This window comes from Solanum dulcamara, chromosome 4 (genome assembly GCF_947179165.1).
Source record: "Solanum dulcamara chromosome 4, daSolDulc1.2, whole genome shotgun sequence".
In the NCBI taxonomy this organism is placed as follows: domain Eukaryota; kingdom Viridiplantae; phylum Streptophyta; class Magnoliopsida; order Solanales; family Solanaceae; genus Solanum; species Solanum dulcamara.
This window is the reverse complement of record NC_077240.1, coordinates 2,079,036-2,205,174: the sequence shown is the minus strand read 5'-3', so window position 1 is coordinate 2,205,174 and position 126,139 is coordinate 2,079,036. Positions and strand designations below refer to the sequence as shown.

Below are 126,139 nucleotides of genomic sequence, written 5' to 3'. Positions count from 1 at the left end.
GTGTGCATTGCCTCACAAATTCAATTAATATGGAATAGAAGGAATATAAAAATACATGAACATACAAATTTAATGCATGATTAATCTATGCATTTCATATCCGCACAATGCACGAATATTATAAAAGTCCATACGAACAAATATACTGATTCGAAATTCAGATATTTTTTTGTTTAATTTTTAATTTTAAATTTTATGTTAATTCAGAAAAGTTTATTTTTATATTCAAGTTAGAGCAGATTGATACGGGTGAAAGAGTATAGAAAAATAGGACTCTTGTAAATACAACAACAACAACCCAGTGAAATCCCACATCGTGGGGTCTAGGGAGGGTAAAGTGTACGCAGACCTGACTCCTATCACTATAGGACGGCTATTTCCGAAAGACCCTCGGCTCAATAGAAGCATAGGAAAAAAGGTCAAACAAGAATATTAAAAATAGAAAAGTAGATAACGGAAGAGTTCCAAACAATAGTATAATCAAAGCACCAAAAAAATAGTAGATATCGTCAAATAATAACATAAATACCATAATAAGGTAACATAACATACATAACATAAATAACATAAATCAGAGTACAAGAAATCATAGTGCGTTAACACGCCTACGGATAAGGGGGAATAATGCCACTATGTACTAGCCTTCTACCCTGATGTGTGTCCTCCACACTCTCCTATCTAAGGTCATGTCCTCGGTAAGTCGTAAATGCGCCATGTCCTGTTTGATCACCTCTCCCCAATATTTCTTCGGCCTACCCCTACCTCTTTTGAAACAATCCATGACCAACCTCTCACATCTCCGTACTGGTGCCTCTTGGACTCTCCTCTTCACATGCCCAAAAATAGGACTCTTGTAAATAAATATTATATATTAGAATTCTTACACGATGGAACATATAGTGAGTGTGGGTGTAATGAAATTTATACCAAGTTCTAAAAAAGTGTAGGCAAAGTGAGTGTGAAGTGTCAAAATAGGTTGTTTGATTTCATTTTTAGTACGTCAGGTTTTTTATTTGAAATCTTTTTAGGTCTAATTTATATTACTTTAGCTGAATTATTTTTAACTGCATATTTATAATACAGATATAGTGATCAGTTGGGCCTTGGATTAATTAGATGGAATATAATATTTCTGTTGTACAAGAATAAGGGTGATATTCAAAATTGCAATAATTATGAGAGTATCAAACTACTAAACCATATTAAGAAAAATTGAGAGAGCGTGGACGAGATGAGGATGAACAGGAATGTGTCTATTTACGAGAACTAATCGGATTCATGTTGGAACAATTGACTACAAAAGTCATTCACTTTTTAAGGAGAAAACAAAAAAATCTTTTAAATATCTTGAATCTATAATCCAATAAATTAGGAATATCAATAAAAATGTCACTCATTATAGGAAGGAGGGAATGAAATAAAGGCTCATATTCGATGTCCGTTTATCTTATCACAACATTAGGTGATAAGTATTCCAAAGGCTTGAATATAGGATATTTAAGATTATGAGATCTTAATTTTCATATTACACCCTTAATTTGAGATAAAGTTAATACTATAATTTCGGAGTAAATTATCTCACGATTTTACACAAATATAAAATAAATAAATTCATTCTAAAATTAATCCTAAATTTAATTATTTCTTATTCCTCGTGCCAAACGAGCCCTTGAAAAATTGATAGGAAAAAAAAATAAACAATTTTTTTTTTAAAAAATAAATCTATAATCCGGTGGCACCATAATAATTTAATGGCATTACAAACACAGTTTATCCTACCAACTAAATGAGTTTGGTTAACTGCTAAAAAGACAGGTAAACAAACCAATAATTCGTGAAGTTGACTTTAAGAAATTAGTAACATTAATCATAAAAATAACCAATTAAATTACATTGTTCCTCCACATCAGCATGGGAAGTCTTTTTATTAGTGCAATGATAGAGAAATTGTATATTTCAAAAAAAAAATGTTTTTAATTTCTTGATAAATATTATATATTAAATATTAAAAATTAAAAAGAACACTTAAAATGGACAATTTTGCAATTTACCACAAAGACAGCATCATAAGCTATTTGCCTAGGTGACCACGCAAAGATATTTTAATTTTTTTTTTCCTTCACGCAAAGATCCAACTGGCTGATTTCCTCTAATTCCGGATAAAACAATGAGTTGTCTTGTTTTTTTTCCATATAATAACAATAACAAATTTAATATAATTCACAAATAAAATTTAGAAAAAATAAAATGTATGTTATATGTTATTTTATTTATGTCTTTATAAGGTATAAAGGTTATTTTTAATAATAACCTTCCTTCTTCAATCGAACTTGAGACAAATAATATGATGGACTCGGACATGCAAAGTTTTTATTCTCTTTCTGTTTTTAGTAAAAGGTTAAAAGATACAGTATCATAAAATTACATTTTTGGGGCTACATAAATTTGGGCACGTCATTATTAAGTTAGGTAAAAATTCTGTAAAGTGTACTATACATGGATATGGTCAGACTTCAGAGAGCTTTGTACCAACTTTAATTTAATTTCTTGGACTATTGGCATTATTCTAACGGTAAAGGAATAGTCTTTCATTCCAGTGACAAGTCCTTATTACGATAGGTATGTATATGTTTTTCTTTATATAGAAAAAACAAATAAACAAATTTATTTATGTATTTCTTTTGTTTTAATTTATTTATTTTATTTATATTTTTAGTCTGTTTAAAAAATATATTTTTATTTTATTTTTTGACAATTTTTTAATTTTAATTTTACATATGACATGTTTAAGATCATAAGGTTAAAGACATTTTGGTACATTTGAAATATTTTTAATTTAAGACCACAAGTTTAAAAACTTTTTTATTTTTTAAAACTTCGTATCAAGTCAATAATGACAAATAAATTGAAACGGAAGAAGTAATCAACAATGTTTTTAAAATAAATAGTGGCGTAACTAACATTTTTACTAAAGAAATCAAACTATGAGAAAATAAATACATGAACTAGTAAAAAAAAATCAACATTTACCATACATAAAAAATTAATTTTAATCATATATAAATAATATTTTTTTATTAAATAAAATTCAAATAAACCTCTAGGACAATGGTGGCTCCGCCAAAATAAAGTGCTCCCAATGTAAGTGACAAATAAAGCAATAGAATATGGGTGAGTGGAGAGTCTGGTGACTCCTTGAATGAAGCCACTGATATCTCCTCTACATCTTCTGCTTCTTCTACTTCCTCTTTTTTTTTTCTTCATAATTGTGATGTCGGATCAAGCTAAGATCCATTAAGATTAAAATAAAAATTACTATTCCATAAATTAGTAATATATTATAAAATACACTAACTGAACAAAATAAGAATGAGAGAGTAAAAGAAAAGAAAGGAGAACAGAGGAGAGAAAATGTCTGTATATTGCAGTATCTCACTCTTCAGAGCTTGGCTATATTTATAGCCACAAAAAGATGACAATTTGATAGGCAAGTTGCCTAGTGGGACATCCACTAGTGCTAACTTTCAAAACACCCCCCCTTGGATGTTCACGTGTAATAAAAAAAAATTACAAAAAATAATATACATAGTTATCCTGAATACTCATAGATATTGTACCTCGTTAAAACCTTACTAAGAAAAATTCAATGGAAAAAAGCCTAATTAAGAAAAAAGAGCACACACATCTGGTAATACGCCTTGATTGCTGTCTCATTAAAAACCTTGTTAGAAAAATCCAGTGGGACAAAATCTAGACTAAGAAAAAAAGAGTGCAGCGCGTATTATACTTCCCTGATAAAGACATCAGCTAATATCTCAAAGATGACGCATTCCAATCTTGTATCTCAATTTCTCAAAGGTTGAAGTTGACAATGCCTTGGTGAACATATCTGCTAAATTATTACTTGAACGGATTTTTTGAACATCTATTTCACCTTTCTGTTGAAGATCATGAGTAAAAAAGAATATTTGTGAAATATATTTTGTTTTGTCTCCTTTGATGTATCCTCTCTTTAATTGAGCTATACATGCAACATTGCCTTCATACAATATTGTTGGAGCGTCTCTTATCAAAGAAAGGCCACATGTTTCTTGAATGTGTTGAGTTATTAACCTTAACCAAACGCATTCTCGACTTGCTTCATAAATGACTATTATTTCTGCATGATTTGAAGATGTGGCAACCATAGTTTGCTTTGTTGAACGTCATGATATAGCTGTACCACCACATGTAAATAAGTAGCTCACCTGCGATCGACCTTTTTGGGGATCAGACAAATATCCTACATCTGTATAACCAATCAATTCTGATGTGGATTTATTTGTGTAAAACAATCTCATATTTGTGGTCCCTCAGAGTTATCTGAATATATGCTTAATTCCATTCCAATGTCTTCGCGTTGGGGAAAACTAAATCTCGCTAATAAGTTTACTCAGAAAGCTATATCTGGTCTAGAATTATTGGCAAGATACATTAATGCACCAATTGAACTAAGATATGGTACTTCAGCACCAACAAGCTTTTCATCATTTTAATGAGGTCGAAATAGATCTTTATTAATATCAAAAGATCTCACAATCATTGGGGTACTCAGTGAGTGTGTTTTATCCATGTAAAATCTCCTAAAATATTTTCTGTATATGTTGATTGATGGATAAATATCTCATTTGTAAAATGTTCAATTTGTAGACCAAAAAAAATGTTGTCTTTCCCAATTCTTTCATTTCAAATTTTTTTTAGACATTTTATTGCCTTTGAAAGTTCTTCAGGAGTTTCGATGATGTTTAAATCATCAACACATACGGCTATTATGACAAATTCAGATTCAAACTTTTTCATAAAGACACAAAGGCAAATTGGATTATTTTTATATACTTCTTTTAGCAAATATTCGCTAAGATGATTGTACCACATTCGCCCTGATTGTTTCAGTCCATATATAAAAAAAATTAAGTTCTATTGAACAAGTTTCCGGGAATCTTTATATATTTCAGGCATTTTAGATCCTTCGGAAATTTTCATAAAAATATTGTTATCCATATAATCATATAAATAGGTTGTAACAACATCCATCAGATGCATGCCAAGTTTTTCATGAACTGCCTGATTTATAAGATACCTGAAAGTGATTGCATCCACCAAAGGAGTGTTTCCATATAATCAATGTCGGGTCTTTGCGAAAATCCTTGTGCTACAAGTCGTGCTTTATATTTTACGACTTTATTTTTCTCATTTTTTCCCACAAAGACCCATTTGTACCCCATTGATTTTATACCTTCAGATGTTCGGACTATCGGTCTGAAAACTTCATTTTTTTCAAGCGAAGCTAATTCAACTTGAATTGCATCTATCCATTTTGGCCAATTATTTCTCTGTCTATATTTATCGACAGATTTTGGTTCTATCCCATTTTCGTGCATTATTTTAATAGCAACATTATAAGCAAAATTATTGTCGACAATTACATTATTTCAGTTCCATATTTTTCCTGATGAGACATTTTATTGAAATTTTTTATCATTTTCAGGCACCTTAACCTCTTCCAAGGTCTTATCAATTGTTATGTCTTCTTGCTCTTCTTGAGCAGGTTCTTTCATACAATGACCATCTTGATTGTTTTTTTTTTTTTTGAGGATTTTTATCTTTAGAATCGATCGGTTTATCACATTTTAAATGTGGTTTAGACTCATTTGCATTAATTAATTATCTTAATGGGACATCAACTTGAATTGGAGCATTAGCAGCTCGAATATAAGATTTAGTAACTCTTGATAGGTCAGTGAATGCATCTGACAGTTGATTTGCAATATTTTGTAAATGAATTATCTTTTGAACTTCCAGTTCACATTTATTTGTACGAGGATCTAAATGAGATAGTGACAGTGCATTTCAATCTAATTTTTTTTCAGCTGCTTATTTTCTCCCCCTAATGCTGGGTATATTGATTCATCAAAATGACAATCAATAAATCTTGCGGTAAATAAATCTCCGGTCATAGGTTCCAAATATTTTATGATAGAAGGAGATTCATAACCAACATATATCTCAATCTTCTTTGGGATCCCATTTTTGTGTGTTGTGGTGGAGTAGTTAGAATATATACTGCATGTTCAAATATTCTATGATGGGAAATGTTCGACTCCTAACCAAAAGTCAATTGTAATGGGGAAACTTTATGATAACTTGTGGGTTTGATCCGCAAAAGATTTGTTGCATGCAAAATAGCATGACCTTATAATAAAATGAGAAATTTTGTTTCCATAAGCATTGGTCTAGCAATTAATTGAAAACGTTTAATCAATGATTCTGCTACACCATTTTGAGTATGAACATGAGCAACCGGATGCTCAACTGTTATCCCAGTGGACAAACAATAATCATTAAATGCTTGAGATGTGAACTTGCCAGCATTATCAAGACGAATTGTCTTTATTGCATTATTTGAAAATTGTGCTCTTAACTTGATTATTTGAGCAAGTAATCTCGCAAATGCCATATTACAAGTTGATAATGAGTACACATGTGACCATCTTGTAGATGCATCTATTAAAATCATATAATATTTAAATGATCCACATGATCGGTGAATGGACCCACATATATCACCCTGTATACGTTCCAGAAATGCTGGGGATTCTATTCCCACTTTGATTACTGATGGTCTAGTAATCAATTTGCCATGAGAACATGCAATACAAGAGAATTCTTTAAATTAAATGTTCTTCAAAGAGTGTCCATGTAAACTCTCAATTATTTTGCGCATCATATTAGAACTGGGATGACTCAATCGGTCATGCCAAATAATAAAATCATTTGAATTAGTAAACCTTTGATTTACTATGACATGTGTTTCAACCATACTAATACTTATGAAGTATAAGTCGGATGAAAAAGCGAATAACTTTTCAAGTATAAATTTTTTGCTCGACGTCATTGTAGTAATATAAAGATATTCATTCTTTTCATCATTTGTAGTCTCAATATGATAACCATTTTGACGAATGTCTTTGAAACTTAATAAGTTTCTTTGAAGCTTACTACAATATAATGCTTCATTAATTGTTAAATTTGTTCCTCCGACAAGTACAACTTTAGCTTTTCCGGATTCTTTAATTAATCTTGTACTACCAGATATTGTATTAACATTAGCTTCTTTCATAATCAAATAAGAGAAGTATTTCTTATCTCTTAAAATAGTGTGTGTTGTGGCATTATCAATAAGACATATATCATTATAATTGTTTTGGGATCCAACTAATCAGAGCTTAGCTATATTTATAGCCACAAAAAGATCAATTTGATAGGCAAGTTGCCTAGTGGGACATCCACTATTGCCAACTTTCAAAACATAATAATATTTTTCACCAATCGGAAAGTATTTTAACAAGAGATACGTGATAAAGATTAATAATAATGCCAAATTGATAACCGGAGAAACAATATAAAAATTAAAAACTAAATCATTGTAGGTAAAATAATTTCAGCCAATTAGCGGAAAAAATTGTTGTTTATTATGCAAGTGGTGGATGTCGCCATCTAAGTGGGACCCACCCAATTTGCATTTGTCAAAATTGGCAACGGATTGCTATTCCATCTTGCCTATATAATAGGCACAATTATGTGCAATTGAAAGGATATGAGAAGAAAGACACATAGAGATCAAGCTATTTTCTCTTCTGCTTTTTTTGTTATTCTCTCCGAGTTAATATTTCTTAAATTGCTCAACTAGTTTATTTTACAACACGTTATCAGCACGAGGTTCCAGCTATTTTTAGAAGGTAACAAAAACTACTAAGAGTTTTATTTAAATTTATTTTCATACAATGACAAATATTTCAAAAATTGAATTTACTGCTCTTGATATCTCTGGAAAAGGCTACTCATCATGGGCACTTGATGCCGAAATTCATTTAGAATCAATGGGTCTGGCAGACACCATTAAAGATGACAATATGACATTCAATCAAGACCGTGCTAAAGCCATGATATTTCTCCGTCGCCATCTTGACGAGGAGCTAAAATTACAATATCTCACATTAAAAGACCCCCCTTAAATTGTGGAAAAATTTGAAAGAAAGATATGACCACCTGAAGTTGGTCATGCTTCCACAAGCTCGTCATGATTGGCTAAATTTGAGATTAATGAATTTCAAAAATATAACTGAATATAATTCTGCTCTATTTAGAATTATAGCTCAGTTAAATTTATGCGGAGAAGAGATCACTGAGCAGGATAAACTTGAAAAAACATACTCCACATTTCCACCCGCGAATATGCTCTTGCAGCAGCAATATTGTGAAAAAAAAATTAAAAAATATTCTGAATTACTTTCTCACCTTCTTATTGCTGAAAGACATAATGAACTATTGATGAAAAATCATGATAGTCGGTCAGTTGGTTCTTTGCCACTCCCTAAAGTGAATCAGACAAATTCTAACCAACGAGAAAGAGGCTATGGCCCCAGTCGTGGTCGTGGTCGAAATTTTAATCATGATGCTCGGCTGACACCAAGAAATAACCAGCAATATAAAAGGCAGGGTAAAAAGCCAGAAGCTTTACCGAAGAATAATTCAGAAATAATATGTCATAGATGTGGAGGTATGGGGCACTAGTCGCGAATTTGCCGGTCATCAAAGCGCCTTGTTCAGCTATATCAGGCATCTCTGAAAAGGGCAGAAAATAATCCAGAGACGAATTTTATCTCTGAAGATAATATTGAGCCCATGCATTTGGATGTAGCTGATTTTTTTAATTTTCCAGACGAAAATATGAATATTGACAAGACTAATAATATGTAAATATTTTTCTTTTTACCTATATTAAATATGATGTTTGTATTTTCCTAGTCAATGTAAATAAATAAAATTTGTGTAATATACCATGTGTTAATACTTATTTTATTTCTTATTGAAGAAAATATGGAAATGACTCAAATCTTGTTTGGATCAATGATAAATCAAGAGGATATTTGTGTAATTGATAGTGGAACAACTCATGCTATTTTTAAAGACGAGAAATATTTTTTCAATTTACTTAAAAGAAAAGCTAATGTTAGTACAATTTCTGATAATTCAAAAATGATAGAAGGCTCCGGAAGAGCTACTATAATTCTGCTTAAAGGGATAAAAATTGTTATAGAAGATGCACTATTTTCTTCTAAATCCCCAAGAAACTTGTTAAGTTTTAAATATATCCGCAGAAATGGATATCATGTTGAGACACTAAATGAAATGAATATTGAATATCTTCGTATAACCAAGAGTGTCTCAGGCCAGAAATATATTTTGGAAAAATTACCAACTCTGTCATTTAGCCTATATTATGCAAAAATTAGTGTAATTGAAGCACATATGATCGTAAACCAGAAGTTTACTGATCCAAATACATTTGTGCTATGGCATGATCGAATAGGTCATCCTAGATCAATAATGATGAGACGAATTCTTGAAAATTCAACTGGACATCCATTAAAGAACCAGAAGTTTCTCACGAATGATGAATTTTCATGTGCTGCTTGTTATCAAGGCAAATTAATTGCCAGACCATCGACCCTGAAGGTTGGCATCGAATCTCCTAGTTTTTTAGAGCGTATACATGGAGATATATATGGACCTATTCATCCACCTAGTGGATTGTTTAGATATTTTATGGTCCTAATAGATGCATCATCTAGATGGTCTCATGTGTGTATGTTATCATCTCGCAACCTGGCGTTTGCGAAGTTGTTAGCACAAATAATAAGATTGAGAGCGCAATTTCCAGATTATCCAATTAAGACCATTCGCCTTGATAATGCTGGAGAATTTACATCCCAAGCTTTTAACGATTGTTGCTTATCAATTGGGATAAAAATTGAACATCCTGTTCCTCATGTTCATACTCAAAATGGCCTTGCAGAGTCATTTATAAAACGCCTACAATTGATAGCAAGACCTCTAGTAATGAAAACAAAATTGTCAATTACTGTTTGGGGTCATGCTATCTTACATGCAGTAGTCCAAACCCCTGAAGGTGTAAAACCAGTTGGTTACAAATGAGTTTTTGTGCGAAAACGAAATGAAAAAATGAAATTGTAAGATACAAGGCACGCCTTGTTGCACAAGGATTCTCTCAAAGACCGGGAGTCAACTATGAAGAAACATATTCACCTGTTATGGATGGAATAACATTTCGATATCTCATCAGTTTAACTGTACATAAAAATCTTGAAATACATCTAATGGATGTAGTTACAGCTTACCTTTATGGTTCACTTGATAATGAAATTTACATGAAAATCCTAGAAGGATTAAAATTGCCTCAAGCATGTAATAAATCTCGGGAGATGTACTCAATAAAACTGCAAAGATCATTATATAGTCTGAAACAATCAGGGCGTATGTGGTATAATCGCCTTACTGAGTACTTAATAAACGAAGGTTATATAAATGATGTCATTTGTCCATATGTTTTTATTAAGAAAACGGAATCAAAATTTATTATACTCGCCGTTTATGTTAATGATATAAATCTCATTGGAACCCCTGAAGAGGTCCAAAGACAATTGAATATCTAAAGAAAGAATTTGAAATGAAAGACCTTGGAAAGACAAAACTTTGTCTAGGTCTGCAAATTGAACATTTAGCAGACGAGGTTTTTGTCCATCAATCTGCCTACACTGAGAAAATCTTAAAAAGATTTTACATGGACAAAGCACATCCATTAAGTACTCCACTAGTTGTTCGATCACTTGAAGTGGAAAAGGATACATTTCGACCTACAGAAGAGGATGAAGAAATTCTTGGTCCTGAAATACCATATCTGAGTGCTATTGGTGCACTTATGTATCTTGCTAACACAACTTGACCCGATATAACATTTTCTGTTAATTTGCTAGCAAGGTATAGTTCATCCCCAATGTGAAGGCATTAGAACTGTATCAAACATATTTTGCGATACCTGAAGGGTACTATTGATATGAGTTTGCTTTATACTAACAAAGGTTGCACAGACCTTATTGGTTATGCAGATGCAGGTTATTTATCAGACCCACATAAAGCTCGATCTCAGACAGGCTATCTATTTACACACGGAGGAACTGCTATATCATGGCGATCTACATAGCAGTCCATTGTTGTTATTTCTTCAAATCATGCTGAAATAATAGCAATTGATGAAGCAAGTAGAGAATGTGTGTGGTTGAGATCGATGATACAGTTCATCAAAGAAAGATGCGGTCTGGAAAATGATGTTAAAGTACCCACAATTATATTCGAAGACAATGCCGCGTGCATAGCTCAATTAAAAGGTGACTTCATAAAAGGAGACAGAACGAAACATATTTTACCAAAATTATTCTTCACATATGATCTTCAGAAGAATGGTGATATTGATGTACAACAAGTTCGTTCAAGTGATAATCTTGCAGATTTATTCACAAAGGCATTACCAACATCAACTTTTGAGAAGCTAAGATATAAGGTTGGAATGCGTCGTCTCCAAAATATCAAATGAAGTTTTCATAGGGGGAGTAAAATACGCGCTGCACTCTTTTTTCCTTAACCATGGTTTTGTTCCTTTGGGTTTTCCTGATAAGGTTTTTAATGAGGCAATATTCAAGGCGTATTAACAGATATGTGTACTCTTTTTCTTAACTGAGTTTTTTTTTGAGGTTTTATAGAGGCACCATATCCATGGATGTTTACGATAAATATGTATATTTTTTTTGGACATCCAAGGAGGAGTATTATGCAAGTGGTGGATGTCACCATCTAAGTGGGACCCACCCAATTTGCATTTGTCAAAATTGGCAACGGATTGTTATTCCATCTTGCCTATATAATAGGCACAATTATGTGCAATTGAAAGGCTATGAGAAGAAAGACATATAGAGATAAGGCTATTTTCTCTTCTGCTTCTTTTGTTATTCTCTCCGAGTTAATATTTCTTAAATTGCACAACTAGTTTATTTTATAACATTGTTGTTATTATTATTATGCAAGAATTTTCTTAATATACCAAACACAATAAAATAAAATATTTTTTTAGTCCTAGTAGACATATCCTTGATCATCAATAATTGGAAGCTAGGTAGTACTTAATAGGGCTGCTAACCGAATCCAACATTCAAACAAATAGATATAAAAATTACCTATATTATTCTATCAATTAATCATTATATTAAAATAAAAAAATATACTAGTAATTAATATTTATAAAAAAAATTAATAATAGTATAGGATCGGCATATGAGTTTTTACTTCTACATCTAAGTTCGACTCATTTTATCATCATATTAAATAAAATAAATAAATTAATATAATAATAATTGATTTCCTAATCATAACAACGCAATACAATATGGACAGAATGGAGCACCGAGAACCTATTAGGATTGACTTTTTAAAAGTGTTTTTTAAGTTAAAATATCTTTTAAGTATTTTTATAGTGTTTTAAAAGTTATAATTATAATTTCTAATCTATGATTTTTGACTTATACGCTACCAAAAATTATAAATTCATCCAAAAAGGCTCTAAGTATAAAGTTGGAGCAATTAAAAGATATTCAAGACATATATACTCTTTAAGTGCTATTAGAATGCAATTGCATTGCAAAGATAAGATCTTCTGTAAACTATTAACAATAATAATAACAATAACATATTAATGCAATTTTTTAAGTAATGTTTAAGAAGAATGGAGTGTGTGTAAATAAAAAGATAGAGATTGTTGTCGATAGATCCTCAAATCTAAAAAAAAACATTTTAAAACATTTTTTTTTTAAAATCGTAACAAAATAGTATACTAGAAAATATGTTAAAGCATTCTGAAAATAAATAAATTATACAGAGTATATTAAAGTAAAAGGTTCATATGACTATAATAAAGTCATAAACCAACAAAATGATGAGAGAGTTTTAAAAGAAGGAATCCAAAACAATGATGGTATAAAATAACAAAAATTGACTTTCCTCGTGAAACAAATTGAACAAGAAGAATAAATGAAATATTCTTCTCCTCAAAAGTATGCAACTCTTGGAATTTCAAATGTCAATACGCCACAATTTAATTGGGTGTAATTACACTCTTTGGCATATTTGAGAGGCCAAGTAATTACTTGATAAGAGAGGAATTGATGTAATTGAACGTGAGTAATTACACTCTTCAATTTTTTAAAAAGGTAAGGAATTGATATTATTACATCATGTAATTACATTAATCTTTTTAAAATTCTTCTTTTATTTATATTTATATTTTTTTATTTTAATTTATTTTTTATTTCCACTATTTTTTAAAAATATTTTATTATTCTAATATTTTCTAAATATATATATATATATATTTTTTATTTATATTTCATTTCATTCTCATTCCCAACCTTTACTTTTTAATTTCATGAAAATTTTCTATTATTTATTTATTATTCTATTTCTTTTTAAAAATAATTTTGTTAGTATTCTACTTTTTAAAATCATATTTATGTACGTTGTGTTAAAATTTAATATAAGAGCATTATGTTAAATTTTTTATTTTTAATTTAGAATTTATGTCATATTTTCAATTTCATTTGTTTTAGTACTATCGACTTGATATTTCACATTGCAAAACATTTATTTTTTAGTCAAACTTGATAGATTATTTTTTGTCAAATGTTTTAATTATTTTATGATATTATATTTATAATATTAACATTTTTGTCAAATATACAATTCATGATGTTCATAAAAATCTTATACCTTTAGTTTATTTGATTAAATTATTTAAAATATACTAATTTTTAAAATATAAATAAATTATTTTTTTATAATATTAGTTAAGAACATATGTTTATTAATTAATATTTAATTTAATGTCATTTATAAAGATCCTTATTTGTCTAATATAGATTTTAAATTTAGAAAATTAACTTTTATTTTTAAAATTTAATATAACCTTGTAATTACACTCGTGCAACCAAACAGAACAATTATAATTACACTGGAATTACACTGCGGCAAACAAATAAGCCATCATAATTACTAGACTGTATAATTACTAGGCTGACAATTACTACCCTAGTAATTACACCGATTTCAATTACAAGGTGGCTTTCCAAACAGACCCTAAATATATTCTTTAAAGAGTTTTGATCGTTTAAATTTGTTAAAATTAAGCTATTTTTTTGTTTTCATCAAAATATTTAAAAAAATTTAGTTACTAATTTAGTAGGAATTGTGAAAAATATATATTAGGATTTAACATGAACTCACCTTAAGAGATGCAGTTCTTTTTGTATTTTATGCAATTTTTCGTCTTTTTATGGAGTCTATTACAATTTTTGGGATTCGATATTTTGCTTTTTTGGAAAAAAAATAATCTCTTTTTTTGTGTCTCGTGTATTATTTTTTTAATTTGAAGAAGCTTTGATGAGTTTTTGGTCAAATCTTTATTTTAATCGAATCCTATTATATAGTATCTATTTATTTTTTTATAGTTTCTTATTCGGTGTTCGGAGTTTGTGGAGGTCTGATTAATTCGGATCGTGTACTGCAGAGTCCATACGAGAATGACACTCCCAATATGATTTTTCCATTTTAGTGCTCGAAGCCAAGGCCTCTGTTTAAGAGTGAAACAGTCTCATCACTGCACCACAATCCATGTTGATTATAGTATCTATTTAATGTAGCTTTTAATGAATTTAATTAACCAAAATTACTTTTAAATATATTCAAAGGACCACTTTAAATCAACCTCAAATCAGGGGCAAAGTCAAGATTGTCAATAAAGGGGTTCAAAATATGAAGAAATAGACACACAAAGAGGGATCTACATCTAATATGTATACATAAAAAAAAATCTTTTAAGTATATATAAATAATATAATTTTTTATTGAAAAAAAATTGAATGAACCTTAGCCATCATGTAGTCCCTTCCTCAAACATGGTGGACCATTTTAAACAATTTGTCAAACTACGATCTGAGTAGGATACAAGAGAAAATTCAACGCCGGCTTTGGGCACTTTCTGGGTATAATTTTAATTTAAAGAGAAGGACCTAACCATAGTTTAGTTGCAACTTGCAATAAATGCAAAATAGTATAATTTATTCTTAATTATATAGTATCTATTTAAGGTAGCTTCTTAATTACATAAAAGTCATTATCTAAATATATAAATAAATTTGAAATAAATCAATTACTAATATCTTTTTGATCGGATGAAATAACACTTATTTTGAATCAAAATAAAAAAATAAAAACATTCGGACAGAAACTGCTAACATTAATCATCTTTTGGCATCTGGCATTTAATTGTAGACACTAGTGACCCAATCCATTTCTATTTGACCATGCTTTTACTTTGTTGGCATGTGCTATTATTAATTATTTAGAACGGTGGAAAAGAAAAAAATAATAATGAAAAAGATGAGGAAAAATACTATACTTTGTCTCAATTCGAACTTACATCTTTTTTTAAAAAAAAAATGAAAATGGTTGTATTCTTTCAGGAATAATAAAATACAAAAAGATTAATATTCTTTCGATATAATTTGTACTAATACGATTTAGTGGAATATAATGAGAGAATTTTATCAAATGATATAGCTTTATCTTGATTCCAGTTTTGATAAAGTCATTTAAACTCGGGACTTTAGAATAATACAACCGTCCAATAAAGTCAAAAGCAAGATATAATCAGTTTTTATTTCTTAAATTTTCTTAGACAAGTACGTAGGCTATAATCTTTTTACTTTGTGTATAAACACTCATTATATAATTGTAAAATTACTTTCAAATGGGCTTCGAAAAATTAATGGTGGGAGTTATGGCCTGCCTGGAGGCCCGATAACTAGTTGGAATTTAGTTTTGTAAAAGAGAGCAGACACAACTAGACATGTCAAAATGTGCTGGCCCAGCCCAGCCCGATCCAGATCTAACGCGCTACAAAGTTAAATGGACTAAGATGGGCTGACAAGACGTCCATACCATATATACTAATTCTTCCTATACTTTCAAGTAATTATGCATTTTACCATTAATAAAGAATTTTCTACCATTTATTAAGGAAGATACACCTATACATGTATTTTGCTACCATATACTAAAAATAGGGAGAGAGGCGAGGGAGCTAGTGATGTATCCCATATACATGTAATTCACACTAGATATAGACTAGATACATGTATTTGTATGTATTCAGTGTGATTCACATATATCTGAGATATTGATAAATAAGAGAACGAAGAGCGAGATGAGAGGAAAACGAGGGAGGCAGGCGAGATTTGTATATGTATCCAGATACATATGAATCCATTTGGATATAGCGTATCTAGAATAAATTACCCATAATTTTAACGTCATGTGTCTAGAGATACATATATCGGGACGTATCATGAAGCACCAAAATTTGATAAGATTTAGAATATTGCAAACTATAATATGTCTAAGTAATCAACTACAAAACTAATGAAATTTCTATAAGTTTCCCATTTTTTATTGAAGGGCTTTTAAATTGGTAGCCCAACCTAACTCCAAGCGAGCTGCGGTATAGGACAAGTAAGCCCTTAAGATTTTCTTTCTTATGAAATATCATTCTTAAAGTGATTTTTTGTACAATATGAGCATGAAATCTTTACTATCTTTGTTCACTAATCCAAGTCATGTCCAAAAGAAATTCAACATAATATGATTTATAAGACTAAAAATCTAAAACTCTTAATTATAATTAACTGTTTATTCGTACATTCTTAATTTTTGTCCCGTTAATTTGTCTTTTGGTTTAATTTACTTATGATTTTTTAAATATTAATTAATTATATTTTTCTGACCTCATGGGTTGGCCTTGCCCAACCTACTGAGGCTAGCGGGTCAAGAAAGGCTAAGTTATTGAGTCTAAAAGGGCTGAAGAAATCTTAGTACAAGACTACAAAAATAAAGGATAGGGTTGGGCTGGAATTGCGGGCCAAGCCCATTTTAGCATCTCTAGCCACAGCCCACAAGTCCACAACACTTTTTAAAAGAATACAGAAATATCACTCCTTAGACAGTAATTTCCGATTTTCAGACCCTTCAAGTTCTTTTTCTTTAAATATTTAGGGATTGATTGGTTTAAAGACAAGTTATGTTGAAATTAGTTATTTTAATATTATTTTTAGTAAATGTTTAATTTGTTGTATTAAAAATAATATGTTTTTGCATAATTTCTAAAAAATAACCTCCATATTTGTAAAGAATGCGAAGAGTGATAAATAGCAAGGTTTGAGAGGGTATTTGCCAGTACTAACAGAGACCGAAGCGATGATATCTTATTTACTACTAATTATTAATTCTGAAATAAGTTATTTCAAACTTTAGAACTAAACAAGATATTACAGTGTTACTTTTTCCTTGAAATTTCTCACATTTAACCAATAGAATCAAAACATGAAGCTCACTTAACTCTAATTAAATTGACATTTTAAGATAAAACCGTTTAAATTTGTCTAATTGTTAATTCCAAAGTAGGGCAAGATTGCAATTGAAAGAAACATGTACTAGGGTAAAATAAAGTTTTGACAAAGTTATGATTTGAAGTCAAAACATAGCAGGCGCTTGGCATTAGATTTTAAATAATTTTACTTAATTTTAAATTTATAAAGTTAGAGATCGAAGATATAATTGTTTTTGATTATAGTTTTTGGCAAATCACAGTTCAAAAAATTATTTATGAAGATGAGGTTAGAAAACTGGTTTGAATCACTTTTCCAAATTTGTAAACCAACTCCAAGTTGGATTTAAGAACATGCGGGATTTGGAAAGTTTTTTTTATTTATTATTATATGCTAGAAGCATAAACCTTCCTCCGTCCTATATTAGTTGTGATATATACTAAAAATAGTTATCCCAAAATATTTGTCAATTTAAACAATCAAGAGAGAATTAATTATAATTTTCCAACTTTATTCTTAGCATTAATTATTTTAAAATCAAGAGGCACATAAATTGATAAAATTAAAGAATTAATAAGAGATATATTAATTAAATAATACTCATAATTAATATTTTTTAAAGAATTATGTAAACTATTATCATAACAATTAACATGAGAAGAACGGGAGGAGTAGAAAGTTTCTTAAATATAATTTTGTTAGGTTTGGGAAAAGAAACGGCGGAAACCGACATACATTAGGAGAAAAAACAAAACATACATCGATTTTCTAAAATAAAAAATAAAAAATCCAATTCTATTAGGATTCAGAAATCCAGTCTCTATTTGACTATGATTTACTGTGAATTATAAAAAGCAACAACTTCCTTCTCTCTACCAGAAGGAAGTTAGGGCCAGGCAAGAATTCAGGAGAAACCTTCCCTTCTACCAATTTTAGCTACAATGCCAAAAATATTAACTCTAGTCGATTTGCCTGCAATTATAAACCAAGAACGAAATATCACCTTCAAACAAGGTACTAAAGTATGTGTTACATGTTCACAATCACACCGCGGTGGTACAAAATTAAGATCAAATTTGTGTGAATTGGATGTCAACAGAAACTCCCGTAGCACTAATGGCTTCCCTTTTAAGGTTACTGTTCGCGTTAAACGCCGATCCACAAAAATAACTTCTTCTTGTTACGTCATAGATCATAAATCTGAATACAACTTTTGGATTCCATACGATAGTATTAATGTATCAAGCGATGTTTTCAACATTATATCGAAAATAATATTATTGATGAATGTCCCGTTTCCTCTAGATGTTGAGAAGTTGGAAAATAAGGAAACGTTGATTTCGAAAATATTAGAGTTCGGTAGGAACGTGAACGATTCCAATGCTTACATGGTTTTTGAAATTACAAAAATTAGTTGTCTACCCGAAAAGGAATTTATGGAGATATATAACAATATGGATGAAAATTATAATTTTGAGTCGTGGAGTAGGGCTCAAGGAGAGTTGGATTCAAGGATCGCGAAGTTTGAAGCTCTACAAAAAGAAGTCGGAATGAAGAAGATGAGATTTGAAACTAGCGTATTTAAGTGTTCTAATTTAGTGGATACGTGTTCGATTTGTTGGGAAGAATTTTCGACAGGTTCGATGGTTTCTTGCATTGATAAATGTTCACATGTCTACCATGAAGTTTGTATTTTAGAGTGGCTCTTAACAAGTAGATCTTGTCCTTATTGCCGCAAAAATATTTAGGAATAATTGAGTTAAATGTTCCTGCATATATAATCACTAACTATTTTTAGCACTTGTTTATATAAAATGTTGGTTATAAATATTCATATATATTATTTATGTTAAATATAATATAGTAACAATTATATTATTACTATTAAATAATTATGGTAAAATCCTTTGTTTGTTTGAGCGCAAGTATCAAAGAAAAAGGGATCATGTATATGCATAGAGTAAATGTGATTCTGGACCCAAATTTTCCTTTGACTTGTTAGCATACCTTAGATAAGAAGATTGCCTCTCAATTCAAATTAGAATAATATATATATATATATATATATATATATATATATATATATATATATATATATATATATATCAACAACAACAACAACCCAGTGAAATCCCACATCGTGGGGTCTCGGGAGGGTAAAGTGTACGCAGACCTGACTCCTACCAAAGTAGGACGGCTGTTTCCGAAAGACCCTCGGCATATATATATATATATATATATATATATATATATATATATATATATATATGAAACCCATACATTCAAGATGGAACCACTAACATTATTGAAGAAAAAGTAATATTGTAACTCATAGTTTGAAGGTTCATGACAATCCATCTTTTGCTTTACTTATTGAGTCAGAATTTCTATATATTGACCGACATTATAAAAATATTTATAGAATTACGTCATTTACAAATTAAGTAAAGGTAAAATATTTACATTATTGGCACTAATTTGTAATCTGAATAAAAGAGGTAATAAATTGGTTCATGCAGAATTTGAATTTTATGGATTTGAGTTTGGAAATTTTATCATAACACATCTGATTTATTTGATGCATAAGATTTAGCTACTGAATTCAAGTAAATCCATATACTAATGATCTAGGTTCATCCCGGTAACTAAACTACTATCACATATTATTGTACCCTAATAGTGTCAATATATAGTCTTTCCATTGTCAATTGCATATTAAACTACATTGATATGGAGGAAGAATGACATTGTCAATAATTGTACCTAGCTCCCTCCAACAAATGCAGATTTATTAGCTATAGGTTAAATAAGTAACATAAGGAAGACATTAATATTTCATTCCAAAATCTAATACCTTGGTCATTAATATACATTATATTTATGTCCTTGTAGGTCCAAAAATGATTGACAAAGGTAAAATTATCTAATTTTTCAGCACCAAATTAGTAGAGTGATTAGAAGTCACAAAGGAATTTTGTTTTCTTTCTTTTCTTTTTTTGGTAAAATGGAACAATCATCTATAGGAAAAATAACTAACCGGTCGTTTTTAAGAAATAAATGGTCATTTAACTTATAAAGGTACAATTCTTTTCTTAAAAAATCGCTACACGTCTTAAATTTAATGACCAATTTAATCATAAGTTGTTGGATGACCAATTAATAATATTTTTAATGACAACTTCATCTCAATTGTTTTTTTTTAAAAAAAAAAAAGAAAAAAAAAGTGATTATGCCCATTTATTTTTTTCAAGAAATTGTGCAAGGAAAATAGACTTTGATCTTACTCATGGAGAGAGGATTGATTAAAATCATATAAGGAAATATCCATCTCATTTTATTGATGTGGACTTTTCAACACTCCACCTTATATTTATGGATATTCGGATTGTGAAAAAAATAATATTAAATGATGCTTTAATATCATGAAAAAAAAATATTAAATCTAATTCAATCTCAAAAATTAACTCACAAACTAATGATTATTCAAACTATATATTTTTTTCTAAAATAAAACAATAATCACCGACCCATATAATTTTGTCGATAAGTACATTTGATTGGAAGGACCAAATGTACATTGTATCAGACCATTTTTTGTGTGTAGGATTAATTATAATTAATCAATTTTTTTTTTTTGGATGAAAGTGATTATAAAAATTGAAAACGTATTAAATGTAACACATCGCAGTCCAGACAGTGATTGTCATTTTGCTAGCCAACTTGCCTTTTGCGGCTCACATAAGTAAGTGGACGGTCTCTATTTTTTTTTACACTTTTAAAATTATTAAAACCATTGCAATTAATTCTATCAATGTCAAACTGTCCAAATCAGCCAAGAACATAATCACATCTAAAAAATAAATTAATTGGTTAGGAGAACAAAATTTATAAACTTATCACTAGGAATTAACGGCGCTCCCAACTAATCATAAACAGACTTTGGACATGAATTTTTAAACTTTAATTCAAATAAATTGTACGAAATATCACACTTTTAATGTTTTATTTTAGATGAAAAAACTCATTTTATAAAAAAATTTGAAATATTAGATTGAGACGAAATGAAGCAAAAACAACAATGTTTTGTAGATTTGAAGCTAAAAATAATTGTTACGCATTTATTTTTTGACTAACAAATTTCATGAATTTTGATTAATATTTTAAAATATATTCTTATTATGTTTATATAAAAAGGATAATAATAATTATTTTTTGTATTACTTTTAAAATTTAAAATATTAATTAATTAAATCAAATTTAATTTTTAAAATAATTAAATTAATTATCAAGAAGCAAAATATGGTAATAATTTTGGGGCGAAGAGAATAATAATTGTTGTTGTCTACTAAACAGGAAAGTAATAAGTTTTAGTTTCAACAGTATAAATAATTTCGGCCGGAGATGGAAAACATATTTCTATCGGTGTTTTTCTCTAGCTAAATTGGTATTTGTTTTTTTGTTTTTTATTGAATATTTGATATTTATATTGAAATTCGACTAATTTATATAATAAAATAGAACCTAATTTTAATAGCAAATCTTCATCAAAAAAAAATTCATACCCAAAGCTTAACTAAACAATTTTAAGTAAGAAAGAAATAGTCTCTTTCACTATATCATATTATTTGATAGTTGTTTGGCCTCAAATATTGTTGGAAAAAATTTAATTTTTTTTTTGAAAACTAGTGTTTGGCCATATAATTTGTCATTACTTGGCAAATATAGTTGGCAACATCCCAAGTTTCAAATCCAAAAAAAAATAGTAATTGGGCAAAGTTCTAATATTTAAGAATTTTTAAAAATTTAAAAATTAACCCAAAATTTATTTTCTATAGAATATCCATTATTTATTAATTCCACCTAATATTTATCTAACAACTTACTCTATCTGCTTGGCCAATCAAATTTTTGATAGTCTTTTAGAAAGGAAGAAATCAAGAAGAACATAAGTATGATCTTAATTACATTTTTAAAAAAATTATAGAAAAATATTACGTTTTTGACGTCAGTCTTTGAAACACAAAAGGATTTCTAGCTCTATACATTGCAAGATTATAAGGGAAGTGAAAGAGAGCCTAAGAATGACAAAGAGCTATTTAACTATAGACATGTCTCTGTGCGTAAAGTAATTGAAATAACACTTGATGTGTGGAACAGTAGATTCAAAATATTACATACGACAAAGCATGAACAATTATGACTTAGACATGCAGGTGAAAATAGTAGTTGTTTGTGTCGTATTACATAATTTTTTGCGTGAAAATTAAAGTTGTGATGAAATATTCACTGAATATGAAAATGATGAAATGATAAACAATCGACTCAGAGTAACAATATTGCTTTGTTTTCTTGGTCATTTTATTTAAAAATAAAAGCTTGTCGGAAAGAGATTGTTCGTAGAATGTAGGAAGATTTTATCAAAAACTGATTTGTTAATACCTCTTCAGGAAAAGAATGGTTTGAGTGATAAGATTGAAAAAAAATATCAAAAAAAAACACGTTCATTATAAAATAATAATACAAATTTATAAATATTTTAAACAATTTTTAAAACTTAAGAGTAAAAAATAATATTTTATTAAAAATAATCAAATACTCTTAAAAAAACTATAGTCAAACACATGACAAAACTTCCCTCAAAAATAATTTAGTAAGAATATTTAAAAATTTAGGGTCAAACACCAACTTAATATTTGTATTTCTTCCCAATATAGTTTTCATCAGCCTACGGAGGGACACAGAATATGACTAGAAAATATGGTTTGAGACACGCGTCGTGAGTACGAGGTCTATTTATCAAAAGTTAATAACTTTATTTTTTTTTCTTTTCGATGTAATGATTTTTTTTAAAGATACTGTCTTCTCACTTTTGGATACGTGCCCAAATTTTTTTTAGTCATAATTTATGTCGACCAGCCTCTTTCTTATTTATTTACACACACAAAAAGGAATTAATTTATGTCGACCAGCCTCTTTCTTATTTATACACACAAAAAAAAATTATGTCACTTAAGTGACTTCACATGATTAGCTTATATTAATGTTGTACATGATCCTAGATGAAAATATTGTACGTAAATATAGTATCACATATTGTTCAAAAATTTGGAATTACCAAAATTCAAGGAACAAAATAAAGATACTTCAAAATCATAACAATGACTTAATATCATCAAAATAAAAGACAAAAAACCAAATCTAACCACCTATATTTATGACTTTTGCTTTTGCACATAGCTAACTTAACAAAAATACAAATGTATACATGTTCTGCGTGTATACATTTTTTCATAGACTATTTTAATTTATACTCAATAAATTCTCTGCGATTATATTTATATTTTAAAAATATAATAAGTTCACCAGCATTAGGGTCCCCATGTACTTTTTCTGTTTTACGAGTAATAAAACCAATGGCTCCACCGTTTATGTCTTCTTCTCTTCATTTATTTCCATCATCTTTAATTTCATCATATACGTAGGGGACACCAATTCTTTTTGATTCATTTTAAAGCTGCTTTTTAAAGTTAAACTGTTCAAGATTCCACATCTACGCTCACACTATGATGTTGATCTTCGAGCTATTTTTGGTTGGGGTTTTGAGTGAAATTAAATAATGAATAAAGGCCAATGGAAATGTTAATATGAATTCTGAATTTGGACTTTATACGTTTGAATTTAGAATTACGCACATAGAACATCTCACTAGGCTCTGCTTACTCAAGTCTAATACTCTCTACATTTGCTTGTTCATTATTTTAAAATTAGTTTTTAATTTTTATTTGTTACTTTCAACATATCAAAAAAAGATAATTATTTTATATTTTTACTCTTAACATTAGTTACTTATTCTCCAAATTATTTTTTCAAGATCTAATACTAAATATCAATTAATATATTGAGCATTATGGCAATTTCTTTTTCATTTTTTGAATAGAAATTAAAGAGAAAATTTTAATTGAATATAGATTAAAAAGAAAATATTTATTGAAGAGAAATATTGAACACATATTAAAATTTTAAGTTCTTAAGAAACAAGTAAACTAAGGGTCATTTGATTGGAAACAAATTATATTAGAATTAATTATTTTGAGATTAACTATTTTAAAATAACTTGTTTCATTATATATATAAAATAATTTATTCCATTGTATATATAATATAAATAATAGAATAAATTATCCAAATATAATACTAAAATTTTATTATAAAACTATTTTTTTATTAAAAAATTATCTATTTTTATTTCTCTCACCAAAGGAACATGAAAGTATTATAGGCAAGTATCGAACCTGTCTTGGAATTCTTAGTGACACGGCCAGAGATCTGCAGATCAAACACAGACTCAAGGGTTGAAAGAATCTTAATGTTCAATGTCACAATTACCCCCAAATAAGTAGGGAAATCTGAATCAAATAGGGATATTTCGGACAATTCATATTATGCTGGCATGCTACTTTCAAATTCGAAAGGCTTTTTTAATACTATTGCTTACCTACGTCACAAATCAAATAGGGATATTTCGGACAATTCATATTATGCTGGCATGCTACTTTCAAATTCCAAAGGCTTTTTTAATACTATTGCTTACCTACGTCACAAATCACAATTCACAAGGATATTACATAGACCGAGGTGACACGTGTAATTTTTTATAATGTCAAAATCTAAAAAGAAAAAAAAAACATAAATTAATTGAAAAGAAAAAGATGAAAAGAAGAAAAGTTAAAAAGTTTACCGTAAGTTTATTTTTATTTTCTAATTATAGTCGGGAATAGACTTTTTAACTACTAGCACCAATAATACGTTGACACTAGAAGTAAAACAAATGAATAAATATAGTAATAATTTAATTTTCCGTCATAGAAGAGAAAAACATTTTTTAAAAATAAAATTCTTTATAACCAAACATTTGTTAAAGTTCTTTTGATAAGTTTAACACAAAAGAGGGAAAAGTTAATTGTAACTTGATCCCAATCGTCTACTATTATACTCACAATGATCGATCATATTATTTGCTATTCATAATTCCCATGCAAACTTGCTTTAACTTGTCATTTTTTCTTATACAATAAAGTTATTTCTGAAAAAGAATCGTGACACTTGGAGCTAATTACATCTTCTTTTTCTTTTTTGTTATATCCCGAAATGGAAAATATGCACTTTTTGTCTTTGAATTATGTAATTACATTTGGGAAAGCCGTAGTGATGCAATATACTATTTTTTAAAAGTTTTCAACCGTCTAAATTCGCATCGTGCTGCTTATTAGGGTGTGACATTCGAATTCGAGACTTTCGATTAAGGGTGAGTCAGTATTATCGCTACGCCATAATTATGTTGGTAGTGTATATGGAAGATAGGAGAAGCGCAAACTATATTGAAAATATAAACTGCACTAGATAAGCCTTATACGACAGACTTGATCCAAAAAACATTAAGAAGAGATCGATTTAAAGTCATCCGCATAAATAACCACTCTTCAAACCACCTGAGCTCATCCTTGTATTTGCTCCGCTCGTTCCTTATCAGGCATTGTAAGCTTTTAGCTAATAAAAATCTTTCAAAATATTTTATATTGTGAAAAGACATAAATTATTTATATTATAAACTTAGAAGAGAGATAAATAATTATTTAGTATTTATATAATTAATGTAATTAAAAATCCTTTTAGAGATTGCAAAAAAGTTTTTTTAATAATAAATACTGTGTGCTGTAATTACCTTTTATTATTGACGGATGCACGTGTTACAATAAACTACTTGCGCGTAAAAGCTATGAAATTGAAATATTATGTCAATTTATTTGTCGTCTTCGTTTAAGAGATTTTTTTTTATAATTTTTTAATTTTGATTTTTACATAATCTATTTAAGAGATATTTTTTATATATATTTTTAGTTTAAAATTATAAAATTTTAAAAAATATATTTATTTTCGTAAATTTTGTGATAAGTGAAAAATAAAACAAACCAGATAAAATTGAGGGAGTGATAAGTGTTTGGTCACATTTCTAAATACTAGATATAGCAATTCGTGGTAGCACAAATTTAATATATGTACTACATATAAATTTACAGAGTCAATTAATTTTCTTAAAAATATATTTTAAATTATTAATTTTAATAATTTATAATAATTTTTACATTATTTTTTAAAATAATATATATTATTTATATAGAACAGATTAAAAAAAAAGGAGAGTCAAGTTCATGCTATTGTATGAAAAATTAAAAATAAATAGCGAAGTTATTTGGAGGTTAATTGAAATTAGGAGAAAGTTTAAGGAGTAACGAGGTAAGAGAAGAAAATTTAAGTTTAATGTGTGGTATGTTGCTCCCCAGCTGGATCTAGACGGACGTGGAGGTTTCTCTTCCCACCCCACATGTCCCTTTCACCCTTCTTACTTTTCTTTTCTCATACTATATTCCAAACTTCCTTTTTTATATTTTTCCATCCATTTTTTTTTTCCATATCTTTCAACAATAAAAATGAAATTAAACACACTCACAACTACGTGAACTAAGTATTTCTCACTTTTAATCTTAAAATTATGAGTTCGAAACAATAAAGAACCAAAATGATAAAAGCTCCTTCTAAAAAGGGAAAACAAATATGTAAAATATCTTAATATATTTTCAAGTAATTCGTTTTATCTAGCGTTAACAAATCATTTCTTATAGACAATTGACCTTTTGGAGCTTTTCTAAAATATAATCAACCTAATTTGTGTTGGTCCTAAATATGAGATTATTTTTTTTAAAGCAAAAACATGAATAGTTTTCGCATTAAATATATACATCAAATTATTTAATTATGAAATAAAATAAAAATATATGTTAATTAATTCTATTTTGGTATTAAATTTTTATCTTCATAAGGCAAAGTAACAGTGTATAATCCCAGTTTTAAGAGTGTGTATATATATCACTTTCTAGAAGCTCATAACTTTAAAGTTTGAGGTAAAAAGTAGTACTTCCTCCATTTAAAAAAATATATCTACTTTTCTTTTTAATTTATTTCAAAAAAAATAATCCGTTTCATTTTTTACAATATTTTAATTTCAGTTTTTCATGTAAAATGTTTAAAATTATAAGATTAGAAAAAATTTTGGTACATTTAACGTAACTTTAATTTAGAACCACAAAATTAAAAAATCTCTTTATTTTTTTAAACTTAATGACAATTACTATTTTTTTTGAAATAAAGAAAATGCTTATCATCCCAGCAACTTTCTATTTATATATTATTTTTTATTAGCTTGATATAAATACATTATATATATATATATATATATATATATTACCACAATTCTAATGTATAACGAGTTAAAAGCTATTCGTATAAGTATGAAAGTAAAGTTGGAACTTTTTCCATTTGAACAAATTATTTTAATTTGTTGACACCCACTTTTTGTGCTATAAAATCCCAGCCAAAACACCTTCTTTAACCCCTCTCTCTTTTCTCCTTCCTTTTCTCTCTTCATCATCAAAGCCTCCTCTCGTTTTTTGTTCCTTTCCTCTGCCAAAGCTCTGATTTTTTTGTTTCAAGTTTTTCTTGGAATCTCCACCACCCAAACTCTCTCAAAAAAATACCAAGAAAGTGTTTTTTTCGTTCATTTTCTTCCATCAAAAATCATAAAGGGTTTTTAATTTTTTTTTCTTTTAAGTTAATCTTGATGCTACCCCAATTATTTTTAATCTTTGAAATTCATGTCTGCAATTCTGAGTGAACTGTTTCTTTCGGGGTTTATGATAAATTCCACATATAGGCGCAGGACCCATTTGGTGCAATCTTTTTCTGTTGTTTTCCTTTACTGGTTTTACTTCATTTCATAGCCCCTACCCCTAAAACTACTCTTATATAATTAATTAATTACTAATCTATAAATAAAAAGAAAAAAAAGAAGTTAAAAAATCTACAAAATATTTTTCATTCTACTCTGTTTCAAAATCAAAATCTCCATCTGGGTCCTGCTAGTATTTCTCTAATTTTAACATTTAATTTTTTTTTTGAAAATACTAGTACGGTTGTTGAGAATATTTGGTCATGGCATCATCAAGTGGTACATCATCAGGTTCATCATTTATACAAAACTCAGGGTCAGAGGAAGATCTTCAGCAATTAATGGATCAAAGGAAGAGAAAAAGAATGATATCAAACAGAGAATCAGCTAGAAGATCAAGAATGAGAAAACAGAAACATTTGGATGATTTGATGGCTCAAGTATCAGCTTTAAGAAACGAAAATAATCAGATTTTGACAAGTATGAATGTCACAACACAACATTATCTTAATGTTGAGGCTGAAAATTCAATCTTGAGAGCTCAATTAAGTGAACTTAGCCATAGACTTGAGTCACTTAATGAAATCATTGCAGTTTTGGATGCCAACAACGTCAATTGTAATGGACTTGGACTTGCCATGGACAACAATGAGCCTTATAGCTTCAATTTTCCACAAAATGACACTATGCTTGATGGGTTCAACGTGACCAATTCTTGGAATTATCTATGTGTCAATCAGTACTGAAGTTACCATATTAGTCGAGCTGGTAAATTTCGAACAAAACACCGGATAAATGTGCTCCAAGGGAAAAAAAAATAGTCGAAATTAGTCAGCGATTTCGAATATCAGATGGTTGATGAGAAAAAGAATTTCAAATAGAGAGAAATCCCCTTTTCATGTATTATTATTATCTAGTAGTAGAAGTATTTAGTTCTCTTGCTAAGATTTTCTCTTTTTTCAAGTAGTATTATTATTAAGAATAAATCCTTTCGAGGAATATTGGTGTTTTGTAAATTTGGGGTTTGTAATCTCATTTTTAGTTTCTCTTTCAAGGACTTAATTATGCAGTTGTATTTTTAAATATATTTTTTATTGTTGTAGTTATCATTTAATAACCATTTCAAGGATTGCTCCTTATTTACAACTTCTACGGTCGTTTGGCTCTAAAAATTTTAGTTCGCAAACTAAGTTATCTAGTTGAATAATTTGGTTCTTGGGATTTGATTGTTGAGATAAAAAATTTATTAGCATAGCTGTATACAAAATAAATGAATCCAAGATACATATTTTTAAACAAAACTTTCTTTTATTAGTTATGATTACGTGATACGTTTTTATTTTATGTTTAAACTCTAAGCAGGTTATGTGATGCATGTTTTTATTTTATTCTTAACTTCTAAGAATATATATATATATATATCATCTCTTAATGTCTTCTAAAATTAAATTATTTGACTTGATGAAAATATCGAATACATGTAAATATTTTATCTTATTGGTGATGACTTCAAACAATATGTATAAATGTAGATATTTTATTATTGTACAATTAGATTTTTCTTTAACAATATTTCATGAGCACATTCCTGAACAAAAACATTATAGGAGAATATAGCAAATAGTTATTCATGTAATAAAAAGGGGCTCATAGACACCATCCACAAATTGTTTTGAGATATTTTTGGCTTTTGTTATGATGATCATTGATTCTTCAGACTAAATACAACTACAATTGATCTGATCAATTATAGTCCATCATTTTTTCTTTCCTTTTTCTGAAAGCAACCTCACCCACAAAATAAAATCTACAAAAGAATTCGACATCATTTATATCAAATTACATTACTTTATTATGATTATTTGGAAAGAAAAATAAGATGAGAATATTTATCAGTCTACTGAAAGTTGATTGATACAAGTTTAAATAAAGAAGATATCGTCTTGTCAATTAGTTGATATATATAGAGTAACCACCACGTATGAATAAGTCTTTGAATTATTATTCAATATATATATATATATATATATACATATTAAATTATGAAGCTATTTATTAATACTTGAAGTTATCATTTTATAATTTCGAATCCTTAAAATATAAATTACTGGCTCCTTCTATACACAAAGCCCCTAACCAGTAACCACCCAAAAAAAAACAAACTAATTTTGTTTCCTTTTGAGAGAGCAGGAGTTACGTTGGGATCACTTTTAGCATATTTTCTTTTCTCTTGCCTATTTTGTGTATGGCTGTGGCAATAATTGAGTTAATTCTAGACCTTAAGGATGCGTTCATTACGGAGGAGATTAGTTTAGTTTTTTTATGTTCGATTGGCTAAATTTTTAAAAAATTATTCTCTTTAGAAAAATATTTTTTTAACGATGCAATAATAACTTTCTTAATAAAAATAGAAAAAAAGTTACGTGAATGATATTTCACATTGATTATGTCCTCTTCAAGCTCTAACATCACACATCATCTTCACCCATCTCAATAACCCCATCCATACAAACCTATTTTTCACCCCACACGATTTCAAGTATTTATCAAAAATTATATATAAATAATTTAAAAATAATATAGTTTGTACACAAGAAACACACCCGAAGTGTCAATTACAGAAACTAGTTATTCCTTCTAAAGGAAATTGCATGTGAAATGTGTTTTCTAATCTTATTCAAAGCATCTAAATCATAGGGCCTTTTTGTTTTCTTTTGAAAAAAATAATGCAATTGATACTATTTTGCATTCGATTGGTCGATATTTGTTGAATTCTTGGTGTGTCTGTTTTCTTTTATAATAATAACCACTAATATTGTGTATTTGATTTTTTCACAAAGTATAATGTCACATTTTAGCAATAAAGCAACGGTATCATGTCTAGATTGTACATTAGATTTAGAGAATCGACAGACTTATAATGGAGTTATAACATTTTTAAGAAAGACAATATAAAATAGATAAGTAAAATAATGCAACAAAAATGGCTTGATAGAGAAAACTTTGGTAATTTCCAAAAAAAAAATGGAGAAAATTTTCAAATAATATATTTAATGTAATATTATCAATAAATTTGAAGAGAAAAAGATGTACATAGTCTTATCTTTATAAATTCTTCCGATAGATCCTCGACTTAAATCAAGAGAGAATTCTGACCATAAAAAAGAAGTAAAGAACAAGTGGCACGTGCAGGGAACAAAGTTTTCAGCACAAGTACAAATCCTAGTTATAAATAAGTAATAATATCACTAGATCCTTGTATAATGACCATAATTAAGTCCATGTTACAGGAACAATACAACGTGATTCGATGCTTTTTCCACATTAAAAATGAAAATCTATACGGTGTTAATACAGCATAATAATTATTATTATTAGGGGGGAACAACATGTTAAATTTTGAATGTTTCTAGGTGAAACAAAAAATAAACATATAATATAAATTTTGCGGGAGAAAAATTTAATGCTAAAATTTTCATTTGTTTTGGCATTTTGGGATCGTTGTTTAATAAATGATTCTTTTAGTAAAATTTGTGGATGTTAGAGATAATGTAATATTTTGTCAATCTCAAGTTCTCTATTTGGATAAATTTTTAAAATATGAAAAATCATTTTAAAGGAGACGTTTACGTAATTGGAACCCTACACTTAAAATATTAGGTTGTAACTATTTTCTCATCATTATTGAAATAAATCAAAATAGCCATTTAACAGAATTTGGTAATTTCATAGTTGATTTTTTTTTATTGACAGTTAAACTACTAATCAATATTTATATACCCCCAATAATTTCTTGAACAGGAAAATGAAAAAGTAATCCATAGAAGTTGAAAGACATGCTATGTTTGGACTTTGACTTAAGTAAGTGAAAAGGAAATGCACTAATTTTTTACTACTTTTTTTTTTTCACTTTTCATTTATGAGAAGAAATTAAGTGCCCATAGAATTTGTCAAATTAATGGGGCTAAACTTGATTTTTGTTTTTTCTTCATCATTCGATGGATGCAATATTGAAATTCATATTTGTGAAGAAATTAAGTGCCCATAGAATATGTCAAATTAATGGGGCTAAACTTGATTTTTGTTTTTCCTTTTTCATTCGATGTTTGATTATCGGAGGATGCAATATTGAAATTCATATTTATGTTTGGATTTTTTTTATGGGATTAAAATGCTCACTTAACAAAGGAAATTTTATATTTTGAATTTAAATTCAAAATCTCTAATTAAAGATGAAAGCAATGATCGGTGGAAATTATTCACCTAACTTGTACATTTTACCCATATCTCTAAGTCTTCTTTCTTCTTAATTAGTTCTTTCCTTTCAAAAAAGAAATTAAAAAATTGATATGAGACATGACTAATGCTGTCATGTTATTAGTCACAAACTAAACGCTAATGGACATTATTAACTTAATCACTTTCAATAATGCTTAATTATTTTAATAATAAATCCCTGTTACATTAATCTAATCACGCGTGAAATGACAGGTTAATTATAAATTGCCTCCGCCAAACTCGAATTAACCTTTGGCAAAACAAAGCAACAAAAAGATGATTGATTTATAACAAGGCTCATTTGGGGGTTGTTTAATGGGGAACAAATTATTCAAAATTATAATTCGTGATTTAAATAATGTCGAGATTTAGTGAATATATTTTCATTGATATATGTTTGGTTCATTGAGCTAAATATAGAATATACAATATGGTATAATATCAAATATATATTTGGTTTAAACTGAATAAGTAGATCGAAAACTTTTTGGAGTGTTTATGACTTTATGTATGAAATTTGAAATAATTTGGTTTAGGATTCCATGTTTTGGGGGTGAATTGAAAATTATTTTTGGATTTTGGTGGTAGATTTTTGGATTTAATTTGATTTGGATTTTGACTAAATGGGTTGCTTAGTTGAAAAATTATTTTAAACATAGAATTTTTACTGAAATTGGGTAATTGAAGTCATTTTGGGAGATTTCATCCAAATCATGAGTATATGTGTTAACTTTGTAGACGGTAGGGCGTAGGAATAATTTGATTTTAACGATAAAAATAAAGTCAAGTAATAAATGAAAGTTGAGGGACATTTTCGATCTTTTCCACTTAATTTTTACAAGCTACTACTCTAAATTAAGTTTTAAATGATCTGGTGGTATAAAAATTCTTTTACATTAGGAATGTTAGAGCTAAACTCAAAGAAGACTCAGACTAGACAATATTTTTTTAATCATATTTAACCAACACCATTTTTTGGAAATTTTTCACAAGTTTAGCAATTAGAAAGGAGGAAATTAAAGTAAAGCACATTCCAAAAGCTAATGGAGTAGTAATATTTTAAATATGGAATTGACGTACAACTAAAAATTTCTTTAGAAATAAAGTATGAAGAAATTAAAGAGAATTAAAGAGCACCGTTCTTCCATCATCTCGAATATAGGCATCATAAAAATTAAAGATTTGAAATCCAATGGTTTCGTTTTTCCCCCTCTATTTGTTTGTTTAGAGAATAATAACAACTTTAATTTGTCCAAATATTCTTGTTCACAATAAAATAATTTCATAAAATTATATGAGCCACAAACAATACTTTGCTATCTTTTTATGATCAATATTTTTATTAGTGGCTATCCACTAAGCAAATCTTAGGTCTTTCATAGTAATTTTAATCTTCTTTTAGCATTAAAAAAAAGTAAGTGATAATATATGAACACAAAAAGAAATATTCTGTGATGCTTCAAACTATATGTTTGGCTATAATTGTTAATCTGCTATTCATGAAGACATATTTATAGACTCACAGTACAGGAAAATTGCACCAAAAGAGAGTACATATTTGCAAATTCTTTTCTTCATTTTTTTTGGTGTGTGTCGGGAGTGGGGGGGGGGGGGGGGGGAGGGGGGCGAATTAGCACTTTTAGTCCCTAAATATTGATAAATTCTTATCTTGGTCCTTTTGGTTTTTGGTTAAACATATTCAACTTCGATTAATGGATTGTGCACTTTTGATCCCTATGACTATGAATTATTGAGTGTTAAATGATTCAATTATCAATTCATTATGTTAAATTTGTAGTGTTACGACTCACACATATATATATTTGAGAGTATTATGATTCTAAAAATAGTCTAAATGTCACATATTTCCTAACTAAAGGGATTAAAAGCATCTATTTTAAGAGTTGATTCAAGATTACATGTGTTTAACTAAATATTACAAGGACTAAAAGTAAGATTTACTAATTATCGAGGGCTAAAATTGTCATTATCCACTTGTCTAGCCATAATGGAATAACTTGCTGGGGAAATGATATGTTGAAGACATAATTAATTAAATTAAAGGATGTTGTATCTAATAATTTAAATTGTTCTATAAAATGCTCACATAATTTTAACAACAAAAATGATCTTGCAAGTAGCACAAGATAATTCTAGTTTTTTCTGAAAATAAAATCTGTATAATATTACTTCAAATGAAGATAATCTTCTTTGAGTTTTAAAAACTCACCAAATCAGTATAAAACTAGACTCTAAATCATGTAAATCAAATGGTTTATTATAAATTTTAAACTCAAACACATAAACTTTAAATTCTGAATCTCGACGTCTATGTAATATGAGATACTTCTATAATATTTTACTTTTATTTATATTGACCGGTGGAAAATGGTGTTCTGAATAATGAAGTGGCATGAAGGTAATGACAGTTTTTTTTACTTTTTAAATTAGGCCTATGATTTTTTACAAAAGTAACAAATATGATGAAATCACATGTCATTTTTTTTTCTCGAGATTTGATAAAATATTGGCAAAGATTAATTATTTAAAACAAAATCAAATGAAAGTGTTTGTGATAGCATGTGGCCAGCCATACACTTGAAAGTCTTCACATGATAGGATCAATGCAGAAAAAGACGGCCTATTTGTTTAGTTTTTTTTAATATTAATTAGTGATAAATTAATACTGAGTGAGATAGAAATTAATTAATTAAGAGCCTGATAGAGGCATATATATAATCTATCATGATGTTCTGGAGGGAATATGAAGACTCTTGTGCCTCTAAAGAAGCCAAAACAAAGAGGTTCTCAGTGTAATTTATTAGAAGTATATGAGGAAATCCTAATTTCACAATTAATTAGTAGGTTAGGATTTTCATTAGGTGGATGAAGTAATATGCATAGTTCGTGTAAGCAATTTTTACATTGTCAAGTTATTTTTATCCGACAATTATATGAATATTCTTTGGATGACCTAAATCTAAATATTGTAAAAAAAATTTGTTCATACAAACCATGTATAAAATTTAAAATCTCAAGTAAATATATAAAAAAATCAAGAGAATTAGTACTATATATACATAAAATTTAATGTTAACCTGCTATATACTGACGTATTTTTTGGATAAAGGGGTTTAAATTAACATCTTCTTTGTGCTCGGCCGGTAGCTTCACCCTTGCTTCTAATCACCTGAAAGTGCAGCCAAAAGAGGATGATATATATAAATACAATATTTTTTTAGTTTAACTATGTAGTATTCGATATTACTAACCAAATTAATTCAAATTCGCCCAGATAAGATGTACTAAAGAAGAAAATATTCTTTATATGCAGAAGTCAGAATCAACACTTGAACTCGAGACTTGTAGTCATCTAAAAATGGATGTAAAGTAAAATCCACAATAGAATCAGTGTGAAGCAGTAAAAGCTCATTTTGGTCGATTTTTCTGAATATGTCTTAGACAGTACAATCACTCCTCTAGAGAAAAATACAAAATTTAGCAAATTAGGACGTGTAAAGCACCAAAATTTTTAGTAGAATGAATAATACATAGTCATAAAGGTTCCTATCTGATGATAATGAATAGTGACAAGACAAAATGGCCATTTTCCCCCAAATAAGAAGCCCATTTTCTTTGATATGCAGAAAGGATTAAAAGAATATTACCAGTATTTCCCAGCCTGCCATTTCTTGTACCAACAGAGGAATTAGGTGCTTCTCTTTCTTAACAGGGTCCCCTTCTACTTCTATACACTTGCCTTAATTTCCTTCATGGAGAAAAAGCCTACATAATAAAATATGGGCTCCACTATGGATTTTAGCCTTTTTTGGTCTGGAATATGGGATTTGAAGTTAAAAGTTTGGAAGCATAGTAGTTCAAGTAGTTAATGAGTGGAGGTGCACACTATCAATGCAATTTTGTAACTTGTTATGAAGAGTATCTATGTTCAGTGGTATAGACAAAAAAATTCATTTAAAGAAATTAATCATAAAATATATATATACATAATTTTTTTTGAACTTTTATATAAAAAGCGATTTTTCAGTGAAGAAAATTCAGATTTTACGCCCTCTTGTTCCATACTTACAATTGTAGGTGAATTTAACTTGATTGTAAAATCATAGATTGGCATGCTATAACTTGTGATTAAGAAAGAGGAAGGGTAAAAAAAAACACCTTTTACTTTATGACACATTTATGGTACCCTGTGTTATATACTTTGGGGTGATTTCATACCTTTGCAATTAGCAAATCATTGTTATTGTTCTCAAACTATAATGAAACCCAATCCTGGAGTATAATGTGGGGTAATTTTAAATCATATTCTAAAGTTAATAGGTAAATTTAGATATTTTTCTTGAAGTATATGATGACACATGGAATCCACCTAGTCCATATTGAAACTCAACCAAAGTTAAGAAACGATTTGCTAACTAAAATGATATAATTAAATATCCTCAACAGTCGTTTGCTGAGGGCAATTGGAGTTATATATACAAGTAGTCGTAATGTAGGAACTAGGTATGCAAGATTTTGTTATTCCATTTCATAATTCATATATATATATAGTTATACGAGACTGAAAATAAATAATCAAATACCATATCTGATGTGACATGATATTATTTATGTTAATATTAATTTAATACATGTCACTTCATAACTTGCAACCAAACGATCCTCCAAAGTCTAATATATTAAAGTAAACAAAGATATCTCGTAAATTAAAAGAGGTTAAATTTGGACAAAAATTTCCTTTTAAAAATAAACATGGCAGTGTTACGCATGCACAAAATTGACTTAAAATTCAAGATCCTCTTAGAAAAGGAAGAGTAAGAGAGATGTAATAAGACTTGTGAGAAGTTTCATGGCCATCCACTACCACTAGTACACAAAGTAGTAAAATTCAGCTCTCTAGCTAGGCTTTTTCTTGTTATCTACTAGACTGAAAAAGGCCAAGTATAATTAATGACTACTACTTGCCAAAACCGTATTTAGTTACACTATAATGTTCAATCTGGCTCAGAAAATCACTGTTTTTTTGGGCAATATATGGTCCCTCATCACATGCTTCAAAATTTTCACTTTATCACCTTTCTTCAACATCATTCTAGAGTTATCTCATTTTATCACCGCACACTCTATCCTCCTCAGACTTAATGGATTGAAATTTTATCGCATATGTTGTTGTTGTTAAAGAGTATAAGGCATGTCAAGACTATGGGCTATAAGTAGTGGCGGAGCCACCTTGTGGGTAGGGAGATCAGACAAACCTCATTCGGTAGAAAATTATACTATTTATACATGGTTAAAATAATTTTTTTTATATATATATAGTAGATGTCAAACCTCTTTCGACTAGTTCGTGCATCAACTTCTTCAGATTTTGAACCCCTTAGTCAAAATCTTGATCGGCTATAAAAGGCAAAACCATATGAATGTCAGCCCATCGAGCATTATTTGTTGTCTCACAATGAAGAGAAATTTACATAAATGTACTACATTAAAAAAATATTTACCATTTATAGCAATAATATATTTTTTTCACTGAACACTTATAATACAATTATAATACAATTTTAATACATATTAGCGAAAATAATTTATAAAACTCATCCTTGTGGTCGGGCCCTTCCCCGGACCCTGCGCATAGCGGGAGGTTAAGTGCACCGGGTTGCCCTTTTTTTTATATAATATAAGTTTTATTCATGGATAATATATTTATCATATACTTTAATACACATATAATACATTGCGTCAATTTTTTATCAAACAAATATAATATATTTTAAAACACCTATAATACATTTATATTGCATACATAATTCAGTTTTAATAAATGGCAGATATATCATAATATTGCTACATATTGCTATAAATAATAATGAATAAAAAATATCATAAAAATCAGTAATTATTTATTAAAAAATATTTTTTCTAGTAATTTTTCCTACGATAAAATTATCTGGGTTGTGTCGGAAAATGGGCTATTAAGGCCCAGATTAATGAAGATGCTATTTTTACGAGGACATCAGATATTATTTATTTTCTTTTAGAAATACTGATTTTTAGTAATTGAAATGCTGATGAAATATCGAAAAATTTAGTAACCACACATTATAATCTTTACCAAATTCCCTGTTCTCTTTTTATCTTTTCTTACATCACTATTTTGCAAAGCTATTTATTTTTCTGTCTAAAAAATCTTGGAAAAATTAGCTAATTAGGTAAATTTTACAACTTATTCATTGAAAATAACTACACTTTAAAAATATTAGTAAAAAGAATAATATTTTAGTCAAGTAGCAAATTAGTGGTATCCTAAATTCGTTTTTAAATTATCTGATTTTTATCCCACATTTTATGCACAATTTGATTTTTTTTTTTCCTCTTTCTTTCAATTATCTCATACTTTCTCTCTCTAAATTCAAATTAGCTGAAAGGTGAAATATTTTTTTCTCTCTATTTGCCCCCATTCCATGTAGAGATAAGATTCAATGTTTTCTCCCCACGTGTATTCATCTTTTTCTCTCTCTATTTTCAAAAAATTGTAGCCTTCTCTCTTTATTTTGTATTTATTCCTTTTATTTTCTCTTTAATTTGTATCCATTCCAAAGTAATGCTAATTAGAATTGTATTTTATATTAAAATTTATATTTTTAGGCAATTTTGTATGCATTTAATCCTTCATTCGGATAACTATAGAATTTAGTGTCTCTATTTTTTTGTATTCATACGAATACTCATATTTTTTCAAAGTAAATGGATACAATATTTTTTACCAAACCAATTAGGATTGTATTTTTTTTATTAAATGGTTGTATTACTTATCGAATTTGTTGTTTTTTCATGAAATTGTAGTCTTATCTCTTTAATTACGGATTTCAATTGTTACTTTTTAAAAAAATTGTATCATTTATTTACAATTGTATTCACTCTGATACATATGACTTTTGTATATCTATCCATTTTAAATTGGAAAATCATGCACATTTCATGAATCTTGTTCTTTTGTGTTTTTATTTACTCCAAGATTATTGTTATGTCGAAAAATGGACAAAGTGCAAAATTAATTTCATCTTTATAAGAAAAATCAATTTTAGTAAAAAAAGAGTCGCCACTTAATTTTTTAAAGAAATTAAGAAAACTTAATTTAAAAGACTCTAACAGATTTAACTCTTAAAAAATTAGAGAAAAAGGGTACGAGGTTCATATTACTATTTTAAGAAGGTTTTAGCACTTAAAATAGCCGCTAACATGCGGTTATCCAACGATTTGAAATTTATTTGACTAACTTTGAGAAATATTAATTTAAAAGAAAACGAAGACTTTGAAATTATTTTTTAGAAAAAAAATAAATAAAATAAATAACAAAATTGATAAAACATAAACATTTGATTATAATATACATGTATATATATATATATATATATATATATATATATATATATATATATATATATATATATATATATATAGAGAGAGAGAGAGAGAGAGAGAGAGAGAGAGATAAAGATAGTAAAAGTTTATCAATGACTAAGTAAATATAGAAAATTATTTTAAGTATAAATTAACATGAATTGTTTTATCTTTAGGAGAATCTAATTAGGTTAAAACAAATTAAAATTAATAGCTAAGAAAATCATGAACGACATAAATAAATTAATTATTACAAACCGAATCAATAAAATAATAAATAAAAATTAGTAATGAACATATAAAAATATGGCCCGACACTTAGTTTCTGTACGCCTGGACTAAGCTGTTGGGCCACCTGCGTTTTGGGCTTTTGGGTCAATTCTTATGTATATCACAACTGTATATATACTGTATATTAGTGCATACAACCAACAGTTTTCTTGTATATCAGATATACATAAAATTGCATATCAGTCAATTTTTCTCCAGCGCCTGTACAAATACTTAGTAAACATGTTAATAATAAATAATATGAATAGTAATAATAAAAATAAAAATAATAACAACAATAATAATAATAATACAAAAATAAAACTCGTCTTATGAACATGGGAGGCCTTGGAAAGCAACGGTAATTTCTTCATCGGCCAATTTCAACTTGTAATATATAATATATAATGTAAACTTAAATTAAAATTTCCGTCTTTAAAATTGAGAGGCCTCGAAACCCGACGGAGAGATTTTTTCATTGGCCAAAATAAAGTCTGTTACATAAGTAGTAGACATGTAATCAGCCCTCCAAATAATAAAAAAAAAAACTATTTAAAACTTATTTTAAAGAAGTGGGTACTAACTTTATTTAAAGTAGTAGGGTAACAACTTTATTTAAAGTAGTAGGGTAACAACTTTATTTAAAGTAGTGGTGAAATAAGTTTATTTAAAGTAGTAGGGTAATAACTTTATTTAAAGTTGTGGGGTAATAACTTTATTTCAAATTTAATAAAGGGAGACAAGATTAATTGTGATAAATGCCAAAATAATTACTACATGCTAGCAAATTTTGTAAAAAAAAATACTATAATTATTCCCTAACAGTCAAATATTTCAATCAACAAATTATGCCTGATTAGCAAAATATTAAACATTTCCCAAATCTAAATAAAGAAAATAAAATATCGGTTATCAATTAGCTAATCAAATAGATACCCAAATTAAAAGATATGCATTTAGACAATAGCAAATAATAACAATTTTACCGTAAAAAACTTAATTAAATACATGAATATAAACATGAACATAATTAAAATGTAATAACATGAATATGAACACGAAACCTTAATTAAATACAAGAATATAAACATGAACATAATTAAAATGTAAGAACATGAAACCTTAATTAAATACAAGAATATAAACATGAACATAATTGAAATGTAAGAACATAAATATGAACATGAACATAAACATAAACATGAACATGAACATGAACATGAACATGAACATGAAAATGAACATGAAAATGAACATGAACATGAACATGAACATGAACATTAACAACAACAACAACAAAAATAACATAAATATGCTTTGCAATCTTAATCAATTATGAATGAACAAAAAATCTTTGAATCTCGAGTTTATCAAATCATTTGGAACAAAAAATAAAGAACTAAAGTGATGTAGTAACATGTGAACAATATGAATCTTATAAGCAACAAAATAACAATAATGGTTAGAGTAATTGATCAGCCCAACATTTGTTATGAAAACGTAATCAGTAAAAGGAATCTAACATGAGAAAGATCTAAATCTTCTAAGCAAAAAAACTTATCAAGAACACCAAACACAAGATGTAATCAACCCAACATATACACAATAATAAAAAAACAAATGAACTTTTAGATCTAAAAGAACACAACATATATAGTAAAATAAAGTTAAACGAAACCATACCAAGACGGATTTATAAAAAATTCGTCTTAGACCTCTCGTCTTGTTAGTCTAGCGGCGGCTTGGTGGCTTTTCTTGCGTGGTTCGTCGGAGCTCTCGCCGGAGACGAGTGGAAGAGAAGTATTCGGTGGTGTGTAAGAGGAGAGAGATTGAGAGATGAGGGGAGAGAATGGTGAGGTTGGTAACCTTGTCTTGTTTTCTCTTTTTGAGAAGATGAACAGAGTGTAGAGAGAGAGAGAGATAATGAAGAAGAGAGTTTTGAGAGAGAGAGAGATAGTGAAGAAGAGAGTTTAGAGAGAGGGATAGTTGTTTGATAATGAAAAGAGAAAAGAAAAGATATTTTTTATTTATTTATTTTTATTTTTAGAAAAAACTAAAAATTTCAAAAATACAAACCATAATTAAACTAACCTAACTAAAATTTATTTAGTAAAAAATAAAATTTTTTGAGATAATTTTCGAATAATCACATAAATAGTAATCAAAGATATAGTTATATAGAAATATGTATGTTATACTAAAATTTATATAAAGATAAAAATAATTAAGAATAATATGAATATATATATATATATATATATATATATATATACACATATATTATTATTTTTTTTATTTTTATAAAAGCTAATTATTTTAAAATGTTCGAATTCAAAGAAACTCGATAGCTAATTTGCGTTATGGATGGTCAAAATTGGGTGTCAACAATTATGTCAAAAAGAGATTTCATATTTTCATAAACAATGTATGAAATATATACAATAATTGTTTCTGTCAGAATATTGTATCCGTTTTGAAATTCTATTTATTTTAATTTGTATGTTTTTTATATTTATATCACTTCAAATTTCACATATTTATCACATACCCCTTCTTCCTAATGATTTCTTTCAAAGAATTCAGCATCCTTAAAAAAACAGTTGCACATATAGGATATTTTGACAAATATTTGCTATCTTTCTTCAATAACACATACATACGTATACCCATCTCGTTGTGTATTTTCAAAGGTGCACTGCTATCTTCGATCTTATACTTCAGCTTCATGCCATTATATCTCGAATTAACACCAATTTGTTTAGCAATCTCCTCAACTAAATTTTGAAACGTTGCATACTCCTTAATCATAATAGTCTCTATCGTGTAATCAACATAGCAATTATATTCGTTCTATCCTTTTGAATGCATGATCAGAAAACTAATGCTCCACATATCTAATTGTATTCCAAAAATATATATTTCAATCAGACAAAAATTATATTTCAATAGCAAAGAAGCACATTGGATTCCAAAACCATTATTATACAAATATTCAAATCCATTCAACATCTTATTCGTATTCAAAATTCAGATCAACAAACAAAATAATTTATATACAAATATTTCAAACGTATCACAAAACAAAAATGTATCACAATCACTTTAAATAAGATTTTAAAAAATGTATCTAAAGCACATCGTATTTTGAAACAAAATGTTTTACTATCAATTTGTATTCCAAAATGATTAATATACAAATATTCAAAATGATTCAACATTTGATTTGTATCAATGATCCACACTACCCAACTGATTAGTATGCATATGTTAACTTGTTTTTACTATGACCAAAATTGATGGATAGTGAATTCAAGATATAAAAATGATATCATAAAAATACAATTATAAGATACACATCATAATATATCTACATTCCGTTTGTATTTCAAACAAAGTGTAACTGACTAAATAGGCGATTTGTATTCAATTTTTTTTTCACAATTCTGATTTCTAATAAACAACCACATGACGAAGCAAATTCTGTATCAAATAAGATTTGCACAATGCATACAATATTTGTTTTGTCTTCACCATCAACTGATTGAATTCAAAACAAAATTGAATTCATAATAACACATTCAAATAATTTTTATTTTTATTTTCAAAAGATTAAAACTTTGATTCATTTGCAGTAATCTTACTAAGGTCAATTACAGATCAAACATAAAAAACTATCATCTTTTACATTGACTGAAAACTCAAAAGATACCCAAATTCAAACACTAGTTGCTAGTAAACTTAGTGAGACCCTTAGTCCCTTCGGAAACAACATGCTTAGCCAATTCACCTGGCAAAACAAGTCTTGTAGCAGTCTGAATTTTCCTAAAAGTAATAGTAGGTTTCTTGTTGATTCAAACGAAATTTGGAGGTTCAAAACAAATAAAATTCCAAATAAAAATTGAATTCGAAATACTTGATTGAATTTAGCACAATTTTGATTTTTCAGTATAGATCTCCTTTCTTTAGCTACAATCTTGATCCATCGAATTGTATTATACAAGAGTTGAATCTCGTTAATAGAGGTTGAGAAAGATGATGTAAGCTCGTTAATGGAGAAAGAGAGAAAAGATAGAATTGAGTCGCATGATTTGCTCTTATAAAAAGAAATGTAACTTAAATGAATATTTTTAGGAAAACATTACCATAGTTGAAAGATTCTCTCCTACATTTTTCTCCAATTTGTTATTTATTAGTTGTATTCTTGTAATTTTATTTTAAAAAGTATAAAATCAGGCAAAATAGCAACTTAAAATATTGTCATTTTCAATAAATATTGAAATGTAGCTAGATAGTTCTGTTAAATATTAAAATATTATTGTTTTGAAAATTTCCTCAAAAATTTTTAAATTAAGAAAAAGTGTAAAACTCAAATAGACCAATTTGAGTGGGCTGTTACAGGCCCAACTCCTCCGCAAGCGGGTTGTCGGTCTCAGTCGGGCAAAGGCTTCCGCCCGAAGAATAAATATTTGATTTTTTTTAAAATTTATTTTATGAATCAAATAATTTATTTTATCCTAAGCTGTAAAAAATCTACGAATCATCATAGGAAATTACTTGTTGTTATTAGCAGAATCCGCGGTTTAAGGTTTCTTAATGTGTCTGAGCATCGGCGATTGGTTTACGCGTTTAACAAACTTACAGCCACCCGTCTAAATATTTGAAGATCATCAAGATTTATACATTCATACCAACACCCAATTTTCAAATTTCTGCAAAATCACTCCCAAGTTTGACCCTTTTATCAAATCGGCAACACAGTGAGTTTCTTGATACATAATTAATCTTGTTTTTTTTTTTTCCTTTTGATCATTAAATGTTCCATCTGGTATTTTCATAATTCAAGATTTCTTTTTCTTTTCTTTTTGTTGTTGTTTCTTTTGATTTAAGCAACTTTCGATTCCCCATAAGATTCTGGTTTTTGGATTTTAACGGCACATTTCATGTTCTGTTTTACTAAGTGGTTTTGTTTAATAAATAAAGGAAGATTTTTGAATCTTGTGATCATAAATTAAACTTGTGTGTAGTTCTGTAAATCTTGTGGTCTTGGACTTTCCACATAGAATGTTGAAATTGCAAAACTTGCTAATTACAGAAAGGGACATTTATTTCGTGACAGACCAGAAAAGAAAGTAAGACACTTGAATTAGAATGGAGGGAATATGGTCTTTGTAATGTTTTGGGCTTAAATATTCAGTGTTTGGTTGTTCAATTTTTTTGACTTTGTGACCGAACTTTTATATCTGTATTCGATTTGAGAGTGAATTGTTGTTTGCTTTTCTGCTCTCAGTTGAGTGATTGCAGGTTTTAGTCTATTGGAAGTTTGCTTTGGATTAGTTATGGTGAAGCATACAGAGTACTATGACATATTGGGGATTGGTGTGACCGCGACTCCTGCTGAAATTAAGAAAGCTTACTATTTTAAGGTGATATATAGCTTTAGCTTATTGTTTTCTTTATCGGGAAACTTTCAATTTTTAGAATGCACTTGTATCGTTTGTTGAATTTACTACTTGACTGCCCTTTTTGATGTGACAAACATGCGCAATTCCCTGAAATTAAATTTACTTCCTTCCTTTTTCAACTTAGTTTTGTTTTCGTTTTCTATTCCCTACTCGGATGTGCATTTCTCTTAGTCATGTTTAAGTTTACTTTAGATCCAATGTCTGCTAGGAGACTTTTAGACTAGTTAGAGATTTATGTGCTAGTAGAAAATAAAAAGTGCTTCTAGTGGTACAGAAATTAAATTGAGGCTTAAATGAAGCTACATGGCCATGAATTCATATAGCTGATCCCACTTGCTTGGAATTGAGGTGCAATTGTTGTTTTATGTGCATTTGTTTGGTCTGTTTTTCACAATCTCCGGCCATCTAAACAAGGTTGGATTCCTGTTATCAGCATGGATGCAATTCATAAAGCCACACTCCTTAGTGTCTTCCATTTTTATCCCCAATGTTGCAACTACATGCCGAAAGACTAAAGGATCATTTTCTTGATAATCTGGGCTAGTTAACACCAAGTAAGTTTGTGTTGCAACTAACACGTTGTACCTTTAATATATCAATGGCTAGTTTGGAAATACAACTATTTGTTAGGGGGTTCTCCACACTTCTTGTATGTGATGCATATATGTCAGGGGGGCTCCCAGAGTTAGCCTAGAGCTACTTTTTTTTGTAGTTTACACTTGCAAGGAACCTTAAGATTTTTCTTTTGGACAGTAAGCTTTGCTTGATATTTATCTGCACAAAGATATCTCTAGATTCAACTCAATTTTTTTCTTGCACTAATACATAATTCTATTTAGGCAAGGACTACACATCCAGACAAGAACCCCGGGGACCCACAAGCTGCTCGTAATTTCCAGGTACAAGATCTTTTTGTTTTACTTGTCAACTAGGTACCATTAGACACTTGAATTGCCATACTTTAAATTCCGTGAAAGCAGCAACGTTGTAGATATCTCAATCTATAAAAGCTCCTATTTGGGTTCATGTGGTCATCAGGCTGTTTGTCAATTTGTCATAGTTGAAAACAGAGCACTGTGCTCGAACATGTTCCAAGCATCCCATGAGTCAAAATGCCTAACAATATAATGGGATGGAGGGCATGCTTGTATGAGTGGACGGTGTCACAAAAACTTCTTTACGATTTCCTTTGCCTCAGTCTCATTGTTCGTCTGCTTATTGTTCTCTTTTGAAGGTCCTTGGGGAAGCTTATCAGGTGCTGAGTGATCCCGAGAAACGTGAACTTTATGACAAATATGGTAAAGAAGATATGGCGAAGTAAGTGTGCAATAGGAAAAGCTGCATTCATTTATTTTATCCCCTTCTTATTTAAAGCTACATTCATTTGTTCTTGGCCCTTTTGTTAATTTTCAAACTATTTTTGTCATACTTCATACTTATTCAGTTGGTCTTTTCTGCAAAAATTAGCAAGAGTTTCCTAGTCAACTTGTCCCAGCAGTAAGAAAACTGAAAATCCTTCTGATGATCTTGTGGAGTAAATGTTAAGAAGATGATCAGTAAAATAATGACTCATTTACTCTCCTATTCAAAGAATTCAGGCTGAGAAAATTATTTTATGTGCTTACTTTGTCTCTCCTTTGTCAGGGATTTGATGCACCCTGCAACTGTATTTGGGATGCTGTTTGGGAGCGATGTATTTGTTGATTATGTTGGGGAACTTAGATTGGCTTCCATGCAAGCTGTCGAAGATGAGGAGGACGAAGTTGTTCCTGAGCTTCGTAGGCAGAACATTCAGGATAAATTGAAGGTATTCTTGTTTCACAGGGTTTTCATAAAAGTTCAATTGTTCATGCGATAGACTGAGGCAATCTCTTTCAACTACAGAAATTGCAAAAGGAAAGGGTAGAGAAGCTGACGACAATTTTAAAAGAACATCTTCAGCCATATGTAGAAGGCCGAAAGGATGAGTTTTTACAATGGGCACAATCAGAAGCGCAACATCTTGCTCAAGCTGGTGAGATTGTTTCACCTGCTTGTCCTTTATTTATTTCTTTAAAAAGTTAAATCAATTAATGCACGCCCTATTCTGAACTAGTTGGCCTCATAAAGCATCCACTATATGCATGCTGCTCTTTTCAGGCCTGTTTAATTCCAATACATAATAATTTTTCATTCAAGACAATTGGGATACCTCTAAAGGAAGAAGTTCTCTACTTATCAAAAAATAAAAATAAAAAGAAGGTAGAAATTCTCTAAATCTGATACTAATTCTTGCATCAACATAAAAATTTCTAATCAATCTAAAAGCTCCTGGCAAACAACGGACCTAATGTAAGAGTAATGATAGCGTAGCCTTAATCCAAACTAACTGGTGTGGTCTTTGTGGATCCTTTACGTCCTTGTGTTCTGCTTTTAGCTTCACATGAATTTTGAGAGAAGGTAGATCTTTTTAGGCGACTTCATTCCATGTGTTTTAGGTCTACCTCATCCCTGTTTTAACACCTTCAATCATCATAGTTGTTATGGAGTTCATATGTTTTTCATCAGCTTACAGCAGTTTGAGTGGCTATCCAATTTGTGAATAAAAAAATATTTGTACTTGGGATCCCACAACTCTCTGACAAAATTATAAGATTTCTTCCTTGATGCTTCCAAAATTCTCTACAACCTTGCCATTAAACCATAAGTCTTGTTAGTTGAGTTGGATCTCCTATTAGATTTTTCCATTTTCTAGAACCACGTTCTCTTTTTTCGTCTTGTGACAACGCTGAGAAAAGCAATCTGTATCTTTCTTCTCTGATTATTGTCGGGTTTTCAAAGTCTTCTCTTCTGACTTTGCCCGAAGGCTATTTAGGAAGGCTGTTGGTGCTGCCTTCTTGTCTCGTGGCAGCTTTTCATTAAATTGCTTGCACTGTTTTTCCAATACTTTTGATAAGCTGCTTCGGAAAAAATTAAGAGACCAGGAGATTTGTCTGCTTTGAGCCTTGAAGACTATTCTTCCTTTTAGTCTTTGGGATGCGACTTTTTATTTTGCAGTGCAAAATCAGATGGTAGAGGCGATAAAGGTTTGTGGATGGAAGATCAGTTATTAATGTTTGTGTTATTGAACTACTACAGATAATTATTATCATATTATATGATGTGTCCATCAGTTATTAAGAACCTTCATTTTTTGAAATGATATTTTCTCTGTGTGGTCATATTTTCAGCTTTTGGTGAGGCTATGCTGCATACTGTTGGTTATATCTACACAAGACAAGCAGCCAAAGAAATTGGGAAAACTAAAAGATTCATGAAGGTGCCGTTTTTGGCAGAATGGGTAAGGGACAAAGGGCACCTAATAAAATCACAAGCAATGGCGGCCTCAGGTAATGGGAATTGAACGGGCTTTACCCTTTTTCAACTTGTCATAGATAACATTTAGCAGTACAATTCCTCCTTTTTTTCTGATAAATACATTTAGCAGTAACATGATTTCTGTCTTTTTTAGGGGCTGTGTCTTTACTTCAAATACAAGAAGAACAGAAGAAGTACCATGAGGAGAACAAAGTAGAGGACGCAATCAAAACAATGGAAGAAAAGAAAGATATCATGATTAAATCACTTTGGAAAATTAACGTCTTGGATATTGAGTTAACTTTATTGAGTGTTTGCCAAGCGGTAAGCACTGTCAATTCTTCTTTACCCAATTCTGATGGATCCTATTGTTGCTCGAATTGCGGTAGGGTACTTATTTATGCCTTGCTACAGTCTACAGATGCTCCTCTTTATGAAATTTATGGTTCAATCAAGTATATTAACTTGAAATTGGATGGAATGAATCTACACAAAAGATTAAACGGCAAATTAATCTCTTAAGAAAAATTTCGCAAGTAACATTCCATTATTGCAGTGTGTCTGCATGGTCTGAGCATTTCACTTTGCTTTATTAATCTGAACGCAACCAGCCTTTTCTATTTTATTTTATATTATCTTTGTGACTTTCTATAGTGTGCAATTTTCACATATTTATGAAATGAGGAGCCTCTACATGTTTATCAAGTTCACTTATTTTGCTCTTTTTTTGCCTAGGTCCTTAAAGAGCCCAATGTTCCCAAGGATACTCTCAGGCTACGTGCTAGGGCCATGAAAAAGCTGGGGACAATTTTTCAGGTGAGTGTAGATCGATGGTCGTTTCTTTCAGCATTGCTGCAAAGACAAAGATTGCTTTAGACTTTCTATGAATAACTTATATGCTTTCGTCCCTGAAAAAATCATTCGAAATTGTTTATAAGATGATCATAATTGTAGTTTCCTGGTGACGGTTTTGGAGATCTTGATGTATGGCCAATGATGACATAGATATAACTGAAAATCAATAATCATTTGGGTGATAAAATATAGGAATACTCACTCCATTTCAATATGTTTGTCTGGTTTTGACTTGACTTGGAGTTTGGGAAAGTAAAGAAATTTTTGGAATCTTGTTGTCTTTAACTAATGATTCGTGGAATGTACCAAAATGTCTCAAATAGAATTAAAAAGTTGTCAAAAAAGAAATAGACATTCTTTTTGAAACTGCCTAAAAAGAAAATTGAGACGGAAGGAGTAGTTTAAAAAGGGAACGGAAGCTTTTAGCATATGTTTCCCTTCTTCGGCAAAATGAGCAATTTTTTTTTCTTTTTCCTATGAATTTTAAGGTTCATCACGGTATGTAAATACTCTTCCTTTTTGTTCTCACAGGGTGCGAAGCCAATGTACAGAAGAGAGAGCAGTTTGCGCAGTGAAAACACAGACATGGTAGATAGTAGTGGTCCATCGTCTAAATGAGAACTAATATTTCATCGCTGTATCTGTGCTCGGGTTTTGTTCAATGTTGTGCGCCTCTGTTATTACATTTTGGTATCTCTCTGTTCTTCAGAAACAGTTTGATCCTTCTATGGCCAAAATCTCAATTTTTAGAAAACCTTCAACATATTTCTTGTGAAAACATATATTTATGTGTGTAAACGGTACCTCCTTATTCTTCATGATGTTGACCACATTTCTGATTTGTATTTACATTTCAGTGTACTAATTTGGTATAGGAATAGGGGAGCGTGATGAGATAGATCGATATCCAATCGTACAACAGCTGGTTGCTAGTTGCTCGATCTTAGTCTTGAACTAATCTTGCTTTTCTTCTTGAGTGCATTCTTTTGACTTTCTTGTTGTACACTTCAGTTTTTCTTTCTTTTTTTATATTAAATTGTTCAAAGTTTGCCACTTTCTGTTGGATATTATTTATTTTTAAAAATAATAATATATATTTAGATGAGATGCTGATAGTTGCATTAGTTTAGTTTGTTTACTACTATTTTTTGTTTTATTATACGATACGTGGGATCCAAAGGAGGAGCTTGAAAAACTGGGAACGTTAGTCAAAAAGCAAAAGAAGGAAATAACAAATGAGACTTGGTCATCTACATACTTCCTTTGTTTCAAATTATCGGTATACTTTTAAAAAATAGTAATCTCAAATTATGTCTGTTAATGACAAAATTAACTTTAAAAAAATATTTCATTTCATCCTTGTAGTTATTGTACTGGAAGACTATAAATATCTGAATTATTGGGTGATGTTATAATCCTTCAAACATTAATGAAGGATAAAATAGTTAAAACCCTTTTCTAACTAACGTTTCTTAACAACAGACGTGCAAAATATATTTGATTCAAAAACTTTTGATTTTGCAATAAAAGTACTAAGAACTATTTTAATCCCCTTCAACTTTTGTAGTTGGCTAAAAAGCATAATCTTTTTGTTCAATCCGTTGATTGTTGCCAAAAGTCAAAATTTGCCCATTGTTATTTAGAATAGAGATATTTGAAAGTGAGGGTAAGAGAGTTTGAATGATACAAATGGATGTAGTGTTAGGAGAGAGCAAAATTGAATTTTTTTCTCATTTCTTCAAATATTAGTGGAAAGACTTATCTAATTGCATGCGATAATGAAAGGTACAAGCCTACAAGATATTTCATGAAATTAGTCAATGTGTGCATAAGTTGGTCCAGATAACCACAATTATAATTTTTTAAAATATTTTGAGAATAATGTAGTCAATATTTACCTTTAGTACTAAATCACTTAACACTTGCTTGTTTTATATCCAATAGGACTAGTAAAAATATCATGTCGATGACAAATATTGGATTGCAAAAAATTAATTTAGAGATCCTATGCATGGTTAGCAATTTGTGAATTGGCTATTGACTATGAAATAACTCACTTTTTCTTGTTGAATATTATTGTCCCGTACTTTTAATTAAATGAAATATTATATAACCAGGATTTTCAATTTAAATTACGTATAAAAATGTCAAGATTTCATTTTAAAATTACAGGGACAATAACGTTCACTGGAAAAAATGGGATACTTTATCTAGTACGATTAATTTATCTAGAATTATTATTATGTACAATAGACAGTTGACAAGTTGCTAATAAACATACAGGTAGGGGTAGCAAATAACTTTATTTGTCCCTTTAAATGAATAAATTAAATTGAAAGAATTCATTATCTACCAATGATAAGCTCAATTAGCTTCACTTTATCCTCCACCATTAATGTCCTTTCAATATGGCATTTGGTAGGTTCCCTTTGTCGTATCGGATAATTGAAAGCACTAATCCCCAAAAAGCTATTTTATGCTTACCTAATTTATATGCGAAAGGCTGCTTCCATGTAGTATAATTTAGCAGATCAATAAAATGAGAGAAAATTATAAGTGAACAAAATTTATTTTGTCGAAGAGGATACGTTTTTTCGAATTTTCACCCCCCTCTAAAAAAATATATATATAATATTTTCTATTTCTTTTCACTCATAGAGAAATTCAATTGTCAAAATCAATAAAGATTATCATAAATCAAGATCCAAATGGATTCATCTCCTACGTTTTGATAAACAGTTATCAAGCTCGTATGCTAATTGAAGATAGTAGATATTAAGTAGAATTATTAATATATTCATCCAAGTTGATGAATAAAATCTATAATTTGAGATATAAATTATACATAAAAATCTAATTTGACATGATATTAAAGTCAAATCGATCCAATGTGGGCCCCTATGATCCTGAACAGTTGCGGGATGTGGTGAACCGAATAATTGGATAATTATTGAAATCCTGAATAAAAAGGATGTTCAAATCTAGACATGAGAGAAAGTGCCGAATGGAATGAATCCCCGTTGGTGAGAAATGATATTTTTTATTTTTGTTATATTTGGTACGCAATATATCTAATAAAAAATGAGAAAAATATATATATAAATTTAGAGTGGAGGGTTAGATGGGAGAATATAATTTTATTTTTTTAAAAAAATTAAACTAATAGCATTTTTTAGGAAGGAATGGGGGAAGGGGTGAAGTATAATTTTATTTTTAATATTTAAAAAAAGAAATTTTAAAAATTTTAAAAAATGAAAGGACGGGGATTGTGGGGGGGGGGGGGGGGAGGTGGTGGATGAGCAAAATATATTAAATTTTATTTTTTTAAAAAAATAATTTCTTTTTGTTTGAGGATAGAAATACTTTAGTCTTTAACTTTTAATTAATATTAATAGTTTATTTAATTTTTGTTAAGGTGAAATATTTTATCTACGTGGCAAGATTTTTCAAAAAATGGAGAAAGTGTATGTATTACACACTCAATTGAGGTATGTTTCTCAAACTAATAAGTGATAGTTTAGTTATGAAACTCACCTTTCAAATCGTTTAGATATGAAACTTAAAAAAAAGGATAATATAGGTGTTTTTTTGACATATATCTCTAATAAATATTACCAATAAAAATATTATGTGAAAGCTCCACTTACGTGTCAAAAACACGTCCTATAAAGACCCTACTGTTCATCGAGCAATGTTTTTATTGAGATTTGTGGTTACTACTACAAATATTAGTTCAAGTTGTTTTCTTTTGCTTTTCCTCGTACTTGTTCAAATCTACAGATAACTAATAGCTAGACCTAGAAAAAACAAATCAACGCATTCTATCATTTTACAAGTACACAGATCATTGTTCTCATTATTGTCATTGGAGTAACTGAATAATACTATCTCTCTTTTTTCTTTTGATAAATATAGGGATTAAATATGGATAACTTACCGATATATATCATAAGGTCAACTAATTTATTAACATGACCGAAGTATACATAAATAGTATATATGTTAAGGATAGATATGTATATTATATATATGTTTAGTATAAAGTATATACTGGTTATACACTTTATATATTTTTTATTAATTAGATGGCAGGATGGTTCAAACTCGTATCCCATTAATTATTTTGAGAAGTATATATACTGAGTAGCTTCCTTAATCTCGATGATTTTTTTAATCTTTATATTATGATTATTCAAGACATATACCGTTATATATAGTGAAATTAGTATATACGTTCTCTTAGGCGTACACGAGTTTACACAAGTATTGTAGGCCTATTATCACAATTGGACTTGCAACTAGGTTTGAGTCTTGAAATCATGTGGTATTTTAAAGACTTAACTTTCTGTCCTAAATATTTTTTTTAGTTTCAAGTGATGTGATCTCTACTAAAAAAAATTAATGTTCTGTGATTGACAAATCAAAATTTGATTCATGAGGAAAGATTTTTGGAGATGTTATGCAATGAGAAGTTGAATTAACACTAAAAACAAAGTGGGATACAGTGAAACTTGTATTAAGGGTCCATGCTCCCTGTTATGGATTTAATTAAACGATAAATATTAAATAACTAATTCCACTAACTCTTTAGACTAATAGTGCCCCAACAAAAGAAAAGTGGTGCCACTCACCTTTATGATCATTTTACAAATTTAATACCAAAAGCAAATAAGTATGATTCAATTCTTTAGAATAAAATATTTGTCTTCAATTTCTATCCAAAAGCATGCTAATGTGCTTTAAGAGCAAAATAGTACTATATATTAAAATGTTCTATGGTGCAACATAGAGAAAGTAAGGCATCATTGCTTCTATACTTCTTTTCATAGAAAAAAGAAAAGAGTGCCAGAGAAAAAGAGAGAATTGCAGAATAATTAATAAAATTTTCTGATCACAAGAGATAATGGGGGGTCTCATGCTAATCAAGAAAATTGGTCTCTTCTTCCTTCTCATATCTGCTTCCCTTTTTTCAACTTCATTTGCAGGTACATTTATTTGAGGAACTTAACTATAATGACTGATATATATGTACATAATGATCCATTATTTCATATGTTGATTAGTTAGAATTAACAAGACATATATACTAAGTACAATTAGAACCTAACAAAGTCATGAACTCTTTTACCCTCTTTTCAATTAATCTTAGGTGTATGTAAGTACACCTAAGATTTGTTTGATGGTAGTGTACGTAGAGCACCGTATCTGTCGTAGTATTAGCTTGTAGTTTTTGGCTATTTATATCTGATACCACCATATGTTATTTATTATGTTTAGACTTTAGATGATCGCACCTTGTTGTTTGTTGATGTTATGATTTCTTGTATATATATATATTGTTCCACACTGTCTTGTTATTAGTTATCATATTTCTCTTCAATATCAGTTTTTCATTTAATTACTACTTTGATTTATTTTTTTTGGAGCCGAGGGTCTTTTGGAAATAGCTTTTTAGCTCCTAAAGATAGTAATAACGTACGTATTCTTGCATTTTCTTTTAATCTTCTTTTTAAAATTTCTGGCTCCTTCATTGAATACTGTACGTGTAAAGCATAATTACTTATAGAATACTTGTTACAGTATAGGTCTAATTAGGTTTAATTTATACTTCGTTTGTTTCAAGCTATAGTATTTAATTTGTTCGAGTTTCAACAAAAATAAAACTAGGGCAAATTAAAGTAAAACTATGTGGCACAACTTTGATGCAGGTCGACAGTCGAGTTTTTTGAGCAACTTGGATCAGGAAGAGCTGATTGCAACTCATGAGGTTTGTATTTAATTAGTCAGCATTTAATTAATAATTTCTTGTTAAATTGTATGTAAGTAAAATTACTTTCAGTTTCTTGAGTAATCGTGATTACTCAAGTGCTATATAGTACTAATTTTCTTTTGACCAAAGAGTTTTGACATATATATTATGATTCGCTCTTTGGTCTTCTTGATCAGGGTTCTCTATGTTTTCCCTTCATGAAGCTGGAGAAATTTTATTTTGCATACCTAGAAGAGTTAATGATCAAAAATACACTTAAAGTATCCTGGTTTTTTGAGTTTTGTATTTAAACTATATGATCAGGTCTGCGAGTTTCCTATCTGAATTATTACCAACTACTTATTAAAACACACATGAATAACTATCAGTTGTTCCTTTTTCCTACTTGAAATTTCACCATTCAGATTAGTTGACGTTTTGATAAATAATTGATTTAAGAAAGTCGCACACCTGATAGTTCATGTATAAAACTCAAAAAATCGGAAAATTTAAGTTTATTTTTGACTCTTAACTCTACTTCAAGCTTCTTCTTTTTAAATTTTAATTTTAATTTTAATTTTTCTCCTTCAAAATTTTCAAGTTAAGCATGTTAATTAATTACAAGTTGTATGTAAACAGGAGGAGCAATTAAGGCATGAAAGGGTTCTTAAAATGAACACAAAGGATTATGGGAGATATGATCCAACACCTGCTCTATCCAAGCCTCCTTTCAAACTCATACCAAATTAATCATGATGTGATATTATAATTGGGGTTTGTGGAAACCCTAACTAGTTTGAGAGTTGAATATTGAGTTACTCTAGTACTACATATATATATATGTGTTACGTTACTACTATATATGTTTGCAGTTATATATAGTATTGTAAGATCGATATACAAATCCTTGTAAACTTTGCTTATATCTTTGCATGAGTACTGGATGTAGTTTTCTTCGTTTCTGTAATATATACTTAATTATCCGTGTAATTATTATATAAGAAAATAAATGAATAATGTATCATCTTGTCTTGTATAATATCAGATAACAGTTAATCTATATATGTTCGCAAATTTATGAAGAAATATCAAAGTCCATGAGGAAATAAGGAAAATTACAAGTTATATGTAATCGTCAATTGAAAATTATAAGTTAATCTTTACTTGGATTGGTCAATATATTGTATATAATTTGAAAGCTAGGTCATTTCCCTACTTCTTTTCTTCAACCTATGCACCTCTTGATTACTAGTTTTGTAAGATTTGGGTAGTGAAAATGAGAAATCTGGAGTGAATGTTGCTTAAAACTTGTTGGAAATAGTCTATGAAAGCTTATGTGTACAAAACTTGAAGTCATTTGGTGGAGATTTGAATTGGTTTTGAATATAAATTGCATGCACAACTAAAAATCACAAAAAAAGTTTGTTTATGAAGCTAGTGACGTGTTATATACTTTTATACAAGGCATGATCATATACATCTTTTAAATTATTACACACGTATATACAATATACAGGATAGATACATTATGTATTGTACAAGTATATAAATATTATACAATATAATAATGTATAAAGGGTTTATAACCACCGTTGCAAAAAAAATGTTGCGTATGTGGATGCAAACTAAAAAATAGGTATAGCTGCGTAGGTGCAAAATATCGTGCTGGGACTATATGTTTTTGTTGAAAACTCTTTCCAATTTAAAGAAACAAATGTTCCCTTTTAAGCCGTTATTTAGATTTTGTCCAAATACTTGTACAAATATAAACGTTGGTCCTGATAAAATATCAGACTATCATCTACATGTTCATAAGATTTTAGATTGTGATCAATATTTTCTCAAACGAATCTTCTGAATTCCGACCATGGTCTAAAAAGGTTAATATATAGCAAGAGTAATAAAAAGGGACAATTAATTAAATATCTGTCCCAAAAAGAAACTACCTGCAAATTTTTGGCAATTTAACCGTGTAAAAGTCTGTTAAAAAAAAGAAAAATTATCTAAATACACAATTTATTTTACCATATTCTCTAAAATTTTCTAACATTTAAAAAAATTACAAAAATTCTTACTCTCTCCTATTCTTTGATACATCACTGTACGCGATGTATCAATTGGATATATCACTGTACATGCGATGTATCACTCAGATAAATCACTTTACGTGATGTATGAGGACGTCAAATACACCACTTTACGCGATGTATCGATCGAATACATCATTTACGTGATGTATCAGGACGTCGGATATATCACTTTACGCTATGTATCGGTCGGATATATCACATTACGTGATGTATCAAGACGTACGTGATGTATCCGCATTCCACCAAATTTAAGAAATTTTTGTAATTTGAAAAAAAGTGGAGATAAGATGTAATTAGCTCTTAGGGCCTGTTTGGAAAGCCACCCTAGTAATTGAATTTGATATAATTGGGTGTAATTACACTGTCTAACCTGTTTGGTTGACCAGGTAATTACTTAGTTAGCATGTAATTGAGTGTAATTGGCAAAGTGTAATTACGCTCTTCAATTCACATGGAGGGGTTGTGAATTGTTAGTAATTACATGGTGTAATTACAAGTTGATTACTTTTGAATTTCTTTCTTTATTTCAATTTTTACTTTTTTTTTGTGTTAATTTATTTTTTTATTTCTATTATTTTAATTTTTTTTATTTTTATTATTCTAATATTTTTTTAAAATATTTTTTATTTTATAATATTTATTTTCATTTCCTTCTCAATCTCAACCTTTACTTCATGTGATTCCATGCAATTTTTAATATTATCTTATTTATTTATTTATTCTATGTTAATTTTTTTTCATTAGCATGATTTTATTAGTATTCGAATTTTTAAATTAAAGTTGAATTCATTTTTTAATAAAGTTATAAACTTATATTTTTTTCTTTTAAATAATATTTATATACGTTATGTTGAAATTTGACATAAGAGTATTATGTTAAATTTTTATTTTGAATTTAGAACTTATGTTATATTTTTAGTTTCATTTATTTTAGTAGTATTGACTTGATATTTCATATTACAAGCCATTTATTTTTTAATTAGATTTGATAGATTATGTTTTTGTCAATTATTTTAATAACTTTACTATGATATTATATTTAGAATATTTAATATTTTTTTTCAAGCATGCATTTCATGATGTTCGTATAAATCTTGTATTTTTAGTTTTATGATTAATTTAATTAAAATAATATTAATTTGAAAAATATAGATTGATTTTTTATAATATTAGTTAAGAACATATGTTTACAATTAATATATTTTCAAAAGGCAATAAATTTCTTGAATATTTAATTTAATATTATTTATTAATACTCTTATTTTTGTAATATAAATTTTTAATTTTAGATAATTAACTTTTATTTTTAAAATCTAATATAATCTTGCAATTACACTTGTCCAACCAAACAATACACTTATAATTACAATGTAATTACATTGTGACAAACAAACAGACCAGAGTAATTATTAGATTGTGTAATTACTAGCTTGATAATTACTACCTTAGTAATTACACCAATTTCAATTACCAGGTGTCTTTCCAAATAGATCCTTAATAGTATGGATTTGTGTAATCCAGGAATCTGCCGAGATTGTTTTTCGGCCCAAGAATGACTTAGATGGATCATAGATCAATAGGATGTCCAATTGTTTTGGGCTTTTATAAGTAAATGTTATGGATGTATACATCTACGATACATAATTATATATTATACACACATAATTATATATTATTTATATATCCATACATTGCATATATATACAGTCATTTTTGTTGAAATTTGCATGTACCCTTACATAAGAATCCCTTTTCGAATTCCGTAAATTATAACAATTCATGTCCAAACAGTTTTTTGAAATAAAATTTAAGGAAAAATGAAAAATATTCATGGCCAAACATACATTTATTAAATTTCTCTTTTACCTCAGCTTTATCTTCTCCTGACTGACCAATAGACAAGGGTAAAATAGGCATGCTGAGTTTTCTTATCATTGATTTTGTTGTCTTGATCAGATTTTTTTGTGTGTGTGGATTTAAGCATTTATTATTCAAAACTTATATCGTCCTACATAGATCAACAAAGCTACTAAAGTGTTCTCTACCAACATATCATCGATTTGTAGACCTTAAAAGCTCTAACGATTAAAAAAAAAACAATCATTTCATTACACCTCGAGGTGATCTAGTTAAGCAGTTTGACAATAACCATTAGATAAAACAAGAATATTCAATAGGAAATTAGGAATAGGGAATTAGAATTGCGTGCACGATTCTGCTTAATATTTGTTTACGTTTTGTTAGGTATTTCTCTTTTGCCAACTTATCAATTGTTCTTCTTTCTTTGTATAAATTGGTTTTATACAAATTATTTATATGTTTTAATCAAAACATATGCTTAGGAACTTGAATTCTTCTATCATTGTAGTTACGGTTTTGTTTTGCAAGCTATTGAAACTTATGACCAAAATAATTAGTGAGCAACTTTATGGTTATTAAATTATCCTATAAGAAAAGTTGCAGATTTACTAATTATACTTTTAATCAAAATTGTATTTTTCAAAATACTCTCACAATTATTTTCTTAACCGTACCAACGCAATCATAAGTGTTGGTTGAACGATTTGGACTAATCATTAGTAATATTGATTAATAGATACAAATCGTGCTCATTTAAAATATTATATTGTTAATGCTCTTAATTAAGTATTCCCACGGCACGTAATGTGATCCCTAGATATTAGTTGACTTAAACGAGTTGAGCAGCGAAGCAACTTAATTTCGGTAGCTATCTAGTGTAGAATTAACTTTTGTGGCAATTCATGATTTTGTTGCCGGAATTTGAGAATGAGATCCTTCGAATCAAGATAAGTAGAAAAGTTAATAATTTGAAAACAAAAACAAAGAAGGCTTGAAGCATGAGAACTATTTTTCTTAAAAAAGATATTGTTCATATACAAATTTGGAGAAAATATGACAATCAACTTCAGATACAACAAACCATACTAATAGATATATTGTTATATAGAACAAAGATTAGATCTTTTCATAAGAAACACATCTCTTACTTTAAAAACACATTCTATTTCATTTAAATTCAAACAAAATTAAAATTGAAATTTAAACATGAAATCTATAATATCTTGAATTAAATGAATAGACTGAACAAGGATTTAAGAGATCAAATTGATGGCTATCAACCATCAATGTAATTTTATTTTTTTACTTTTCTCAAATACATAACAAACTACACACAACATAAATACGTTAGATATAATGAGTAAATTTATACATAGTAGGAATCAAAGATTTTTAGGTCATACTCACACCATTGCCTTTATGGAATAACCCATCATACTACATGTGTCATACTTTTTTTGGACATTTCCTTTTTCGTTCTAATCACATCTAATGAGACATTAAAACACCATCGACTACCAAAAAAAAAAAAAAAGAGGCTCAAGTACAAAGCAAAATGTGACCAAAGTATGAGAAGCCACCGTAGCACTAAAAGTAAATTATGTCCTCTTGTCTCTTATCTCTTTAAGATAGATCATAGTTTTGAATTAAAAGCCAAGTTTTATTTCAATCATAAACGTTCTCTCACCTTTTCCCCCATACTTTTTAGTTTTGGTTACATGTATAAAATGTTATAATACCTGTATAAAATCCACGTTAAAACACAATGTTTACGTCTTAATGTTTGCATAATATTAGATTTCGACAATAAATATTTCGGACTTATATTATTTTTATTGTCGGCATAAATAACGCAATCATAAATTATATTGCAAGTATTTTAATGTATTATTTCGCAAATAATAAATGGATGAATAACAATATAAAATTAGTAATTCATGTATCAATAAAAGAAAAACTTAAAAAGCAAACAGAATACATATTTTTAGGTATTATAATTTATTCATTTATTAATTCTTACGTACTTATTTCTGCGATACAACATATACACATTACTAATCTCTGCATTATTATATATCAATTAATATATAATTCCAACATATATATTACTCTAGCATAATCCCTGCATATTTTATTAGGAAAATAGGTTTTTTAAAAACGAATAAAATATAATAACTCCCCTAATGAGAATAAAAAATAATCAAGTTTTACAAGTGACGACATTTTAATTAATTAGTTAATCTCCAGTACCCTCTAACACATATTGTCTTTACCCTCCTCTTCATACTTCGTAGCCTCCCATCTCCACCGCACCACATACCTCGCCCTCAACTTTCATAATATTTATCTAGATTATATATAAATATTTTTTATCTATATGTCAAACATACGATAAAATAAATAAGAAAGATGGTACCAAACTATTAAGTGAAATTTGCGGTAAACAACTTTTCCTAAAGCTTATACTATTTTCAGATAATGAGCTTGCGTGAGGCAATTGCAAATTTGCGATATACAAAGTTTAAAGATGATAAAAACAAAACAAAATTGCATGAAGGTGACACTTGAATCTTGAAAGTGGCACGTATTACTGAAAAATATCCATAAACCTGTTTTCCTTTCATTGGTTGACATTGACAAATCTCCTAAACAAGTAAACGTCACCTTATTTTTAAGCCTTTTTATTTATTTTTATCAATATTAATTTCTGCATATATAAAAGTCGTTGGTGAAACACACAACCTTTGACGAGTGTATTCAGCTGAATGCTATTTATAGCTTGTAACGTGGAATATATATTACTCGATCTGTTTCTTTTTAATTATCATAGTTTCCTCTTTGATAATTAAACAAAATAAATTTTGATTAATATTTTAAAATACATTTTGATATGAAAAAATTATAATTTATAGTATATTTTGTATAGTTTTTAAATATCTAAATTTTTATTTTAAAATATCAAATTAATATAATCAAATTTATCTTTGAAAATTAATCAACATGCAACATGACAACTAAAAAAGAACGTAGAAATATATGCAAGCTAAATGTTTTGTTCGGTAAAATTCAGTATCCGTTGTGAAACAGAATCGATAGTCCATTTATTACGTGTTAGATTTAGAGAAACTCCTTTTATATTATCTTAAAATTTTATTATTTTAAATTTTTAACATAGAATTAGTTTTTTTTTTTAAAAAATATTCTTAAAAACTATAAATATTTTATCTATTGGATGATAATACATAAATAAAATAAATATTAAAAATTATATTGTAAAACAAAATAATAATAATAAAATAGCAATACTTTTTAACTGATGTTTTTTTAAGAGAGTAAAACAAAAACACCGCGTATAATTTGTGACAGAGGTACTAGCTATAAATAATAATTCACAGTAAATTAAATTAATTACTCGGTCAATAAATAACTCCACTTTGGTGTTTTACTGCATTTCTACCTATATTGCGATTAAATTTCGAAAATAAAAGAAATTATTGAAATGAATTTTTACCATAAGGTTTGATGCAATTGCTTTACATATGTGGGGATTGGGAAACAGACTTTTGCACGTCACATTTTCCAATGAGTCATAGTATTTACTTTTGACCGATTACTACTTTTTTTCCCACTTCGTTTTTCTGTCTTTGAATTTTTAGTGCGATCTTTACACATTTGATTTGATAGGGTAGGTCTTTACTTTCAACATCTTCTTCCCCACCTAAAGTCATCATAATTCAGTCCTAAATCCTTTTGTTTCACTGTTGAAAACACACCAACCACCCCACAACCATCCACATTGCAAACCAATATAAGTATTGTTATTTCGTTTCGATTTATTTGATTTATTTTTTATTAAATAATAAATTTTAAAATTTTATATATGTTGTGTGATTTTTTTATTTTTTTTTGAAATGGACTAAAAAACCTACGTCAAACCAATTAAAAAGGAGGGAGTAAATGATTTAAGTTAGAGAAAATGGTGAAATTTGCTAAGATGGTCGGTAAATAGTCAAACATTATTTATATTTTCTTGTATATTTTTTTATTATTTTCAACGTGAATTTTTCTTCTTTTATTTAAAAAATAAAAAACTATTCTCCATAGTTAATTAATTGATATATTTTACTTGAGCAAAAAGTATATAGATTATATTTTTTTCATTAAAAAGGTAAAATTAAGAATATTGCGTACATTCACTCACGTTCCTATTTATTTATAACTATAAAATTATATTGGGCATATTATTATTATTGTAATAGTTTGAGGCAATCGGACTCATTATCATTAATATAGAAGTAGTCATATTTGTCTTTGTTGATTCATTAACATAATTTGTCGCCGTGTATCCAAAATCTGACAACCGGAAGAGAATGAAAATATTCTCAAAAACTTGTATGCTTCGGCGTCGTTTGCCCATAACTATATTTGAAAAAGCTTAAAAGATATTTAAGAATTAGTGATTGATCATATAATTTTTTATTATTTGATAAATATATTTAACAAACATTCAAGTTCTCAAATTCGACTATAACATATCAATGTATTGAAATTATATTTTAGTCAAGTTAGAACATTTACTTTAGGTTCTGTATTTACTAGAAATATCTTCTACCTCAGATTTATATATTGTATAAAGAACTTGTAGTACTTCTATTTAAAATTTTCTTTATGTAAGAGTAATATTGATTTGAGAAGAAATTTATTAGAACGACATGATTGATTTATTTACCTTCAATATTAGAATTTTTTTGTGTAATTTTGGATTAGTGAAACTATTAAAACAGATATTTAACACGAAATGAGAAAGAAAAATAATAGATATTTATGTGTAACATTTTAAATAAAAATTATACCATTAAAGCATAAAAGATAAATTTAAAATAACTAACTTGCATCAAAGTGGCTAAAAAACTTGTAGATTTCATTAAGAAGACAATCTCCCAAATTAATTGCAATTTATTGATGAATATGCCATTCACATGACAAAATTAAGGAATCAATCCCAAAATTAATTTCTCAAATTTTATGATACTTCCTTGTAAGTTATGGAATGCGTACTGCGCACTCCGCGTATGATATAAGAAAACGCTTTAAAGCTCCACTTTTTTCACAGTCCCAATCTGACACATTTTCGAACTAAAGAAATAGCGCACATAAACCCTGAAGTACAACAACTGAAGAGCAGCGTACCACTTCTAGCAAAACCAGCTTATTTTTTGTATTATTATTAGTATGATTTATTTTTTAAAATTTTAGTATTATTTGTTTCTCTTTGCTTTGATTATCATAATATTTGTCGTTGCTATTATTTCTTCTTTATTTAACTTGGCTTTTGTAATCGTATTTTATTATTAATTAATTTTGTTTCCTCTTGCTTTGAATTGTTTTATAGCTAAACATCTATGGATTTTTATTTTTATTTTTTTAAATAAAAATAAAATTTATTTATATTCTATCCTTTTTAAATTTTACTCGTGGTATTACTCTATTCTTATAAATTACACTAAATATGTTATTGTCGATTTATTTATTTATCGCTTAAAAAGGGTAACTTTAGTAGACACAACAAATAAAGCAGTGCCACTGAGATGTCTCACTTTAACGCCGTGAAAACAAACGATTCTTCACGGCAGAACGTGCTACAGATAGTTGGACGGAGTTCCAAATTAGCCGTCTAAAACGACTTCACTCCTCCTTGTCTTTCTATCTCCTCTGCAACTGGGCAGAAGAAGAATCAGAACCTTTTCTCACTCTAAAACCTTTTTCTTTCTCTACATATCTCACACACATCGCCTCCTTTCCCACCTAAAAACTCCTTCACTCTTCTTCACTCCGCCGTGTTCGATGGCCGCCGAACGGTAAAACGGTAGGTTCGATCACGCCGGTTTGTTTTCTCACGGAGATTTAATATTGGTAGTTGTCGATGTTGTATTGTATGTATCTATATTGATTTATTTGTAGAACTCTGTGTAAGTTTTATGAATAGATACGAGTATGATTGGTTTGATGAGTATATATATGGAAATTCCGATGTTTTCGTAGATAATTTGTGTTTAATTTGCTGGACTGTTATGTCTGTTTTTTTCGGCTGTTATTTCGGATCTCTGTGACCTCCATAGTGTTCGGTACTTACTTTTAGGGCTTTTTTCCTGGACTGTTATGACTGGGTTTCCACTGCAATGTTGATGAAATCGACTTTAGTTTCTGTTTTTATGTTCTTAGGTTTTCGTTCCTTTTTTTAATTATTTCCCCCTGGTGAAATAAATTTTCGCGGTGTTATATGGATCCTGTGAGCTGTATTTATTGCATATGGTACTTTTGTGCAATTAGTTATTAATAAGTGTCTTCGAGATTACTCACTGTTTTACCAGATTTGGTAATTGGAGTTTCATTGACAGGTATGGTATTGCAATTCTTCGGTGTGATGTTTTCTTTGGTGGCATTGTTTTTCTCTTGATGAAGCCATTATTGGATTCATTTAATTGATAATTGATGTCTGATTTTGAGCAAAAGAAACTTGAACTTTCTTATTCCAAAATTATCAACTTATTGCTATAAGCATATATGAAATTTTATATTGGCTTTTCCAGAAAGCATTTTTTCTCTGAAGATTGCCTGGATTCCCAGCTTTTGTAGTGCGCATCCTCTGTAGATCACAAGTATTGTGTTGGAAGGAAGCCTTATTTGGGTGAGTGATTTATGTGGGATTTGTCCGAGTTTTGAGTGTAAGGTCTTGAATTGTCTTTAAAATGCCACCAATAGTTATAAGATGTTCTGTTGTGAGTACGGGTGATCTTGAATTGCCTTGAGATTGTCAAGGTAATATAAAATGTATTAAAGCCGCATGTTTAGAGTCATTTGCTTTGTTTTTTTGTTTCATTTATAGTACTTAATCTTATTTTTTGTGTACCAAAATAATTATGTAATGTAGACATAAGCACATTTACAAGTTTTGAGTGTCAATCCTTTGTTTCGATAGTTTGTTTTTGTGAGTTTTGACTTCATTTTCTCTTTATTGTTTCAGAAAATTTAGATCTCAATTTTTTATTGTGGAGTGAACTTGCTGGTGTTATCATTGATGTGATTCTTAGCTGCCTATGAATTTCACATTTTGTACCTAAGAAAGCATGGGTTCAGCTTGTTGTGTTGCTTCTAGAGATAGAGCGGTTATAAATGGATCAACCAGTGAAACTTTACAGAGCAATGTTCGATACTCGCCTTCATGGAGCTTTCGTTGGGATAATCGGGGACGTGTAGCTGGCGAGGAGACATCAGTCAATTGGTCTTCTGATGGAGTTGGTGGAAATGATAGATTAGGGTTTAAATCTGGAACAACTGTAGAAACCCTTTATGCATCTGAAGAGGGTAGTCCATTGGATAGTTTTCGATCACTTGCATTGCAGAAGTCACCGGCTTCTGATTGCAACACGGGGAACTCGACGCGTCCTCTATCTGGTAAACCTCAACATGGCTCTATCTTTACTTTGCTTGATGGAGGTGCTAATCCTTGATGATTGTCCAAAATAAAGATAAAAGGAATGTGAGATTACTGACTGTATATTGAAGTGATTGCGATCCGTTTTTCCTTTTTCTCTGATTTGCATGCTGTTTTAAGCGCATACAAATGAATTGTTCAATTCTATGTGTATGCATTATGAGATTGAATGAAGGATAGTCTAGCTCTTGACCTGGTTGATAGTCTAGTTTTCGCAGACCATAAGGAGAGAGCTGAACTGGATAGATGTGTAGGGGTTTGCTTTTGCAGGCTGTACTGAGAATATCATTAAATTCTTGTTTCATGTTGTGAGATGCTATTCAAGGTTGGTCTAAGATATCCAACCTAAGACTTAATTGTCATAGAGAGATATGAGCTGGTTTACATCATTCAACAATATTTGGACTCTCATTCATCCCGGAAAAGTAAATTATTAACTTGTCACTAGCTCAAATGATGTATGTTGTCCTTGAATCTTATTGTTCTGTTAGTGCAAATATATATATTTGGGGTTTTAAAAGCTTTGGATTAGTTTCCATGAAGTTGGGGTTCAAATACTTGGACCAGTAGAAGGTTTGGATCTCCCAAGCATTCTACTTTTTATGTAAATTAATCCATGATATATTGTGCTGCTCACTTTTATCTCCAAGCTATGTTGCTCGGACTCGGGTGCGGGGGTCGGATATGGGTATGGATCTAGGTCGGACTCGGCATGATCTAAATTTTAAGATTCGTGGGTACGGATTCGGGTACTACCCACGAATCTTATAACGGTGATTTGACAAATTTGAATGTACTAAGCATTCCAATTCTTGGCAACTCTTATGATAATTTTTTAATTTTGAAAGTTCAATTGGGTATATGCAGGTCATTAGTGGATTTTTTTTTTAAAATAAGGGACAAAATTTAGATGAAATAATATTGTAAATAATGTGCACGTGACTATCCACCTCTTCATTATTCCAGTGTTTCAAAATGCACACCCAAAAGCAAAAACAACAAACTCTTGAAAGAATAAAAAGAAACTGAGTCATCTTCCCCAATTTCTTTAAACTCTCTTCTTCCCAGCAACCATGAAAATCGAAATAGGAAAAATTATGGACCTATTCAAGCCCTTCCCACTTGCTGCATACACGCAAGGCAAGTCGACCACTCTGCTAAGCAAACAATGTTGAAGACATCTGAAACAGAGATAGAGAAACTAGTTAAATTTTCTACATAATATTGAAGGTATGCCATCCCATGTCTTTAATGTGGTCATGAATTTCGGCCAAAGTGTCTGATCTCTATTGACCGGATCTGACACGAATTCCGTAGCCAAACCAGTGTCGGTGTCGTGTCGACACGGGTACAGCGGCAAAAGTGCCGGGTCCGAGCAACACAGTCTCCAAGCATTATTGGTTTCTATGAATAAATGATTTGATTTGAATTTTTAGTTAAGTAATCACTACTGAAAGAAGATGATTGCCTTTTCTCTTCCTCCCCCTCTCTTATCCTAAAAGCAAGATTATGCAATAAATGGTTTTGTGTTCTGTTAAGCTGCTTGATATATCTTTCTTCTTTGGATATGGATTTAGTTCTGCTCTTGGTGACCATTCTCTGCAGCTGATAGGAAGTAGTGCTGAATTTTTATTTTCCAATTGCTTTGCAATTTCTTTATATGGTAAATAGGGATGGCAACGGGGTGGGGAGGATGTGGGATGGGGCGGGTTTAAGCTTCTGCAGGTGCTGCAGGGCAGGGTTCAAACATTTTTAAAGAGAATCAAGCGGGTGCGGGTTTGGGGTAAGTAATTTTGCAGAGATTTATTTCAATAACTAAGTTTGTCATTTACAAACATGAAATCAAAACTGCAACTACAATACTAAAGTAGCAGCAAGATTTGTTGTTTTTTTTTTTTGAAAAAAGAAACTGAAGCAAATTTGTTATATATTTCATGGATTGTTGTTACCAAAGACAAAAAAAGAGAAGAAAATGGGACTTGTCCATTGATTATGTAATACAATAATTGAATAAGTTGTTTTAATAACGAACATTAAGTTTAAACTTAGAAAAATAATACAGTTAGATGTTAAGGTATATGCGGGGTGAGGCGGGGCGGTTTGAAATAGAAAATCTTACTATGTGGGGTGGGGTGGGTTAAAGTTTTTTGCGGGTTGAAGCTGAACCCGCCCCGCCCCATTGCCATCTCTAATGGTAAACTCCAAAGCCTTCTTGCCTGGAAATCAACAGTTGCTTTTTCCCTCATTGCTCCTTTGTTGATTTGAATCCCAAACATTTTGGTTGGAGTTAGAGTTTAACCAAACCAGACGTGTGATTCTACATGTCTTATTTTTTACATGTCTAAGAGATAGACATCTCTTTTTGTACTCTCTTGGTCTGATTGTGACCAGAGGCTGAGGATGATTATTTATTGTGAAGGAAAACAGTTTGGTGATTTTAGTTTGTCAGTTCCTTTAGGAAATGGAATGTCATTTGCATTATTCTTCTAGTGACCTGTAAAATTCAAGGACATTTAAATAGGATATTCTGTTTCCTGTCTTGGGTTCTATATGACATGAAAGAGAAACTGATGTACTGTATTGGTTGACGATAATATGCTCTTTGTACATTGCAAGATTAACAGTCGTTTTTCTTGCCTTTGCAGATCCATCGGTTGTGAGAAATTCCACAGAGGTAAGAACAAGGCAGTTTTAAGTTTTACTGAAGATACTTTCCAGGCATGTATCGTATGTTTTTGACTTTTCTGATTTCTTTTCTTTTGGTATTTAGGTCAAAGAATCATTTGAGTCATCAGCAGTTCCATGCCCCTCTCCTTTAAAGCTGTTTCCATCAGATCCCTCTGTTTCATCATTATCTACATCTCCTTTATCAACAAAAAGTCAGTTGCTTCCTTCCAATTCTATTCCTTTGCTTCAATATTCTTCTGGCCACCAGCTGGGACGACGTGTTTCTGATAGTCATATATCCGGGATAAAGTCACCTACATTCTCAATTTCTGAAGAATCGTCATCCTTCATGCTCCCTGGTTGGAGTAATGAATCAACCAGGGGCTCAAATGGTGGATCTTCAGATGGATGGTCTATTCCTGCCTTCTCTGACCTGCTTGTGAATCCTCGTAGAGATAGGTGGTCATTTGATAGTGAATCCATGGGTTTCCATCGTGACAAGGTGAGCAGAGCTAGTGGCCGGAGTTCTGGTTCACCTTCTATAGATCTCCAAACGTGTGGCATTTGTACAAAGCTGTTAACAGAGAGAGTCTCATGGTCCTCAAATGAACTTGCTGTTGTTTCTGTACTTATTTGTGGCCACGTTTTCCATGCCGAGTGTTTGGAGAGTATGACGCCAGAAATCAACAAGTATGACCCAGCTTGTCCTGTTTGTACTTTTGGGGAGAAGCAGGCATTGAAGATGTCGGAAAAAGCATTGAAAAGTCAGATGGACTTGAAAGCTCGAAAGAGATTCAGGAATCGGGTTGTTGACAGTGATTTTAGTGGCAATCTTGCTCTATTTGATCGACAGAAAAGTAGTGGTCATGGTGGAAGGCGTCTCAAGATGAGCTCAAGTTCCAGCATGAAGAGCTCTTCAGGAAAGCCCTTCTTGCTGCGTCATTTTTCATTTGGTTCAAAGGGGTCAAAATCCTTTTCCGAGAGCCCTTCTACTAGGAAAAAGGGGTTTTTCTGGACAAGATCGAGCAAAGGAGTAACGCTTGGTGGATGATAATGGTAACAACATAAATTCTCTTCACGAAGAAATTTTATCTGGGAATATTATATTGTTCTGTTGCATATTATATTCCTCTGAAGTGCAGTTGATGTTCTGATCGATATAACTCACGAAGGTGCTTCTCTATTAATGTATCTTCTCATTTCTGATTACTGAATTGCATTGTCGTCAAATCTGCAGGTGGCACAGGTCAGCTCTCTCACCTTGGAAGGATTATAGGGATGCATAATAGTGTCAGGATCTTGCTGGCGGATGTCGATTCCCAGAATTTAGGTTTAGGTTCCGAAGTATACAATGTAAGAAATTGGCATTACAAGTTGAATGATCAATTCATTATATAGGAAAAGAAAAAAAAGTGTAGTTATCAGCTGGTAGTTTTTTCATGGTGTACATTCAAATTTGGCTTGTTCCTTGTCAAGGGCATGAAATTATCCCCAAAACTTTTGTATGCTCCTAGTACTTCTCTCTAACCTTGCAGCAGGTATCTTGACAATTTATGTCTGCCTGAAGATGTAAAAATTTTTAGCCACGGTACGTGGGATATATTGTCTGGGCGTTTCTTTATCTTTAGTGTTGTGCTCAAGAATCAGTTAGAGCTTGCGCCTTTCACAAACACCATATACGAAATGCAATGAACTAGTATTGTTGTTGTACAGGAATATTATTTGTTTCTTAAGCAGCCACCCCGAACCCCTCTTGTTTTAATTGCACCTTGACTGAAATATAATTGCACTTCACCCAGAAAGAGTACAACAGAAGGAAAATAGACTGAAATCGTCTATCCTAAAGACAGTTTTTCCTTCTCTTATTTCCATATACTTTTGTTTACAATGATACAAAAGCTTGTGAATGACAAATATCAAACAAAACACAACGGGGAGTTGCTTGAACTTTTATGTTCTTGGTGAGGTTTGATAATTTAGCAATGTTAATGGCATGCAATAGTCAATTAAATCACGCAAACCTATTTAAAATAATTAAGCAAAAAGTTAAAATAATTACTAAACTATCTCAATATTTATTTATAATTGATAGATCACAAATTTGAGCCATAAAATATGAATGTGTAACAACATGTCTATTTTTTTTTTCCGAACTCCTAACGATAAGTTTGGTTACAGCTTTACTGTTTAAAAAATTTGCGTGAACTTGAGATAATTGATGTACCGGAAATGCCCTTTAATTTTTAAGCCTATCTAAAATAAAATAATAGTGATAACTACTGTATAAGAATTGTATTGTCCTGTACGGGTCGATTAGATGAGCAGAATGAAGATGATGCCTAAGGAAACGAGACTATCTGAATTCATTTTTGTCGTTTTACACCGAAACACGTGTCCTCATTCTCTTACGTGGCAGTTTATGGGATGCTGTTCCAGCATACGTGTAAGTATCCAGTTAAATTCACTCATGCAGAAGCAGCTGATGCTCCACCGTCGCTTCCCCTTTTAAATTTAAATGATGATCACCAAACTTTTTCTAAACAAAAAAGAACAAGAACTGATCTCCATTTTATTTTTCGTGAAGAATATGGCGGACTTACGTGATGAACATGGAAATCCAATTCAGCTGACTGATCAATACGGGCATCCAGTGAAGCTGACCGATGAGTACGGCAACCCTATGCACCTTACTGGGGTTGCTACCACTGCCGGCTCTACTGCTCCAACGATTTATCCTACCAGCACTGGTGCTTCGTCAGTTGGTGAAAAATTGCCACAAACGGCTAGTTATGGTGCTCCAACTATTGGTGAAAAGTTGCCACACACTGCTGGCTTAGGTGCTGGTGCTCCTACAATTGGTGAAAAATTGCACCACACAGCTGGCTTAGGTGCTGGTTCTGGTGCTCCTACAGTTGGTGAAAAATCCCACCTCACAACTGGTGCTGGCACCGGCTTAGGTGTTGGTGCTGGGACAATTGGAGAAAAGTTGCACCCGAAAACACCACAATCGGAGCGACAGCAACACAAGGAGCATCACCGCTCCAGCAGTTCAAGTTCTAGCTCGGTATGATATCTTATATTTTCTGAATCCGTCTCCTACATGTATTCTTTCAATTCTCATCCAATTTTTTTGTTCAAGCTAATTATTTATTTTGTCTTGTCTCAATTTGTACGACATACTTCTATTTTCTAGGTCCATATCTAACCTCATATTTCTTCGTGAAATGATCTCGTTACATACCCCCTTCCTTCCAAAGACGGGAGTATAGCTATTCTTGCCTTTTTAACAGTGTTAAATTACTGTGTTGCAGTCAGAGGATGACGGACAAGGTGGGAGGAGGAAGAAGAAAGGGCTGAAAGAGAAGATAAAGGAGAAATTAACAGGTGGGAAGCACAAGGATGAGGAACCATACAAACACGGTATTGGAACTGGAACGACGACGACTACAACGACTACAAGTGCGATGTCGAGTAGTACTGCTCCAGAGCATGAGAAGAAGAGTATGATGGAGAAGATCAAGGAGAAGTTACCCGGTCATCACAATCATCACTAGATAGCTAGCTAGCTAAATGGAATAATAAATGTTTTATAGATGTGGGGAACTCTCTTTCATCTTATATTGTGGTGGTATAGTTGTTTCTAAGTATATATGCTGCAGCATTTGCTTTGTTGATCGTAGGGCAGTAGTGGTGTAAGTTTTTAAGGAGGAGATTGGAGTCTTTTTTTTTTTTCTTGCTTAACTAATGGTGTGTTCAATAATTTTCTTGTTCAACTGATGTTATATTGACGACGTTAACAGTAGTGATGTATCATTCACCTAGCGGAATTGAGCGTGGCTCAAAATTAGGAGTACGTAAAACATGCACTCTATAACCAACTTGAAGAAAGAGATTTTTTAGTTGAGAAATTGGTATATTAAAGGATGAACTCATTTATTGTTCTTTCGTTTTTTGATTTTTATTTGTTCTTAGTTGGGAGGGGTATTGGTTCGTGATTTTACAAAAAGGACAATAGTGGAAAGCTTGTGATCTTACAAAAGAACAATAGTGGAAAGCCTAGTTCAAATGAGATAAATTATAGTACTTGTAAAGTTATAAATGATTTTACAAAAAGACAAATATGGTTTAAATTATGTGGTTCAAATTATATTTTTTTTGACAATAATGGAAAGCATGATTCAAATGAGATAAATTATAATTTTTTGACAATAATGGAAAGCATGATTCAAATGAGATAAATTATAGTACTTTTAAAGTTATAAATGATTTTACAATAAATTATAGTACTTTTAAAGTTATAAATGATTTTACAAAGGCAATACGGAAAAATATGATTCAAATGAGATAAATTATAGTACTTTTAAAGTTATAAATGATTTTACAAAGGCAATACGGAAAAATATGGTTTAAATTATGTGGTTCAAATTATGTTTTTTTTAATGTGTGCGTTATCTCATAAATTTACTTACTTAATATGGAGAGTAAGATTTTAATTAATTGGATTATTGGTCATCAATTGTTGATGATTTGATACATGTACCACAAATAAAAAAATTTAGTAATTAATAATTTTGCAGTAATTAATAATTTTGCATACTCGTAGGATTGAGTTACATGAAGAAATTCATGTTATAGCTATATATTTTCATGGTATATACTAAGAATAAAAATAATATTTTTTATTATTGAATTATTTTATCCATTTAGAGAAATGAAATCGAGATTCAAATTAATAACCCAAACTGTTATAAAACCGACAAATTAATAATTCAAATTATTAACTCAATAACCTATAATATTATCAATTTTAGTTATTAATTTGACTCAAAATTACACAGCCCTAATTCGAACCATCTAATTTTATGTTTCTTAAAAAGGAAAAAAAAAACGTTTGCTCAAATTCAAGACGTGTAGAATTATTTTCGCTTTGAACAGTTGGGCAGCACTGTTTTGTTGTGTGCTTGTAATTGCGCAGATAATTGACTCCACTGCATGATTCATGACCAATTACCGGTTATTACGTATATATAATATATATCGAATGTTTAACTAGTTTATTAGTTTACTTTTTTTAATTTTGAACATCTTGTTATAAATTTTGACTCTGCCACTAGTTAAAGTACAGTGTTAAACACCTCACGTTCCGTACTTCCCCTTTTCACTACGCCGCTTTATCATTTATGACATCACTGCTCCTTCTCACTTTCAATTTCCCACCTGATCTTTTCTCTCGTGAATCCATCTTTTCCCAAATATTAAACAATATCCTCCAAATGCAGATGCAAATGCTTTCTCAATCTCATTTTCATTCTCTAAATCGCGGCAACTTTTTTCGTCTTTCCGGCTTTAATAGCCAGAGAATCTTCTCCGATTCGCTTGCTTTTCCATATTCCGGTATCAATTCGTTCCCGATCTCACACGGAATCAAATTGCCGTCGCTTAGGATGGGTTCGAATTGTGTGCTTCCTAATCAAACGCAAATCGCTGATTTAGTATTTGAGGACTCTGAGATCGACAAATTCGCCGCTGTTAGTAACAAAATTGCTGATGCTGCTGGTGAAGTTATCCGCAAATACTTCCGGAAAAGCTTCGATATTCTCGATAAAGAAGATTTAAGTGAGTGTTTAGTTGATTTTACGCGGATAAATTGTTTGCTGATTTTAGTTTTCCAGAGATTATTATTTTTATTTTTTAAAAAAAATAATATTTATATAAATTCGTGGTTGAGGTCCGGTGACAATTGCTGATCAAGCGGCGGAGGAATCCATGGTGAAGATAATTCAAGAGAATTTCCCTTCCCATGCAATGTGAGTTAGTTAAGCTCTCACTAGTTTTGATAGTGCTAGTATGATATTTGATTTCTAATGCGTGCTTGTTAAATTAAAACTTCCCTATCTCTAGTTAGTCAATTGCCGGAGCTGAAAGTGGCCTGTGGTTGGAACGAGCATTTTCAGCTTGGCTCCCTGTTGCTTTTAGTATGACGGTTATCATAAGATACTTTTGATTTGTGAACATAAACTCACACTCCCCATTGGAATAAGGTCACCATCTTGTTTTGGTTATGCACTTGCTAGAAACGTAATTTGCGACATGCCTATTTGTCTCTATCGAGAGCCGAAACGTCAATTGTCTAGAAAAAGCGGAGAGACTGTGCAGTTAAATGATCTTAGAAGGTGAAACAGGTACTTGAAGGTCCTCTTGGCTTGCAACAAATATCAAGCAGCCAAAAGCTTTGTATAATCTTTGACATTTTCCGCCTCTGAATTGAACTTTACAACATTTGCCTCTGACCTTTGATAGCACTGTAATAGAATACAAGTGAGGTCTCTGTAAGTTTTAACTGGTAGAGCTCATTCTATTTAATTGTATGATGCCGATACAGAAATTTAGAATTGAGAAAAGAGCATTCGTTTTACAGGATAACAAGATCATCCTTGCTGTAGCCGAATACCATCATGGCCAGTGTGTCGTCTGTATTAGATTTATTTCGTCTCTATTTCACGTATCACGCCATCTGTGTATGTTTATCTGCTGAAAATTTGTATGTGAACTGCTTGGTGATAGTTATGGAGAGGAGAAGGGATGGAGGTTTCTAGAGGAAACTGCAGAGTATGTTTGGGTTTTAGATCCAATAGATGGGACAAAGAGTTTCATTACAGGTACCTGCTTGTCTTTCCCATATCAACTCTGTTCAACTTATAGTTCAAATATTCATTCATCGGGATACCTTTGACTTACAGGGAAACCTGTGTTTGGCACTCTTATTGCTCTGTTGTACAAAGGTAAACCGGTATGAATCACCAGCCAGTTGATTGTATTTGTATCGATAAAAACCTTGTTCGCTACTAGATAAATGAAAGCTTGCTTATTAGTCCTGTCAACTATCAATGTTTCTCCCAAATTCTGTTGGCATTGTGACAGTATTTGTTGGTGGGAAGCCTAGTCGAGTTATTTTACACCAAGACAGGCGTCTGTTGGCATACTTTTGATTTGTAACTGTAGCTAACAAAATTTGCTCTTAGTAGAAGATATAATCATGTTTAACTTTAAAAAAGTAAAAGGAGATAGGTACAAAGGAAAATTGAGAACATGATATTTTCTGTTTGGTGGATTAAATACAACTGAATATCCATTTTGAGAACATGCTTAATCACCTCTTCGTTTCATTTGTCTCACAATAGTGAAGTAAGAAGTTCTAGATCATTTGGTATATGCATAGTTCCTGAATGCATTGACCATTTAGCTGTATTCTTGTATAGACATTCCCTCGTCCTGAATTTGGAATATTGATGTGGTCGGGCCCTTCCCCGGACCCTGCGCATAGCGGGAGCTTAAGTGCACCGGGCTGCCCTTTTTTATGTTTATTTAAGAAATTAGCAATATCATGTTGATTGTTTTGTCTTTTGTATCTTAGTAATTGTTAACGCAATATCGTGTAGGTGGTTTTTTCTCCCAATTTCCATCTGGCTCACTCGTCTTAGGAATATTGTGTTCGGCTCTTGAACCACTTTATTCAGCTTTCCCTTGGTGTAATGAGAGTTTTACCCTATGATACCATATCTCATCTCCTTATATTATGCTACAGTAAGACTGTGAGACCCACTATGCAGGTAATCTGTGGTTCAGAAGTTGGTCTATACATGATATTCTCTTTATGTCTGATTTTCTAGATTCTTGGCATTATTGACCAGCCTGTACTGAGAGAGAGGTGGATTGGTTTAAGTGGGCGACGAACTACCTTGAATGGGCAAGAAATCTCCACACGCAATTGTTCAAGTATTTCAAAAGCCTACATGTATGTTTCTCCTTGAAACCCTTTCTTTACAAAAATACAACATTGTTACTCAGCTTCTTCTTTTTTCTGAAAAGGTAAATGTTTATAAATAAAGGTACCAAGAGGTAAAAATACAGAAGACTAAACTACTGCTAGAAGCAGAAAGAGAACTATATATGTCCTATCTTTTCTAAGAAATTCAAATACTCATCCATGTTTTCCATAACAATCCTCTTACACCAAAAAAACAAATTCAAAAGACAGCTATTTTTTATCCTGGATGCATGTAGTTTTGTCCCTTCAACGCGAATTCTGTTTCTCTCTAGCCATTTTGTCCATAAGAAAGACACATAGGGGAATTGTTCTCCATATTGACTGCTGACTCCTAGCCATTGTCTGGTGTTGCCATGTCTCTAGTAGACTCTTACATTTGGTTGCATAAGCCAATTAATACTATATCTGTTAAGGAATAGCTCCCAACACTGCCTTGTCACTTCGCAATGAATGAGAAGGAGATAGACTGTTTCTAACTCTTCTTCACACGTGTAGCATCTATTACTTAAAATAATGCCTCCCTTCTGTAGATTATCCTGTGTTAGACAAGCTTCCTTTGCTACCACCCACCCAAAGTATGCCACTTGACAGGCACTTTTTCCATTTGCTTTCCATGGCTAATCTGATTCATACATACCGTGTTGTTTCTGTAGCATAATGTAATAACTGTTTACATTGAATTTTCCATCATTGCTTTCAGTCCAAAACGTGAATCCTTCTTTTTACCCTAGAATTTAATGTCAAGCATTTGTGAGCAAATTCATCTATTTCCCAATCATTGAGGCCCCTTCTAAAGATTAGCTGCCAACCATTAGTTGAGTAGAAATCAGCTACCTTACCATTCTTATCTGTTCAACTTATCCAAGATACCAAAAGTGTGCTGCATCTACTTTCTCATTTTCATTCTTTCAAGTTCAGGTACACTACTAGCCCACATTTGTTCGAAGGGGACGCTGAGATTGCCTTTGCTCGTGTTAGAAGCAAGGTATGTAATATTATGGCAAGAAAATCATTGGACAGAGTTCTAGCTAATGTGCAATCAAGATAGGCAACAACTGCAGAAGGAACAAGAAGGGCAATGAGAAGATCTGAGTAGGAGGAAACTAAAGAGGAAGAAGAGAATGAATAAGTTGCACTTTCTTTCCTCTACTATGAATTTTTACCTCTTCCTGTATTTCTGTTACAGGTGAAAGTTCCATTGTATGGATGTGATTGCTATGCTTATGCCCTATTGGCTTCTGGATTTGTGGATCTTGTAATAGAGTCTGGTCTTAAGGTCAGCTACTCTGCTCTCTGCTCTATTGCCTAATTAATAAAACATATGATTATACTTGCCAAATATGTATATTGAATTTTTTCCCTCCTTATAGAGGACACCAAGCATATTCTCATTGGTTATGTCCATTGTCAATGGAGTGATAACTGATTGGAATTTCGGTATATCAATATATCCCTACTGCCTGATAAATATATTGATGCAGGGTGAAAATTTTGCTGTTTTACTTCCTTCAGCCAGTGACATTAAATTGCTTCTTTTTTTTTAACTTTCATAACCTCTATGCTGATATCAAAAAAAATAATTTCAGCCGTACGACTTCCTCTCACTTGTACCAGTAATAGAAGGTGCTGGAGGAACAATAACCGACTGGAAAGGACAACAATTTAATTGGAAAGCTTCTGCTGGTTCACCAGCCATAAGTAATTCTTTGCTCTGTTCTAATTTTAAATTATCATTTCATATACACAAGCTAACCTTTGGATGTCTTAAAATATGCCCCCCTCCAATTCGACATGTGAGTGAATCGGATCCTAACTTCACTTGGCAGGTTTTAATGTAGTTGCAGCAGGTGATAAACAAGTTCATCAACAAGCTTTGGATACATTGCAGTGGCACTAGAGGAAGCTATGTTTCACTGTATTGGCGAATGTCATAGTTATTGATTACTTGCTGTCGAGTCTCTACATTAATTTTGAATTGTAAACTGAATTGTGGTGGTCGTCTGTTATAAGTTGTAACCTTCAACAAGCTGTCTAATAACGGGTTAAATCAGATTACTTGCGTTTCCAGTTCCTGTTATTTTATGATAAAATATGTTTTACAATTCCAAGATTGCTTGAAGAAATTGGAAGAGAACATGAAAGTACCGAGAAAAAGTTGTAGTCGCTGCAAAAAAAAAAATGAAAAGGAGAAATACTGGGTTTCACTTTTCTTCTGTCCTGAAGGTCTTTAACCATATGATCCTGAGTTGAACAGGGTTCGATTGGATCCCTCTGCTGTAGTGCTCTTGTATTTTTCAAACCTGTTTGGAAAAATAATTTTTATAGAGACGAGGGTTTATCAATAACCTCTCGATCTTATAAAGATAAGAGATAACATATGCATACACCAGTCTCTCCAGATCCCATTTGTAGAAATACACTGGGTGGTTGTTCATTTTTCTTTTAGGGCCTAATGCCAATCAGAATTCAGTACATAGAAACGAAAAAAAAGTAAAACATCCAGTGTATTCTATTCTACCATCCTTCAACAGACACCACCAGAACGAAAACACAATAAATGCAGCTCATTTCAGAGAAGGGTTGCTGCATTACATAATTTAAAATACAGAATAAACAAACTCAAATGGTACAGCAAACTGAAGACCGCATCCAGCATTATCATAACATTGAAATTGGTCCATGGCCTTCACCCTCGTGCTTATTCCTTACCAAAATCAGCACTGTAGTGAGCACTTGATTCAAGTTTCTTTGCTTCATTCAGTTTCCTTACAGCCTACAAGAAAGTTATCTCAGGCAATGGAAGATGAAAAATAATACTGACAAAGTAAAATACACTAGGCATCTGTTCTCAAACAGAGTTCTAATGATGATAAATATGTAAAAGAAATTAACTCATAATACTATCAAAGTATAAACATCTCTTCCACAACAAAGTTCCCATGTGAAATATTGGACTTGCTGTACTTACATTCCTTAGTGAGAGAATATTAAGTGTGTTTTCATTGAAATAAGAAAGTAAACGTGGTACACAGGGTAGTTGTACAAAATCTAAAACCAGAGTAATTCAAATAATAGCACGTGAATATAGATTGACCAGAAGTCACTAAATTTCTCTTTTAATAACACAAAACCAACACTTCGGTAGCGTGAAGACCTCTACAGGGTGAACTCGAAAAACAGCCGATCAATGAAATTAAACAATTAGCGCTTTACCAACAAAAATTTTGGAAAAGAAAGACAAATACCTTCATGAAATCCTCATGAATGACATAATCACGCTCTGCACGAATTGCAAACATACCAGCTTCAGTGCAAACATTCCGCATATCAGCCCCATTAAAACCCTGAGGATAAAACAAGTCATCAGAACTTTGATGCAATAGAAGAACAATAATGTTTATTGTTAGCATCATTAGCAAACCTCAGCAAGCTTAATAGCAGCCTCATAATCAATTTCACCATGTTTGGCAATCCCAGCAGCATGGATCTTGAGGATTTCCATTCTTGATTGTTCATTAGGCAAGGGTATTTCTATCTTTCTATCTAACCGACCAGGACGTAGAAGCGCTGGGTCCAAAACATCGGGTCTATTTGTTGCCATAATCATTTTTACCTGAAAATAGAATAAAGATTAAACAGGTTCAGGCGAACAAGCAAGATCTACCTCCTGTTTCATGCATTCTACTCTTCTTTACGAGTATGTTGAACAATAACTGTAATTCCGTGCTTGAAATTACAAAAATTTCAAGAGTTGAAAAACAAATAAATCTGAGCCCTGATGTCATCAACCCCCCCCCCCCCCCAAAAAAAAAAGAAAAAAAAACGAGTAGGAAAACCTAAGCATAGGTCATTTAAATGGTGCATGTTATGCACAGATTCCAACCGCATACTATGATAAACAACTAACCTTTCCTGCCTTAATCAGCAAATCCAATCAAACTTGAAGAATTCTATGGAACAAATCCCAACACATTTTCTTGGAAATATACGTTTAAGTTAAATACAGACCTTTCCAAGCTGGTCAAACCCATCCAACTGATTGAGCAACTCCATGAGCGTTCTTTGGATTTCACGGTCTGCACTGGTTCCCTCGCTAAAACGACGTCCACCAATTGCATCTATCTCATCCATGAAAATGATGCAGGGCTACAAAAAAAGATAAATAAGTGTCAACATTTAAAGGTACCTCCAGAATCATTAATCAGGTCTAGCACTCCCAATATATGCAGTGAATTCGTTTGAAGTCTTACTTGGTGATCACGAGCATAATTGAACATTTCCCGAATTAATCTTGCACTCTCGCCAATGTACTTATCAATAATGGCACTGGATACAACCTGCAGCAATCACCAATTATAAAATCCCACATTATGAGATGCTATTAGACTGGAGATATAACTAAAACTCTAGTATACAGACCTTTAAGAAGTTGGCATCTATGTTGCTAGCGATTGCCCTGGCTAACAATGTCTTGCCCGTTCCAGGTGGCCCATAAAGAAGAACACCCTGAGACAGAATTCTTGGTTGACACAGAAGTGATATTACAAGCAAAAGCATTTCTATCATGCCAACAATGTATCAGAATGCGGAAAGATTATATTGAATGATTTACCTTTGGAGGCTTAATCCCAACCCGGATGAAAAGCTCTGGGTTCATTAGAGGTAACTCAATGGATTCTCTCAGCTCCCTGATCTGATCTGACAGTCCACCTACGGCAGAGTAACTGATGTTGCCAGGATCTTCATGAAGCATGTTGTATACAACAGGATCAACCTGCCATTAATTTCTCAACATTAGGAAATTGGGAATAGACAAATGTAATAATTTTAATTGTAGGCCCAGACGTTTAATGCTTGCAAGCAAAATAGTTATTACTAACTTCACGGGGGAGTGCTCGCATGATTGTAAGTGTTGTCATATCAAGAACCACTCTTGTGCCTGAAGTCAGTTTTTCCTTGTCCACTTTACTGCGACAGCCAACCACATACCTCGGACCGCTGCTAGCTTTTACTATCACTGAAAAGGTAATGGAAGGTACTGATTAGCCCCATAAATTTTTGCCAGTTTCTTAGTAACTTCTTTCATGTAAAAAAAGGAAATTAAACATTTTGTGATCAATAGTGCATTCCTAGGAGTAAAAAAGTAAATAAATATTAGTCAGGATAAAGGGTACTTACAACGCTCATTATCTAGAGGTCGGAGCACTTCTCCTATGATCTGTCCAACACTCTGAAGTGACTTCAAATCATCTTCTGTTTTAGCATATTCCTTTTTGGTAGCCCGTAAGTTCTCTCTCACTGAGGAGAATAACTTTATAATCAGTGGAAGAAATATAATAATAGAAGATTAAAAAGAATACGAATATTATGAAGTTTTGCAAAACCAGGAATTTAAGTTGTTTATTAGACTATAGGAACACAACATAATAGAAGGAAGAAATATCTCTCTCTCTCAATCTCTGATGTATCACAAATGAGGTTAAACAAACTTCAGGAAACTAAGGACAGAGTCCAAGAGAATATGTTGGGCGAAGTTTGGTTTATGAGAATTCTATATAGGGATATGTATCAGAATAGCTACACCATCTGAACGGCAGGATAGACAATTCTATGAGATTAAAATAAGTCATAGCATGCTTAAATAGATCATCAAGCTATACTTCGTTGACTGATGAAGTATGACAACCCAAACCAGTAGCACTTGTACTTTGTGAAGTATAGATGCATAATAGTGAATGAACAAAATCTAACAGATGGAAACACCAAAAGAATTGGCATGATCTAGTTAATGATTTCCCGCCAAAAGATCCTGTTGGTTATCAGAAAAGGAATCCATAATCCAACAAGCAAAAACTATAGTCAACTAAGAAAAGATATGTAACAATAACATTTGTTAAATTCAATCTTTATGAAACACTCTTACATTAGGCCACTTTTACATGCAGTTTAATGGACTTGTTCACTTGCATGGCTTGTCTTATTTGGTTTTCCACCATTTTTATCATTAGAAGTTCTTTCTAAAGTTAAATACGAACTCAATTACCCCTATGCTAATCATTTATGATCTAGTTACCTGAAGCAAGTATAAACTGCCATCATTGGCTCATATGAAGGGTTGGAAATTGATAGCATCCAAGATAGCGCATAGAAGATGAGCTAGAAGGCTTGGAAATACCTTACAAATACTTTCGTGTGCTTGTAATGTCATTGGAAGATGACATGGAGTCATAGAAGACCAAAGAAGCTCCAAAATTAGCAATAAAGTGCATTGAACTTGAAACTATCAAACATATTTGCGCTGCAGCACAAAATGTGTTGTGCAAAGTAGAAAAGTTTCGGTCAAGTAATTTGGGCCGCGCGCCAAAAATGCAGTGGGATGGTTCTTCCTAGCCGAGCTCGAACTTTTATTTTAAGGATATTTTGGTCTTTTTAGCATTCCCTCATTATTATAAATACTTGTAATCGTCCCATTGGTTAGGATCTTAATTTTAGTTTTGGAGAAGTTGAATTATGAGAAGTTTAGCCTAAATTTAACCCTTCCAAGGGAAGGATATGGACCATATGTTCTTATTGAACTTCAACTTGAATTTTTAGGGTAAGATTTCTTGTATGAGCTCATCTCTTCTCCCTCTTGTTTCTTTCTTTCTCTGGACTGAATCTTGGTTGGCATATTCCTAGGTTCTATCATATTTGTATTGGAATTGACTGATTATATTTTCTATGTATTCTTTCTCTAGTCGCAATTTCTTTGGGTTTGAATGACCGTAAGTGACGACAAAGATTCAAGTTAGGTTAATACTTGAGTTTGTGTTTTTCTATTCCGTATAATTCAGTTCACCCTATCTTTTTATTCTGTCTGTTTTCTTCCACATTTGTTTTGCTTCCACTACTCTGTGCGCCATTACAAGTGCAACACAGAACACCACTAGTTCCTTACACCAAGCAATGACACTCAAATGCTTTATCTAATCTTATCCTTCCTTTCAAGTAATGCTTAATTTCAACATAAAGCAACCACAGTTTAAAACATATTGTCACTAAACATGGCAATAAAAAATAAATCTCGCACATGTTTGAGGCAGGTTAAAATATAAGCTAAAACTCTTTCAATTACAAATTCTAACTTTAATCACATCAACAGTTCCTGCATTTATGTGTTTCCTCTTTCGCCACAGAACATACAATATCTAATCTTACCTACAATAAAAAGGAAAAACGAAAGAACAAAAGTCCTAAGCATCGGAACTGAATTTTTACACGAATTTACTACATTTAGGAGTAAACACAGTAATTGATGAAATTAGACCTACAAAAAAACACTTCAGCCACCGAAATCAATGTCAGAATAAAATCACGAGGGTTTAAGATTTCTGAGAACGGCACCTGTCCGAACCCGAGCATCAAGCTCCTTGTGCTGAAGGAGCTTTTTCCGATAATCGGCGAGTGCTGTACGGCGTCGGACGGCGTCTTCTTCGGTCGCCATGGCCCTTAAACTCAAAGATCTGAACTGATTTCTGATATCCGAGTGACCTCCCGACTTGAGGACCAAGAAACGTATAGATCCCTGTTAAGAAAATACCAATTTATTTGCCGTTGTTTGTAAATTTATAATCTTCTAATTATACGTATTTGTAAGGAAGATAGTACGGAGCAGCTTCTTGTTGGGCCCTGCGATTTCGCGACTTTATTCAAGCCCAGCACAGAGCCTAATAAAGGAGGAAAGAAGGTAGTCATTTGCACTTTAGCCCTTTTGTGGTGGTCTTTAAAAAGTATAACTTAATTAAAAATTTTATAGTGTAAGATGCAAATTACCTTCTATTTCTATCTTTTTTTAATTTACAAAAATTTCTTTGAATTTGTGTCATCCGAATACATAAGAGTCATCCAAAAACATTAATTTTGATACATTAGACAGTTTGATTGTTATGTTTAAAAAGGAAATTAAAGGAAAAATTAAATGTTAATTTGACAAATCATGCAAAACAAATTGATATCAATCTCTTTCAAAATTTTATGAACCTCAAACAATTCAAATTTCAAATGTTCCTCTCCCCAATTTATCCCAAATCGTAATAATTTTTCTTGTTCATCTTCTTCTTCATCCATTTTTTTTCATCATCAGTTACCAAATTTTTTTTATAGCTTTTCATCTACAAATTTTTGATAATATGAAAATATACCTTTTCTTTTTTTCATATTATTGAATTCGATTGAGATCTTGATTTTCAACTTTTTCAGAGCTCAAAAATGACAAAAATCGACTGCATTTTTCAATTTTACATTGTTTTCTTCGATACCCATTTTTTAATTCTACGAAAATGGATAAGTTTTGGCTATGTATCTAGAAATAATATTTTGAATTAACCTAAAAACTTAATTATATCTTATGATAAAAAAATTTTATCCGTAAAAAGTTTTGTTGGTGGTGGCTCCGGTAAGGGCTTTGAATCGAGAAACATGGATGACGTTATTGTTGAAAGTGAAAAATAACTTACGAGAGTTGATAGAAAGAAAGAAGAAAATGTAGAAAGATTTCCTCATCATTTTTTTTTTGCTTTCAGTAGATCAAATTGTTGATTATTTTTTTTTCTATTTTAAGTTGTTCATCTTTTTGTGATACATATAAGTTCAGATTTTTAATGTATCTAGTTTTTTTCTTAAATTAATGTATAATGCATTCGTTTCAATACTATGATACATTACATTTTTATCATGTACAATATATCGTGTTCAAATATTAGTTTTGATACATAATCTTAATTTGTTTAATTTATTGAAACACAAATTAGCATGTATCATGTTCATAGTTATGTTTTTGATACATAATTATTAAAAAATTTATTATCTTTTACTACCCGATACATACACCCAAACTTATCCAATTAGAATGTTATATATTTATAGACATTATCAAATATAATTGTTGATACATAAACACTAATATTTTTATAACAATATTAGTTCATATCATATTCATAGTTATGTATATGACATAACATTGATAGAGCAACTGATTGATTTTTTATTATTTTTGTGATTTTTGTTGTTAATCTTTTTCTGATACATATGAATTCTGGTCTATTTTCATATTTAAACTTATTTATTCATGCCTTTAATTATTTACTTGATACATAATTATTAAAAATTATATAATCTACCATGTATCAGTTGTTGTTATGTATCTGCAGTCGTTAATTTTTGTTCAGATTTATTCAAATTAAAAGGTTAGGTGTCTGTGCACATTACCCAAAAATTGCACTTTATATATAAAACCTAATGTTCTATAGCTAAAGCACTATATATCGTATTAATTAATATGTACATGATGCATAGTATATATTAAAATTCAACAGTTTCAAACTTTATTACATATATCATATACATATCAATTTCAAACTTTATTACATATATCATATACATATCAACTCACAACTATGTTATGTATCACACACAAAAAAAAATATTATTGGCAACAATTACATTTATAATGTATCTTTTATAAAATACAGTATTTTTCAAATAAAATAATGCACATAGATAGTAATGTATCATGCATTATTTTTTTGGACATGATACGTAAATTCAAATTTATAATAAATGTATCTGATACATAGCGACTACCACACAATAATGTATCTATCTCAAATCTAACATCTTATAGGAAATAATTATTTATTTAATATATCTAGTCGAGATATAATACTTATCAATTTAAACAAGATACATAAATAATAATGTATAATGATAAAGCTATCCATCTCGAAAACACAATTCAAATTTAATGTATCATAATGTTGAAACGAAGGCATTACATATTAATTTAAGAAACAAAAACAACTAGATACATTAAAATTCGAATCTGTATGTAGCATAAAAATATGAACAACAAAAAATGAAACAAAACAACAATTTGATCTGTTGAAGGCAAAAATATTAATAATCAACTATTCTATCCCTTTTTTTTGGGGGGGGGGGGGGGGGGGCGAAGGGGGGGAAGGGGGGGTTCCACAGTCACTTTAAAGGATGAAGATACATCCTTGTTCGGCTTCACCTTCTCAACTTTCTAATTCGTCATTGATAATAGATCGTGCAATTATTTAATCTGTTTTCAGCTCAATCTCCGTCGTCTGATCAATCATAAACAAGATCAATATTAGGTAAGTTTAACTGGGTACTCCCAATGCTAAAAAAAAGAGCATCATCCATATGTATCAAGACTTTGAATATGCAAAATAAAATAAAAATATTGATGTGAATTTTCAGATGGAGATGACGAAAAACTACCTATTTAGGATGAAATCGATTGACTAGTGAGAGAATAAATTTGAAATTCAAAATTGTAATGAATAAAGTAACTATTAATTGAGGGAGTAAAAATAGCATAAATTGGAGGAATGAAAATAGGAAGTGATGTATCCAGATCTATAGGGTTTTGGAGGAAAAAGATGGATTTTTGAAATATTTTAGAATAGTAGAAAATAATAGAAAATAGGATAAATAATGATGTGTAGATGTGTCAATTTCTTAATTTTTATCCCTTGAGATAAATAATTTTTTGTTCATTTTTACTTGTCCAAAACATTAATTAATAGGAATAGTGTAGTAAAATAGTCGTAGTAATCGTTGTTTTCTTAGTTGGTGCGTTAAGTCCAAATGTAACTAGTAAAATGAACAAATAGAGTAACTTTTTTGTGAAGCATAAATTTATATTTTCATATCATTGTTGAAGAACAACCCTCCATGAATTAATCTTGGGAGAAAAATCAAATGTGCTCATCATGCTCCATTAGAAATGATTAAGTTTTTCTCTCTATTAGATTTTTGTCCATTCAAACTCTTATATTAGTAAATTGTCTCCAATTTATCTTTATCGTTAAAAGAGCTTTAACTTAAAATGGAGTACCGCATATCCAAATTCTTTAAGAAAAGGACAATGAGACTTTATTTCTAACGACGAAATAAGATTATTCAAGAAGTCTACTACAGAGTGAAGTTGTTCAATTTATCATAATACATGAACAAAATTGACCATTTTTACTATTATTTTGTCAACTTCTTTTTTCATAATTAGTTGCATACTTTTTTGTCAATTTGTTGTTTTATTATTTGTTTTCCAACTCTTAAGAGAGAAAGGGATAGAGAACAAACTTAAGCCAATGATTAATGAAAATAAAATGGTCAAAGAATTTGCGAACAGAGAATATAGACGCTAATGGAGAGAAAAGACCGGTTGATTAACCATTTCAACCACTAAAACATTGTAAAGCTTAAAGGAAAAATAAGTGCGGCAAAAATCTCCACACCCCACATGTGGCGATAATATTGGCAAAAACAGACTGATTTCAAATCTCTCTATTTCCTTTTTTTCTCTTTCATACTTCCTCCATAGTATTAGACATTTTTTTCTCAAATTTCATTCCCAAATCCTCGTCAGGAGGGTCTGGAGATGAAAAAAATGCCAAGAGGATCACTACGACCTCCACCACCACGACCCTTTATTTCATTACCATCGTCTACAATAATGGCTAATATCCTCGTGGCATTTGTTTGCCTCATTGTCATCGGCCCCTCGAGTGTAATTCCAGTTTCTGCACAATCAGATTCTACTGCCCCTGCAAAATCTTTTCCAGCATTCACACCTTCAGATAACTACCTTATTAATTGTGGATCCACTTCTCCAACTACTCTTCCAGGAAATCGCGTGTTTCAATCAGATCAAACCACAGCTAAATATTTAGCCTATAGCGGACGTGACATTCAGATTTCTGCAACTGATAATAAAAATGTACCTGCACCGATGTACCTCAGCGCGAAAATTTTCGATAGTGAAGCTACTTATACATTTCATGTGACCAGTCCTGGCTTGCATTGGATCCGTCTTTATTTTAACCCTTTACAAAACAATGAATTTAATCTCCAAACCGCTAAATTCTCTGTTTCAGTTGATACATTAGTTCTCCTCCGTGACTACCAAATGGAGAAAAATGAACCAATTTCGAAAGAGTTTCTTGTAAATGTCGCAACAGAGCGTTATGCCATCAAATTTGCGCCTTCCCAAGGCTCAATTGCATTTGTAAATGCCATTGAGTTTGTTACTGCACCAGGCAAATTACTTGACTATTCTGTCCCTCTCCTTTTCCCTGTCTCGCAAAAATTTGATCTTACAAGTAGTAATTTCGAAACAACCTATAGGCTTAATGTTGGAGGTTCATACCTTGATGCAACAAATGACACTTTAGGGAGAAGTTGGTTATCTGATGCACCATTCCGTAATAGTGCCACAGGACAGGCGGTGTCTATTCAACCTTCTGTGATTCAATATCCAACGGCAGGAGGGTCGCCTTTAATTGCTCCTCCAACAGTTTACAGTTCTGCAGTAAAAATGGCTGATTCAGAAAATAACATTCCCAGTTTCAACATATCATGGACGATGGATATTGATACCTCATATTCATACCTCATTCGCCTTCATTTCTGTGATATCATCAGCAAATCGCTCAATGAACTATATTTCAACGTGTACATTAATGATAAGATGGCAATTTCCGGGCTAGACTTGTCATCTTTGACACAGCGGTTGGCCACAGCTTTTTACAAGGACTTTGTGATAGATTCCTCTTCAGCATCTAATCCTCTTAGTGTAAAGGTTTCACCGGTGAACGATGTCCAAGGATTCAAGAATGCAATCTTGAATGGTCTTGAGGTTTTTCGGATGAATAATTCTTTGGGTAGTCTTGATGGGGAATATGGTGTTGATGGAAAGAAGAGTAGTGGCCCAAGCAAAACAGTGGCTTATGTTGGTTTTGCTATGATGTTCGGAGCGTTTGTGGGATTGGGTGCTATAGTTTTCAAGTGGCAAAAGAGGCCTCAGGATTGGCAAAAAAGGAACAGTTTCTCCTCTTGGTTGCTTCCACTTCATGCTGGAGATACAAGCTTTATGGCGGCAAACAAGGCTTCATTGTCGCGCAAGAGCCAATTTTTCTCTTCAAATATGGGGCTAGGCCGATACTTTTCATTTGCAGAGTTGTCAGACGCCACCAACAATTGGGATTCGACTGCCATAATTGGTGTTGGTGGCTTTGGCAATGTCTATTATGGAGAAATAGATGATGGAACAAAAGTAGCTGTCAAGAGAGGCAATCCACAATCTGAGCAAGGTATCAATGAGTTCCAGACTGAAATTCAGATGTTGTCTAAGCTCAGACATCGCCATCTGGTGTCGTTGATTGGTTATTGTGATGAAAACACAGAGATGATATTGGTTTATGAGTTCATGCAAAATGGCCCCTTCAGAGATCATCTCTATGGCAAGAACTTTCCACCTTTGACATGGAAGCAGAGGCTAGAAATCTGCATTGGCTCCGCTCGTGGACTTCATTACCTCCATACAGGTGCATCTACAGCAATTATCCACAGAGATGTCAAAACCACCAACATTCTTCTTGATGAGAACTTAGTCGCTAAAATGGCTGACTTTGGGCTATCAAAAGATTGTCTTGCCAACGAGACTCACGTAAGCACAGCTGTGAAGGGAAGTTTTGGGTACCTCGATCCTGAGTACTTCCGCAAGCAGCAGCTAACAGACAAGTCAGATGTGTACTCTTTTGGAGTGGTACTTTTAGAGGCCTTGTGCGCTCGTCCTGCCATTAATCCAGCACTTCCAAGAGAGCAAGTGAATTTAGCAGAATGGGGAATGCAATGGAAGAAAAAAGGTTTGTTGGACAAGATCATTGATCCTACTCTTGTGGGACAAATTAACCTAGAGTCAATGAAGAAATTTGCTGAAGCAGCAGAAAAGTGTTTGGCAGAATGTGGTGCTGATAGACCTACCATGGGTGATGTGCTGTGGAACTTGGAATATGCTTTGCAACTGCAAGAAGCCTCATTACAAGGGAAGACTGAAGAAGAAAACAAAGCATCTTCTGCCCCAGCCTCTCCTGCTATAGTTGCCCCTACTCCTGCCCCCGTCCCTGCTCCTTCGACTCCTGACAACAGACCAGTTTCTTCACCTGAGCAGACAAGAAATCCTGCTGAACTTCAAACAATTGACGATCATTCAGGAACTGCAATGTTTGCTCAATTTACTGAACTTAACGGGCGATGATTGGCACGATCACTTTGACAGAGATGATATTACAAAATGTCAATTGGTATGTCCCAGATGAATTATATGTATATGTAGTTGAAGCCAGCTCTTTAACTGATGACTTTTCTGCTGTTTTTGTTGAGAGTTTTTCTTCCAAGAATGAGTCACAATAGCTAGAGGTTTTCTTTTTGATTGTTTTGTATCCCTAACATAAAATGCTGGATGTGTAGATGGAAAAAATTGTGTACTGAATAATAACGTGCTATTGTATATATGATTAAGTTCGAAGTTTCTCTTGCACTCTTTCTGTGACTACTTGCGCTGAAAGGTTCTTGAGTAATTAGAATCATATTTTGCTACCATTTTCAGTTTGTCATTCAAGGTCGCATATAATAAGAACACAATTTGCAATTAATATTTGCAACTTTCTTGAGGCCATCAAATGGGGTTTTCTACTAGTATAATTCATACAGCCAATATAAACATTAACATGAGAAAGAGAGAGAGAGAAAAAAAAGAGATGACAAGGAAACGCAGTTGTGACAGACTGACAGTAACTAAAGACAGGAGACATAATATTAAGTCACCTGATTTGAGAGTACCATGTAAAATAGTGAGAATCACATTCTTTAGACGGTTATGTCTGTCAAGTCGGAATCAAGACTGCTCCAAGTGAATAAATTAGAACTGGAGTCACTGGAGGCATCATGCCAGTATCAAAACTTTATATAGTTTGCACCTAAGGATCAACTCGTAAGTTAGGAAGTGGCAAAGAATCAATGTTTCTCCCTATATTGTACAAAGTTAGACAGATGCACAGCTAAAATTAAGATGTAAGAAAAAGTTATTGCACCCTCTTTTTCTTGGTGGTGTCTAAATTTCCATCAACCGTGACAATATCACTATGACTATCATCCTCTTCCACCTTGCTTTTAGTCAGCATTTCACCAGTGGCACTGGATATCTCTGAACAGGCAGCAAGTGAAACATCAGACGACTTTCTTTTCTTCCCAGCAGCAAGAATTTCAGGGTCTTTGAGAATAATTTCTATCTCATCATCATCCTCCGGCTCCAGCGGAGCTGTCTCAGATGCATTGGACGAGCTCGGGCCATTGTCCGATGTCTTGTTCTTTTCTGTTGCAAGAGCTGGTGTCCATCCTGAGAGAATCATTCCATCAGGTTCTTTCTCCTCATCGAACTCCTCTCTGCAAACATTAATCATATAACAGTTCAAATGAGGCTGTGGAGCAAAATAATGGGAAAAATAAATAATCTTCAGAATATTAGGTCAATGAACAAAAATAAACACAGTAAGCAAGTACTTGCCTACTGAATACCCTCAATTATGTTCACTAGCAATGTAACATCACACCAAGACAAGTCCCCCAAAAGCAATACAGAAGGGAAGAGATCAAACCATTCATTCAGTACACACAAATTTTGAATGCATCACGTCTCATACTATGAAATGGGTGAGCTTCGGAAGCCAAATGGAACAAACAATTACACCAAAGTACAACCACATGACTAGGGCCATAGCACCAAGTTAGTGAAGAAGCATCTACTCTATGTATACTCAATTTTTTTGACAAATCCAGCAGTGATTAGCCCAATTTGCAACAAAAATATCTAATCAAAACTTAATCGAGCCAAGATGGCTATTCCAGCTTCCTTTCTAATATTTAAAGCTCATAGTGGAGTATCATAATCTAATGGTTAGTGGCATGTTAACGTTTTATTTTATAAATGAATTTTAAAATGTCAAAGGCCCATTCATTTGGTAGCATCTCAATAAAACATCTAACCTATTTCCCATTTTGCTTCTATCTTTTTGTCACATACCATCCTTTTTATTTTAACCTTTTTTCTTCTAACTTATAAATGAAGTAAAAAAACATGTTTATTTATTATCTCATTCTCTTAAAATGATAATGAGATTAAATATAAAATTATTTATATTTTAGCACTATAATTTCATCTAGTCTTACATTAAGGTTGTTCTTCAGGATAACTGAATCAATGGACGTATTTAGTCTAATTAATATGTGTACTTTATTTTATTTTTATTTATCCTAAAATTCTACTCTCTAAATTATTTCTTCATTGTTTGTACTTTATGTAGGCAGTCGCGTTGGTTTCTTCAATTAACATAATGTCATATGTCAACAAATAGCATATACCATGATATCTTATTTTGTGTTGTTTAGTTCATTCCGTAAAGTTCTGATAATTTTCTTAATTAAAAAGAACTTAATATAATATTAAAAGATTAACTAATAGCCGTACAATACATAAAAGTCAACACGAAGATAGCGAGGTCATTAGAATACTTCGACATAAATATCACAAGAGTTGGAAGTCTCTGAGCTAAATTGCCAAAAGCATAGGTTAAGAAAGATGAGTTAAGTTTGAAGAAGCAACATAGTGCTAAAATCGTGACATCAACAATTAGCATGGTTGAAATATGACGATTATATATTTAAAAAAAAATACTAAAATTTCGGAGGTTTGACGGATAAGGGGCAATCATGGTCACAGTTAAGCTTTTACTTGTACAAGCAAGAAGAATCAGCTATGAATTTAAACATCTGACATGAAGGTAAAAGATCAACTTTGACAACGATTTTTCAACTATGGCGTAAATTTCAACTATCATCACGATCAAAAATTTCATATTATCGATCAATGACCAATTGTGTCAATAATGACTGACCCAGTTATATATATATATATATATATATAGCTCTAATATCAGGGGGGGTAAGAAGAAGATAGAAAATTTAAATTAGTAAAGTCTAGAGAAAGAATGAGATAATCAACCCTCTCAATATTAGTATTAACTGCACAACTACACATACTGCCTTAACTTTATTCAATTAGATAAGAGGATATGTTAACAAAATATGGGCAATGTCCATATACAAGAAGTCTACCGAAAGAGATTTCCAGTATCAAGGTCCTATCTAAGAATTAGGAGGCCCAACCATTTATATATTGATGAAATTGAACTTTTCTTAAAACGCAAGTGCTGCCCAATCAATTATACTTCAAAAAGCCTTTGTTAGTATGAAAGTGGGGCCCATAACAGAATAGTGTAAAGAAAAAAGGTTTAGGTACATACTGGAAGAACTCAAAAACGAAGTGGGGTAGTGAACTTGTGAGAAGGGAACGGTTACTTGACTTTGAGCTACGATGATAGAAAAAAAAGTAACAGGGAAACTCCTTCCACCTATAAATATATCAAGTACTAGAAGAAGCATCATGTAGCATATAGGAAAAGAAACAATAGCAACAACAAAGTAATGCAATGACCAAAACACAAGACACAATCGGTATCAACGTAAATCGCGGGATAGGGAACTACACCAAAAACTGCTTATACTACTGGTACTTAAGGAGAAACAGGTGCGGGCGCCAAACTACCACTAAACCTAACCTGCAGGAAAGCGAGACAACACTCTATCTGCTAACCTTCTATCCTAATCAGCAGCTTCCGAATTGTCCTATCTAAGGTCATGTCCTCGGTGAGCCAAAGATGCCTCATATCTTGTCTAATCACCTCTCCCCATGTTTCTTTGGCCTACCTCTACCCCTTCACAAACCCACCACAGTCAACCTCTCACACCTCCTCATTGAGACCTCTTCACATCTCCTCCTCACGTGCTTGAACCATCTCAATCTCGCTTTCCTCAACTTGTCCACCACGGAGGCTTACTTCTACATTGTCCTTGATTTCTTCATTCCTAATCTTATCCCTCCTAGTAAGTCCACATATCCACCTCGGTATCCTCATTTCTGCAACCCTCATCTTCTGAACATGGGAGTTCTTAATTGGTCATCACTCCCCCACATAAGACTAGTCTAGGTAAGGTTTAATAAGCACAACTAGCTTAAGAACACCAATTTGCTATCCTGTATGCATCAATCTAGACCATAAGTTAATCTAGATGAGACGAGAAAATTATGAGTGAAGCAGTACACGTCTACAAAATTGTGTTCCACCAGGGTTGGAGGCTATGACAAACAAGTTTAGGAGATCAACAGGATCAAGCCATTAAGGTTGGGTTCGGGGAGTGTGAAGGAAACTGAGGGAATAGTTAGATAAGAATGAATCAAGAGGAAAAAACATGACGGGTAGCTATACTAGAATCACCTATCATGTCAAGTTTCACCAACAGCTTAACTTCTGAAAGATCATCAGCTAACTCTCTATTGCTAATACCAAATAACATTACAAGAAGTAGAAATCAATGTAAAGGCAAATTTGAGGAAATACACTACACAGTTCTCTTTACTCCATTTAGCAAGATGAGTCTACACAGACAATAAGAACACGGAGAACCTGTGCTTAATATTGATGCTGCATTTCAGCTCTTGCTGAAGATCCTCAACTGTGAGAATTGTACCACCAGTAACCGGAGAAGGAAGCTCAGATAGCACCTAAGGGTTTAATATTCACACAGACAAGTATCTTATCAGCCAGTAACTATAAAGCTTATTCACATACGTACAAAGACATGGCAGTGTCTTACCTTGTCAAGGTTTGCTGCATAATTTGCAACCTCGTCTTCCTCAAGATCATCACCCACCTCATAAAGAAGTGCCACCCCATGCATGATCAATGGGAGGCTCATGCCAAGTTTTGCTTTAACAATCTTCTCAACAAAATCCCTCAACTTCGAACGGTGAGTATCAATCTCAAGCGTTAAAGGTGTCTGTTCATTGATTTGCATTAAATCAGAAAGTAGTGGTTAAAATAAAATTTCATAAGGTAGCACAGGCGGGAAGACAATCTATTGTACTTTACCGTAGATCATACCTCGGAACAAACATAACAAAACTTGTTTGGCTCAAAGGGCTCCACTGGCATGAGAAGCATCTTTCTTGAGGGATGTTCAAGGCAATACGTCATCCTGCAAGGGAGTGCACAGGGTATTATAAACAGTACCCAACAAAAAGATATAGAGCACGTTTGGATGGGCTTATAAGTTGGTCAAACCAACTTATAAGCCCTTTTTAGCTTATTGTGGTGTTTGCCTAATGCTAACTTTAAACCGTAAAGTTTTTAAAGTCAGCCAAAAATGAAAAGTTAGGATTCCTAACTTTTTTTCTAAGTGCTTAAAGCCATTTTCTTTGATCATGGAAATTATTTTTATATCCCTTATATTTTAACTAAATTTCCAAACTACCCTTTTTATTCTTTTAACCCTAAAATTCACATTATTTTCCTCATTTCTTCGGCATAAGCACTTTTATCCAAACACTCAACTGCTTATTTATAAAAATAACTTTCAGCACTTCAAAGTTCTAAAAGCACTTCATAAATAAAAGTTACTTTTTTTAAGCCCATCCAAACGGGCTCATAGTCATCATTGTTCCATGTACCACACTTCTATACAGCACAAGTTGTTCTCAAATCTAAACTACTTGATATATTTATTCAGAAGGAATTTTGTCTTTATTTTGTTAGCTAATAACATAAAGTAGAAGAAGGGGTAGGGAAAATCTTTGAAGAAACGTTAGGTCAAATCCCTTTTTGGTAACTCCTTGCAGTAAATGGAAAGTTGTTTTTAAAAAAATGGTAAGTTGTTTCCCAAGTATTTTGATAATTTTCCTACTTTTGGCTTTTACAAGGCATTGGCAGCTTGCTAAAATTTACTTTTTTTTGAATGGGAAAGGGGGGAGGTTGGTATAAGGAAAAAGGGGATAGTGTACATTGAACGACGCTTCAAAAAGGTACCATTTCAATTTTCTACAGTTTTAACATTTGCTAAAAAAAAATACTATTAGTTTGTTGTTTTCTTGTGAGGGTAACAGTCAGTACATTTTAGCAAATCTACTAGTTATTTTTTAACATGGCATACAGGTCAATTGGGGCACACTCGACTATTCTATATGTACATGCTACCTTCCATCAACACAAGTATCGGGCAACTCTGCTCACCAAGACTAAGAACAGTGGAAAGAAATCACCTAATGTGGTCTGTCTCAATCAGGATTTGAAACAGATTGAATTTTGCTTTTGTGTTTTTGGTGTACGAAGAAGTCTCCTATAGATGCAGAAAATATCCTAGAAGTATTAGGGTCATGCTAGAATTAGGAGCTTTTCAATTAATATTTCTAGTACTGTATACAAATTGTTCTTGAAACCCCCTTTAATCATTAAACTTAGAAAGAAAAATACAGAACTTTTTCATAGTTCAGTTACAACGTAGAATTGTTTTTCACTTTCCTATTGATTCTGCATAAGAGACCAAATTCCAGTTTCTAGAAAAGATTTTTGATAGATTTATGAAAATTAATAAATTATTGTTAAATACCTCAAAAATACTTATAAAGAGATATTCTCTTTTCACAGCTTAAGCTTCTAGATTGGGCCACACACTTCAACTAGTAGTCCTAAGTTCGAGTCTAACCAATGGTTAACAAAAATATTTCCAAACCAAGCAGAAAAATCATGAAGCAGACATGTTGCAAACATAAAATAGATAATAGAAGTGTCCTCATTCCTTTCTAACAGTTTTAACTTTTAAATTAGATGGTCACTCACTTCACTAATTGTAATAATTACTTATTAAACCACTGAATTTATTGCTTCCCCAAATGATTGATTGTTGGAGAGTTGATTACAATTGTTTTTCACTTGATCTCTATCAGATGATAAAAGCTGCACTTCCACAAATTTGACCAAAAATAAATAAGAAAATACAGTGGGAAGTGAGAAAGGAGGACTAGAAGCATTGTCGAGATCGCTTTTATAAAAGCATGTGGAGATCAGTCACAGCTGGCGAGAGCATCTGATATCTTGGTCAATTTTAGTTTATCTCCAAAATATAATTATCTGCTTCAAAATAAAGAAAACTGCAGTAAAAGCAGAGATAGTGGAACCAACCCTACCTGTAGCTTTTTACATCATTTTGCAACACCTTCATTGCCTCAAGAACAATCAAGCCTGCAATGATGGCATTTGTTGTTGCAACGGCATGAACGATATTGCCAGCAATACCTTTAGCTTCAAAAAGGCTATGTAACGGAATCCCAAAAGAAGCGGCACGAATGTTAGCTGCAGAAGTCACAAACTCTACAGCCAACTGGTCGTCCTTATCAAAACCCAACTGGCCAATTTCCTGCAACAGTGGTAAAGACAGAAATCATTAGAACACTAAAGGAAATAGAAATCCAAGCATATGCATGAGAAAAGAGAATCATGGGGTAGGTTGTATACATGCAATTTTTTCCTTCTCCTAATAAAATTTTGATTACTTTATCAAAAAGGAATCAGAAGGTAGGAATGGGATCAAAACCTTCTCTCTTTTCAGGAAAAAGAGCCTTAATGACTCGAGAAATACTTCAGAATTTTCCCTTAGACTCCACAAATCCTGAGGATTTTTAAGGCCCAGAGATACCATTGCAGATACTGAAGAGGGGTCACCAGTGTTTGAAGCTTTATCCTTGTTACCATTCTGTTCAACTGGTCGTGGTGGCAATACATCCCTGGTGTATACAGGCCTAGGCTTGTGACGGTTCTTCCACGTCTCTTCATTACGTAATGCTACTTCGATGTTGTAACCAAAAACATGATCATATATTCTCCTCCCATACTGCTCAACATCTTCATCAGCTCTACGCTCAAAAACATCCTCTGTATGTTCTGATGAGCTCGAAGCATCAGTAGAACGCACATTAAGATCATTTTCCTGATTCTTGTTCCCAAAAAGCTTTGCAAACAGTAGATCTTTTGCCCATACGATGCAATGAACAAACTAAAGCAGAAAACAATTCAAAGCAAAATGTTAAAGGCAAAAATGCTTGAAATTGTGAGAGAATCATGATAAGTACAATTGTAATGAATTAATAAAATTAATCAAAAAAGAGGTACAATTGTGATGAATTAATAAAATTTATCGAAAAAAGGTACAATTGTGACGAATACCCATATAAGCCTCTAATATCTTAGAGAATTAGCTTATAATGACCAAGAGGCACATAGCGACAACAACAGAAGCACATAACACTACTTCACCGTAAAATTTACATACTACACTGTTGCAATTATTTTTTGATAGGTGAAACATTATTATTTGCACCATACAACAGCGTGCAATGTGCTGACAAATTATAACTATCAAGTGTCAGTACCGGAATGACATTTAAATAAATACAGATATACAGATTGGCTCAGCTCAAATTTACATTAAGAAAGAAAAGGATTAAGGACTTGTCAGTACCTTTGTTGGAGTACTTGTAATTGTACAGACAGGGTAAGTTTTTGGAGATGGTTTAGGCTGACATTCATAACATTCTGTTTTACCCTTCACATGTACCGTGACCTGCCATAAAAAAGAGTCAACGATGAGAATCACAGAACTAGTAAGAGTCAAAGGAGATCCTGTCAGTTGATAAATAGAAACAGCAAAACACAGTAATACACTATAGAACCAGACCCAAAAAAAAGAGCAGCCACACAAGAACGTTAGACCTTTAACAACACATACAAAGCTACAGGACTATGTATTTCCTCTATGATCTTAGAGGGTGCATAAACAGGTTGACCTTTTGCCTAAAAAAGTTTGAATCAAACAACAGAAAAGCAGAAAATTGCTCCGTCCTTCAAAAAAATGAGGTGAATAAGAAACTTGCTAGCATGAAGAGCAAGCTTTGCAGGAATTCTTTTGAATAAGACATAAAATCTGATCCAATTTGGCTGACTCCACCAAAGTAACGAATATTCCAATTTTCCAAGCAAGTCTGGAAAGAAAGGAATCAAAATTTACTGGCTGTAACAAGGGTAACAATGATCGACATGCATATTCAATAAGTTTCTGTGAAAGAGTTAAAAGATTCTTGATATGCCTTGCTATGAACTGAGTTTCTTTCTCATTCAGACTTAGCAGACTGCTTTTCTAAATCTCACATGGTACATTCGACATCAAAATATTGGAATTATAACACCTTATTTTCACAAGATGGAAATAAATCAGTGAATACTGAGTTGAGTAGCACCTTCAATTGATAATTAAATAACCACGACAATCTACGACCGAGGAGTATCACATTAAAGGAATATGATAGATTTTTCACATTTTTTAAAATTTTATTTCAAGTAACTTCCTTTATAACATTTTAGGCTGGTCACTGCTAGTCTAAATGTTGCTAAGAGATCTTAAGATGTCAAGAAATATAAAGAGTTGCAAATATAAAATAGAAACAGAAGTATGCCAAATGAAATTTAGTTGCCTGATCCCCATCAAATAAAACCAAAAAAACTTAATTGTACCTGGCCAAGGAAACCGGTAGTCCCACTTTCAACTAATGGGACACCGGATGCCAAACAAAGGCGATTCACATGTCGCCTAGCATCTAGATTGTCAAGTCCATTAAGTACAACACTGAATTGCTTGAAAAAATCCACATTGAATTCTGGATCTTTTACATTTGCATGGTATGGAGTAATTTTAATATGAGGCCTAAATTTTAGGACAGCCTCTCTAGCAACCTGGTAAATTGGGAGTGCGTTATTAAGGATTCAAATCCTGCATGATAATGGAAAGCGGAAAAAAATGATGTAATTTCCTTACTTTAGCCTTAGATTGTCCAACATGTTTTTGTCGAAACAGGAATTGCCTATTTAAGTTACTGACTTCTATTGTATCCATATCAATCTGCAAATAGACGACATAAACCCAGGTTAGAAACCTCTATGCAAGCATAGTGCAATACAAGGGGCTCACATAATACAAATGACAAGACTGTGTTTTAAGCAGAATTTACTAAATAATCTAATATTAATCCACAAGGAAACAGGATAGTGAAAGTGAATCGAAATAATATGAGGCAGACCCCCACACAGTGCAGAAGCCCTCTCATCCTTTTGCAGAATTGAAATGTACATCTGAATGGCCTGAGAGCAATGGAACGATAAAAGATAAGTGGTTGAGTCTACCCCTAGAAAGTCAAAGCACCTACGACCCTCTTTCTCAGCCTAAGGTGCAGGGATTCTATTTTTTCAAGAAAATCTGCAATCAGCAGCCTTCCACAACCTACCAAGTGGAATCTCACTCAAGCAAGCTTTGATTCTTGTAAATTCCAACATACATGGCAGCACCCATCTATCAATGGAAATCATGTATAAAAAGATGGAAATCATGTATAAAAAACATAAATACAAACTCTTTCCTATTTGCAAAACAAAGATGATTGCATTGCATGCATATATTTCTAACAGCTATTATAACTCTAAGAATCCAACGCAAGCTGTAGCCAGAGACAATCAAGCTAAGATAGGCAAAGCTACAACACTTAATATTAATTATTAATATTCATATTAAACATCTAAATAGTAGAACTATTTCCGTATTACTAAACAAGGAAAACTTGGGTTCCCCTTGTTTGAATAAAGGCTGCTTATTTTAGTTTACATTCGAACCCAGCTTCCTGTTATTCTTCCAGTAGTCTATTTGTAAGGTCAATCGGCTTCCTTAATAATATTACTATAGTAAAAGAATACCTTGAGGGTCGGGAAAGAAGGTTATAGCTGTGCTATAACATGGGCCTTCTTATAGACGGCAGTGTCATTTGATGAGCTGAATCAAATCGTTGTCACCTTTTTGTTATATCGATTTGCTTAGAAAGCATGAGAACTGTGCTAGTCAATAATCCAAAAAGGAGAGATGTTTGTTAACCACAGTAAATCTCTATATTCACAGTGCCGACATGATTGTTCATGTAATGAAGGCTAATCTGTAACTTTCACAAGCATGTCCCTTCACTCCCAAACCATGACAGCCATAACCAACGAATTATGCAAATAGAGAATTCCGGGGAAGGTCCCAGTGGGTTCAAAATTCTAACTATATTGAGGAGAAAATGTCAAATGCAGCAACTGCTCTCTTGAAGCAGTCGGTCAGGTTCTCTAAATACATACCACGTCTAATGGATTGTCACATAGATACAAGGTAGGAGCAGAAAGCTTTTCACCAGGTCAGCCCCAATACAAAAACAACACTTTCTCCTCACGCACAACCCACAATGGAATAACTCGCAAAAACCCTAACAATCACAAGGCAACTAAACGTATTAATAAACCCTAGCAAAGAAGCCCTAAATTTTCTTGACCCAAAATCTAATCATCATAGACTCCTTATAAACAGTAAATATCAAAAACAAAAGGCAAATCTTACTTACGATGTGAATGTCTTCGAACCCAGAAAGAGCAAGTGTCTTAAGCAGCTCACACCCGATACCACCAGCACCAACCATGAGCACTTTAGCACCCTAAAACACACCCAAAAATAAAAACATCACATCTCCCTCAACTAACAAAACCCATCAAGATTACATAACAAAGGGTACCCAAAACATCAAGAAAAACTCATTTTTTTCCAGAGAAGACAGACACATACCTTAATTACAGACAATTGTTCCTCGGAAGCCATTGAGAAGAGTGATAGAGACGCAAGAGAAATAAGTGATGCTTTATAATAATAGTATGAGTTGACTACATATAAAAGGGGGAGAGGGGAATGGGAATCGGAAGAGAGAAATTGGGGAAACAGTAGGAGGAATCTTGACGGATTTTAGCGGAGGGGTTTCAAGGAAAGGGCGCCAAAGTGAAAAAACGATGTTATTTGGGAGTAAGAGGAATCTCTGGTTCGTGCTGCTTCGCTTAGACTCAATTTTACCCTATAGCCTTCGACATAACCTATGTCCTTTTTTGGGGGTTTTGGTCAACACTGTGGCCAAAATGTGTGGATTTGGTTGTATTTATACCAAAAAAAAATACAAAAGTAAAAGTAAATATTTATTTTTGGGGGGAGGAAGAGTAGGGGTGTGTGTGTGAAGTTTGAACACTGAACTGCTAAATATTTTGCAATTAGATGGAAATTTATGCTTAAATTCGTGGTTTTAATTTTATATGGGCGATCTAATTCTTAAAAAATAAAGGAAATAATAGGTAATTAATAACAATATACTAGTGAAATTCCACTAAGTGGGGTTTGGGAGAGGGTAGAGTGTGCGCATACTTTACCATTATCTCGTGGAGGTAGAAAAGATGTTTTCGAAAGACCTTCGACTCAAGTAAAATAATTTTTTTAAAAAAACAAAATAGTTAAGAAAAAACAGTGTAAAATCTACAAGCAAGAACAATGACAACAACAAAATAGTGTGATAATTAAAATATAATAAACAACACACGACAGGAACTACAAGAATACGACTAGTGCTGCGTTAGGTACTAACAAGCCTAAATCTTCGATAGGCAAGGCAAGGCAGCGCTATACCCCTACTAACCTTCTACCCCAACATGCGACATGCACTGCTTCCTATCTAGAGTTATGTCCTTAGTAGAATGAAGTTGTGTCATATCACGTCTAATCACCTTTTCCTAATACTTTTTTGACCTACCTACCAATCCACGTATCCCCTACAACTAGACTCTCGCACCTCTACACTGGGGCGTCTGTGTACCTCCTCTTCACATGTCAAAATCACCTCGGTCTCGCTTCATTCATTTTTCGGCCATAGAGGCCACTCCATCTCCTCCCGAATAACCTCATTCCTACTTTTGTTGCTTCTAGTATGCTCACACATCTATCTCAACTCCTTCATCTCTGCAACATGCATCTTTTGAACATGTGAGCTTTTGATTGGTCAGCACTCCACCCTATACAGCAAGAACGGTTTAACTGTCACTTGTAAAACCTACTTTTAAGTTTATGTGGTATATCATACAAGACTTCAAAGGCAAGCCTCCATTTCATCCATGCCGCCCCAGTGCGATGTTCATCGATGTCTCCACTACCCCGAATTACGAACATAAGATACTTAAAATTTTATTTCTTGAAAACAATCTGTGTGACATGCCTCATCTTTACGTCTATTTCATCCAACACTAAATTTGCACTCTGGATATTCCATTTGAGTCGCTCAACCTGAATCCTTTGAACTCTTGAGTTTGTCTTCAAACTTACAATCTAGCATTAACAATGTCACGTGCCTCATCAATCAGTACGTTTAGTTTTTTTTTTACCGTTAACTCAATTAGAAAACAATAGAGAGATTCAATAGGTAGGATTGCTCGTGGTTTGATTTGGATCAATTTTAGTTAAATCAAAAATCAAACTAAACCACATGTTATATACGCCTTTTTGGTTTGGATGTTCACGAATGGTTCGATTTCACTCCATTATTTTTGAGTTTTAAGAAATTCTTTCATTTATCTCCTACATTTAGAAAACAACTCTCCATTTTTTTCCTACTTCTATTTAGTTATTGCCCTTTTGTTGAAGATCAACAAGCAAATTTCTTGAGATCTATAAATTTTAATCAATTGAATAAAGTTGATAACAAATATAAAAAAATATATAGATAAATATTTTCATAGCTTGAATAAATGGTTTTGTATTAATGATTTTCTTCTTAGAAATGAGCTCAAATGGTAAAAAAAATTCAATGAATGAAAAGGTATACAAATTATTTAATATTATCTACAAAAATAAATACTATATATATATATAAATTGTGTATATGAATTATCATTTTTAGATCGATTTTTGTTTTAATTTACTTTTAATAAAACCAAAACAACCTGAATATTATCATTTTCTAAAGTTTAAATCAAATTAAATCCAAAAAATATTGTTTATTCATTTGATCATGTTTAATAGGTTTGCAACCAAGCTATGAACACTTCTATTAGTAGGAGCAGATGTTTGATATTTTCAAAGTTTGATTTCGATCATTTGATAATTTGTAGTTAAAAGTAATTTAGTAGTTATGTATTGAAGAAATATATTTTGACAAGATATGCTCATTTGTTGTCTAACATTTAATAAGAGAAATCACGTAAAAAAAAATTGGATCTAGATTCTATCATTATAAATTTATCGATATTAATTAATTAAGATATTTAAATCACTCGTTAATTTTAATTCATTAAAGGTGAATGTCGATATTCAATTCAATATTTTTAAAGTTGGATTTCAATAATTCAATAACAGATAATTAAAAATAAATACAAAATATCAATTATAATAATCAAACATATAACAAGTAAATTCATGTTCAATTCAATTATTTAATTCTATGATTTATGTCCGCCACTCTACCTACAAGAGAGGTGTCGTACGGAGAAAGACGTAGAACCTGCTAACCACAGTAAAAAAAGAAAAGAAAAAAGGAACAAAATAATAAAAAGAAGAAGAGAAAGCTGGGGCCTGGGTCGACGGCACCATTTTCAGCCAAGTGCCAACGCCTACTGTCGCCTGCAAATCTCAGCTAATTTTCTTCATCAGTCTACTCCACTAGTAACTCCACAGGTTTGTCCAATTTTTTTTCTTCCAATTGAAGCTTCACTCGCTAGCTAACTACTATCCGAATCAGATTCTCTTCCTGTAAAACCCCCTTTTTTTTTCTTCTCAAATTACTGACTCTCTTTCTCCAAAATCCCCATAATTTATTTTTTTCGCTTCAAATTTTATTCATCGATGCGTTCTACAAATAGTGAGTGATTTAATTATTTTTTTTTTAAAATAAAAGTTAAATTGACGGATGGGTTGTGATGGGGTTTTGATCATGCAGCCATTGGTATAGATGGGAATGTCCTGTTCGTGTTAACATTGTCATGCATGTGTGTTCTTACTTTGAAATTATTAGCGACATTGTGTTGATCTTTTGTCTTTTTTCGTCGAATTACAGTGACAATGGACTTAGCCACTGAAGGATGGCGGAACAATTTTGCTAACCCAATGGGGAAAAGGTCTCAGCCATACAGCCCCAGAGGTACATTCCCCTCTTTTTGTTCTTTCTCCGGAGACCCACACTATCAATTATGCACACATGTATAAGGGGGTCTTTCTATGTACTCACTTGTGTGGCATTAAATAAGACCTAGTTTGTCTTGCACCTTTGTTAGAAGTAAAATTAATCAGTCAATCAACCATGTCTTAGCGCCAAATTAGTTGGGCCAGCCATATGAACGATCGATATCTATTTTTCTCTATTTGGGTTTGCATTTATTTGATTATTCATCCTAATTTAGCCACTTTTACACTGGCCATCAACCCACCACAACCCTCTCCTTTATCTGGACCAAAGGCAAGATCTACGGGTATCTTACATAGATAGAGACTCCGTTAAGAGTAAATAATTTGACTTAATTTTTACATTGAGTTTGGTGGAGAAGTGTTCAAGTAATACTTCTTCCATCCCAATTTTATAACTTATTTTGACATTACATGATTAGTAGGAAAGAATTAGCAAACAAGAATTGTTCGAATAGGAGTATTTGTTATGGGTTTGTGCTATGTTGCTATAAGAGATGGATGTTTAATTCAAAATGAAAGAGTAAGAAATAGTTACCGTGCACCCCACTTAACTCTTTTTTTTTGAATAAGTAACATTTGTATTGTCAAGCAGCACATAGGTAGTGCTAAAACCTTTACAACAGATCAAAGTATACCAATATGACAAAGAGATCCTAATCCTAGTATGACCCTAATACTTCTAGGATATTTTCTGCACCTATAAGAGAGTTCTTTGTACACCAAAAACACAAAAGCAAAATACAATCTGTTTTAATATTCTGTACTGTTCTACTCCTATCTTCAAAACACCTAGCATTTCTTTCCTTCCAAATGGTCCACCATATACAGGCTGGGATGGTTCTCCAGTAGCTCCTGTTTTTAGCTCCCTTCCCAGCTTCTTCCCAACTAGATAGAGTGTCAACAATCTTGCTAGGCATCGTCCATTGTATACCTCTGAGATTGATGCAAATCTTCCATAGCTGGTCAGTAATTCTACAATGCAAAAACAAGTGTCCCACTGTCTCAGCCGCCTCACCACATAAACAACAGTGTGTAACTAAGATAATGTTCCTCTTTCTTAGATTTTCATGTGTCAAGACAACTTCTTTTGCTAACTACCATGAGAAACATTCCACCTTCAAAGGTGCTTTGGTTCTCCAGATTTGTTTCCATGGCCATAAGGAATTTTGTCCCACTGTCAAGTTCAAAAATTTGTACCCTGAACTTACTTTGTATGCCCCTTTGTTGTGCCCATTCCACCATATTCTGTCCATCCCATTTTTTAGACCTTGAAAAGCTTCAATAATTTTGAAGAACTCAATCAGTCCACCCCACTTAACTTTTGTGAGTTACCAAATATATTGAAATCATCCTTTTAAAGAGGTGGACTTCATTTTGGCACGAACCTAAAACGAATATAGTACAATACAAAAAGTAGAATAGTTAGTCCCGTTTGCGTGAAAAAATTGTAGCGAGTAATGCATTTGAATTCTGTTTATTCATGCATATCAACAACAACAAAGTTCGTGTAATCTCACAGGTGGGGTTTGGGGAGTGTAGGATGTATACCGACCTTACCCTTACCATGTCATATGTTCCACCGTACCCTTACCATGTCATATGTTCCATTGTCATCTTGTCTTCTGTTCTCGTGCCTTGTGATTAAACTTTTATTCGTGGAACAGATTTTTTCTCCAAGGGGATAAAAAAGATGAAATTTGATGAAAGTAAAAACCAGAGTAGCCCTACTGCTGCTGCCACTAGTTGGCGGGAAGAATGCGAACATGGAAAAGAAAAGGTGTCTTCAAGAGTTGCCAACCGTTCCGATACTTTTGCAGTTCCTGACTTGCTTGAAGTGTTAGATTCTGGGAAGTTTGGAAGTGTCACCAGAGAGATTGAGGACCTTATTGTGCGGCGAATGAAGTTAGTGAACTCTTGTTATGCAAGTGACCATTCACTTCCATACAAAGTTTTGGAATTGGAAAGGAACTGTGAATGGGCTTTCAAGGGAAATCAGCCTTCCCTCGCTGTGATTGACTTGGAGGACGGGCAGGAAACTAACAACATTGCTTCAGGGCCAATGATTTCTGCTTGTTTACCTTCAGCTGGGCTGCTGGTTATTATTGATTCAGATGATGAAGACACTCAGAAGGAGACTATTTCTCCATTTCAGGGGATACACTCTCAGAAAAACCCTATTTCTCCATTCCAGGAGATGCCTTTAAAGAATGCTCTTCTTGACTTCCAAGTTAAGGATTTTATGGTAAGTCATTCTAGAATGTTAAATCTTACCTGTTTGAGTTAATCTCATGATTTAATATAAATATGTGGCATCTTTAGGCTAAACAAGGAATAGGAAGTTTGAAAATACCTACATGTGTGCCCAAATATTTGAGTATTTAGACAATCTAGTGGATGACTGAGAAAGAGACTCTCTCTAATGTATTGATAGACAAATCTATCATCGTACATCTTGCATTTGATCCAAAAAGAATTCAAAATATGTCTGGAAAATCTGTGAGGGTGTGTTTGATATAGGATTGTTGGGAACTTTGTCAGACGCTCTTGACTGAGACAGCATGTTAAAGTTAAGCTGTCTTGAATTGTGTGTCGATGTTTCCTATCCCAATAAATTCAGTTGCTATTTACATTTGGTATTGAGTTTTCGTCCTACATTATAGAGGTCAAGTGAGGGTAAAGGTGCAGATACTGGCTGTGAAAGATCATTTGCTAATTACTGCTAGACTAGTCTGATGAACACCAGATCATTATGATTTCTTGCTGATGAATACTGAGGTTTGTCCCTGTTCTCTGTGATCTTGAGCTCAGGAAATTATTTCTTAAGAACTGTCACTCTTTGCCTGTACGGCTGTACACCTAGTAGCAGACTTGTCTTTTATGAAAGGTAAAATTTTATTTAGCAAACAGTACCAAGGAATTAATGGACTTGTACAAAAGATCTTGGTGCAAATGGCGTGCTCCTTCTAAGCCTTCAAGGGGTCCATGAGTTCAAGGATATCAGATATATCAGTTCAACTTTCCTTATACTCTAGCAATATAAATTCTGGATACATTTTTATGTAACATGAGAAATGCAATCACAATTCACAATCATTAACCCTTCAAAAATCCTCCTATTCCATTCTACCCATATAGCCCACAATACACAACAGAATATTATCCTATGCTCATCTAAATCTCTTCTTAGTTTCTTAGTCTTCTGTCCTATTCAGCTATAAAGCAGTTGCTCCACATTCCTAGGCATCACCCACTGGATTCCATGAAGATTAAAGAACATATACCATACTTGCCAGGCCAAATTGCAGTGAAAGATATGACTAATTGATTCAACGGTCTGTTCACACATAGCACATCCGTTGCATAAGTTAAAACCCTCTTTGTAGATGATCTTGTGTTATACAAGAGTCTAAGCTGCAGCCCACCCGAAACAGGTCACTTTGGGTGGAGCTTGCGTTTTCCAAATTAGATTCCAAGGCCAATTTCTGTGTCTAGGCTCATCTTGTTTCAATAACATCTAGTAAAAAGATTGGGCTGAAAATTTTCCATTATTTCTCCTATTCATATGATGACTTTTCCGCACAATTTTAGGGCGTGATTTATATTTTTCTATTTCCACAACACAAGTGATCCTTAGTGCTCTTCTCCCTCCCGCACCCAATACCTCCATTATTCCTTAGATAGCAGAGAGCGGGTGGAAGTTGAACTTCAAAGGGTTATCACCACAAAGTAATTGATTGTTTACTCTTCCCCTTTCGCTCCCTCGCTCCTAGAACTGCAGAATATGTGGAAAATCTGCTTTAACTTGAGATCCTTCTCCCTTTTAGAAGGGAGTATAGGACACTTTGACATGTTCAGTCAATACTGCTCTTTTCTCATCCAAACCCACTTCTCCTTCCTTTCAATAGTGGTATTACAGATTCTTGAGGCCAGTCAAAAAAAAAAATGCAACACCATCTTGTTTTATATATTGTTGTTTATGATTGATCTAAGGTTCTTGTGTCATTTCCATCCAGTCAGATTTCTTATGCTTGCTAAACTTTTTGAATAATACAGGGCAGGGATTATGCTGAAAGACAGATTTCGATAGAAGCTGTAAGCCTTGCTGGGGAAGCTAAAATAGAGAAAGATAAAGGTGTTTATGTTGGTGTAGAAGATGATGATGAGATTGATGATGGTGCCGAACAGCCTGATGAAGGTTTGACAGACATATGGAATGAGATGTCATTTGCTCTTGAATTCTCAAAGGTACATTTATTTGATGTTGTATTCAACTCCACAGTCAGAACTTTGGTAATTTTGACCATATAGCCATGAAAACTCTCTTCTTTGCTAGGTTCTTGCCACTATATATGTGAGATTAAAGTGCGTTCTGGATAGTTTCTAGCAATTTAGGACAGAATTGATAGTTCTTCGTGCAGATAATTCTAGTTTATCAATTTCGAAACCCCTTGCCAGCGAAAGCAAGGGGTTTTCCTTCTGGGTCGAGCTCGTCGTACCGGGCTTGCCTAGTGCGGGTTACCTCTCCTGTGTGGTTTGAGAGCTATTGCATAGGAGCAGGGGTTTTACTCTGTGCGCACCCAAAGGGTAACGGCTGCGGGTTTCCCTTGTCATAAAAAAAAATGTATAAAAAAATAATAATTCTAGTTTATCAGCTTCTTTTGAGTGTTTCCATTGTTTATATATGTACCATTATTCTCCCTGCTAAGCTTTTGAGCCCGAGCATGCAATTTTTATAGACATATCACTTTACCAGAAAAGCTTGTGTAGTCATTTCAACCTTCAAAGCTGTGTACTGTATACTTAAATGATCCCTCATTGTGGTAACCGTGCACTTAGGGATTTTCATTTTTTTCCCTTTGAGGGATGAAGAAGATTAAGAAATGTTTCGGTGTTAAAAGTCAAAGAGAACGGAGCTGCTGGCACTCACTATGATGATGTGATTTATGAAATGTGTGCTGGAAATACGCATTATTGTGTATAGTTGGGAATGATGAATAAGAAGAAAACTGTCTAGAACTATTCATAATAAATGAGAAATGTTTGTCTAGATGACAGTGAATGGGATAATAGTCTGCTTAATTTTTTTCAACTAATCACTAGATTGTCGGATTTTACAAGAGAAGGCCATCTAGTGGAGCGGGATTGCCTTTTTCTCAGAAAGATGAAGAGGCAAATAATTGTTCAATTAAAAGCCTTCTTATTTGAAGGTTGAATGGAAATTACTTCCTTATTCAATTAGAAGAAATTATTGATACTTATGATAGGTAGTTATCATTTGTAATTAGTTTTATATTATGCAGTAAGTTGGGCAAATCAATGATTGTCGCACAATTGACTACATAGGTTAGTTGGACTCTACTCGTAAAGGAAATTGGTGAAGTGCATAAGGAAGCCCTTAAAAGCTGGCCTATTTTATTAATTTTCCTCAAATCAATGTCGGAGCAAACTTAATGGCTGATGTTGAAATTCTTTTTTGATGAAGTAAAAGGTTTCATTGCTGGCAATAAGGAGATGCATAATAGCTACAAAAGAGTAGTAGCAAAAGTATCTAAGAAGCTCCATTACAAACATCAAACCAAGGACGAAGGTATCTGGGAGTGGGGAGTCTATAGGAGGCAAATAAACCCAACCATCAGATACGTAAGACATTTAGCTTTTAAGGATTGGTAGGTAATTGATATCCCATCAAAGCATCTTCTGTTTCTCTTATTCCATATACTCCAAAAATTAGTTGTTGGTATCATCTTCCATATTATTTTGATGGGGCTATCAACTTTCCCGTTGCTCCAACTTTCAAATGCATCCTTGATGTTTTGTGGCATGACCCTTCCTAGCCCAAAAAGTGATATAAATATGCTCTATATATCTGATGCCACAGGGCATTGAAGAAAAAAGGTGACTGTGTTTCTGCCTCCCTCAGGAACATATAGCATCTGTTAGCAATTTGAAATTTCTTCCTATCTAGGTTATCTTGTGTCAAACATGCTTCATGCAGGGCAGTCCAGCTGAAGCAACTTATCTTGGGGGGTAATTTGATCTTCCAAATAAACTTCCGTGGTCAACTCTTTGTAATTGTATTCTGTGGACCGAGTAGTTTGTAGCTGCCTTCGCTGAGAAATCTTTTTTTTTAATCTGCAACTCCCCATTTGAACTGATGCTGAACTTCCTATAGAGTAAAAGATGCCTGCTTTCTATTTTGTTTGGTTAGAGAATACCTATCAAGAGAAGTTTGTGAAAACATTAGTGGAAAGAAATGGTAAAATCTAGCATATCAAAGACTTGGTGGATAGAGTTACCCGAAACTTGTGCTGATGGGAGGTAGAAGGCACCCCCTGGAATTAGTCGAAGTGCGCGCAAGCTGGCCCAGACACCATAGTTATAAAGAAAAATGAAAAACATGCTTTGGGCCAAACATGTAAAGCATTATTCTATGAGTTGTTTTGAATTTCTTTTTTTTTCTTTTTCAAATTGCTTCAATGAAGCATTAATTTGGACCAGAGCATCTAAAGCATTATTCTATGAATTGTACTGAGTATTTTTTTTGTCAAATTGCTTCGGTGTTGGCATTTAGATTGTTGGACATTAGCTTCTTGGAATCCTTGTGCAAGGCACTCGAATTGTGAAGGGTAAACCGTTTATGGCCATGGACTGTCACTTATTACAGAAGAAGGGTAAACAGAGTGTGGGAGTTCCAAAAAAGGGGGGGGGGGAGGTTGGGTGTAGAGGAGTTTTGGTCAAAGAGTCGGTAATTGTGAAGGAGAAAGCTTCATTACCTCCTCCCGGAGCGATGATGAGATGATGCAACATCAATTGAAGAGCTGTAGAATTAAGAATTACAAAACTTTCTTTATGAAAATTGAATTATGTACTCTCTAGATGCTAGTTTATATGACTAACATGTCCTTTTTAGTCCGTTCTGAGAAGAATAATTGTTTTCTAAATTTGAAAACAATTTAACATACACTTCTCACTTTATCCTTAATGACACGCTTTTAATACCAAAAAATTCAAAAGTCTTTCTTTCTTTCTTAAACTCCGCGTTCTTTCAAACTCTGTCGTATAAATTGAAACGGAGGGAGTATATGATATAAGATGATTTTATAAGCTTCTGCCATCCTTCCAGGATGTAGAGGAATGCAATACCTTTTGTAAATCTTACTTCGTAAATACCACTACTTTCTTTGTGCGCTTACCTTTTGAGAAAGTATTTTTCCACGGCTTGAACCAGTTACCTCTTGATCATGAGGAGAGAACTCTTACCGTTGCAGTTTGCACCAATGCTATCTTCAAAACAAATTCATATAGAAAAGAAACAAAAAGATGCACAAAATAAGCCAGGGTTGATAAAGGTGAGCATTTCTTGAGTCTGGCATGCAAGCAGCAGGAAATTGACTTTGCAGCCATGTACGATACAGGGATGGACTCCTGTATGGCCTGATGTTGACATTGTCTTAAGGAAAAAGAAGCAACAGATGCACTGAGGATGCCTCTTTCAGTGTTTACCATGTTTTTTTGAGAATGTAAAAGAGACCAAACAGACAGCCTGCTACTCTTTCCTTCCTAACAACTCCAAAAAATTCATGTACTGATCTAGACTAACAGACTGATTTTACACCAGAAGTACAGATTATGCAAACAATTATTCTTAGCTCTAGATATGTGAATTCCTTGCCCTTCAAAATAAGTCTTGTTCCTCTCCAGCCATAAAGTCCAGAAGATGAAAAGTGGGATGGTTTTCCATATCTGCTTCAGCCCTCTGAAGTTGCCAGCTTTCTAATAAGCCCCTTACATCATTAGGAAATAATACCCATGAATGTTTAGAAATGCCACAACCAGTGTTTACTATGAATTACAACTTTGTATTCTTAGACATTTATCATTGTTATTCATACGCTTTAGTTAGTTTCTTTTGCCTTTTCCATAATGTATTTCATGAAGTGAATTCTTTCCATTTTGCTTCTTGTTAGCCTTTTTGCCAAATTGTCCATGATTATATGCATATAGTCATAAAAGTAAAATATGAAAAGAAATGACAAAGCTTGAACGGAGATCGTATTAGCACTGTACATCTGTATGCACTTCTAAAATCATATTAGACTATATTACTTGCAGTGCCTTTCTGGCAGCATATTTAAGAAACATTTGTTGTATCGGTATTTATCTATCTACAAAATCACCTTACGGTTGATTTTTTAAACCACAGGTCTTTGTTTGTACATTTGACCACATCAAACCACAGTTGCAATTTAAAGAAAGTATTTCTTCTAATGTTAAGAGTCAATTGTTTACCTTTTTGTATATCTAAATTGATTCTTTCCTGCCTATCAGATATTTTATATTAATATTAATATTTGAACTCTGTTGCATGTAAAAATAGGATGTTGCTGCTGAACCTTCACCAGATGAGCATACAGTTGAAGAGGAGGACGAGTGTGATCATTCCTTCATCTTGAAAGATGATATTGGTTATGTGTGTCGTATATGTGGAGTCATTAAGAGAAGCATTGAAACCATCATAGAATTTCAGTATTCGAAGGTCCGGCTGTCAATCCTAGATCATCTTTTGCTTTGGATCTTGTTCTTTACACCTTTTAAAAGCATGGAAAAAAATTAGTGCATTGATCATGATTATTCTGTGCTAACTGTTTGGTTGCTAAATCATCTGAACTGCTTTTGACCTTGATATTATGTTGTGTAACATCTGTCATTTGGTGTCACCCTAATTTATTGCTGTCTTCGATGAGTTGTTTATGTGACTTAGGAATAAATGTTGGGCAAGAACTGAAAGAAACTACTGTGTCCAAGGAGTGCACATTTTTTTGGTATTTCATTCACTAGAAAATGGATTTTTTTTGTATTTTTAGATAACTACAACATCAGAAGGAAATAAATGATGATTTTGTTGCTAAAAGTAGAAATTGTATGGCTTCTTTCACAAGTGATATGTGTGTTGAACAAGAATTTTCTAGGAGGTGGTTAACTTATCAAAAGCTTTGATTAGCTCATTGTTATGAACCTGTCTTAACAAGTCTTGAGGTAGCATTTTGGGCAGGTTTAATATAAATCATTGACTTAATTAGATGTCTTTTAGTCTTAAGTATCTGGAATTATTTTCAAGGACAGTTTTGATTTTTATTAACAGGCTGCCAGGAGTACAAGAACATATCACTATGAAGGTCGGTCAGTAAAGGATATAGGGCCTACTGAACTCCTTCCTGATGGCATCATTTCATCTGTTGACTTTGATATGACTGAAATTTGTGTTCATCCAAGACATAGGAAACAGATGAAATCTCACCAAGTTGAGGGATTTAATTTTCTTGTTAGCAACTTGTTGAGAGATAAAGGAGGCTGTATCATGGCTCACGCCCCTGGATCAGGCAAGACTTTCATGATAATCAGCTTCCTACAAAGCTTTATGGCTAATAATGATAGAGCTAGGCCTTTAGTTGTGTTACCTAGAGGAATCTTGGGTACATGGAAGAAAGAGTTCTTGAGGTGGCAAGTGGATGAAATTCCCCTCTATGACTTCTACTCGGTAAAAGCAGATAATAGATCTCAACAATTGGAAGTTCTGAAGCAATGGTCACAGGAAAGAAGTGTTCTGTTTCTAGGCTATAAGCAGTTCTCAACAATTGTGTGTGACAATGTTGGTAGTACGACTGCAGCTGCTTGTCAGGAGATTCTGCTGAAGTGCCCGTCAATTCTCATTCTTGATGAAGGGCACACTCCGCGCAACCAAGACACTGATGTTTTGACTTCACTTGAGAAGGTCCAGACACGACTGAAGGTGGTGCTTTCTGGCACATTATACCAAAATCATGTTAAAGAGGTCTTTAACATTCTGAACCTTGTGCGTCCAAAATTCCTCAAGCTGGAAACATCCAGAAGCATTAAAAGGACAATCCTAAGCAAAGTGGCCAGCTCAAATAGAAGGAACCTCCTGAAGAAAAGTAATGACAATGATTTTTATGAGCTGGTGGAGCATACACTGTTAAAGGATGACAATTTCTCAAGGAAAAGTGCTGTCATACTAGGTCTGCGGAAAATGACCGAAAAAGTGCTTCATTATTACAAGGGAGATTTCCTCGAAGAACTTCCAGGATTGGTGGATTACACTGTCCTTCTAAAGCTCCATCCTAAGCAGAAAAGTGAAGTTGCAGAGCTGAAGAAACTGGGAAGAAAGTTCAAAATCAGTTCTGAAGGAAGTGCACTGTATGTGCACCCACAATTGAAGAGCCTTTCAAGAAACTGCTCTGTTAAAGATAGAGTTGATGAAGAGAAGATTGATACGCTATTAGAGAATTTGGAACTGAGGGAAGGAGTGAAGGCCAAATTCTACCTGAATCTGTTGCAACTGTGTGAATCAAAAGGTGAAAAAATGCTAGTGTTTAGCCAATACCTCTTACCTTTGAAATTCTTGGAGAGGTTGACTGTTAAGACTAAGGGTTACAGTTTGGGAAAGGAATTATTTATGATCACTGGTGATACAGACGCGGACGTCAGGGAGTCTTCAATGGAGAGATTTAACACTTCACCGGATGCTCGTGTTTTCTTTGGTTCAATTAAGGCATGTGGTGAAGGAATATCACTTGTCGGGGCATCACGGATTATCATAGTGGATGTGCATCTCAATCCATCAGTAACCCGTCAAGCAATAGGACGTGCATTCCGACCAGGCCAGGAGAGGAAAGTATACACTTACAGATTGGTGGCCTCAGATTCACCTGAGGAGGAAGATCATGCAACTTGTTTTAAAAAGGAGTCTATTGCAAAGTTATGGTTTGAGTGGAGTGAGAATTATGCTCAGCCTGATTTTGAGATGGAGACTGTCGATATCAACAACTGTGAAGATTTGTTCTTGGAATCATCACGTCTTAATGAAGATTTGGTGGCTCTGTACAAAAGGTCAGTGAGAACTACTTTGAAAACTTATTATGGTATTTTGACTAGTATTTCTGATTTCTTTCTTCATTTTCAGGTAGATAGCAGCTCCTCAAGTGCAGATGTGGTCGTCTAACAAATGGTGGATCCACTATGCCAATGAAAGATTTTGAGTTCTGACAGGGAAATGCTGTGTTATTATTTGCAGACTGCATGTTAACTATCTGACAATTAGTTTTGTTCAAATTATGTCAAGTTCAGACTGATTGTAAATATTTTTCCCTGTCCAGGAATTCTTGTTTTGACCAAATCTCTTCATTGTGCCTCCTCTTTAGCGTTATTCTGTAAAAGATGTTAGAGATAGAGATCTGAAAGGAAATTAGTAGAGCTACAGCTCCAGCGAGGTTCCTTTGCTATTGCTCCCCCCTCTCGTTGTTATTGTTTTTGCGACTTGAAGGACTCATTCGAATTATGTGGTCTATTAAGCTTGATCAACAGGCGAGAGATCTACCACCATGAAATCTTATCCTAACCCTCTTGGTGAACAGTGAAAACACAAATTTGGTATGAACCTGTCCCACAAACTTCTGCTTAGGGGATAAAATAAGAGACTACTTGGGACTAAGAGAGAGAAAATGTATATAACAAATTCCCAACTAAACAACAACAATAATTATGCTTCAATCTCAACCGCATTGCCTTTTCTTTTGTTGTCCGGAGGAGACAATAGATCTGCTAAGCAAGTTGGGATTGACTATATAATAAACTCCACCTATCAAAAACAATAACATCTCTCATACCTTTACAGACTTTACAGATTTAACAACTTGGGGAACTCCCCAACCAATATTCTGCTACTATATTACAACAGTGATCAATGAGACTGTTACTGTAATCTTCAAACTAACCACTCAATGGAAGAAGAATGCTGATGTTCTCAAAACTTGCAGTTTAATTCTACATCACATATACAAAATCATGTAGCAGATGGTAGGAGCCAAAATGGATGCTGCCTGTTCCCAGAATCCAAGCAATTGAATTCTGCTGTTTCAGGGACCATAGTCGTAGGTGCTGTACTATACATGTCATCTGCCCTTAATGGTACATAATTAACCTGAGTCTCGATGGACATAGGTCGGTTGCTTCCTTCACCTTGCTGCAACCCCAATGTAAGTGAAACTCCATTGGGTAGTACATTTCCGCTTCCAAAACTACCAAATTCTGAGAATCTATGGTTGCTTTGAACAAACGCGACCTGAAAAAGGGTGCAATTATCCATAACAGGGAGAGGTTCTTCTGTTTGATTTTCCATTCCAGATTGACTTTGAGTTTCTGCATTACTTGCTCCCTCCATTTCTACATCAGCTTCATGGTTAGATTTTGACTCCAAGATTTGGCCATTATTATACTGCTCAAATTCTGAGGCTGCATTCTGGTGCAATTCTTCTCTTTCTTCAACTTTTGAGTCTTTTGTTGCAAGTCTGGGGGCAACCTCTGATGAAGAATTTGAGTCTATTTTAGCATCACCAGCCTCTTCTTTGTACATTTCCTCAACCATGGGTTTCCAAAGACGCACCCGTGCATTTATGAACCAATTTGATACCTGAAACATGACACCCATTCATCAACAAAATATTGAGCCAGAACCAAACGTCCATTAACACAACAACAACAACAACAACAACCCAGTGAAATCCCACAACATGGGGTCTGGGGAGGGTAGAATGTACGCAGACCTTACTCCATTAACACAAATGAACCAAATGCGTACGATTTTTTGATAGACAAATGCCTGCTATTTTTAAACCAAATGAACTTTTCTTTAAGAAACTATACACTTTGTTCAGTGCATGAAAGTTTTCCTGCCCAAATTTAAGAACATTGTGTTACTGCACTGATGCAGGAAGGAGCCCTCTGCCACTGGAGTCGCATGATTCAGTTGACTTAAAATTTAAGAACTCATCTTCAGTAAATTTCTAGTCTGTTAAAACCAATCATTCTTAAGAAACGAGCGAGCATCTAAAGATTTTATACAAACTCGGCATTTTACGGTGGCTCGTGATAAGAAAAGTGAAGTTTCAACATGTGTAAACACTCTTTGCATGAACAAAAAATTGGCTCCAGTTTCCAGACCATCCTTAAAGTTAATCCCATGTATGCAATAATCCATGTGCCTATGTAGGTCAAAAATACGATAAATGTACTCACTAAAGTAAGACTAATGGAAAATGTTCTAGATACAAAAATACACGTGCTGAAGAAAATATGTCATCCTGAGAATAATCAATTTCTAGCATGCCAGCTCTCAATATTTGATGATAGGCACTGTCTTAGAGAGTCTTCACAAATCGTTTTGCACATTGTTATAGTTGTAGAATAATTCTTTTGAAGACAAACAAAAATTTGTTGGCTACAAGAAAGACTGATATATCTTAGCATTTGCAGATAGAAAGACCTTATACCTGACTTCTCGTTAAGCCAGTTTGCCTTGCTAGCATAATTTTGTCAGAATCTTTTGGGTAGCTGGAAAAGAGAGACAATTACAAATTAGATGACCAAAATTCTTTTTCGGGGATAAATTTGATGACTGAAGTCTCCTAACAATGCAAATTCAAGAAAAGTTTAATAAAGTGTGCTAGATGCTGTCTACATTAATCAACTTACGGATGAAGAAAGTGCTCAAAGAGCCAAGCACGCAAAACTGAAACAGAACTTTCAGGCAAACCCCTTTGAGGCCTCCAGGCATGTTGTTGCATCATACCAAGCTGCTGCAGGGCTCTCTGCTGTCTAATATGCTGATCCACAAAACGCAGGCGTGATATTCCAATCACTTTGCTATTTTCTGAAGCATCTTGCTCTCCAAGACTTCTCCGTGATGCTCGAATTTGATTGCAGATTGCATCACGCAAGCAACGGAAGTGTCGGGAAATTGTCCGGAGAGCAAGAGCTGTGTATGGCTTAGCTGCTCCATCTCCAGCTACCACATCAAATGATGAGACCACTATTTGCATCTGATGATAATATTGTCTGTACCTTCTATCAATCTGTGACAATACACCATAGTTCAACTTCCACTTTATGCAAATCACAGATGGCAACAACAATAACATACCCAGTGTTATCCCACAAGTGGAGTCTAGGGAGGGTAGGATGTATATAGACCTTACCCCTACCTTTGTGGGGTAGAGAGGTTGTTTCCGGTAAACCCTCAACTAAAAACAAATGTAACCAAAGCATGATAAAAAAGAAAAAAACGACAGAAAAATAGCAAGAACAAATGAAACAGCAGGTAATAGCGAAAATTAGGAGAAAAAGACACTACACGTATACTAACTAATACTACAACGCTTGGCTACCTATACCCTTCTATCCTTATCCTCGACCTCCAAATCTTCCTATCTAGGGTCATGTCCTCAGTAAGCAGATCTCAGACTCTCTTACTTTCTTGACGTTTGCTCTTAAATTACAAATCTAGACACATACCAGAAAAATGTGAAGGAAGAATATACATTCAGAAATAATACCTGCTACAAAGGTATAAACAGCATCTAGTTGTGAACTCTCAATACCATCAGTGTCATTCATAAACTTAATTACTAGAAACTCTGGCAAAAGTGGACGAGTAAAAGGAAGGATGTCAATATACTAGAAATTCCCTTCATTAACTGAACACAAATAACCCTGAGGGTCTGTCGGAAACAGTCTCTACTTCCCAAGGTAGGAGTAAGGTCTGCGTACATACTGCCTCACAAACCCCACTTGTGAAAGTACACTGGATATATTATTGTTGTAACTGAACATAAATAACCATTATCCTACACTAGGAATTGACTATTTGCCAAAGATAGATACAACACCACGGTATTACCCATGTTTCCATCATGTGCTCAAGAAACTGAACATTTTGCAGGCCTTTCCACAAATTTATGCCACTGAGATTAGCTACCAAGCTACACATCTAGTGTCATTCTAGTAGCAGGCAGAAAAGAAAGGGAGGGGGAAAAAATAACTATAACTGCTTTCGAATTAACAGTTTCTTGGTGCAAATTTCTTCAACCATCATTGCCAAGTAAATCTGAGGACCCAAGAGTATATCTTGTATCATACAGCAGTTAGTCATGCCTTACAATCATTAACTTTGCCATTTTAGAGAAGCCACTAATTGGAAATATAGTAATGATACTGTCATAACAGTTAACTCTATTAGCATCCCCATGAAGTGATTATTTAAACTAAGTTATTGTATTACCAAATTCATGGAAATATATTTAAGAAAAGCTTTCTAAATGCTATCTGGAAATCGAAGTTCCATCAGATAAGATGTTTTATTCGTCGTAATTTCCTCGATCACATAGTAGTATATCAAAAGAAGCACATGTCATTATAGTTAAAAGGTCCTCTCAGACAAGTTAGTCAACCGAGAGATGAATGTGGACCATCAAAGAAGCCCTTAACACACCGCAGCTGCTACTGACTCCTTTTACGCAATTATCAATTGAAATAAGAAAAAACCATAAATTAATGAGCAAGACATGCCACAAGGACCTTGAAAACCACCAAAATTGATACACAAAACACTATTTTCCATGGGTCATACCTCATCCAGCATTGACAGAAGCTTGGTCAGTTTGTTCTGCACTTCTTGCTTCTCGGTAGCTGAAAGTTCACTTTGGTTGTTTTTCGACTCATGAGGATTTGAACCCTCATTTGCAGGAGGATCTGATGTTTTATTTTTCGAGTCCCCTTCAGACTCTCTGGAATCCTTTGTCAACTCTTTCTTAGAATTTTGCTCCTTGATGGCCTTTCTGAGACTAACAACCTCATCAAGCAAATATTGAGCTGCTTTCAAATACTTCGAGCTGGGAATGGTGCTTGCAATACTTGGCGTACCATATGGAGAATTATACCCTTTCATAGCTTCCGAGTTGCTTCCAGGATAACCCGGAGGCAAATACTCTGCATTTCTTTGTTCTTTTGGTTGGGAATTATCACCATCTCCAAAGGACATATCAAAACCACCACCTTGGTTAGGATTCTGACATTGGACATGTGAAATTCCAATTCCGGATGGTATGCTGGAGCCAAGACTGAGGGATAATCCTTGACCCTGCACATTTTGTGCAACTTGAAAGACACTACCAGCTAGCATCTCATTTCTGCTATCTCTCCATGAAGAAAAATCTTGAATCCCCATCCGCGATCCTCCAAGATTTGACAATATTTCTTGTTGTGATGTGTTGGAACACGTGGCTCCAACTGGTGGGATATCGATGCAGCTGTGTTGCTGTTGGGAAGTACCCGCCAACATATCTGAATATGCCCCAGAAGAAGAATAGTTCATGAACACCATCATGTTTTCTGGAGCATTTGAAGCTTCTGAATAAGAATCAGGCAAAGATTGCCTAAAATATTGAAATGTTTGATCAGCATCTCTTTGATTGCTTGGACTAGGAAAATAAGTTGCCATCCTTGGTACTTTCCTCAATAACTTTTTTACTTGGAGATGATTAACTATGGAGTTTCGAATACAAGGTTGACTATCAAATTACAATCTCCTGCAACAGAAAGTTAAAGATTTCATTGACACGAAAATGACAAGCACCATGTCACTAAACTATGTAGAAACATGAAATTAATTAGGTAACATTTTGGTAGGGTAAGGTCTGCCTACATTCTACCCTTCCCATACTCCACGCGCGGGATTACATTGGGTATGTTGTTGCCGTTGTTTGTTGTATTGGTTGAACCCTTATCAATGTTTTAAGCAATTCGCCGATTTCAAACTCCGGGAAGATGATACAAGAACATGATCAAATACGCGACAATGTCAAACTTCAAAAGCTGTTGCAACTGCTGAACATGTTTATTTATATATGTTTCACTTTTACATGCTCTTCAGGAAAATTAAAATGACTTCCAATCAGCCAAAATTCAAAATCAATTAACAACATATCCAGTGTAATTTCACAAATAGTGCCTAGAAGGATAGGATTACGAAAACCTTACCCTACTTTGTTGGGTAGAGAAAGTCAAAAATCAACTCAAACATTTTACTAATAACCAATATCATATTGAACCACACATCTTTCCCTATGCTTATACCTTCCAAAACTCCAAGCCTGAGCAGACAACTAAACAAAATATCCATACCAAAAAGTTGAGAATCCATTAAACAAAAATAAACCCTGTAATAAAATAATCTATTCTGAAATCTGAACCCATTCAATAATAAAACTCAACAGCAACCATTTCCCAATAATAGTTACTCTTTAAAAACAAAAACAAAAATTGGGGTAGGGAAAGTGAAGGGTAAATGAAAGAGAGGATTACAACGAGGTGAGACAAACCGTCACACCGTCACTAAGAAGGTAAACTTTTAGATAACTAAGGAACTGAGCTACTAAGATTTCTGAGTCACATGAAAGCAGCAAATTGGGAATTACTACTATTATGTAGTACTATTTCTTTTCTTCTTTACTGGCCACTGACAAGAATCCATTTGTTTGTGAACAAAGTCAAAATAGAGAAAATATTTAAGTATAATAATAATCTTTTACCTGAAAACCTGCAATATTTGTGTCTTCTCTGGGGAACAGAAAAGCTTCAATCTACCAAAACAATTCCTTCTTGAAAACAAAAAATCTGATCCCTATACTCAAATATCATATCTTTTTCTACTTCCACAAGTCAAAATGACCAAGAAATAAGAAACTCCAAACACCCAAAAAAATAAAAATAAAAATAAAACCTTTAATACAAAGTAGTAGTACCAGAAATCATCACTCCTGCAGTACTCTTCTTATTTATCATATATTCTCTATCCATCATTTTATCTATATTTTCACACGTGAGAGTTTCTCAGAACCATACAAAATATCACACGTGCCATATTTCTCTCTCTCTCTCGATTCACTTTTCTTTCTCTCTCTATATCTACATGAAAGCACCAAAAAATGTTCTTTTTTTTTTCTTTATATGAAGAACTGAAAAGAACATGAACTTTCACTTTCAATCTCTATCTTTTTCCTTAATGGGGTTTTCATCCTTCAACCTCTTTGTTGTTGTTAACTTGTTAGTTTTAGTTTCTTGAATTATTATTATTATTATATTTAATGTTTGGTTAAGGAGTGCAATCTCTAACTACCAGTTGGTACGTAGACCTAAAATTAAACCTGCCTTAGCGTCTTTCTCTTATCTTTTATTTTATTTCTAAGTTTCTGTTATGTTCCTCTCATCTTAAGCATGTATAGAAGATATGTTTTGTTGCAATATCCACCATATATAACTTTCCTAAGATATTTATTTTCTTTTAACGTTTGATTCGGGATCAGGATAATAATTTTAAGATAAAATTTAAATTTATTTATTTTTATATTTAGTTGGGGCTGTTTGGTTGATGAGATCGATGAGACAGACGAAAATAATATTACTAATTGAGATATCTCATGAAATTAGTTATCTCACCTTCTATATATGGGATGAGCTAATTGCATCATCTTAATATGAAATAAAATAAATTTGGAACTAATTAATATCTGCAATCAAACATTGCAAAATAATCATATATGTTAACTCAAGATTGCTATCTTTATCATACTAACTAAACGACCCCTAGTTGGTGAGATTAACTATTTCATATTTAAAAAGTGGGATAATTAATCAAATGAAATATCCAACCTTATGAAATATCCCAATTCCCACCATTGTACCAAATAACCCCTAATTTTTAATCATTAAGGGGAAAAAAGTCTTCCTATTTTAATATATAACTATGGATCGACTTTCAGTTGTGCCATGAATAATATTTAAGGGTTAATTAACATTTTATATATTCAAATTTTTTTTTTATTCATCAAATTTAAACTTGAGACTTCTAATTAATATAGCAAGCTCATTCATCAAGAGCCTTGCTACTAGTGAAATATGATTATTATTTGTGTACTATATATGTCCTATTAGTCAGACTTTTGAAATGCATGCCAAGTCAAAACGAGATTAAAGAAGAACAATCAACGAGTCATTATTACTACTGTAATAAATTTACTACCACTCTTTTTCTTCCATAATAAGACAATAAAACCAAGAAATCCAAAGTGTGTACTCAATTAGATAGTACTTATCTTCTTAACTTCACCTAGCCTTATCTAAACCTTCACTAACGATACAGCTGTCGGTTAGGCAAAATCGAGACTTTAATTAAATAGTAGTAGATATAAAGGTGTCATTTGCTGCAAATAGTTTTTGAAAACAATTTAAAAACTGATATTTGGTCATATAATTTGTTATTACTTAGTAAGTATATTTGACAAACATTCTAAGTTTCAAGTCCTAGAAGAAATTAGAACTTGGTCAAGTTCTAATATTTGAAAAGTTTTAAAAATTAAAAAATTACCCTAAATTTTTATATTTTATAAAAACACCAATTATTTATTAATTTTAACACATATATATCTATCAACTTACTTTATTAACGTGGCCAACCAACACCATTAAATAACATCTCTATCTACCTCCTTCGAAAAATAATAGTTTGAGTGACAAGATTAATAAAAAAAGAACAATTTGTTTTAATGCGATTAATGTATTATTCTTGCACATATTGTTATTTTATTATTGTTGATTATTATCAATTATGTTATAATTTTTTTTTAACGGAACATGTTCATTATAAAATAATAATATAAATTTATAGGTCGTTTTAATAATTTTTAGAATTTATTGGTACAAAATAATATTTTTGAAATGATCAAATATTTTTAAAAATTTTTATGATAAAACGCATAATAAAACTTTACCAAAAAATAACTTATCAAGAATATTGGAGAATTTGGAGTCAAACAATAGTAAAGACTAGCAATAATA

General features: G+C 32.2%; 11 protein-coding genes and 1 long non-coding RNA gene across 15 annotated transcripts; 8 read left to right on the top strand and 4 right to left on the bottom strand.

Annotated features, from left to right (window-relative positions):
- Positions 1-27,782: 27,782 nt before the first annotated feature.
- On the top strand, positions 27,783-29,232 carry LOC129885433 (bZIP transcription factor 11-like). Its single transcript, XM_055959703.1, has one exon. The coding sequence runs from the start codon at positions 28,434-28,436 to the stop codon at positions 28,914-28,916; it is 483 nt and encodes a 160-aa protein (XP_055815678.1). The 5' UTR covers positions 27,783-28,433; the 3' UTR covers positions 28,917-29,232.
- Positions 29,233-35,470: 6,238 nt separating this feature from the next.
- LOC129884473 (uncharacterized) lies at positions 35,471-36,395 on the bottom strand. The gene is made up of 2 exons (XR_008765954.1): positions 36,117-36,395; positions 35,471-35,638 (listed from the first exon to the last, which is right to left on the bottom strand). It is a non-coding gene; the product is annotated as an uncharacterized LOC129884473 (long non-coding RNA).
- Positions 36,396-44,627: 8,232 nt separating this feature from the next.
- LOC129885432 (chaperone protein dnaJ 10-like) lies at positions 44,628-50,898 on the top strand. Its single transcript, XM_055959702.1, has 10 exons — positions 44,628-44,897; positions 45,428-45,563; positions 46,442-46,501; positions 46,837-46,919; positions 47,247-47,409; positions 47,487-47,616; positions 48,812-48,970; positions 49,093-49,262; positions 49,674-49,754; positions 50,325-50,898. Exons 2-10 carry the CDS (start codon positions 45,477-45,479, stop codon positions 50,409-50,411), a joined length of 1,020 nt encoding a protein of 339 aa, XP_055815677.1. The 5' UTR covers positions 44,628-44,897; positions 45,428-45,476; the 3' UTR covers positions 50,412-50,898.
- Positions 50,899-54,525: 3,627 nt separating this feature from the next.
- LOC129884472 (protein CASPARIAN STRIP INTEGRITY FACTOR 1-like) lies at positions 54,526-56,566 on the top strand. Its single transcript, XM_055958768.1, has 3 exons — positions 54,526-54,778; positions 55,502-55,560; positions 56,182-56,566. The coding sequence occupies exons 1-3, from the start codon at positions 54,697-54,699 to the stop codon at positions 56,290-56,292; spliced, it is 252 nt and encodes an 83-aa protein (XP_055814743.1). The 5' UTR covers positions 54,526-54,696; the 3' UTR covers positions 56,293-56,566.
- Positions 56,567-65,099: 8,533 nt separating this feature from the next.
- On the top strand, positions 65,100-71,275 carry LOC129885430 (uncharacterized). 2 transcript variants are annotated; one of them, XM_055959701.1, is made up of 6 exons: positions 65,100-65,358; positions 66,083-66,180; positions 66,517-66,947; positions 69,633-69,661; positions 69,758-70,710; positions 70,892-71,275. In XM_055959701.1, the coding sequence occupies exons 3-5, from the start codon at positions 66,620-66,622 to the stop codon at positions 70,703-70,705; spliced, it is 1,305 nt and encodes a 434-aa protein (XP_055815676.1). In that variant the 5' UTR covers positions 65,100-65,358; positions 66,083-66,180; positions 66,517-66,619; the 3' UTR covers positions 70,706-70,710; positions 70,892-71,275. The 2 variants fall into 2 exon arrangements, with proteins under 2 accessions (XP_055815676.1, XP_055815675.1); XM_055959700.1 differs by lacking the exon at positions 66,083-66,180.
- A 936-nt stretch (positions 71,276-72,211) lies between these two features.
- LOC129884471 (late embryogenesis abundant protein) lies at positions 72,212-73,507 on the top strand. Its single transcript, XM_055958767.1, has 2 exons — positions 72,212-72,718; positions 72,966-73,507. Exons 1-2 carry the CDS (start codon positions 72,242-72,244, stop codon positions 73,206-73,208), a joined length of 720 nt encoding a protein of 239 aa, XP_055814742.1. The 5' UTR covers positions 72,212-72,241; the 3' UTR covers positions 73,209-73,507.
- Positions 73,508-74,770: 1,263 nt separating this feature from the next.
- LOC129885429 (bifunctional phosphatase IMPL2, chloroplastic) lies at positions 74,771-79,552 on the top strand. The gene is made up of 9 exons (XM_055959699.1): positions 74,771-75,270; positions 75,383-75,461; positions 76,219-76,313; positions 76,395-76,444; positions 77,325-77,449; positions 78,401-78,467; positions 78,669-78,758; positions 79,069-79,180; positions 79,309-79,552. The coding sequence occupies exons 1-9, from the start codon at positions 74,835-74,837 to the stop codon at positions 79,377-79,379; spliced, it is 1,125 nt and encodes a 374-aa protein (XP_055815674.1). The 5' UTR covers positions 74,771-74,834; the 3' UTR covers positions 79,380-79,552.
- A 308-nt stretch (positions 79,553-79,860) lies between these two features.
- Positions 79,861-85,074, bottom strand: LOC129885428 (26S proteasome regulatory subunit S10B homolog B). The gene is made up of 10 exons (XM_055959698.1): positions 84,866-85,074; positions 82,661-82,780; positions 82,363-82,499; positions 82,095-82,256; positions 81,902-81,988; positions 81,733-81,819; positions 81,491-81,628; positions 80,904-81,095; positions 80,728-80,826; positions 79,861-80,255 (listed from the first exon to the last, which is right to left on the bottom strand). Exons 1-10 carry the CDS (start codon positions 84,963-84,965, stop codon positions 80,181-80,183), a joined length of 1,197 nt encoding a protein of 398 aa, XP_055815673.1. The 5' UTR covers positions 84,966-85,074; the 3' UTR covers positions 79,861-80,180.
- A 3,863-nt stretch (positions 85,075-88,937) lies between these two features.
- On the top strand, positions 88,938-92,110 carry LOC129887476 (probable receptor-like protein kinase At4g39110). The gene has a single exon (XM_055962587.1). It carries the CDS (start codon positions 88,938-88,940, stop codon positions 91,584-91,586), a length of 2,649 nt encoding a protein of 882 aa, XP_055818562.1. The 3' UTR covers positions 91,587-92,110.
- Positions 92,111-92,122: 12 nt separating this feature from the next.
- On the bottom strand, positions 92,123-103,309 carry LOC129885427 (SUMO-activating enzyme subunit 2). 2 transcript variants are annotated; one of them, XM_055959696.1, is made up of 11 exons: positions 102,971-103,309; positions 102,753-102,842; positions 101,147-101,230; positions 100,846-101,064; positions 99,797-99,898; positions 98,873-99,331; positions 98,466-98,695; positions 96,388-96,481; positions 96,101-96,283; positions 95,911-96,008; positions 92,123-92,773 (listed from the first exon to the last, which is right to left on the bottom strand). In XM_055959696.1, the coding sequence occupies exons 1-11, from the start codon at positions 103,001-103,003 to the stop codon at positions 92,413-92,415; spliced, it is 1,953 nt and encodes a 650-aa protein (XP_055815671.1). In that variant the 5' UTR covers positions 103,004-103,309; the 3' UTR covers positions 92,123-92,412. The 2 variants fall into 2 exon arrangements, with proteins under 2 accessions (XP_055815671.1, XP_055815672.1); XM_055959697.1 differs by lacking the exon at positions 102,971-103,309 and having other exon boundaries at positions 102,749-102,836.
- Positions 103,310-105,710: 2,401 nt separating this feature from the next.
- Positions 105,711-117,587, top strand: LOC129885426 (protein CHROMATIN REMODELING 35). The gene is made up of 7 exons (XM_055959695.1): positions 105,711-105,886; positions 106,266-106,349; positions 108,058-108,635; positions 110,447-110,638; positions 114,771-114,929; positions 115,536-117,301; positions 117,375-117,587. The coding sequence occupies exons 2-7, from the start codon at positions 106,271-106,273 to the stop codon at positions 117,376-117,378; spliced, it is 2,778 nt and encodes a 925-aa protein (XP_055815670.1). The 5' UTR covers positions 105,711-105,886; positions 106,266-106,270; the 3' UTR covers positions 117,379-117,587.
- Positions 117,588-118,052: 465 nt separating this feature from the next.
- LOC129885425 (BEL1-like homeodomain protein 6) lies at positions 118,053-124,171 on the bottom strand. 2 transcript variants are annotated; one of them, XM_055959694.1, is made up of 6 exons: positions 123,835-124,171; positions 122,949-123,060; positions 121,875-122,832; positions 119,942-120,321; positions 119,740-119,800; positions 118,053-118,880 (listed from the first exon to the last, which is right to left on the bottom strand). In XM_055959694.1, the coding sequence occupies exons 3-6, from the start codon at positions 122,742-122,744 to the stop codon at positions 118,254-118,256; spliced, it is 1,938 nt and encodes a 645-aa protein (XP_055815669.1). In that variant the 5' UTR covers positions 122,745-122,832; positions 122,949-123,060; positions 123,835-124,171; the 3' UTR covers positions 118,053-118,253. The 2 variants fall into 2 exon arrangements, with proteins under 2 accessions (XP_055815669.1, XP_055815668.1); XM_055959693.1 differs by lacking the exon at positions 122,949-123,060 and having other exon boundaries at positions 123,835-124,097.
- Between the last annotated feature and the right edge of the window lie 1,968 nt (positions 124,172-126,139).

What these genes read in the sequence shown, in the direction of transcription:
- LOC129884472 (XM_055958768.1), top strand. Translation starts at nt 54,697, where the DNA reads ATGGGGGGTCTCATGCTAATCAAGAAAATTGGTCTCTTCTTCCTTCTC. An exon ending in TTTTTCAACTTCATTTGCAG is followed by an intron (nt 54,779 to 55,501) that starts GTACATTTATTT and finishes ACTTTGATGCAG; the next exon opens with GTCGACAGTCGAGTTTTTTG. An exon ending in AGCTGATTGCAACTCATGAG is followed by an intron (nt 55,561 to 56,181) that starts GTTTGTATTTAA and finishes GTATGTAAACAG; the next exon opens with GAGGAGCAATTAAGGCATGA.
- LOC129885432 (XM_055959702.1), top strand. Translation starts at nt 45,477, where the DNA reads ATGGTGAAGCATACAGAGTACTATGACATATTGGGGATTGGTGTGACC. An exon ending in AGAAAGCTTACTATTTTAAG is followed by an intron (nt 45,564 to 46,441) that starts GTGATATATAGC and finishes AATTCTATTTAG; the next exon opens with GCAAGGACTACACATCCAGA. An exon ending in AGCTGGGGACAATTTTTCAG is followed by an intron (nt 49,755 to 50,324) that starts GTGAGTGTAGAT and finishes TTGTTCTCACAG; the next exon opens with GGTGCGAAGCCAATGTACAG.
- LOC129885425 (XM_055959694.1), bottom strand. Translation starts at nt 122,744, where the DNA reads ATGGCAACTTATTTTCCTAGTCCAAGCAATCAAAGAGATGCTGATCAA. An exon ending in TTCTGTCAATGCTGGATGAG is followed by an intron (nt 120,322 to 121,874) that starts GTATGACCCATG and finishes GTATTGTCACAG; the next exon opens with ATTGATAGAAGGTACAGACA. An exon ending in TTTGAGCACTTTCTTCATCC is followed by an intron (nt 119,801 to 119,941) that starts GTAAGTTGATTA and finishes TCTCTTTTCCAG; the next exon opens with CTACCCAAAAGATTCTGACA.
- LOC129885428 (XM_055959698.1), bottom strand. Translation starts at nt 84,965, where the DNA reads ATGGCGACCGAAGAAGACGCCGTCCGACGCCGTACAGCACTCGCCGAT. An exon ending in GGTTTGACCAGCTTGGAAAG is followed by an intron (nt 81,096 to 81,490) that starts GTCTGTATTTAA and finishes TTCTATTTTCAG; the next exon opens with GTAAAAATGATTATGGCAAC. An exon ending in CTGCTATTAAGCTTGCTGAG is followed by an intron (nt 80,827 to 80,903) that starts GTTTGCTAATGA and finishes TTTTATCCTCAG; the next exon opens with GGTTTTAATGGGGCTGATAT.
- LOC129884471 (XM_055958767.1), top strand. Translation starts at nt 72,242, where the DNA reads ATGGCGGACTTACGTGATGAACATGGAAATCCAATTCAGCTGACTGAT. An exon ending in GCAGTTCAAGTTCTAGCTCG is followed by an intron (nt 72,719 to 72,965) that starts GTATGATATCTT and finishes ACTGTGTTGCAG; the next exon opens with TCAGAGGATGACGGACAAGG.
- LOC129885427 (XM_055959696.1), bottom strand. Translation starts at nt 103,003, where the DNA reads ATGGCTTCCGAGGAACAATTGTCTGTAATTAAG. An exon ending in GGTTCGAAGACATTCACATC is followed by an intron (nt 101,231 to 102,752) that starts GTAAGTAAGATT and finishes GTCTATTTGCAG; the next exon opens with ATTGATATGGATACAATAGA. An exon ending in CTACCGGTTTCCTTGGCCAG is followed by an intron (nt 99,899 to 100,845) that starts GTACAATTAAGT and finishes TTTTTATGGCAG; the next exon opens with GTCACGGTACATGTGAAGGG.
- LOC129885426 (XM_055959695.1), top strand. Translation starts at nt 106,271, where the DNA reads ATGGACTTAGCCACTGAAGGATGGCGGAACAATTTTGCTAACCCAATG. An exon ending in TCAGCCATACAGCCCCAGAG is followed by an intron (nt 106,350 to 108,057) that starts GTACATTCCCCT and finishes TTCGTGGAACAG; the next exon opens with ATTTTTTCTCCAAGGGGATA. An exon ending in TTGCTCTTGAATTCTCAAAG is followed by an intron (nt 110,639 to 114,770) that starts GTACATTTATTT and finishes ATGTAAAAATAG; the next exon opens with GATGTTGCTGCTGAACCTTC.
- LOC129885429 (XM_055959699.1), top strand. Translation starts at nt 74,835, where the DNA reads ATGACATCACTGCTCCTTCTCACTTTCAATTTCCCACCTGATCTTTTC. An exon ending in TTGCTCGTGTTAGAAGCAAG is followed by an intron (nt 78,468 to 78,668) that starts GTATGTAATATT and finishes TTTCTGTTACAG; the next exon opens with GTGAAAGTTCCATTGTATGG. An exon ending in TAATAGAGTCTGGTCTTAAG is followed by an intron (nt 78,759 to 79,068) that starts GTCAGCTACTCT and finishes AAATAATTTCAG; the next exon opens with CCGTACGACTTCCTCTCACT.
- LOC129885433 (XM_055959703.1), top strand. Translation starts at nt 28,434, where the DNA reads ATGGCATCATCAAGTGGTACATCATCAGGTTCATCATTTATACAAAAC.
- LOC129885430 (XM_055959700.1), top strand. Translation starts at nt 66,620, where the DNA reads ATGGGTTCAGCTTGTTGTGTTGCTTCTAGAGATAGAGCGGTTATAAAT. An exon ending in CTCGACGCGTCCTCTATCTG is followed by an intron (nt 66,948 to 69,632) that starts GTAAACCTCAAC and finishes TTGCCTTTGCAG; the next exon opens with ATCCATCGGTTGTGAGAAAT. An exon ending in TTGTGAGAAATTCCACAGAG is followed by an intron (nt 69,662 to 69,757) that starts GTAAGAACAAGG and finishes TTTGGTATTTAG; the next exon opens with GTCAAAGAATCATTTGAGTC.
- LOC129887476 (XM_055962587.1), top strand. Translation starts at nt 88,938, where the DNA reads ATGCCAAGAGGATCACTACGACCTCCACCACCACGACCCTTTATTTCA.